The 116,829-nt window shown below is 36.4% G+C and overlaps 1 protein-coding gene and 2 pseudogenes across 1 annotated transcript; 1 reads left to right on the top strand and 2 right to left on the bottom strand.

Moving 5' to 3' along the window:
• Positions 1 to 47,226: 47,226 nt before the first annotated feature.
• On the bottom strand, positions 47,227 to 47,955 carry LOC116144340 (secreted RxLR effector protein 161-like). Its single transcript, XM_031429798.1, has one exon. The coding sequence runs from the start codon at positions 47,953 to 47,955 to the stop codon at positions 47,227 to 47,229; it is 729 nt and encodes a 242-aa protein (XP_031285658.1).
• A 6,023-nt stretch (positions 47,956 to 53,978) lies between these two features.
• LOC116144341 lies at positions 53,979 to 57,904 on the bottom strand (annotated as a pseudogene).
• A 25-nt stretch (positions 57,905 to 57,929) lies between these two features.
• On the top strand, positions 57,930 to 107,231 carry LOC116144342 (annotated as a pseudogene).
• Positions 107,232 to 116,829: the final 9,598 nt, after the last annotated feature.

Consider the following 116,829-nt stretch of genomic DNA (forward strand, 5'->3'; position numbering starts at 1 on the left):
TTCCCTTTGATTGCCAACGCCCATCCGACCGTGTCCTCACCTAGATCCTGCAAAACATAGGAAACAACGGGGTGAGAACTAAAACAATGCTCAGTAAGCAAATCCTCTACTCATCTAACCCCGTAACTCTCTCTCTAATTCTTTCCTTACAAAGCTCATTTACCCTCTCTTTTATGGAAAATGATAGACTTACCGACTGGTGTGTACCGATTTTGTGCACCGAATGACGTGGCAAAATCCTGGCCGTTGATTAATATTAACTGATAATAAATAAACGGTCAGGATTGTGTCACGTCATTCGGTGCACAAAATCGGTACATACCAGTCGGTAACTGTAGCATTACTCCTCTTTTATACTTCTTCTTATTTTCTCTTTCTCATAACTCTTTTCTACTAACTCTCTTTAGTAAGTCACGGCCTCATCTTACCGGAGGCACGGCCGGGATCACTCCCGCTCTACGTGACTTCTACTCGTTCTAGCGAATCAGACTCGATTATGCATGGATTCGGAACCCTTGGCCATGTGAGTATATAATCTCTCTCTCTCGGGTACTCTCGGGTATAGCCCTCATCCACATGCACTCTCACGGGCTACACCACTTCTCTCTCTCATACTCATACCGCTCTCTCAATGCGGCGTACATGCGGGAATACTCTACCCATTACTCACAGGTTCCCCATCGCACAACCTACTCTATTCTTTTGTTTAGCACTACTCTTTCTTTGTTCTCTAGTGCTCATTCTCTCTTTCTTTTTACTCTTAAAGTAGCTTATACTCAAATTCTCTACTATGTCTCAAGCTACTTCTTAAGTGCATAAATAATGCATATGGACGGCTCATGCTCACTAATGTACTTATGAAATGCCAATATACAATGTTGCAAGAATTAAGGTTTACTAATTATACTCATACTTCTCTTAGGCATTTCATCAAACAATTCATGTGCATATAAAAACTCTACTATAATTACTACTCTACTTCATTCTCTAGCCATCCAAAATGGGGGAAAACTCCCTCATATAGCCATAGTCCTAGTCAAGAAAAGCACTTCCAAAAAGGGTTTACACAAAATCTCTCAAACTTCATCTCTCAATAGACATTAAAACACTTCTCATACATGAAGTGTATCCAACAACCATAAAATAGATACTCATCTCAACTCAATTTCTCAACAAGCATAATACATATTTATACATGCATACATCTCTACTCAATCTCTACTCAAAGGTTTGTTTTTCAAATCTCAACTTGGTTGGATTTACTTACTTTGTGAATAAGTGACTTCTCTAACACTTCTCTTTTCCCTTGTTGTCTTGTCTTCTCTCTACAACTTTAAACAATAACAATAACAACAATATAAGACTTCAAAACAACTATAAGCAAACTCACATCTAAAGCAAGAATCCTTACCTTAGGATGCTTTAGATTCAACCTCTACTAAAATTACCCCAAAAGCGCCCTAAAACTCCTTAGAAATCTTGGAAAATTGAATGGAGGATTGAAAGGAAGTAGAGAATGAGAATGGCGGTGGAAAATGGGTAAAATGAAGGGTTTATTACACTTAACCCTTTTTAGCTCATATTATAACCATCCTTTCCCATTTTGCCCTTGCTTTTCTTTGGAAATTCCATCTATATCCTTTGATTCATTACACTCACACCCCCACACTAACCTATTCTCCATGAAATTTCCTTACATTTCACTCCCCACTTTTCCTACTAATTAGGGGTAGAATGGTCATTTTGCCCCTATGGAGAATTCTCTAGAAACCTCAAGAAACTTTTCTGCCATCCCGTCGCCGCGACAAAGAAAGTTCCGTCGCCCCGACAAAAAATTACAGAATCGACATTGCAGCACAGAGCTAACATCGCCGCGGCGAAGACTGTAATACCAAGATTCCTCAAATCTCAACCAATTTCAAGGCAAACACTCAACCAACTCAACATACCATTTCAACCAAAGACCAACCAACCGAAAATAACAATATACAAACTCAATTGAAGTTGGATCAATGAACATTTAAGTAATGCAACAAATCTTAACTATGTACCTCAAGCGGCGTGTTACTCTAGCCTGATAGTACTCACCATGCTTCCCAATTGACTATAGCCCCTTGGTCTAGGGTTCGAGTAGTAGGGGAGGTGAAAGAAATCCCTTAAGGGGGGGGGGGGGATTCCTTAGAGTCACAAGAGTGGGTTGGTGCTTTATGAACTCCACCGGCCGTGCCTGCCTCGAAGATGAGGCCGTGACAATAAAAAGGTGCCTTTTTATTGTCACGGCCCATCTTACCGGAGGCACGCCGGTGGAGTTCACACAGCACCAACCCCTCTTCGTGACTCACTAGGAATATCTCCCCCCCACCTTAAGGGATTTCTTTCACCTCCCCCACCACTCGAACCCAAGACCAAGGGGCTATAGTCATTTGGGAAGCAGCTAGCCTGATGGTACTCACTTCCCAAATGACTATAGCCCCTTGGTCTTGGGTTCGAGTGGTAGGGGAGGCGAAAGAAATCCCTTAAGGTGGGGGGGAGATATTCCTAGTGAGTCACGAAGAGTGGGTTGGTGCTGTGTGAACTCCACCCCGCCGTGTCTCCAGTAAGATGGGGCCGTGACAAGAGGTTTAATAGGGATAAGTAGGAATTCATAGCCTGAGAAGGTATGTTTTACAACTTAGGGAATTCAATTTAAAATTCGTGCATGTGAGTGCAAAAGTAGCATAAATTGTAGAATTAATCCATAGGATCCTAATAAAGTCAAAACCCTAACCGTTTGCTTTATTTGATATTACTCTTGATTTAAATCTTGCTTTCATAATTTAGTTGTTTTTACACTTAGTAAATTTTGCTTTCAGTTAAGTTTGATTTCTCCCATAAATCCAAACAATTTTCGGTTTGTCCAACTTGAAAACAAATAGGAAATTCAGTGCTTAGCAATCAATCCTCATGGGAACGATACTCACTCATCACTTTATTACTTTGTGCGACTAGTGCACTTGCTATATTTGCATGTTGTAGTTACAACGCATCATATATTTAAATATATCTATGTATATATTTAAATGAATTGTTATTATTAATTGAATGTTAATATATTATTATATATTAATTGATTTTTAGTTATGATAATTAATTAATTAAAATACCATAAAGGGTGTGTTTGGTTGCAAGGGTGAACTAGGGTTGGAGCCCATGGCTATTCCTAAGTGGAATAGGGTTTTAATTGTTGCTTAAAATTAAAACATAATGGAATTATTTCATTCAATTAAAACCCTAGCCACCCTATCTCTCTCTCTTTCAAGAAGAAAACTTTTCTTGTTCTTCTTTTTTGATTCTTGAAGCCCTTGATTGTTCTAGCAAAATAATCAAGGGTTCTGCGGATTATTTTCGTGTGGACTTCCGTGAGTGCGATCCCACTTTGGATCGATTAGCGAAGAACATGTGAACAATAGATGGTGAACAACACCCGTGAACAGTAATAGTGAACAGTAATCATGAATAGTAACCGATGGGCAGTGTTCATGTCCGAAATCAGAGATATTCGAATGAGCCTCCAAATGTACGTAAGTATTCTAATCCTTGAATGGATTTACTTTATATAGATTTTTGTTTATAAACATGTAAAAAGTATAATCTATACTCGGATCTAGGCAAAGAAAGGTAATTGATTTACCGATTGAATTTTTGTTTTCTGCTGCGTATGGTAGATCAATTACTTACAATGTTGTATGCTTAGATCGATGTCTCATGTGCATCAAGCACTTGTAGTGGATATCAATTGGATTCAAGTGAGCAATTTCATGTTATATGCTTGGATTGATGTCTCATGTGCATTAAGCACTTGTAGTGGATATCAATCGAATCCAACTGAGCGATATTATGCTGTATGCTCAAACGGATATCTCATGTGCACTAAGCACTTGCAGAAGATATTAATCGGATCCAAGGGAGCAATGTGACTATATGTACTCGGATTGATGTCTTATGTGCATTCAGCACTTGTAGAAGACATCAATCATATCCAAGTGAGTGACAATGAATTAGTGTCAATGGACATCCTTAAATACTTGAAAAGGACTAAGGGTATGTTCTTGGATCATGGAGGTGAAGATGAGCTCACTGTAATAAGATACAGTGATTGTATTTTCCAAACAGATAAAGATGATTTTCACTTGAAATTTTGTCTCAATAAGATCTGTAGTGAGCTGAAAGAGCTCGAATTAGAGTACTGCAGCAGATTCTACAAATGATGCTAAGGAATCACGGTCTCTGATGGGAATGCAAAATGTCATATTTAACCCCCTTAATGTTTAGTCTTTTATNTGATATAGAATAAAATTGCCTTTTATTGATTAATGAACATTATTACAAAGAGTTAATTCCACAATAATTGATTGGCTCTAGGGCACCTACTCCAACATTAAAGCCATGAACGATTTCAAAAGGAGAAAATTAAGAAGTAGAATGAACGGTCGTCCTATTATATGCAAACTCAATATGTGGCAAACATTTTGATGTAGACCCCCTAGGCGAATTACCCTAGGAACCCATAACCTCAATGGAATAGGAATAAGTTTGTTTGCTAGGAATGTGTTAAGGATGATCGAATTAGAACCCTAAGGAAACTAAGTCCTTAAAACCTTAATTTTGAGACGCTACAATGGTTGATCACTCCCTTTGATAAGTGGAGATTCAAGCATTCATTCAAGAAAACAAGAAGGCAAGCAAATTGCTTTCTGAACGTAAACTTCAATTGATAATAATATGTCCCCCAAAAATAACCTTTTTTATAAGTAGCAAACCCTAAAAAAAAAAAGCCCTAGCTAATTGAAAAAAATGGGTTAGGCTTAAGTAAAAGCCAATTGGGCCTAAATAAGCCTTAAATAAATAGAAGACCAAAGAATCTAATGATAATTAAAACATAAAGAAAAAAGCCCAAGATTAAAAAACGAAAATTGAGTAGTAAATTAATCCTCGCATCCAACTTGATCTTCCGAATCTACCCCTTGCGTAAAAAGATAATAGATCATCCTTGGTGAAGCTTTGAAATCTTTGAATTTAGTCTTAGAGTCTTCTAGTACAGCCTCTTTGTATTGCACTTCCGTGATCAAGCCTTGCAAAGCCTATTTCATCCTCTTTGTCTTTGCCCTAGTCATTGGACCGCCAATTCCTTGCAAAGGATCTTGGGAATATTTGGGAACATTAACTTGGTCAGCACCTCGATCTCCATTATTCCCTTCCTCTTCAAAAGGATTCGTCCTCCTCGAATCACCTACATCAGACAAAGATAAATCAGTAACATTAAAAGTTGCACTAACATTACCATAGTTGCTAGGCAAATCTAGCTTGTAGGCATTATCATTGATCCGCTCCAAGACTTGAAAAGGTCCATCTCCTCTAGGCTACAATTTTGATTTCCTTTGTGCGGGTGTAACGCCCCACTTGAGGTACGTAGCTAATGTTTATTGTTTTGCTCTTATTTGAGATGGTATATTGTTAATATTATTTGGTTGGTCCTTGGTTGAATGGATGTATTGGTTTGGTTGAGTGGTTGCCCTGAAATTGTAAAGACTTGGTGAAATCTTGGTGTTACAGACTTCGCCGGGGCGAAGAATAATCTTTGCCGCGGCGATGAGGTTCTGCAACTAAAGAGGTAGGTTCTGTAATTTTTAGCCGGGGCGAAGAAAGACCCTTCGCCGCGGCGAAGTGCCGAATAAAATGTGTAATGAGGTTTCTAGAGAATTCTTCCATAGGGGCAAAATGACCTTTCTGCCCTTAGTTAGCAGGAAAAGTGGGGAGTAAAATGTAAGAGAATTTTATGGGGAATATGTTAGAGTGGGGGTGTGATTGTAATGAATTAAAGGACAAGGATGGAATTCCCAAGGAAGAGCAAGGGCAATATGGGAATGAATGAAGATAAGTTGAGCAAAAAAGGGGTTAAGTTTAGTAAACCCTTCATTCTTCATCTTCCACCGCCTCTTTCATTCTCCATTTCCTCTCAACTTTTCCTTCAAGCTTTCAAGGATTTTTGAGGGTTTTTAGTTGGATCTTGGTAGAGAATTAATCTAAAGCATCCTAAGGTAAGGATTCTTGCTTTAGATGTGAAGTTTTGTAGATATTTGTATATTGAAGTCTTATGGTGTTCTTGTTTTTAAGGGTAGAGAAGAGACAAGCATTTTAAAGGAAGGGAAAGTGCAAGTGTGATCTCTCCATTGTAAAGTAAGTAAATCCCAATCCAAGTTGATATGTGAGAAATCCTTTGAGCAGAGATTTATTTATACATGATATATGTTATGTTATTAAGAACTTGGGTTGAGATGAGTATTTATTTTGTGGTTGTTAAATACACAGTTCAATTGAGAAGTATGATGTGTGATGAGAATGTAGTTTGAGATGAAATTGGAGAGATTGAGAAACCTCTTTGGAAGTGTTATGTTATGGTAAGAATTATAGCTTGGTGAGGGAGTTTTCTCCCATTTTGGATGGTTCAAGAGAGGGATAGAACTATAGATAAAGTAGAGTGTATGTATGCACACTAGTTGTTTGATGAAATGCCTAAGAGAAATATGAGCATGAGTTGTGAACCTTAATTCTTGCAACATTGCATATTGGCATTTCCTAAGTGCATTAATGAGCATGAACCATCCATATGCATTACTTGTGCATTAAGAGGTAGCTTGAGAAAGAGTAGAGAACTTTGTGGATGAACTACTCTAAGAATTAAGTTACACTATGAATACTAGCTTGAGAAAGAGTAGAGAACTGTGTGAATGAACTACTCTAAGAGTAGAGAGAATGAGAAGAGCACTAAAAACGGGTTGGTGCTTTGTGATCTCCACCCGATAGTTATGAAAAACGGGTTGGTGCTTTGTGATCTGCACCCGAAAGTCACGAAGAGTGGGTTAGTGCTGTGTGAACTCCGCCCAGCCGTGCCTCCGATAAGATGAGGCCGTGACTTAGAGCAGAAGTTAAGTAAGAGAGCTATGTGAAAGAGAGAATAAATGAGATGAGAAAAAGTGTAAGGAAAGAATTAAGAGAAAGAGTTACGAGGACAGTCGAGTAGAGGATTTACTTATTGAGCATTGTTTTGTGCTCACCCCGTTGTTTTCTTTGTGGTTGCAGGATCTAGGTGAGAATGCAGTCGGATGGGCGTCGGCAAGCGAGGAGTAATAGCTACACTGTCCACTGTTTTAATATCATTTTGTAAATGCTACTATGTTTTATATAAATAATGTGTATATGTAATAAAAGAAAATTTTTGGCCCATTTACATTTACATTTATATTTACTTTTACTAATATAAATATATTCTACTTGATATATTTCTATGAGTATACATTACCATAAGGTTAGTGAGAGAAAATGCTCTCTCTTCTCTCTAGGATTAGTGAAACAGCCTACCTTCAATCCTTTTTCCACCCCACCTACCCACCACTCCTCAGTCCACCTTCATCACCCATCCTCCACCTTTACCAGTAAACACCTCCTTCTTATCTAACCAGCCATCTTCCATCTTTTTCGTTTTTCTTCTAAGCTTTTCTGGTCAGTTTAGTTGCTGTTTGAGTGGGGAGAGGTTGTTGTTTAGAGTGGGTGTTTTTGGGAGTGGTGAAAGTTTGGTCGGTTTGGGTGCGATTTTGTGGTGTTGGTTGGTGTTGGGAGTGTTGTTGGCCGGAGTTGGGCTTGCTTGGCCTGAGTTTCATCCTGCTGAGCTGAAGCTTTGTGGTTTTGTTTGGGAGAGTTGGACGTCCATGCTTGTCGTTGTTGCTAGGGTAGTTCTTTGGGGCTAGTTGTGTTGTCACCAGAGATTGTAGTTCTGCTGTTGGAGTTTTGTTTTTCTTGTTGGCCAGAGCTTGTGGCTGTGCTGCCGGAGTTTGGTTCATCTTGTTGGCTGGAGCTTCTCTGGTGTGGTTGGTCTTGGTTTCCTTTTCAAGAATGTAAGTGTGGTTGTTGGTTTGAATTCTTTCCCTTTTTATCTTTGGCTAAGATTCTCCTTTTCTCCTATTGGCTTGGTGGATTTGCTTTATCCATTTCCTTTGGACTGGTTAATATCAAGTTCCATAAGTGATTTTCCTTTCCACCTCACCTCTTCGTATTGGTTATTGTGATTGCCTTTTTCCCTTATCTTACAAATCCCTACATCATCCTATCCTTACGCTAGTCATGCCACCTCATTGCCTTGTCATCCCTCATCCCCGCACGTGTGCCACGTTACCCAAGGTGCCACATCATCAGGTGAGGAAACAAAAAAAAATTTCAATTTTTCCGGCTACCTCTTTTCCTTACCTCCCATGGGGGCTGTTGAACGTGAGAAAAACTCTAGTTTGAGTGAGCAATATCCAAACATTGAGGAAAAGAAAATTGCAAGTGTTAGGAATGGTACTTTGGTGCCTACTGGAGTCTTGAAAGGGGCCACCATTTCTAATAGAGAGTATGTCCAAGTCCGGTTGGTGAAATCTATTCATGGAGGGAATTCCGAATTTGAAGAAGGTGAAATTATTTGGGTGGATAGAGGAGTTGTTTGTGCTGAATCCAAGGGTGCTTTGGAGGGTAACCGAGTTTCTTCTAGGACAGGTGAAAATGGGAAGGACACAATCTGCCATGGCAGGGATAAGAGTCGTGAGGTTGTCAAGGCACCTATTGCTATAGAAAAATCTGGCTGGAATGATGTGCTATTGGCGAAAGGTGAGTTCAATCTGAAGCTAGGGAGCTGATTTGATGGAAAGGGGAGATTTTATGAAAATGTGGCAATGAATGTTGATGAAATTTCTAAGGATTCCCCCACTCTCCCAAGCAATGTGGTGGATGGAGGGAATAAAATTGAGAGGCCAAACGGTTGTGGAGATGAAAAACAGGTGAAAGGGGAGGGAAAAGGAGCTTGGACAAGTGTTCTTGTTTCAAAGAGGTCTAATATTTCCCTTGAATATTTCAAACCAAATATGAGCAATAGAGGTGGTAAGTTTAGAATTTCAATCCCTACTGAAATTGCGGCTTTAGGAATAGACAAGTGGAGTAATTGTCTAGTCGGGTTTTTCCTTGGGAGGAAATTACCGTTTTACCAAGTAAATAGCTATGTTGATAGAAATTGGAGTCGTTTTGGAGCTGTGGGGGTCACTTCATATGGGCATGGGGGCTATTTGCTTAAGTCCCCAGATGAGGTTACTAAAATGGATGTGCTGGAGTGTGGTCCATGGTTCATAGGAGGACAACCTTTCTTTTTGAAGTTATGGACTCCTAATTTGTCGTTGGGCATGAATGGGATTACTAGGGTTCCCATATGGGAGAAATTCTACGGTATCCCTCTTGAGTTATGGACTCCCAAGGGTTTAAGCCACATAGCAAGTGTTATAGGCACCCCTATTTATATGGAAAATATTACCGAATCGGGCGAAAGGCTTGAATTTGCTAAAGTGAGCATTGAGATGGATTCTTTGGTAGAGTTTAAGGAGGAATTTGAGCTAGAGATGCCGAGTGGTGAGATTGCATTAGTTAAGGTGGAATCTGCTTGGAAGCCATTTACCTGTGCTTAGTGCAAAACGTTTGGGCATGTCCAAAGAAACTGTCATTTGGGTCCTAAGGAAACCGGACTGTTGTTACCCAAAAAGCCGACTTCTCCTCATGTACAAGAATGGAGACAAGTTGCTAGTAAGAAGAATATGAGTGTCCCTCGAGAAGTAAGTCAGCAGAGGGTAAAGGGAAAGAAGGAAGGTGAGGCCCCGAAACCTTATGAGAGTGTGAACCAATTTGTGGTGCTATCCGAAGAGGGTAAGGAAAAGAGAGATGTTGCTAACGAGGAGGAAAGGAAGAGCAGGAATGGTATTGAGGAAGGGTCGCAAAGTGAAACAGAGTGTAGTAGAGCAGTTTTCAGGGAGGAAGCTGCGTATGCAAATGAGGATAGAGAGGAAAGAACTCCAACTAGTAAGGCTCTTTCCTTGAATACGTTTGAGGACGGTGACATGGGAGCTAGTTCTCCAATTTGTCAACCGTTTGGGAGCCTGGTACACGTGGATGAAAATGAAGGATTGGAGAAGGAAAAGGGAAGTCTTTCTAAGAATAAAAGGAAGAAACTAGCGAAGAAGGCGAGAACTCCACTGAAGCAACCTCATAGCCATGGTTAAAGTTGCTGCGTGGAATGTTAGGGGGCTCAATTCCCTCATTAAACAAAAAGAGGCAAGGAATCTTATTAGTAGCAATAATTTAAGTTTATGTGCTGTTTTGGAGACTAGAGTTAGGGAGAATAATATGGATGTTGTTAGGAAAATGGTGTTCTGCAATTGGGCAATGGTTGAGAACTATTGTTTTTGTGAAAGGGGGAGAATTTGGGTGGGTTGGGATGGAGATATTTTGCATGTGTAGGTTATCCAAACTTCGGCTCAAGCAATTCTTTGTAAGGTTAGAATTTTGAAAGATAATTCCATGCTCTTTTATTCTATTGTCTATGGGATGAATAGTGCAGGGGAAAGGAAGGTGCTATGGAAGGAGCTTATCCACCATGCCAATGTTAGCCACCGTGAGCCATGGGTTATTATGGGCGACTTTAATGCAGTTAGATTTGCGGGGGAAAAAAATGGAGGTTCTAATCAATGGAATTCGCAATGTGAAGAGTTTAATGACATGTGTAAGGAAGCTGATATTGATGATCTTAATGCCATTGGTTCATTCTTCAATTGGAATAACAAAGGAGAGGTCAATAGGAGGATTTGGTGTAAACTTGATCAGGTGATGTGTAATGAGCATTGGAGCAGCAGGTTTCCCAACTCTTTTGCGTCCTTCCTTACTCTAGGAATATCAGACCATTGTCCAATGGTGGTTGATAGTGGGTTGTACTTTCAAGTAAGAAACCCCCTTTCAGGTTTTTCAACTTTTGGGCAAAGCATGAGGACTTCTTACCTATCGTCGAGAGAGTATGGAGTATGGAGTGTGGAGGTGGAGGGTAACCCCATGTATAGGCTGGTCTCTAAGCTCATTAAAGGTTGAGCCTAAGAGACTAACTAGAAAGGAGTTCTGGAACATTTTGAAAAGAGTAAAATTTGCAAGAGATGATATGGCCCAAGTCAAAGAAAGGCTTATTGTGGATTCGGTTGATGGTGCTCTTTTGCAAGAGGAGAAACTTAAGGTGGAAAAGATTGTCAAGCTTTCAAAAGCTGAAGAATCATTAGCCAAGCAAAAGTCTAGGGTCAAATGGTTATGGGAAGGGGATGCTAACACTTCTTACTTCTTTAAATCGATTGCTGGATGGAGGAATAGAAATAAGATTGTGCCCTTGGAAATTAGGGAAGACTCGGTTACTAGTGATCAAGATATAATCAAAGAGGAGTTTGTGTCTTTCTACTCAAATCTTTTTGAAGATAAGTGTGCGGGTGTTTCCTATGAGGGCATGGAGGAACTTATCAGCCCTGTTATTTTGGAGGAGGAGGCCAACTCCATGATTAGTGAGGTTTCCAAAGAAGAGATTCAAGAGACCATGTTTGGAATGAGTAAAGACAAAGCATTGGGGCCAAATGGTTATGGAGCTTTTTTCTTTAAAAAAGCTTGGGATATTGTAGGTCATGATGTTGTTAAAGCGATCCAAAATTTCTTTAAGTTTGGGAAAATGCTTAGAGAGGTGAAGTGTGCCATTATTGCATTAGTCCGAAAGAATGAAAACCCCTCATCTTGTAGTGAGTTTCGGCCAATCTCATGTTGTGACACCATCTACAAATGCATCTCCAAGATTATGGCCAATCAAGTTAAAAGAGTTTTGCCTCAGTTCGTCAACAAAGCCCAAGGTGCCTTCGTGGAGGGGAGGAAAATTGTGGATAATATCCTTTTGAGCCAAGAACTTCTCCACCACTATGACCGAAAGTCGACCAAATGGGCTAGATGTGCAATGAAGGTAGACCTTATGAAAGCTTATGATTATGTAAGATGGGATTTCGTTATTAAAGCTCTAGAGCTTCTCGGGTTTCTTTTGAAGTTTATTGGGTGGGTAGAGGAGTGTATCAAAACTCCTAAATACACTGTAGCCGTTAATGGGGAATTATCCGGATTCTTTAACGGTTCTAGAGGGCTTAGGCAGGGAGACCCTATCTCTCCCTATCTCTTTGTGATTGCCATGGAGGTTCTATCAAGACTTATAAATAGAGCGACGAGGGAACCTTCTTTTAAGCACCATTGGAGGTGCAAAGAGTTAAACCTAAACCATTTTTGTGTTGCAGATGATTTAATGATTTTTTGCCACACGGATGAAAACTCTCTTGGCATTGTCAGGAGTGCATTGGATCGTTTCACTTTTTGGGCGAGGTTAGAAGCAAACCCCTCAAAAAGCAACATTTTCTTCTCCAGGGTGAGTGAGGAGGGCAAACAAGCTCTTTTGTCGATTCTTGGGTATCAAGAAGGAAAGCTTCCAATGAAGTATTTGGGTGTCCCTCTCATAACCAAAAAGCTTTCCCCTTCTGATTGCAAACCTTTGGTGAAAAAAATCTTGGCTCGCATTCAATCTTGGCGGAGCAAATTCCTCTCCTATGCTGGTCGGGTAATTCTCATTAAATCCATTCTTTTTAGCATTCAAGTTTATTGGTCATTTATTTTCATGCTCCCTTCAAAGATCCTTAATGAAATTTATGGTAAGTTAAGGGCTTTCCTATGGTCTAGGAGTGACATGAAAACCTCAAAGGCCAAAGTTGCATGGGAAGAGGTTTGTGTCCTTGTTGAGGAAGGTGGGTTGGGGATTATGAGAGCTAAGGATTGGAATAAGGCAGCCATGATAAGACATGTTTGGAATCTTAATCAATTACATAGTGGCTTCGGATGGGTTGAGTGGATCAAAACAACGTACTTGGTGAGGGAGAGCTTTTGGGAGATTCCTATACCTTCGGATGCTTCTTGGGCTTGGAAAAGCATTTTGAAGCTTAGAATGGAAGCTAGAGAGCACATCAAAGCCATCCTCGGAAATGGTCAAGCAATTTATGTTTGGCATGATAATGGGCACCCAAGAGGCCCTCTCAAGGATAGATATGGCAGCTGCATTGTGTATGATTCAGGGCTACATGATCTTGCTAAGGTGTGTGAGATTTGGGATGGGACAAGGTGGAGATGGCCAACGGCTAATTCTTGGGCTTTGATGGACATGAAGGATTCTATCGACTTTGATCCAAAGGAGGGCGAGGAGGTGGTAGTTTGGAAGCCGAATGCATCTGGTAAGTTCTCTATTAAATCGGCTTGGGAGGTTACTCGTGTGCACCAACACCAAGTGGAGTGGCATCACCTTGTATGGTGCCCAAAAGCTATTCCGTGACACTCCATGATCACGTGGATGGCATTTAAGGATTGGCTTCAGACCAGGGACAAACTGATGAGGTATGGAATAGCTTCTAGCAATGCGTGTTGTTTTTGTAATCATGGGCAAGAAACGATCGATCATCTCTTTTTTGCTTGTCCTTTCACCCTAAGGATTTGGAACCCAATCCTTGAGCTCCCTTCTCTTGGGTATGTCACCCGGCCTTGGAATGATTATGTTGAGCATATTGCTAGTAGGTGGAGGAAGAAAAAGCTAAAGTACTCTTTAGGGAAGCTAAGTTTGGGAGCCACTGTTTACTCTATTTGGAGAGAGAGGAATAGCTAGATTTTTGGTGGGGAATGTAAGGATTCCCATACTCTCTACAACTCCATCAAGAATGTGGTGAGGGAAAGGGCTATGGACCTTAGCAAGATCATAAGGAATACCTACAATAGAAGACTTGCCGAGAAATGGGGTCTCCCCATGTTTATTTTTAAAACATCCCATGGGAGGTAATTATATGGTTTGTATTTATGTGATGGGTTTTTTGTCGTGTAAGGCGTTTTGGTTATATGATATCCCGACGAGTGATTGTGCTAGAAGAGGCTACTTTGACAATTGGAAGACTTGGGGTGTTGATCTAGTGCTTTGTCATTGTGTCATTAACGGGCCTTACCTTGTTAATGTCCATGGTTATGGAATTGCTCTTGATAATGCTTATGCATATGGGTTTTGTGCTCTGATACTTTTGAACCTAACCCAGGGCATTTCCTGTGATAGGTGGGATTCATTGTATTCTTTAATCTCTGCTTGGTTCCATTCCTTTGACAAGCAGAATGGGAAAAAGAGAAGACTAGGGGTAGACTTAGATAGTATCATTCATTTGCTCCTAACCCAGGGCATGTCCTGAGGTGGATTGGCCGACTCTTAGGCCTTTTGTACATTCTTTCCCCTTTCTATAAAAGCTTACTTACCCAAAAAAAGATATATTTCTATGAGAATTCTAGTATAAGGCAGTCATTACATTTTTGGTATCAGAGCAAAGATTTTGGGATTTGACAGTGTACTATTCTCATCGCTACAATGTCCGATAACCGATTGTGTGAGTTGATTCTTTCCTTATTATAAGTGTTTCTCGAATTGATAAAATGCTGTTTTGTAGATGAGGCGTAGTACCCGAAAGCGTGGTAAAGGTGTGATGAGTGAGGGAGAACCTTCTAACCCACTAGAAGGTACGCCCCCTCCCTTGGATGAAGCTATAGTTAGGGGGATTATACAGCAAGTTATGGTAGAAACCCAAGGGAGAGTAGTAACCCCCGTGCAGGTACCACCAACTACTAATGTCGGAAGAGGACAATCGGTACCTCCCCTAATGCAGAACTGAGTTGAACCGATTTATGGCCTTCCCAATCAACATCAATCCTCAAAGTTTAAGGGTACTACGGACCCAGTAATAGCAGAAGAATGGTTTAGGTCCGTAGAGCGAACAACAGGTTTATTCCCCATGACGAACCGGGAGAAGATCCGGTATGCGAGTTTCTTGTTTCGGGGTGATGCTTGAATTTTGTGGGAATTAATGGAAGAAACTCATGATGTGGCAATGATGACTTGGGAAGAGTTCAGGCAAGAGTTTGAGGCCGAGTATAGAACAGAGGACTGAGTCCATGAGAAGGTCCAAGAATTTATTAACTTGTAGCAGGGATTTAGTACCGTGAAGGAGTACTCAGTGACATTTAACTCCCTTGCAAGGTTTGCACCTGGAATAGTTAGTACTCCGGCATTAAGAAAAGATAAGTTTGTACATGGGTTAAAGCCGGAGATAGCTCGGGGTATAATGACGAGTTCTGATCCCCCTCGAACTTATAGTGAGGCCTTGAGGCAAGCAATGAGGGCAAAAATCTTTGAGAACAAAATTCCCATTAGTAGGTTCTTCGACGGGACCAAGGGAGCCACCCTCTGCCCCGCAGAGAGAGAAACTAGAGGGTGTGAAAGGTAAAGAAATGAATAATCAAAAGAAGAAGTTTCAGTTTAGACAGAACAGAATAGAGTGGAAGAATAAACGACCCCTGATGGAAGGGTTTCCTCTTTGCCCTAAATGTGGGAGGAACCGCTCAGGAGAGTGTTTGAGAGACCAGAGGGTATGTTTTAGATGCCGACAGCCAGGGCACTTGATGAGAGATTGTAAAGCTCCTCATCCACCACCCGCACAAAGTTCTGGAGGTACTACGAATGCCAGAGTGTTTACAGTGGCACAGGGTGAAGTAGAGGCCAGTCCATCGGCCGTTACTGGTCAGTTATTATTCCATTCTGTTCCTTTATATGCTTTAATTGATTCAGGAGCCACTCATTCTTTTATATTGTATGGGATGATTAAGAGGTTAGGTTTGAAACCTACTAGAGTGACTCAACCCATTAAGATAGAGTTACCCGATGAGGTTAGTGTTCTGACACAAGAGATATTGTCAGGAGAGGTTGTAGTAATCTAGGGTAGAGATTTAACAGTTGATCTAATAGTTTTTGATATGCCCGACTTTGATGTGATATTGGGCATGGATTTCCTAGGGAGATATGGGGTAGAGATTGATTGTTGGAAGAAGAAAGCGAGATTTAATTTTGATAATGGAGATAAATTTAGTTTTGGAGAGGGCCATCAGTTGAGCATGTTGATTAGTAGTGTGAAGGCTAGAAAAATGTTGAGAAAAGGGTGTTCGGGATATATTGCCCATGTAGTGTAGAATGGTGATGTTCCACGGCCAGAGATTTAGAGGGTGCCAGTAGTTCGAGATTTTTCGGAAGAGTTACCGGGTTTGCCTCCAGAAAGGGAGGTTGAGTTTAGTATTGAACTAGCACCAAGGATAGCACCACTATCCAAAGCCCCTTATCGAATGGCCCCAGCAAAGCTTCAGGAATTAAAGAAGCAACTCCAAAAGCTTTTGGATAAAGGCTTTATCCGACCGAGTACTTCTCCCTGGGGAGCTCCAATTTTGTTTGTGAAGAAGAAAGATGGGTCACTACGGATGTGTATCGATTATAGAGAGTTGAATAAAGTGACAGTGAAGAATAAATACCCGTTACCTCGCATTGATGATTTGTTTGATCAGTTAAAAAGAGCCGTAGTGTTCTCTAAAATTGATTTGAGGTCAAGGTACCATCAGGTAAGAGTGGCTGAGCAAGATGTGGCTAAGACTGCCTTTCGTACAAGGTATGGGCATTATGAGTTTATAGTGATGCCGTTTGGTTTGACGCCCCAGCAGTTTTTATGGACTTGATGAACCAAGTATTCCATGATTATTTGGATCGGTTTATAGTGGTTTTCATTGATGATATCCTAGTTTATTCTAAGTCAAGGGAAGAGCATGAGGAACATTTAAGGATAGTGTTGCAACGATTGAGAGAAAGAAAGTTGTACGCTAAATTTTCTAAGTGTGAGTTTTTGCTTAATCAGGTGATATTTCTGGGCCATACTGTGTCTAAGGAAGGGATTTCAGCAGATCCGAGTAAAGTGCAGGCAATCCTTGAATGGCAGAGGCCGAGGACAATGAAAGAAGTCAGGAGTTTCTTAGGCTTAGCAGGTTACTACCGACGATTTGCAGTAGGGTTCACCTGGTTGGCTAAACCATTGACAGCTCTTACCAAATAGAGAACTCCTTTTGTATGGTCAGAAGCATGTGAGAAGAGCTTTCAGGAGTTGAAGAAGAGATTAACAACAACTCCCGTGTTAGTGTTACCACAGGAGGGTGTAGATTATGACATTTATACAAATGCCTCATTGCAAGGACTTGGTGTTGTGTTAATGCAGTTAGGTAGGGTGATAGCATATGCCTCTCAACAATTGAAAGAGTATGACACAAGATACCCTATGCATGATTTAGAGTAGGCAGCCGTGGTCTTCGTACTAAAGATTTGGAGGCATTATCTTTATGGTGCCAAAAGTAATATCTACACCGGTCATAAGAGTTTAAAGTATTTCTTCACTCAGAAGGAGTTGAATATGAGACAGAGAAGGTGGTTAGAGCTGGTTAAGGATTATGAGTGTGAGATCAAGTATCAACCGGGAAAGGCCAATGTAGTAGCCGATGCCTTGAGTAGAAAAACTTATTTGTCTCGGCTCACTAAGCAGAAAGAGTTGATAGAAGAATTATGTAAAGAACAGATTGAAGTGGTTCTAGGAAGGATTGCTAGGTTAGAGATTCAGTCTACTTTGCTGGAGGAAGTCAGAGTTAAGCAAGTGTTTGTTGAGTGGTGTCAGAGAATAGTTCAGCAAGTGCATGAGGGCAAGACAATAGAGTTTCAAGTAATAGATGGTGTTCTCTATTCCAGGAATCGGTTGTGTATCCCTCAGAATGATGAGTTGAGGAAGGGACTTCTTACAGAGGCTCATGACACACTGTACACTACTCATCTTGGAGCAACCAAAGTGTATCAAGATGTAAAGAAAGGCTATTGGTGGCCAGGTATGAAGAGAGATATTGCAGAATTTGTAGCTAAATATCTAGTTTGTCAGCAAGTGAAAGTAGAACACCAACGGCCGTCAGGGTTGCTTCAACCACTTAGTATTCCAGAATGGAAATGGGAGAGCATTTCNAAAAAAAAAAAAAAAAAATGGAGAAAGGTAATACAAATTTTGTGTAATATAAAACTAAACAAAAAATATTATAAATTATCTGTTATTTGTTGACTTATTTATTTGGAATTCATCTTTATATTATCCTATATATACAGTTATAATGCAATTTGTATTTCTAGCATGTTTAAATATTTATTGAAATTCATTGTTTTTTTTAAACTTGTTGGTGCGGCAATGGGTGACAGACAAAAGGAGTTCAAACAGATATTACCCAATGTTCGCAGCAACATAGAAAATCTAAATAGTACAAGAGAAAAATGCAATGATAATGTTGATACTTTATTTGAAATCTTGGATGATGTTAAGCTTATTGCTGTTGATCTTAATACACGGGAGTATTCAATCGATCTCAAAAAAGAAGAATTGGAAGGTTCTGACCAGATGACTACAGAACTTGGACCTACACCATTTGTTGAACCTTGGTAGATATATAAAGCAATGCACACATGTATTTTCATTTTAAAATATATTAAATAAATCTTTGTTCACATATAAATTTTTTTTTTTTTTTTTTTTTTTACTCTTTGAAATTATTTTGTATTGGTTTGTAACGCCCACTTTGAGGTACATGGCTTACTCTTGTTAAATTTGCCTTTAAAAGTTGTTGTTTAGTCTTGGTTAATTTGGTTTGTGGATATTGTGGGTGGGGCTGATTCACTTGTTGATTCCCATAGCCAAGATTGGGGTGATCCCTCCATCCAGGGTTATATGTGCTTGAATAGGGATCATAGTTTCTTTGCGGTTGCCCAGGAAAACCACCTGCTGCATTCACTTGCTCAATAGGCTCCTCTTGAAGAGTTGGGCACATATCAGTTGGATGCCCTACTACCAAACAAATCCCGCAAGCCTTTACTGTTTGCATGTTACCTACAGCCATTTGCCGAATAAGAGAAGTTAGACTCGCAATTTGTTGTTCAAGGGAAGAAATATTTACCTTATTATCATGCCTAGCAGGAAGGTCAAGCCTAGTGCTAAACTGTTGAGAATTGGCCACCATATTTGCAATCAAGTTTCTCGCAGCCTCAGGAGTCTTATCCACCAAAGCTCCTCCACTTGCAGCATCAATCATGCTCCTATCAGTGTATGTAAGGCCATCATAGAAGCACTAGATTAGTAGCTGCTCACTAATCTGTTGATGGGGGTAGCTTGCACACAATTTCTTAAAACGTTCCCAGTATTCATGTAAGGACTCTCCGTTATGCTGCCTTACACCACAAATTTCTTTCCGAATGTTGACCGCCTTCGAAGTTGGGAAATATTTCTCCAAAAACCATGTCTTCATCTCGTTCCATGCAGTTATAGTCCCGAAGGGTAAATAATAGAGCCAATCCTTAGCTGTATCCTTCAAAGAAAACGGAAAATCTCTTAATTTAATTTGCTCCTAGGTCACCCCCGTAGGTTTCATACTCGTGCAAACCACATGAAGCTCCTTTAAATGCTTGTGCGGATCTTCATCTACAAGGCCATGAAAGTGGGCAAAAGATGTATTAGTCCTGATTTCAATTCCAAAGTAGTAGTAGCATCTAAAACAAGAATGTTATGCATAAAGGTGCTTGATTCAAATCAGGGGTAGCAAGCTCTTTCAAAGTCTGATTTCCAGCCATGACGTCCTCCTCTTCTAAATCAGAGTTGCTAGCAAATTGGGAATCAAAAAACCAAATTGCTTTCCTCAGAATTTCTCCGAGCTTCCTTCCTTAACCTGCGCAAAGTGCTTTCTATTTCTGGGTCGAATGTTAAATCACCAAGATGAGAGGACCTGGTCATAAAACAAAAAACCTCATAAAAGAATTAGAATAAATGACAAATAATGAAAACTAACTAGAAAATAAAAAGAATAAAAAAGAATTAATTAAATTTTCTTTTTTATGACAGAAACACAGAAATGTCAAAAACTCTATCAAAACATTGTTTTCTGGCCTCAAGAAGGTGGGGCTAGAATCCTAGTCTTGCTCAGAATTTCGTTTTCTTCGAAACGGGTGCTCGCAGCACTCCTAATTCAACCGAAATTTTTCTTATGAATAATACTACTGTTCATCTGGAAGAGTACTACTGTTCACATTTTTTTTTCTTTCTGCTTTACTGGAAAATAAAAAAAAAAAAACAGCAAGAATGAAATAAGAATCGCAAAAACAAAACAAAAAATCAAATAGAATTACTCCCCGACAATGGCGTCAAAATCTGGCGTGCTGTCGTAGGAACCCAGAATTAAAACCTAAAAACACATGTAGTAGTGTGAGTCAGGGTCATTTCCACGGAGAGTGTCTAGCCGTATTCTATGTTATGTGAACAAGGCTGAGGGGGGTTTTAGTAAAACAGAAATAATCTCAGGAAAAAACAAAAGCAATTCAAATCTAAATCAATCAAAATAACAAAACTTGGTCTTCGTCAACATCCACTGTCGGAATCTTACAACTGATCATTGATGGAGTGGTAAATCAATTCTTACTTTGAATATTCACCGTTGGAACTATTTTCTTATCTCTCCTTAATTGTAATTAATTAGGAAACAAGTGATCTTAATTAATCTTACCACTAAACAACCCTAGACAAGCGCTAAAGATTTAATCTAGTGTTAGCCTTAAGAATTAGAGAAATCAATGAAGCTAAACAACACAAACTGAAGCGATTGTATTTAATTTAGTCGAGTGTTCTTCTTAAGATTACTAATTCCTGATGCATCAAATTATTAACCCTAATTGCTTCACAAGTTAGAGGAATCAAACCAATTCGGATTTGATATCTACTTGCTAGTAGATTGCAACAATTAATAAAATAATAGGCCTCCTAATAATTAAATGCAACATCATAAAATTACGGACAAAAGATAATCCAATACTCAAAACATAAATTGAACACTAAAATAAAACGGATTAGATCTCACAGTTTATTGATTCCGAGGCCTCCTTTCCTTCGACCAAGTTATAAATTAGCCACTCGTGGCCATCACGAAAATCAAAGGAAAAACGAAATCCACAAGAGAGAGAGAGAGAGGCATGTGTGATATGTGTGTAATCCTAATCTGATCTCTTTTAAAAATATCTAAATTCGAATTCGAATTCTACTCAATCTCCCAAAATATTCTAATATCCAAAGTAACATTATCTAATCGATTAATGGAAATAAAATAATAAGTCTTTAAAATAAAATAGGAAAGTGGTGTTTCCAACTGTAATTTGCTGCGTGCAACAGGTCTTCAAAATTCTTGTAAATAATCTGGCTATTTGAATTGCATGACAAGGCGGAATGTTCCAGAACGTCAACAGTGGCAGGTGCGTCAACTTCAAGCTCGATTAAGACATTGATTTAGCGAGTATCTGTCCAAACTCAAAAACATGAAGTTGTAGATCTCTTCGTTAGCGTTCACATGAATTTAAATCATCTCATCCGAAGCTAGGATGAGAGAGTGTATCTCCAGATTACGAAACAATGTCGAAACTGTCCGAATTCATTTATTAGTTCCGTTTTGCAATTAACGCCTCCATTTGCTCTCTAATCAAAAATAGAATAATAATGAGACATTTAGGCAGCAAATAGTATAAAAGACTAGACATGAAGGGGGGTAAATATGACATTTGCATTTCATCAGAATGCCACTGAGCTATCTTCGTTCTTGATAAAACTGAAATTCTTTATGGCCTCATCAAAACGACTGTTTTTTTTAGGTAAGTAAGGTTTTTAGAAAGGGGAAAGAAGTACAAAAGGCCTAAGAGACGGCAATCTACTCAGGAATGCCCTGGGTAAGGAGCAAATGAATGAAATATCTAAGTCTACCCCTAATCTCTCTTTTCCCATTCCGCTTGTCAAAGGAATGGAAAATAAGCCGAGATTAAAGATACAATAAATCCCACCTACCAAAGGACATGCCCCTGGGTAGGTTCAAAAGTATCAGACCAAAAAACCCATAGCATAAGCTATCAAGAGCAATTCCATAATATGGACATTCAACAAGGTAGGGCCCTTAATGACACAAGACAAAGCACTAGATCAACACCCAAGTCTTCAATTGTCAAGTAGTCTTCTAGCACAATACCCGCTGAGATATCATAAAACCAAATCCTTACACGACCAAAAACCCATCACATAAATACAAACCATATAATTACCTCCATGGGATGTTTTAAAAATAGACATGGGATGTTTCAAAAAGACTGCTCAGCTCCTAGAAGTTTGCTTGAGTCATATATGGAGTCTCTACAACTTGTAACACCTTCAGCTGCCATCAAGAACGAATCCATCAGGGTTGCATTATATACACATCCTCTTCAAGGTTCTCGTCAGGAAAGCTATTTTGACATCCAATTGCCAAATCTCCTAGTCAGTGATATGTAGCAATCGCAAGCATAATCGAATGGATTTAATAATGGCAACACGGCGGAAAAGGTTCTTCATAGTCAATACCAGGAATTGTTTGAAACCTTTGGCAACAGTCGTGCTCATAGTTGCACCTTGCATCCATGTCAGCCTTCTCTTGAAGACATATTTACACCCTATGGGTTTTACCCCTTAGGTGGTTCCACCAGAGACCATACTTGGGTCTGGTACATGGAGGTCAATCTCAGATTCATGGTTTCAAGCCATAATAGAATCTGGATCCGATATAGCATCTTCGAGGTTCTGGGTTCATTGTCTGGTAGACTAGTATGTCAACATGTTGAGTAACGAGATAACCATATATCGCAGGCTCTAGCTCTCCTAGATTAAGTAGCTCCTGTGCTACTGAGGTGGTTCACGCTGATCAACCGTATGGAGTAACCTCCTTTTGATGTTTAACCACCTTCAGTGGCACATCATCACGTCCTTATCTAGGTATATTTTAGGGTTTAGAACTTCATCGAGTTCTAATTTTCTCCTATTAGTACTTCTTAGAAAAAATTCCCTTTCTAGGAAGACACCAGGCGAGCAACAAAAAGTTTTGCGCTCTCTGGGTGGTAGAAATAGTATCCTTTGGTCTCCTTGGGTACCCCACAAAATACATTACATGATTTGGGCCTAGCTTGTTCGAAGTCAATTTCTAACATAAGCTTTGCGAACCCCAAATCCCTAGATAAGAACAAGCTTGATTTTCGCCACTCCATAACTCATATGGAATCTTATCTATAGACTTTGAGGCACACGGTTAAAATGGGAGTCACAGTGTCTAGAGCACAACCCCAGAACAATGCAGGTAAATCACTAAGAGTCCTTTGGACCTAACCAGTCAAGTAAGGTCCTATTCCTCCTTTCTAACACTCCATTGTGTTGAGGTGTATACGGAGGGTGAGTTGTATAACTATCCCTCATTCTTCAGGTATTCAAAAACCCTGAGCTTAAGTATTCATCTCCCTCGATCTGACCAAAGAGCTTTAATACTTTTGCCAAAATATTCTGTACTTCATTCCTGAATTTATCAAAGGCTTGAATAGTCTCATAAGGTAGACATAACCAACCTACTGAAATCATCAGTAAATGTGATGAAGATGAATATCCACCTCTGGCCTCAACTGTTAGTGGACCATACATCACTATGGAAGATGCCTAACAGCCAATAGCCTTTTCACCTTGTCCTGTGAAAGGAAATGTGGTCATTTTTCTAACAGGCATGACACTGCATACCTCAAATGGACTGAAAGTCAAAGAGGTCCAAAACTCCATCCCTTTGAAGTTTTGCAATGTGGGTCTTATTAACATGACCCAATCTATAGTGCCCGAGGTATGTCGGTTTTGATCGCATGTTTAGGTTTCTTGGTTTCAACATTGCAAGTATCTTTATGTTAATTCAAAACATATATCCATTCTATAACCTTGTCAATTCCAAATAGAATACCATTCAAACTAAAAGACACAATCCATTAGATATTCAAAATGATACACCATATTATCCAAGCAGATACTGAACATAATATTTCTAGAAATAGAAGGTACGTGATAACAGTTAGTAGTTCCAATGGACAAGCCCGTAGGCAAACATAAACAATAAGTCCTTACAGCCAATGCAGCCACATGTGCTCCATTTCCAACTCTTAGGTCCACCTCTCTGGCGAGCATCACTCTGCCTAGTCCTTGCACATTAGTACAAATGTGAGTACCACATCCTGTGTCACATGACACAAGATGTTAATGCTTCATTCCTTATGGAATAGGCTTGGGCTGCAACACAAACGCCCCTGTTTCCAAACACTCTCATTTAGATATTTTAATTTTGTTTATCATTATTCTCATTATATTTAATTATTAACATTTAACAATAATGATAATTTATTTAAATATATGCGAACACATATTTAACAGTTAATCTCACTATGACTCAGCAAATTTAATTGCCTGTGAACATTCGAAATACCCTTTGCCTTAAAAGACGAAAAACACCCTTCTTTCTTTCTAGCTCTTAAATATATCTTCTATGTGTGTGACATCAATAGACTCATCATCTTACTGTAGGGTGTAGTTCGCGATTGACACCAATTAATTGTCTACTAAACACAGACCAAGATTGGACCCCTAGAAGGCATCATGCCCACCCGATAGATTCAGATTCAGCAAAGTAGTATACTGTCAACGATATGGGTACCGTACATCTGATCCTTTCATCATCGTTATCTCGACGAGACCGAGGCATAGAAATAATGTCAACGTTCGGTTACTCTAGATATTGGTATTCAGTTACTAGACCAATGACATGTATTATAAACTAGAGAGCAACAACTCAATCCCAAGTGGCCACAATTTTAGCGTCATTGCCATTGCCGAATTGCGCCGTGAGATAACTTCTCCGTACCCGAGAGTGATGAATCCTCTGTCTATCCACCATAGTCTGATAACATCCTTGAGGCAGTTCACAACCAGTATTGATAGCTTGAAAAAAAAAATGCGTTAGGCTAGTGTCAAACTACACCAATCAGTGCACAAGACACTCGGTGATCTCAAGTGTAAGGATCACATGCACTACCATTCGTTTAGAGGATTTGTTCCATAGACACTGGGGTTACTGATAAGAGTGTAATTTATATATTTTTATTCCTTCCATATTATGTTTTTTGTTATGTTTTATGCCTAGTTGAGTTGATTAGAGTTTATTTTGTAAGTTTGGCATATTTGGATAGACTTTATGAAATAATTGAGAAAAGATTACGAAATTCCAGATTTTTGTTATTGTGACCAGTGCTGCGTTTTTCAGGTTATTCTGAATTATTTCATAAACTCATATTTGGATAGACTTTATGAAATAATTCAGAAAAATAAAATACACGAATCAAGCATTCCAGGAAGGTACTATGGACGAGAATCCGAGTTCGTTTGGGCCGTCATTAATTGTTGCAAAACCGGACCTGGAATCCTTTTCGCGGAAGGATTTCTTGGCTGAGTATTGAGTCTTCGAATGGGCCTAACTAGAGCTTCAAATATCGAAAGCAGGTGATTCAAAAGCCCAAATTCATCTACACATCCAGGACTACAACTTTTATGAAGTGACCAAGCCGAGAAGAGTTATTTTACATTGCAAGAATCCTGGTGCAAGCTAGATTACGAATTATGTTTTCCAGATCTAATAAGATTTTGACAGTTTTGGAACTCTATCGTTTAGCAAAGATCTAGGAAAGTGATTTTCGTTTTTCATGGGAGAGAATTGAGGAAAAAACACACATTATTTATTTAGGAGTTGTTAGGTTAAACGGGGGGATAGAACAGTAGTAGAGTTTAGTTTTTTTTTTACTTTATACATCAAGATGTGCGGCTGATCTTTCTTCTTCAGTTCAAGGGGATTTTAAAGCCTGAATTCATGTCATTGGTGTAACTTAACTTCAGTAACATTATTCTCAGTCTCATTCTTATTGGAATTCTTTATGTTATTCTGTTTTAATTGCTTATGAATTTTGTTTGGGGGATTTAGTAATGGCCTGCTATATTGTTTAATCGGAATTTTTTCTGTTAGAATTAGGAATTGTGATACGTAATTGTCGTCTTTCCATTCAATGAGTAACACATGATGATAGATGATTACGGACAAGTTTTCAGTCTGTCACCTTGAATAACATAACCTAATCCGATCTTGCGTGATTGTTGCTTGGATTGATCTATTTTCCTAATTCTTAAGGCTGCCATTGAATTAAACTTAGAGAGCTTCTCTTAACCCTAAGCATAAACTTCATAAGAACTCAACTTTTACGCAAATAAATCATAGATAAAGAGCATGAATTCTTACCTTTTGAAGCCTAGAATCAAAACCATATAAAAAAACACTCAAAAGCCCTCAAAATCCTTGGAGGATTGAATGAAAATTTGAGAGAAAATGGCGGAGGAGTGTGGCGGTGGAATGAAGAAAATAAGGGTTTCAAACCCTTAACACTTTAGTATATAAACACACTTTCCCATTTTGCCCTTACTCTTTCTTAGAAATTCCATCTATGTCCCTTAGTCAATTACCATAATGCCCTCATTTTTAATGCATTCTCTATGAAATTCTATCTCTTTTCACTCCCCACTTTTTCAACTAATTTTGAGTGAAAAGACCATTTTACCCTTAATGCAAGTTTAAGGCATTTTCTTCATATTCTCTTAAAATCACTTTAACAAAAANAAGTGACATTGAACAAGTGTGGCCTATTGAAGGTTATACGGAACAAGAGGTAAAACAAGTTGTGTTAGACGTCTTTAACAGAAACCCAGATATTCGAGAAGAGTATCTGACTTGGCTAGGAGTAAAGCGACTTTTGGATGTTATCCAAAAGGCCTTTAGTCAAGGGTGCACAAAGGTTTTGTGCTTTATCTGTCAAATTTCAACTATTGAAGTTGCCGAGTTGGAACTTCAGAATAAGTAGTTGGAAAAGGCTAAGGCGGTAATTCCTTATTGGTATGCGAATCCCAGTCGGATCCAGATCCTAAACCATATAAAGAGTCGGACTTTGCAACTAGTTTAAGAATTGATTCAGATTAACCATGGGTGGTCAGGACGTTCTGTATCTGTTTGCGGCAATTCTACAGGAAAAATATCCAAGATTGCCTCTAAGGTATGCACAATTCGTGGCCAAAGAAACCATAGGTGATTGGGGAAAGGTGGAAAAGCTCTTTATGAAAGGAGTAAAGGAAGAAGATTTTATTTCTAAAACGGATGGCAAACGAAAGGTTGATGTTCCAGAAATTTCTACCTCTGATGCTGAAAGAATCAGCAAGTATTATAAGGAAGAAATGAAGAAACAAAGGAAATGGGAAGAAACTGGAGGTTTGAAAATTACTCAAGGACCTAAAAAGGCTGAGCTCAATGAGCTAATCTCTAGACTCAGGGAATCTGAGTTTAAAGATGATCTACTTGAAGGAATTCGTAACCCTTTAAATTCTTTCGAAAGACTCCTTAAGGAAATCTCCAACCCCGAATATAAACAATTTTATTCCACAAAGATAAGGTCGGAGTTTATACTTGGGGGAATACTTAGAATGGTGGAGATACCGTCTAGTGGAAGTTTCCTAAATATCGATTGTGTCACGAATGTTACTTATGCAATTGATGTAAGGAAACGATCAAGTCATGGTAGCAGAAAACAAAAATTATTTACAACATGGATCGTTCCTTAGAACCAAGATCAGGGCACAAATTTACAGTTTATACATTATATTAGAATTTACAGAAAAAATCAGTTTAGAGTTAAGAAATCATACGCACGTTTGGAGGCTCCTCCAACTTGTCTCTGAACGGGTTTCACTACCAATCCAAGGGTAGGATCGAACCAGCAGTAGTCCATACAAAGATAACCCCAAGGAACCAAAGAGGGATTTGCTAGATCCTCTTTAGCCTTACGAACCAAGAACAAAATCAATAATATTTTGATTCAACACAAAAAGGAATCTGGCTGGAATTTTTAATCTTAATGATTGAATGAAATGTTATTTCATTTCACAAAAATTCTGCACTTATATAGTGCACACAATGCCCTGTTCCCTTATGGAATAGGCTTGGGCACCAACCCAAACAACCCCTATGTCCAAATAGCCCCATTTTAGATATTTTAATTATTATTATTATTGTTTCAATTAAATTCAATTAATATATATTAACATTTAACAATAACAATAATTCATTTAAATATATGAGAACACATATTTAAATATAATCTCTCTCATTTAATTTTAATATCAAATTAAATAAAGGCTACGACCTCAGCAAATTTAATTGCTCTGTGAGATTACCAAAATACCATTTTTCTTAAAAAGACGAAAACGCTCTTCTTATAAACTGGTTCTTAAATTATCTTCTATGTGTGTGACCCATAGGTTTCCTATCATACCGGTAGTATGTAGTATCGCGATTAACACCAATTAATCGTCTCACTGTACACAGACCAAGATTGACCCCTAGCAAGGCATCATGGCCTCCCGATAGATTCGGATTCAGCGAAGCAGCTACCTGTCAATGATATGGTTACTATACAATCCTATCTTTTCACCATCTATTATCTCAATGAGACTGAGGCACAGAAATAGTGTCAACCTCAGTTACTCTTGATATGTATGTATTTAGTTACTAGACCAATGACCAAAATAATAATCTGGATAGAGCAACAACTCAATCCCACTGTGGCCACAACTTTAGTGTCATTGCCATTTACTGAATTATGCAGTGAGATAACTTCTCCTGTACCCAGGAGTGATGAATCCTCTGTTGATCCACCATAGTCTTGATAAACTCATTGATGCAGCCAATCACTATCGTATTGACAGCTCTAAATAAACTACGTTGGGCTAGTGTCAAACTACACCAATCGGTACACAAGGTGCTCCGGTGATCTCAAGTCTAAGGATCGCATGCACCACCATTCGTTAGAGGATTTGTTCCATAGACACTAGGGTTACCATCCATATGGAATCTTTTAGTGGGTCAGTCCAGTGAACTTGCCTACAGCAAGCACCCATGTGTTGCACCAGGTTGTCACCAAACAACATTGACAAGTGAGATCAGTCACTGCCTTTCGACAGGGTCGTTCAACACTATGATAGCCTTACCGTATTATCTATGCCCTTAATTCAAAATAATACTAGGGCCACGGACATTTCTACAATGGCCACCATATAAGCTCATAGGGTTCTCACTACTAAGATTTGAAACACTTGATACCCTCGTCACGATTCTACCATTCTAAGGACATATATCAATACATACAATAATGATTTACGCGATATAGAATAAAATACCTTTTTTTTTATCAATGAACATTATTACAAAGAGTCAATTCTACAATAATTGATTGGCTCTAAGGAACCCACTCTAACAAAAACGTCTCAACACTACTAGAAAAAAACCTCATCTGTGATAGAATAATTTTACATATTTTCTTGACCATTCTCAAAACTGTTAAGAATTTGAAATATTCTTTGACATTTTGGATGATTCTTGACAGTTATTAACTATCAAGGATTAAGTTGGAAAAACAAAAATAAAAGAACCTTAAAACATTTGCTTACTCGGTATTCCACTAAGGCAAAAGTTTCCCATCCATTTTTCATTAAGGCAAAAGTTTCCCACCCATTTTTCATTCTCTCTACCCTAAATTATTTTCCCCTTTTCATTCTCCACATATCGCTGAGCTTTTCTTTTTGATTCTTCTTTCTCACCTTAAATCCTTCTCTAATCTTCTTCGTTCTCACCCGATTATCAGACAAGCTCTGGATTTCGAGTCTGTGACTTCAGCCATTGGCCAGTTCATCATTCTTCAAGCTCTTTTCATCCAAAGTTAGATACTGTTGTAATTTTTTTTATTTTTTTTACATGGGTGATAATTGATTGTTTTTCAAATAAAAGTTTGGTTCTTGCACCTTGTTTTCATTTGGGTTTAGCTTCATTTCTTTTCTTTGTCTTGTTTCATCATTAATATTGAATTAGTTGCTAATGATGTGTGTTTGGGAAATGGTTTGACTTATAGAGATGGTCTCNCTTTCGACAGGGTCGTTCAACACTATGATAGCCTTACCGTATTATCTATGCCCTTAATTCAAAATAATACTAGGGCCACGGACATTTCTACAATGGCCACCATATAAGCTCATAGGGTTCTCACTACTAAGATTTGAAACACTTGATACCCTCGTCACGATTCTACCATTCTAAGGACATATATCAATACATACAATAATGATTTACGCGATATAGAATAAAATACCTTTTTTTTTATCAATGAACATTATTACAAAGAGTCAATTCTACAATAATTGATTGGCTCTAAGGAACCCACTCTAACAAAAACGTCTCAACACTACTAGAAAAAAACCTCATCTGTGATAGAATAATTTTACATATTTTCTTGACCATTCTCAAAACTGTTAAGAATTTGAAATATTCTTTGACATTTTGGATGATTCTTGACAGTTATTAACTATCAAGGATTAAGTTGGAAAAACAAAAATAAAAGAACCTTAAAACATTTGCTTACTCGGTATTCCACTAAGGCAAAAGTTTCCCATCCATTTTTCATTAAGGCAAAAGTTTCCCACCCATTTTTCATTCTCTCTACCCTAAATTATTTTCCCCTTTTCATTCTCCACATATCGCTGAGCTTTTCTTTTTGATTCTTCTTTCTCACCTTAAATCCTTCTCTAATCTTCTTCGTTCTCACCCGATTATCAGACAAGCTCTGGATTTCGAGTCTGTGACTTCAGCCATTGGCCAGTTCATCATTCTTCAAGCTCTTTTCATCCAAAGTTAGATACTGTTGTAATTTTTTTTATTTTTTTTACATGGGTGATAATTGATTGTTTTTCAAATAAAAGTTTGGTTCTTGCACCTTGTTTTCATTTGGGTTTAGCTTCATTTCTTTTCTTTGTCTTGTTTCATCATTAATATTGAATTAGTTGCTAATGATGTGTGTTTGGGAAATGGTTTGACTTATAGAGATGGTCTCTTCAGTGTTCTAATCAAAGAGCAAGAGACCTCGCCTCATATATTTTCCATAGGCCTTCCTCATACTTGTACCACCTCAGAAAGCCTTCATCATTTCGGGTACACTGGCACATGATGCACGAGTACTTAGGACATGTTAAGAACTCACGTAATTGAGCAGCTTTCTACAAGATAATTTTATCTAGCTTCTTAATAATTTTTTCAGGCATCGGTGGAGGAAGCAGTGGACCTTCTAGAAGAAGGCAAGGTGATATGTTGAGGACTTCCAAGTTTGGTAGGTCATCCAATATAAGCATTAGGGCATCCTTAACTATCATTGAGCATCTCAAGCTCAAAACCTTCAAATTGGAAGAAATTTGGCTATTGTAGAAGCAAAGAGAACGTCAAAAGGATCCATGACCTTTTGTTCACTAAAGTTCTTGCAATTTAGGGCTATTTCCTCTATAAGATAAGAGAGATTTGCTATACTAGGCATTGTCAGGGATTCAAGACATCTCCATGTACGAATGGCCTTGCAAATTACATCCTTCTTTATTCTGTTCCAAGCTAGCATAACAAGTTGCCTTAGCTGGGGGCACCTGCAGACAACAACATATAGTGGGCTACTTCCCAATACACTATGCAAAAAAAAAAAAAATTTGAGTTAATTAGGTGGGCCAACAAACTTAATCCACACCAGTTGATAGCTCCTACTATCAACCTCAAATGTGAAGAAGCCAACAAGCCAATTACACAATCCAATGGCTCTAACCATTGTCCTTAAGTGTGATTCTCAATATCAGTAGAGTGGACACTACATGCCACCACGTACACACAATATGTGTACTTCTTTACTATGCCTATGACGTGTTTATCAACCTTCGCTTTGACGAACAAGCAAAACCGTCATTTTAAGTCGACCTATCACCATTAAGGAAAACTCCAATGCATTTTAACCTCCCACTGGTAGAAGTGTATCCTTCGCTTTGGCAAACAAAGTTTCGACGAACAATGGTTTGATTAAAACCATGGTGATCGAAGACTTACGTGACTTAATATACTTTAATTGAGGGTTTGTTATTTAATGTCTCACCAGATTATTATCTTTGTTAGAATGACATTATTTGGCATGTTATTGAACATTCAACCTTAGCATGCATTCTAAACAAAATATTAAAACGTGCCGATACATGGCCTAACTAAAAACTGATTTCCTCGAGCCTAGAGGAATTGGTAGGTCACCTAGGGGTCCTGTAATAAAATCTTAAGTCTTCAAGTATGGTTGTCTTTTCCTTGATCCGTCTTCAAGTACATTATGTAACGACTCCATTCTTATAAAAACATGCATAGTAAAAGTACATTTAACAATAACATAAAAAGTTAGGCCCAAAATTTTTCTTTTATTAAACATATGTACTCTTTATACTAATATATACAAGATTTATAACATATGCAAAACTATCAAAATAGGGTGGACAGTGTAGCCATTTCTCTTCGCGTGCCAATGTCCATCCGACTGTGTCCTCATCTAGAACCTGCACAACATAGAGAACAACTAGATGAGCACAAACAATTCTCATCTAGTTGTCCCCTGAACTCAAATATCTCCGTAACTCTTTCTTTAATAGAACTATCTAATTTCTCTTTCTCATAACTCCTTTATACTAACTTTCTTTCTGGTAAGTCACGGCCCCATCTGACCGGAGGCACGGCTGGGACTCGCTCCCGCTCCCTGTGACTCCTACTCATTCTAGCCGATCGGACTTGGTTATGCATGGATTCGGAACCCTTGGCCATGTGAGTGCATAGAATCTCTCGGGTAAACTTGGGTATAGCCCTCATCCGCATGTACACTATGGGCTACACCACTTCTCTTTCTGATACTCTGGCCGCTTTCTTGATGCGGCGTAAATGCGGGAATACTCTACCCGTACTCACAGGTTCCCCATCGCACAACCTACTCTATTCTCTTATTAAGCACTACTCTAGCTTTTACTCTATAGTGCTCATTCTCTCTTTCTCTCTACTCTTAGAGTAGTCTTAACTCAAAAGTCTCTACTCTTTCTCTACTCTCTTTTCTAATGCATAAGTAAAGCATAGTTAATGCACATCAATGACTCATACTCATTAATGCATTTATGAAAAGTAACTATGACATGTAGCAACAATTAAGGCTTTCTACCCTTACTTATGATTCTCTTGAGCATTTCCTCATTACAACTCATGTGCATAAACAACTCTACTCTAACTCTAGCTTTTCTCTTTCTTTAATCAACCAAATGGAGAAAAACTCCCTCATAAGCTCTAAATTTCCTGTCAAAAGAAAAACACTTCCATAAGCTTACTCAAAACTCCCCCAACTTCTATCAAATTCAACCCAACATCAAGCAAATAAAAACATTCTCATAACTCAATCAGGACTACTATCTCATTCAACAATTAAAAGAATACATATATGTATATCACTCTACTCAAAGAGTTCTTAAATCTCAACTTAGGTTGAGTTTACTTACCTTATGAGAATTAGCTTCTTTAACACTTCTCCTTTCCTTTGGGAGCTTGCTTTTCCTCTACAACTTAACCAACAATCACAACATGAGACTCTAATCAAAACATATAAAACTCTTAACTTAAGCAAAATCCTTACCTTAGGAAGCTTTAGATGAAAACCCTACTAAAAGTTACTCAAAAAGGCTCTTGGAAATCCTTGGAAGAAGGAAGGAATTTGAGAGAGTTTGGAAGAATGAAGGAGGCGGTGGAATGGGAAAATGAAGAGTTCTCAAAGACTAAACCCCTTTAAATATCTCTTAAACTCATTCTTCCCATCTTGCCCTGCTCTTTCATGGAAATTCCATCCATATCCTTTGATTCCTTACTAACACACCCCCATACTAACATGTTCTCTTGAAATTTCCTTACAATTTACTCCCCACTTTTTGCTAATTAGGGGTAGAGATAGAATGGTCAAATTGCCCTTAGGAAGAGAATATCTAAAACTAACAAACATTTTGGTCGGACTGTCGCCGCGGCGAGGAAAGCTTCTATCGCCGCGGCGAGGAAGTTCTGTCGCCGCGGCGAAACTGTCCAGAACATTTCCTCGGGATTCAACACCTCTTCGCCGCGGCGAAGATTATTCTTCGCCCTGGCAAAGCTTGGCACACTAAACTTCCTCTATTTTCAACCAATTTCAGGGCAAGTATTCACACAACACTAAACAAAGGTCAACCAAACATATTACAAGAGACCAACTCAAAAAAGAGCAAAAAAGAAGGAACAATGACTACGTACCTCAAGTGGGGCTGTACACATTACAAAATATCATACTAAATTTACAATAAAATAATCGCAAACAATTTTACATTAACAAATTTAGAAACTCGATTTACATCGAGGGGAATGAGATGAGAAGAGAATGTACATCGAGAATAGGAGAAAGGTAGAACTCACAGGCCTATTTTATAAATTACAACCAACTACCAAAAATTAAAACATTCACCATGGGTCTAGGCTCATGTACCGGGCACCATGCAATATACAAACAAGTACATGGCATACATTTACAAAAACAATAACTTTTGAATTGGTGGGTATGATTATTACCCCCTAACAATTTACAGATCTACTTTGGTCTAAAAGTTTGAAACTTTACAATTGGCCCCGCGTACACTCGAAAGTGCGCTCGTGCGGCGATGAGTTAGATCGTACAGCATGCACTGTTATGTCACGCTCATGCTAAATGTGCGCTCGTTGGATGATGGGTTAACACTCTGGCAGCTTGATTGCAAACAGCGCTGTCCTAAGGACCATCGCGCGGCGAGGTTATATCGCCGCGGCGAGATACCCTGATCTATAGCAATAGATCATCAACAACCACCAAAATACGCCAATCGATTTTTGCAATCATCTAAGCGCTACTGATTTCAACAAAAATCCATAACCCAATGTTCCAAACTGCAATCATCAACAAATAAATTAATAATTAATTGATTTCTTAAACATGCTCTCATGGCAGATTTTGTGCTGATTCATCAAGGCAACATGTTATCAATCAAATACATTAATCAACCATTTATCAAAGCTATAAGATCTGGTACCCTAGGCTTGATACCACTGTTAGAAATGATCCAGTTACGCAGCGAGAAAACAAACATAATTTACAACAACAGATCGTTCCTAGAACCAGATCAGGTACAAATTTACGTTATACATTAAATAAGAATCTGAGATTTTAGTTTAGAGTTTTAAGAAAATATACGCACGTTTGGAGGCTCCTCAACTATCTTTGAACGTATTTCGCTACCAACCCAAGTGTATGATCGAACCCGTGTAGTCCACACGAAGATAACCTCAAGGAACTAAAGAAGGATTTGTAGATCCTCTTTAGCCTTAAGAACCAAGAACAAAGAAAAGTGTATTTGATTTTAGCAAAGAATGCAATCTGGCGTGAGAAGAGAAAAGGGTTGGAAATATTTCCTTTCAATGATTGAATGAGTGAATTAAAATATTTCACAAAGTGTGCACTTATATAGTGCACACTATACCCTTTCCATATGGAATGGGCTTGGGTCCAACCAAAACCTGTATCCGAAATCCCCTTTAAGATATTTTAATTTTAGTTTATCATTTCTCAATTAAATTCCATTAATATATTTACAATATATAATATATATATATATATTTATATATATATATATATATATTATATATAAAATTAACAATAATGATAATTTATTTAATATATGCGAACACATATTTAACGTAATCCTTTATTTAATTTTAAAATCAAATTAAAATAAAGGCTACGACCTCAGCAAATTTAATTGCATGTGAAATTACCAAAATACTTTTTGTCCAAAAAGCAAAAAACACCCTTCTCAAACTGGTTCTTAAATTATTCTATGTGTGTGACCCGTAGGCTCCTCATCATACCGATAGTGTGTATATCGCGATTAACACCAATTAATCGTCTCACTACAACACAACCAAGATTGGCCCCTAGAAGGCATCATAGCCAGCACGATAGAGTAGGATTCACGAAAACACTACCTGTCAACGATAGGTTACCGTACAATTCGATCCTTTCATCTTCCGTTATCTCGACGAGACTGAGGCATAGATGTAAGCCCACATGGAGTACTAATTTAATTTATGCTCTTATACCTTTAGTTGATTTTTTGCTAAGGTTATTTTAAGGAAAATATGAAGAAAATGCCTTAAACTTGCATTAAGGGTAAAATGGTCTTTTCACTCTAAATTGTTGAAAAAGTGGGGAGTGAAAAGAGATAGAATTTCATGGAGAATCCAATAAAAAAGGGCCTATGGTAATTGACTAAAGGACATAGAATAAATTTTAAAGAAAGTGCAAGGGCAAAATGGGAAAATATATATATTTTATGTTATATCAAATTGAAGAGTGAAACCCTAGCCACTCTTACCCATTTTCACCCACTTTCACCTCCATATTCTCTCAAATTCTTCAATCTTCTTCAAAGGAAATTCATAGGTTTTGGGTATTTTTGAGTGGATTTTCAATCCCAATCAACTTTAGTAAGATCCTTGCACTAAGAAGTGATTTTTATTTTAAAGTGTTGAATTTTAATGGTTTGTGCTCATAGGATTTAAGAAGAAGAGAGTTTGATCAAAGAAGATTCTTAAAGGGGGTGGATTGCTCATATCAAAGGTAAGTAAATCCCACCCAAGTTATGATTTGAGAAATCAAGTGTGTAGAGATTTTACATATATGTTATGTTTATGATTTTGAGAATTGGTGAGAATTGATGAATTATTGATGAGTTTGATGATTATTGATGAATAGAATTTAGCCATGAGAAGTGGTTTTGGTTGTATGATGATTAATTGAATTTTGGTTGAAGTTAGAAAGAGTTGAGTAGAATTTTTGGGAGTGTATTGGTTTGGACAGGTTTGGTAATTGTTTAAGGGAGTTTTACTCCAAATTGATGGCTTGAGAAAGAGATAGAATTGTAGTAAATTAGAGTTTATTATGCATGCAATATTGTTGATGAAATGTCCAAGAGAAGTGTATGCATGAGTTTATTCATTATAAAATGATAGAGTTTGTAATGGTAGAGAGAAACTTATTTTATGCTACATGGCATTCTTGCATTTAAACATTTGCATATGAAAGAATTATAAGCATGAAACCATCTACATGCATACATATTCATAAGAGCATGAAAAAGCACTAAAATGTGTTAAAGAGAAAATAGAAAAAAGGAGTATTAAAGATATCAAATCTGAAATTATTATAGAAGTGTAAAAGATAAAAAGAAGAGAAGGTGTGTTGCGATGGGGAGCCCGTGAGTGACATAGTCCCACATGCACGCCGCCTTTAGTGAGCGGCCCAGAATCGAAAGAAGAATGTACAGTCCGTTAGAAGTGCGTGTGGATGAGGACTGTCCCAGAATAGAGAATCACTCACACGGCCAGGCTCCAAATCCTAGCCTCAACCGAGTCCGATCGGCAAGAAAGAAAGAAAGAAAGAAGAAAGAATAGGAAAGAAAGAAAAAAAAAAAGAATAGAAAGAAGAAAGATTAGAGAAAGAAAGAAAGAAGAAAAGAAAAAGAAACATAATAAAAAAAATAGAAAAAAAATGCATTTTATGCATTTGTGCATTTGCATCATGAATATGCATAATACCATGCTCATTATCATGGGTAGTGAAAAAATTAGAAAACAGAGAGAAAAACAGAGAAAACAGAGAAAGAATAGAGAAAGAACAGAGAAGAAAGAGAAAGAATAGAGAATACTCAGAAATGAGTTGTAAGGAAAGACATCTTGATTAAGCAACGGAGAGAAGGGTAGATAGCGGGTTTACTTACTGAGCCATTAGTGTTCACTCTGTTGTTTAATGTTTGCCAGGTAATAGGTGAGAGGCGATTGCTTGAAACGTCACGCAGTGGAAGGATTGGGCTAACATTTCAAGTTCTATTTTTGAGAACATTTTGTAAATATTTGTATATAAAGAAAAATTAAATATGGGCCCATACTTTATTACTCGTATATATATGTGTATTTTCTTATATATATTTTTAATGAGTTTTAGTGATTATTTTACGAGTATACTAGCTAGAAAGAAAACATTACAATAGAAATAGTGTCAACCTTTGGTTACTCTTGATATTATATATTCGGTTACTAGACCAATGACCTGTATAATAAACTGGATAGAGCAACAACTCAATCCCACTGTGGCCACAGTTTTAGTGTCATTGCTATTTACTGAATTGCGCCGTGAGATAACTTCTCCCATACCCAGGAGTAATGAATCCTCTGTCTATCCACCATAGTCTTAATACACTCCTTGATGCAACCAATCACCACCGTATTGACAGCTCTGAATAGAACTACGTTAGGCTAGTGTCAAACTACACCAATCGGTGCACAAGGGGCTCCAGTGATCTCAAGTCTAAGGATCACATGCGCCACCATTCGTTAGAGGATTTGTTCCAAAGACATTGGGGTTACCATCCATATGGAATCCTCTAGTGGGCCAGTCTAGTGAACTTGCCTATAGCAAGCACGCACGTGTTGCACCAGGTTGTCACCAAACAACCTTGACAAGTGAGATCAGTCACTGCTTTTCGACAGGGTCGTTCAACACTATGATATCCTTACCGTATTATCTGTGCCCTTACTTCAGAATAATACTAGGGCTATGGACGTTTCTAGAATGGCCACCTTATGTGGTCATAGGGTTCTCACTATCAAGATTTGAAACACTTGATACCCTTGTCACGGTTCTACCATTCTAAGGACATATATCAATATATACAATGATGATTTACACGATATAGTATAAAATTCTTTTTATTGATTAATGAACATTATTACAAAGAATCAAGTCTACAATAATTGATTGGCTTTAGGGCATCTATTCTAACAACAGCAAATGGTTCATTACAATGCAAATCATAAACTTTATCGTTTATATACAGATATTAAAATTTTCAACTGAAAGAGACTTCGAGTCGTTTCAATTTTTTTATTAATATTATAGTTTGACACCTTTAAATAATTGTCTAATAAATTGTATGGAATTTGTTGCCCAACCATCATCCATAATTATGATTCCTCAAAGCCTGTTGTGGTCAATAACTTCACTGTCAAACCATCGACTTGGCTATAGAATGGCAATAAGGCAAACACCGATATATAATTCATCCATCATTTAAGAATGCTTGAAATTTCAACAAATGAAGGTATCATCGAGGTCTACATTGCATTGCTGAACCATCATGATGTAATTAATTGCATTTATAATTTGTTTAAAAAACTCGATTTGTTTGTTATAATTCATTCCCATACAATATCATGATCCAAAAAGCACACCTTTGATATATTGCCTGAGTATTAATAAATACATAGATGATTGGGAGACACAGTTGAATATCTCAAAATCACCTTATATTGAATACAACCAACAAATCTTTACATCATTAAATTTCAAACCGCAAATGTTCATGCAGATAAAATAACTTGCACAAAAGCAACTATCACAATCTAGCAATACTGAACCCAAATAACCAAATCTTATGTTGTGGACTTTCCCATTGACTTGAATGAATCGTTGACATCCACAATGACCAACTCCGATACAACAAGATTCAATTCATAAATCACAAAATCGAAACTCAACTACTATCGGATAATGCTACTTTGTGACAAGGTGCACCAAGCAACACAAATAGATAATAGTTGAGGGTCGATTGTGTCACCTAAAAACAGAGCCAGCAAAAAAAAATACTCATACAAGCCTTGTTAACATAAAACGTTCAGTCCCAAAAAAAATACTCACATATTGACTAGAACAAATAGATAGCATGATAGAAAAATATTTAAAGAAAATACAAACTATCAACGTTTAATGTTACTCAACATCAACAATATAGGGAAAAGCTAGTTGCCCATAGTATGAATATACCGACAACAAATAGTCACTGGTCGGCCGAAACTATAAGCCGATCGATTCATGTTATTTCATGTACTTCACATAATTCAACTGCAACCACAGACATACCAAATCAATAACCTCACCGACCTAAACACAATGTGATACAGAACACGCTGACCATTGTATGAACACGTTAACTTTTTCCCTATAACCTAAAAATGAAATCAACAGAATCAACAAATTAACATCTCATGCCGGTCGTTCGGCAAAATGGACTCAATGTAAAAATGACTCTACAAATGAAATAACATATCCTCATCCCCTTGAAACAAACACAATAAAACGTAATCAATCTTCATGTCAACACCGTTAACAAACAATTATCCATTTGTATAAAAACTAGTACTAGAAACGGCAACAACAAAAGTTAATTAATCTTCATATTAAAATTATCAAGGAACAGACTGACCGTTTGGAAGGAATACAATTAATCAATCAAATAAATTGACTGAACAAAAACAACCATTCAATCTAACAATAACCATTAAAATAGATAAGAGACATACTTACAGTTTCACATTAAAATAGTTAAAAGATATACTTACAGTTCAGAAGTACAAATCAAAATAACAACTCATCTGATAGTGTTAATTATACATCGTGCCCTTATTCCATGCCGATTCATGATCTGTGACCTATAAACAACAACAAAAAACATAAAGAACGGACATATTATTGACACAAACTAACATGACCTATAAACAATTAACAAAAGACTAGACGTATTGTTGACACCAATTAACAAATTGCGATGATCCACAACTAAACATGTGCCTCTTTTATAACCCCTTATTTAGAACTTCCGAATACCAACACAATTAAATACGAAGACAGTTTTCCAATGCCAATACAATGCAATAAGTAATAGCAATCCAATACACCTGTATACTTGTTATTAATTCACATCTTTGGAATGCCAATGCAATGCACCTGTATTATTATTATTATTATTACATCTTTGGAATGCCAATGCAATGCACCTGTATTATTATTATTATTATTAAATATTAATTATAGATGACACAATATATACCAACCCAGCGTGTCAAGATAGAGCAATTTGACTATCTAATGTGTCAAAATTGAGCAATTCTAGATCTTCCAAAATGTGCCACATGGCGAACAATCCGCATGGGTATTCATGGCAAACAACCAACATGGGTATTCATGAATCTTAGAGTTAAGAATATCTCATTAAACCACACATCTAACGTGGCAAGAGAGAGCAATCCTAGAGCTCCAAAATAAACCAATTTTAGGAATGCTTTTACCTTTCGATTTGGGATACCAATTCAGCAATTAATATCTTCTACAACATCTCCAATAAAATTCAACCACATAACAACCACAAATCCTATGTGTCAAAATGGAACAATTCTATGAGTTTCAAAACGTGCCACCTGGTGAACAACCCGCATGGGTATTCAGCTTTATATATATATAAATTGAGTGGTAAAGTCAAAACCAAGGAAAAAAAAACATTAAAATTTATTGACTCAATATAGTTATATTATTTAATCTCAGCCTTTGATAAGGTTTACATCTAATGGTTAAATTTTGTTGTAAAAACAAGTGTAATGTTAAGAGGTTGCTGATCTTCTATATATATATGGTCAACCGTTAAATTGAATTATATGGAAGGTTATAAAATGATGCAAAATTTTTTGAACATATAACCTTCCATTAAATTCAATTTAATGGTTGAAACAAGGAGATCATATTTCAACAATTGGATCATTAAGAGTCATACCACATTGACAAACACTTTTCACTAACTTTCTCTCACAAATGCGACGTATCAGCTTACAATTGGTTAGCTTGCATGGGTCTCATCTGTCCAAAAATGGGTCTTGTCTGTCCAAAAATGGGTCCCACCTGACCAAGTCAATTGCGAGCTACCACATGGGTTAGTGAGAGATGTTTGTAAGACTAGTATTATTGTAATCCTATATATTTACATCAATGATTAGTAAAAGACAAAAGTTTACATCATTTGACATTTAACGGGAGAGAGTTTACCAAAAGTTTTGTTTTAAAGTAAGCCAAGGCCATGGATGCTTGAATTTTAAAAAGCACAAACTTGTACACCATTTGGATACCCTTTTTTTGTTCTTTAAAAAATAAAATTGAGAGATGAGTACTTCTGATAAGGAAACAATTTTTTTTTTTAAAACGAATATCATGAAATGAACAATTCGATGTAATATAGGCTGCTACTGAAGAAAACAAAGACTTGAAAAATGAAGAAACACATACTCAATTTCTTCTATGATTTCTTTTATTGAATAAAGAAGACATAAATAAATAGGCTAGAATGGTGAATCAATTCCAGAAAGGAATCTCTCTCAAAGGAAAAAATAAAAAGAAATAAGAAGATTTGACAATTAGGAATTCAATCTTCTTGTAAAAGAAAAAGAATAATTAAGAAATAAAAGAAGTCCTAAAATAATAAAAACTCCTAAAAACAAGATACACTAGCTAATACATAGACTCTTAACAAGGAAACAAAACAACCAAATAAAACAATCAATGGCTTGACTTTCAACACTCCCCCTCAAATCAATGTATAGATGTTGATCATACCAAGTTTCTCTACAAAGTCTTCAAAGTTGACTCAAGCAAGAGCTTTTTTTAAGAATATCTGCAATTTGACCAGTTGTCGGAGTGTAGCTAACCTTAAAAATTCCTTCTTCAATCTTTTCTTTGATAAAATATTGGTTTATCTCCACATGCTTAGTTCAATCGTGATGAACCAGATTCTTGGCTATACTGATGGTGGTTTGATTGTCATAGTATAATTCCATAGGATGCTCCAAGGTGACCTTTAATTCTAACAATAATCTTTTAACCAAATTCTTTCACAAGTTCCCTATGCCATAGCTCGAAATTTTGCTTCTATGCTACTACGGGCTACAACTGATTACTTCTTGCTTCTCCAATTTACCAAGTTTCCCCACACATAAGAACAATATCTAGAAGTTGATCGTCAATCTGTAATGGATCTTGCCTAATCTACATCTGAATAAACTTCGATATTTCTCTTAGAAGTTCTTGAAAAGAATAGACCCTTACCTAGAGTGATCTTGAGATATTTCAAAATTATGTATACAGTAGTCATATGTCTCTCAATCGGGCAATTCATAAACTAGCTTACTACACCGACGAAGAAACCAATGTCAAGTCTAGTATGGGAAAGAAAGATGAGTTTCCCTACAAGGCGTTAATACCGTTCCTTGTCGATAGGAACACTCACATCATTAACTTCAAGCTTGATTGTTGGATCCATGGGGGTCTCGGTAGGTTTACAACTAAGCATTCCCGTTTCACTTAACAAATCTAGAACATACTTACGTTGGGAAACAGAGATGCCTTTCTTTGACCAACCAATTTCCATCCTGAGGAAGTACTTGAGGTCCCCTAGGTCCTTGATCTCAAATTCTTTACCCAAGAATTGTTTGAGAAGTCTAATTTCTTCCTCATGGTCAACTGTCCAAATGATGTCGTCCACATAAACAATAATAATGGCCATCTTCCCTTTAAGAAGTGCTTCACAAATAGAGTATGGTTAGATTGACACTGGGAATATCCATACCCTTTTACTACTTTAGTAAATCTCTAAAACTGTGCCCGCAGAGATTGCTTAAGTCCATACAATGATTTTCGAAGTCTACAAACCTTGTTGGAGTTAGATGATGTCTCAAGCCCTTTAGGAATATCCATATATACTTCTTCCTCTAGATCACCATTGAGAAAGGTGTTCTTCACATCCAATTGGTGCAAATACCAATTAAGGTTAGCTGCTAAGGATAAAAATACACAAACAGTGTTGAGCTTGGCAATTGAAGCAAAATTTTCCTGATAGTCAATGCCATAGGATTGGGTGAATCCTTTGGTGACCAAACGAGTTTTATACATGTCCACACTATCATCCGTCGTATATTTCATTGTGAAGATACACTTACACCCAACAGTTTTCTTACCTCCCGAAAGATCAGTAATTTCCCAAGTTCCATTCTTTCTTAGTGCCTAAATCTCTTCATTAACGGCAACCTTCCACTTAGGACACTTGAAAGCTTCCTGAATATTGTGAGGAACTTGTATCTCTATAAGACTAATAGTGAAGGCATGAAAAGAAGGCGACGAGCCATCATATGACATAAAGTTTCCAATGTAATGTTGAGTGCATAATCGAACCCTTTTTCTCCAAGCTATGGGCATATTTAGGATCTCATTATCTAACTCAGAATCAACATAACCATCTAAGTCAGAACTATTACCTTAAATTTTGGGAGGATTAGGACTTGGTTCAGCTTCATGGTTTTCTTGAGGAAGTGCTCTTTCCTCTATTTCCTCTTGGATGTGCTCCGTATCCCGCAAGTCAACAATGAACTTGGTGCTTTCGGTAGGTAGAGGCTAACTAAGTGACTCTACAGGGATGTGATATTCTGGCACTGAGAGATTGTGATTTTTTGTGGTGATAGGTGACACTAGGAATGACTCAAAGTCCCAAAATTGATATTCCTAAGTTGAATTCTCCCCGTAAATATCAGTTTTGGGGTAGTGTCCTGATTCTAAAGAAAAGGTGACGTCCATTGAATTGTAGAATTTTCTTGTGACAATAGAGTAACACTCATATCCTTTTTGATTTGTTGAATACCCAAGAAAGATGCACTTAAGTGACCTAGGATCAAGTTTACTTCTATGTTGTTGATGGACATGGACAAAGACAAAAACAAAGCACCCAAAAAATTTATGTGGAACAATGGAAATGAGACGAGTAGTTGGAAAAGATTTTAGAAGAGTTTGATACGGTGTTTGAAATTTTAGCACCCTAGACAACATCCTATTGATAAGATATGATGTTGTAGGAATGACTTCCCCCCAGAAGAATTTAGGTACATTTGCAGGGAACATTAGCGACCTAGCTACCTCTAACAAATGTCTATTTTTGCTTTCAGCAACTTTGTTTTGTTGCGGGTGTCTACACAGGAACTTAAGTGAACTATCCATTCTTTTTATAGGAAGTCTCCTAGTACTGCATTGAAGTTATCCTTAGCATTGTCAGACTTTAGGATTTTAAAAGATTTGACCTGTTTCTGATTTGTCTTTCTTAAGAAACACCCAAGTTAATCTTTTATGATCATCTATGAATGAGGCAAACCACGTAGCGCCCGTTACATTTTTTATTTTTGACAGACCCCAGATATCGTTGTGAATCATAGAAAATGGTATAGATGCTTTATAGGGTTGAATAGGAAAATGAGATTGGACATGCTTGGATAATTGACAAATTTCACACTCAAGATGTTTTGGATTTTTATTAAATAACAAAGGAAATAAATGTTGAGATATATAAAATTGGATGACCTAAGCGATAGTGCCATAACATAATAGTAGTATCATTATTTTGACGAAATACTGAAAAATAACTAACACTAAATGCCGTTTGAGGTTGTTCTTGTGAATAAGGGCACTCTTTAAAGATGTATAGCCCAGAGCACTCCTTAGCATTGCCAATCGTCTTCCCCAAATCCAAATCTTGGAATTCACAATGAGTGGAGAAAAAATTAGTAACACACCTCCTTTCCTTAGTAAGTTTACTAATTGACAACAAATTGCAGTCCAAGTTAGGAACAAGAACAACAAAATTGAGTGTAATATCCTTTGATAACACAACTGAACTTGTACCAATAACCTTTGATAGTGAACCATCCGATATTCTAACAGTTAAGTTATTTATACATGAGGTAAATGTATAAAAAACCATTGCATCTCCCATTATATAATTAGATGCTCTTGAGTCCATAATCTAGGGTTTGTTTTTGTTTCTTATACACACAAAAAATGCTTATAGAATTACCTTTGTGAGCTAGGGATCCAGACCAATGACATGATTTGAAGACAAACCAGTTTCTGACTGAGTAGAAAGAAGAGGAGACAATAATTTTTGAAGCATCTCCATTTGTTCCTCGTTAAAAGGACTTACTTCAGGAGTGTGGAGGTCAGATTTCCTTGGCCTTTTTTCTCCATCTGTCGTGCTGGCTTCCAATAAAATGGTTTCGCATGTAATTTCCAGCATGTTTCCCTCAAATGTCCTGGTTTTCTACAATGATCACACCAAGGCCTTCCCTCTTTATTTTTTTGGTGGTTATCTGAAGGGGCAAGCTAAGTTCCCCAAGTGAAAAAAGCAGAGTTTTCAACTACATTCAGATGTTGAGGTGACCCCATCATGACCTTCTTCCTACTTTCTTTCCGTTGGACTTCAGAGAAAGCTTTTCTAAGACTAGGTGATGTCTTTACTCCCATGAGTCTCAATTAGAGGTGAAAATCAGCTGAACTTTGTTAAAGCAGCTGGTAAAATGCAGAGGAACGAAAAGTAAACTGATAAAGTGCAGAGAAGAAAAAGGGAAAGTATGAGAGAGAAAGTGTAATCTGTTTTTGCGTTTTTTATTGACTATGAATGATAGCTACAGTTTGGTATTTATACAAGCTGTACTAACTAGCTAATAACCAACTGTTTAATAAACTTAAAACCATATTAACAAACTCTAACACGTGATTAATAGAGTAACATAATTAGTTATCTGTTTTAACAAACTTTCTATCATCCTAACATCCATCCGCAAGTTGAACCTCCAAGCTTCAGCATTTTCTCATCCTAGCATCAACTTCTTCAGCATTTTCAACATCCTAACATCCATTCGTAAGTTGAACCTCCAAGCTTCAGCATTTTCTCATTCTAGCATCAACAACATCATCAACTAGTAGCACTCCAGTTGAACCGCCAAGCTTCAGCATTTTCTCATCCTAAGCTTCAACATTTTCTCATTCTAGCATCAACGCACTTTAGTAACAATCAACCATCATCAACTTAACAAAATCAACCAGCATCAATCAGCATTACTTCGACAAAATTCAACAGCAACATCAATCAGCATCAACCATATCAGCAAAAAAAATCAGCCATCATCAACTTAAAAAAGGCATTACTCCAGCAACATTCAATAGCAGAATCAATCAGCATTAACCATATCAACCAAAAAAAAAAAATCAACCATCATCAACTTAACAAAATCAACCAGCATCAACCAGCATTACTTCAGCAAAATTCAACAGCAACATCAATCAGCATCAACCATATCAGCAAAAAAAATCAGCCATCATCAACTTAAAAAAGGCATTACTCCAGCAACATTCAATAGCAGAATCAATCAGCATTAACCATATCAACCAAAAAAAAAAAATCAACCATCATCAACTTAACAAAATCAACCAGCATCAACCAGCATTACTTCAGCAAAATTCAACAGCAACATCAATCAGCATCAACCATATCAGCAAAAAAAAAATTAATCAGCAAAGTCAACCAGTAACAGAGGAAATTCCTCAGCAGTGAGTAGAACATATCAAGATATTGCTTAGCAGGTAGTAGTAACTTCAGCAAAAGAATGGAACCTAGTGAATTCTTCAAGAATTTCAACAGTTGGAAGGAGTTTGACTTTAGCAGAAGAATAGAACATATGAATTCATCAAGAAATTCAGCAGCTGGAAGGAGTTTGAACTATGAGTTTGTTCCTTAAAAATTCAAATCTGGAAGCTGGAAGAGCTTTAGTAAAAATATCAGCTTTTTCAAATTTAGTGGCAATATATTGAACTTTGAGCTTGTGGGCAGTGACTTGTTCTCTCACATAATGAGCATCAAGCTCAATGTGTTTAGTCTTGCTATGGAAGACAAGATTAGATGCTAATGAACCAGCACTCTGGTTGTCACACCAGATGACTGGAAGTTCTAACAGAGGAAGGCCAATCTTAGAAAAAAGGCTAGAAAACCAAGTCAATTCTGTAGCACCTTGAGCTAGAGTTCTGTACTCTGCTTCAATGGATGATAGGGCTACTACCTTCTGTTTTCTAGAGGTCCATTGAAGTAGATTTGAGCCAAGAAAGACATAACAGCCACTAGTGGACCTACGGTCTTCAAGGCTGCTTGCCCAGTCAGAATTTGTGTAACACTCCAGGTTTAATCCATGACTTTTAGTGAATTGTAAGCCAAAGTGAGTTGTGCCTTTAATGTATCGAAGTAACCTTTTGCAAGCCTGCCAATGTAGTTGTGTGGGAGCTTTAAGAAACTGACTTAACTTGTTAACACAATAAGCAATATCAAGTTTAGATAAGGTCAGATATTGGAGAGCTCCTATTGTGCTTCTATAAAGGGCTGGATTTTCATAAGGCTCATTGTCATTCAGAGTTAACTTGGTGTCGAGAGCCATGGGGGTAGTACAAGGCTTGCATTCTCTCATGTTAGTTCTTTCCAAAAATCTTTAGCATACTTTGCTTGATTCATATGAAGACCTAATGCAGTTTTGGAAACTTCAAAACCAAGAAAATACTTTAAAGATCCCAAGACTTTTAAGGCAAATTTAGTGTTTAAGTCTTGAACAGTAGCTTGTACTAAAGTAGGATTATTTCCGATGAGTAACATGTCATCCACATAAACTAGGACATACATGATTTTCTCATCCTTTTTGTAAATAAAAAGACTTGAATCTGCCACAGAATGTGTAAAACCCCACTACAAAAAGGCCTATTTTAGCTTCTCAAACCAGGCTCTTGGTGCTTGTTTTAAGCCATAAAGAGCCTTAATTAATTTACACACATGATGAGGTTGTGCATGGTTAACAAACCCTTCAAGCTGAGTCATGTATACTGTCTCAGTAAGTTCACCATTTAGGAATGCATTGTTAATGTCAATCTGTTGTATATCCCACCCATTATTCACTGCCAAGCTGAGGATTACACGAATAGTTGGTGACTTTACTACAGGGCTGAAAGTTTCCAAGTAATCTACACCTGAAGTTTGTTGAAATCCTTTAGCCACTAACCTGGCTTTGAACCTCTAAACAGATCCATCAGAGTTATACTTGATTTTAAACACTCATTTACTACCAACTGGATGCATTTCAGAGGTGAGAGGAACCAGCTCCCAAGTGTTATTATTCAACAGGGCATCAAATTTAGTTTGCATGGAAACCTTCCAGGATGGATGAGAGAGAGCTTCTAATACTGTTACTGGCTCTTTGGTGTCAAGGGAAGAAACTAAGATAGTATTATGAGCTCTAGTCTTAGACCTAGTAAGCATAGGATGTGTGTTTAATGGTTGAGGGCAGGGTTTGGCAAGAGGTAAAGAGACATATAATGGAATAGAATCATAAGATTCATTGGAGTCTAAAGTTTGAGGTGATAGTATGGATGTTTGGGACTGATCAGATGTATTAGTTTGTGGTGATAATGTGGCGGTTTGAAGTTGATCTAACAGGTTCGTTTCTAGGACAGGATAAGGAGTATTGTCATGTGTGATAGGATCAAATGTGGGAGACTTATTGAAAGGAGGAGTTGGCTGGAGAACTGGGGTAGAATGTGATGTGTCTTAAGTGTTAGACTGATGTAAAGTGGTAGGATGAGAACCTGACGTATCCAGTATTTTAGACTGATTCATTGTGGTAGGACCATTAGGAGGTATGAAATGTATATGGGAATGCTGAGGTAAATGCCAAACAGAATGATTAAAAGAATGTGAATGAGAGTCACATGAAAATGAATCATTAGAAGACAAAGAAACAGATGTTTGAGCAGATGCAAATGGAAATTCAGTATAATCAAAACTCACACTTTGACAAAAATAAATACGACAAGTGGGATCCAAATACTTATAACCCTTGTGCTGTAAACTATAACCAACAAAAGTACATTTACTAGTATGAAAGTTGAATTTATGACTGCTGTATGGTCTAAGAAATGGGTAAACAACACATCCAAAAACTTTAAAGGCTGAATAGTTTGGTAAAGTGTGAAACAGAATCTGAAATGGAGATAAATGTGACAGGACAGATGTGGGGAGTCTATTGGTGAGATAGGTTGCAGTTTGAAATGCAAACCACCAGTGTTTTAGTGGCATGCAGGCTTGGGCAAGCAAGGTAAGGCCTTGTTCTACTATTTGTCTATGTTTTCTCTCAACTCTACCGTTTTGTTGGTGAGTGAGAGGACAAGGGTGCCTAAAAAGAATCCCATGTTCTTGAAGATAGGGAACTAAGCTTCTATATTCTCCACCCCAATCGGTTTGAACACATTTTATTGAGGTGTTAAATTGTTTTTCAACCAAGACATGAAATTGCTTAAAAACAGTCTGAGTTTCAGATTTAGCTTTTAAAGGGAAAATCCAAGTGAATCTACTATGATCATCCAAAAATTGGATGTAATACTTGAATCCTTCAGGTGATGGGACTGGAGAAGGCCCCCAAAGATCAGAGTATATTAATTCTAGAGGTTTAGATGCATGGAATGAGGACCTAGGAAAAGTTGACTGATGTAACTTCCCATACTTACATGCTTGACAAAATGTAATATCATTTTTAGTGTGATGAGGAATTTTTAGGGCATTGAGAATTTTTGTAAGGACTGCCATGTGTGGATGACCAAGCCTCTTATGCCAAAGCAGAATATTTGTTTTCTGTGCTGGAAAATACTCAAATTTATGCAATTTATTGATAGAATTGGGATCAATTACAGAGTGCATAACATCTGAAACAAAAGAGTCAGAATGTTGTATCGTAGTTTTATTAAAAGGAATATTACATATGGGAGTACAAGCATTAAAGGGAATTGAAATAGGAAGTTGTGAGTGTTTAGCAAATGATGTAGATGCAGGTACTGTTTTATGGAGAGATGAGATAGGACAACTGTTTTTAGACTTGAGGTTTGGGTAAGCTGGAACTTGTAGTCGATATAGACCATCTTTAAGCATTCCTTGAAGAAGAATGGCTTGGGAGATCTTGTCCTTTACCATACATGAATCAGTAAAAAATTCAACTGAAACATCATTTTTTTTAGTTAGTTTAGACATACTAAAAAGATTCTTGGTAATATGTGGAACACACAAAACATTTCTAAGGTGTAAGACTCTATTTAGACAAAATAAAGTAACAAAGCCAGTATGAGTAATAGATAGAAGCTCACCATTTCCAACTTGGAGTTGCTCACTGCCAGCATAGTTGGTGCTACCCATGAGTTGTGAAAAATCTGAGGTAACATGGTCTTTAGCTCCAGAGTCCATGTACCAAGCACTGTCTTGAACCATGGAAGGTGTAGCAATATAGTTGATAGCTGCTGGTGATTGTTTAAACCGCTGAGACTATGCAACTAATGCTTGATTGTGCACATGAGCAGATGCTGATGAGTTGGACTGATTATCAATGTTCCCAGCTGAGGTTCCATGATTTGTAGAAATTGATGAACCTGACTATAAACCTAGTCCATAAGAATGAGTTGTTGTTGCAGAATATTGATTTCCAAAATTGGAGTACTGATTTCCGGAATTAGAATACTGTTGTCCAGGATTAAAAGTGGTTGATCTCAAATATCCAAGAGAAGTAAAGTTGCCTCTAAGCAATGAGCTATTTCCTTTGAAATTCACATCAAACCGGTGATAACAATTTAGGGCCAAGTGTCCTGTTTTACCACATACTTGACAGATGGGTTTCCCTCTGCCACCTCCTCTACCTTTTGCCCTGCCACCAGGAAATCCTCCAGAAAATTGTTGATTTTGGAACTGATTTTGAGGAGTGGAGTATGAGACTTGATTTGGATTAGTGGTAAGGTAAGGCATTTGATTGAAAGTGGAGGGGTTAAATAAAGGGGTAGGATTAAAGGTGGGGATTTGGTGTCTAGGAGATGATGTTATATGGAATTGAGAAATTTCAGTAGGAAACGAAGATTGAATGGTCTGTGATTTTTTTGTATCATTATCAATGGAAAGAGTTGCTACATTGGCTAGACCACCATGAAACTCATTATGAATAGCTGAACTCATTGCAGTATTTGCTATTTCTAGCCTAAGCTCCAGGTTTTGTAGCACAATTTGTGCTTCTTGGACAGAAATTGGGTCAAGTTTTGACTCTAATCTAGTGGTAATGTTTACAACCGCAGCATCATACTCTGAGTCTAGGCCATCTAGGATATAATTGAGGAGTTCTTCATCTGTTATAATAACTCCACTTGCAGTTAAATTTTCGGCAAAACCTTTCATTTTTAGAAAGTAATTGTGCATACTCATATTCTCCTTTTTTGTGTTCTGTAAAAGACTCTTAACATGGAGAGTTTTGGCTCTCGATTCAGTGATAAATTCATTTTCTAAGGTGAGCCAAATATCAACAGCATACAAGCAGTTGGAGATTACAGCAAACATTGACTCTGAGATAGATGATAGCAACCAACTAACCAGTAATTTATCAGTTTTCTTCCAAAGCAAATACTTAGGGTTAAATTTCTTGGTTACCTCTGAATTCAGATTTTCTGACTGTGTTCTTATAAAAGGAGCAGGACAAGCTATCAAACCAATCAAGTGTTCTTCAAGATCGTGAGCTCCAACAGCAAATAACACCTGGGATTTCCAAAAGCGATGATTATCATGAGTCAATTTTGGAGAAATGATTACCAAGGTTGAAGAGGATATTGACGATGAGCTAACGAGACTAATTGTTTCAGATGCAGATTTGAAATTCGTGTTTCTGTCAGTTTTGTTAACAGGAGAAGAAAAAGAAAAGGAATCAGCCATTGTGATGTTAGTCGATGGCTCTGATACCAAATTAGAGGTGAAAATCAGCTGAACTTTGTTAAAGCAGTTGGTAAAATGCAGAGGAACGAAAAGTAAACTGATAAAGTGCAGAGAAGAAAAAGGGAAAGTATGAGAAAGAAAGTGTAATTTGTTTTTGTGTTTTTTATTGACTATGAATGATAGCTACAGTTTTGTATTTATACAAGTTGTACTAACTAGCTAATAACCAACTGTTTAACAAACTTAAAACCATATTAACAAACTCTAACACGTGATTAACAGAGTAATAGAATTAGTTATATGTTTTAATAAACTAACATCGTAACAGTCTCCCATGAACCTCATCAAGATTTTCAAACCTAGCAAAAACTTGTAAACACGTTTTTTCTCTGCAATCTTTTTATACAATGATCCATCAGTAGCACATGACCAGTTATGAACCTTATAATTATCAAGTTGATGCCAGTTGCGCATAAGTATATTAAAATATTGAGTTACCATGAGATCACCTTGTCGTAGACCATGGAGAATCCCTTTAATCTCTACCACCTCTGAATCTTGATGTTGGAGTAAGTTTCCTTAGCAGTATCCTAGATCTCCTTAGCAGTTGCGAACGCCAGAAATTCTCTCTGATGTTCATGTTCATTGAGTTGACGAGCCATGACATCACCATGTTGTTTTCTGCCAACCACTCTTGTAGGTAGGAGTCGTTGGTTCTGGGGCTGCTGAAGCACTGGTAAGGTAGTTGTATTTTTCTCCCTCGAATGAACATTAAGATGGATTGAGAGCATGGAACATAATTGTGTCCATTCAATTTATGAGAGGTAATAGGATCATGGGTGGCTTCCATATTGTGAACAAAAGGAGATGAAGGAACATAATTGTGTCCATTACCTTCTGTAGCCATACTAAAGCCTAGTCCGTATTTGGGCATGAAGATTTAGAAGACCCAAAGATAACGAGTAGGAAAAACTCGATGAAAATGAAACAGGATTAAACCTGCTCTGATACCATGAAGAAAATAAAGACTTGAAGAATGAAGAAACACAAGCTCAATTTCTTCTGTGATTTCTTTGTTTGAATAAAGAAGACAAAAATAAATAGGCTACGATGGTAAGACAATTCCGGAAAATAATCTCTTTTAAAGGAGAAATAAAAGAATCAAGAAGATTTGGCAATTAGAAATTCAATCTTTCTAAAAGGAAAATGATAATTAAGAAAAAAAATTAAATAATAAAAACTCCAAAAACAAGTACATTAGCTAAACATAGAATTTAACAAGAAAATAAAACAACCACTAAAACAACAACAACTTGACTTTCAACAGCTATAATTTCACAAAGTACTTAGTGTGTACTTGAAAGTATGCTCATGAAAGAAAATTGAGCTACCTACAAGCACATTCTAAGAAGAAGCACTTTGTGATGCTTTTTCTAGTTCTTTCCTTGTCTTCACCTCATTTAGAACATTTCGGGGCCATTCAGCAAAAAAGTTTCATTGTATCCAATTTACCACTCTTGTAAATGACATGCAACGACGATATACTTAGGGAAAGAACATTTTCCCCATAGGATCTCGCCAGGCACTTGGTGCCTATCCGGACCAGCTAGCGATCCAATGATAAACGTACTGGCCAACGCCGGCGAGCTTTAGCCATCCTTAGGGAAGAATTCCATTACACTGCTATTTCTGTCCATGAGGAACATGTTGGTTAGCTGAGCTCCATGAGGCACCAGAATGTCCGTCATGCATCAACTTTACCTTATCAAGCAATCAATTATAACACATTAGAGATTAAATATTAGACAGAAAGTTTGTGATAAATATTATAAAATTTCAAGGGATTTGTTTGAAAACAAGAACCATTCATATATATGGTTATAAAGCGGTATATAAATTCAAAGGTCCAGTATTAGGTTTGAAAACCTTCCAATGCTGATGCTTCTGAATTAATTATGATTTTAATGATTGACTACGGTTTTTTGTCTTTCCTAAATTAATTATTTCGCTTTTCCTCTGTAAATTCTTTTTTTGCATTATTTTGCTCTATTCATCTCTTCAATGTTTGTGAGTAAAAAATAGTGTTATTAGAGAGATTAAAAACATTCTGAATATTGAAGAAATAAAGGAATAGCTATTTTACTGACTAAGAGCATCTCTAAAAGACTTTTTATATGACTCAAACTCTTTATTATAAAGAGTTATCCATAAAAACAACAGTGCAAACAGATCTTATCTTTTAAAATATAAATTAGAGAATGAGTTGACTCTCTCAGTTAGACAGTCAAATTTCATTTATCCTAATTTTAATTAATAAACTATAAGTTCATATGCATTTTATTTATTAATTCTCTCTCTCATTAAGTCACTTTCTAAAAATAAAGAGCATCTTCGTTAATTTAAAGAGTTATTAGATTTGAATAAAAATTATGTTCTTTATATTTAAAAATTAATGAAGATGTTCTTTATATATTAAGATGTTTTCAAAATAAAGAGCATCATTACAAATGCTCTAAAAAGGGAATTAACGTTTTTAAAGAATAGATTCAATCAAAATTTATTCAGCTGCCGCGGTTTCGAGGACGTCTACAATCAGAAACCATAATTTTTAATTTGATAACTTATTAATATGCCTAAATATAGGAGATGTACAATATGCATTAGTGGTCCATAAAGCATCATCATCTACGCAACATTTCTTAAATTGAGATGGATATCATTATGCTTGTCAGTTATGCATTCCTACTCCCAAAAACTCAATGCGTTTGAAATTATATTTGATCCCTTTTAAGATAACTAATCCTCGATTAACTTGTACAATTAATATATTAGATGTAGATTCAGCTGATCCAACTTTAAGCTCTGTGTGATCTGTAAATCCATTTTTTAGATTTTAAGACCAAGAAAAATATGCCCAAATTGATTATAACATTGATGATATAGTAGTAAAAAGTAAACAAATATATTCTAAATTTGTAGAATTGAATTATCAAAGTGAGAAAACCACTAACCTGTTCACAGAAGGTGAGGTTATTCGAGTAGCCACCATTAACTTGCAGCCACAACTTTACCACATTCTTTCCGAAAGATCCCAGTAACAATCGACTCTCTTGAATGACCTTGGCCCAGTCTCATAAACAAAATCATCCCAATGTTATTCGCATCTCTTCTCTCCGGTCATGTGACAATACATCCTAGCTTAATCTCATCAAATCATAAACCTCCATCTCTTTTCTCTCGAAATCCCTCCCTCGTTGTGTCTCATACCAAGCCTTTTCAAGCAATAAAATCCATCTCATTCCCTCATCAAATCCTTCAATCACGGCTCCCCATTGAACGTCGCTTCCATCAGAGTCGTCAGCCACGACCCCATTCTCAGCTCACTCCCCAGTGATACAAAATCCACCTTGTCGGCGATTCACAGCCATTTTTTCTATGCCAAGCGAAATGGGACGACCGCGGATAGTCCATGCCATATGTTATCGTAATTGTAATGATTATACGAAACAAACGTTAAGCCTTTCATGAGAGTGGCGTTCACAGGAGCGTTTCAGGCCACGCAAGGGTATAGTAATTCCACGAGCCGTCGTGGTGTGTCGCGTCCTTTTAGACACAGTAGCCGGTCGTCTGATGATTTTGAAGGAAACTGTTGGTATTGCACCTCGCCCTCTTCGTGAGAATCATACATGGAGCTCATGAACCCCGTGTGTCCCTGGACGGTTTGTCTGTGTAACGTAAGTCTTTCAGCGGGAGAAACGTGATGAGTGTCGAAGCCTTGGCCCTGGAGTTGAGGTTGTCCTGGGTGCAGTTGGTGACCGTCTGCCATTGATGGCTGATGAAAGACCGTGAAGGAGAGGGAGAGGAGAGAGATATTGGTGGAACGTGAAGAATTTGGATTGACAGAGAATGAAGAGTGTAACACAAGTAGCTAAAATGAAAAAGGGAGAGTTGTGGGGAGTAGCATGAGAATGGGGAGATGGTGCGGCTCTGGTGTTTCTGCCGATGGCGGCAGTAGGGGTGGTGGTTCTGTCAATTTGTGGATGTGGGTGGTCATGGTAGTGAGAAATAAGGGAAAGGTGGTGGAGGCTAATGTGTTAATTATCAGAAGGTGACAAAATTTTCCAATTCAGTTTTCCACATCAGCATATTCTTATTCTCTAAAGAGATCAAAGAGAAATGTATTCAACTAAAATTCATAAATTGAAACTTTATACTTAAGTTAACAAGGTAGCTGATTAAAAATTAAGATACGCCAAATTAATGGGCATAAAAAATGGATGAATTAGTAAAACATTATTAAAAGTAAATTTATAAAGTTTAAAAATATTACTAATATGTTACATTAGTCTTTTTTTATATTTTTAAAAGATTATTAATTACTTTTAGGTAGTTAGCATACTGCCTATGCTACCATATCCACAAAACTAAAATATTAATTGTGTCAATGGAATAGGACTAAGCACCATTGTAGAATGAATTTGGGGTCAATAAAGGGGTATGGAGGTGGTTATTTTGGTGGTCATATAATCATTAATTATGGCGATCAATCTTGTACCGTGTCAATTCTACAAGGGATCAAGGTTTATTGATTGTTAAAACAATAAAACAATTAAAATAAATTCAACTATACGTTTATAATCTCAAATGAATCCTGATAATGAAAGAATTTACTATTTATTTTTAAGAAGGGGTGAAGAAATATACGAAACCTCTTACTCTTTCAACCTCGAGCCTTGATATATGTCCTGTAAAGTCAAAAGCGTCACCGTAAAGTTTTCAATAATAATAAGGAACTAGTATTGCTTTGATTTATCACAAATTGAAAATAATTTAAGTGTGGTTGCGTAAAGGGGTGCTAAAAAAGGATCACTATAATAACTGATACATCAAGTTAATTAATGCTTACTCAAACTTCTATGCTCTGTTTCCGGATCTCGTCCATATACTTTTCAAGTTTAAGCAAAAGGTTATTTATTATATAAACAATAAAGCTACGGACATCGAAAATTTTACATCGAAAATATGTATCAGCCTACGTATACCCCTGACTCACACCACGCCTGATTTTTCTATAATTATTTTTCTAGTAAACGGCCGTCCATCAAATATGGACAGTCACTCACTCACATGGACTTTCGTCCATATTATATGGACGGGGGTCCATTTACTACAGACAGACGTCTCCATTTAAAGGACGTTCGTCGATAAATAAAATGAAATAAATTTTTTTTATAAAAATTATGGATGGCCGTTCATAAATTTTGGACGGCTATCCTTAACCAAAATATGAACATAAAAAAAATAAAAAAAAACTTTGGGGACGACCGTCCCTTACGTTTGGACGGGCATCTATTCCTAATGGACGCCCATCCATACTTAAAAAAAAAAATAAATAAATAAATTGAAGGAGCTATTAATGGATCAAAGAAGAAGAAGCTTACTTTGTCCAGCTTCTCAAAAGAATCTGCACGTCGTGGAACCCATCCCTTGATCGCCTCTCCAGCCATTGTGGCCAACCAAGCCAGCCACCCTACTACCACCTGCTCACCTTTTGTAGCTTTGGGAATATTACCCATCCCTGGATGATGTTGAGCAACAACATATTCCATTTTCTCCCTCTTTCGATCGAAATTCTGTGAAGGCGAACCCATCAAACATGAGGATGAGGAGAGGTTAAATGAAATAGGCTATGATGATGTCGGCGGTGTTAGGAAGCAAATGGCTCAAATTCGTGAGCCTGTAGAACTTCCTCTCAGACACCCTCAGCTCTTCAAATCAATTGGTGTGAAACCCCCAAAGGGAATCTTGCTTTACGGGCCACCTGGGTCTGGAAAAACCTTGATTGCAAGAGCTATTGCTAATGAGACAGGTGTTTTCTTCTTTTTGATTAATGGAGCTGAAATAATGTCAAAGTTGGCTGGTGAGAGTGAAAGCAACTTGAGGAAGGCATTTGAAGAAGGAGAAAAGAATGCCCATCAATCATATTTATTGATGAATTAGATTCCATAGCTCCAAAGAGGGAAAAGACACATGGTGAAGTGGAGAGGCGTATAGTGTCCCAGCTTCTAACTCTAATGGATGGCCTTAAGTCCCGGGCCCATGTGATTGTTATGGGAGCCACAAATAGGCCAAATAGCATTTATCCTGCTTTGAGGAGATTTGAGAGATTTGATCGAGAGATTGACATAGGTGTTCCTGATGAAGTTGGAAGATTGGAAGTTCTCCGAATCCACACAAGAAACATGAAGCTTGCTGAAGATGTAGGACTCTTATCTGCTTCATCTCATTGTCTTTTATAAATCATTTTATGTCTTTTTTCTTTAGTATAGTGACATTCTTATTTGATGGCATGTTTTAGGTTGATCTTGAAAGAGTTGCAAGAGATACCCATGGTTATGTGGGAGCAGATCTTGCTGCTCTCTGTATTGAAGCGGCCCTTCAGTGTATCCGAGAGAAAATGGATGTCATTGACTTAGAGGACGAGACAAGTGATGCTGAGGTGTTGAATTCAATGGTTGTAACTAACGAACACTTCCTAACTGCATTGGCGATCTCAAACCCATCAGCCTTGCATGAAACTGTAAGTTTTTCTTTTATTTTAAAAAACGTAAGTAATGGACGGGCGTCCATTCCTTATGGACGCCCGTCCCATCCAAAGTTTTTCTTTAATTTTTAGAAACCAAAATAATGGACGGGAGTCCATTCCTAATGGATGCCCGTCCAAATGTTCTTTTTTTTTTTTTTAAAGTATGGACGGGCGTCCATTCGTAATGGACGCTGGTCCAAACATAAGGGACGAATGGATGCCCATCCAAACATAAGGGACGGCCGTCCAAAATTTATGGACGACCTTCCCCAAAGTTTTTATTTTTTTTTATTTTCATATTTTGGTTAAGGACGGCTGTCCAAAATTTATGAACGACTGTCCCTAATTTTTATAAAAAAAAATTATTCCATTTTATTTATGGACGGGCGTCCTTTAAATGGGGACGCCTGTCCGTAGTAAATGGACCCCCGTCCATATAATATGGATGGAAGTCCATGTGAGTGAACGATCGTTCATATTTGATGGACAACTGTTCACTAAAAAAATAATTATAAAAAAATCAGGCGTGGTGTGAATCAGGGGTACACGTAGGTCGGTACACATTTTCGACATCCGTAGCTTTGTTGTTATATAAATGGGAGAACGACATATTCTCACCCAAGGTTTGGCGAAACAACATTTTTTAACCCTTCGTTAGATTCTATTATATTTTCCGTTAATATTTTACTGAAAATATAAAAATACCCTTAAATATTTGACTTTATAAATTTTTATTATTTTTTAACTAGCCAAAAAGTCAAATATTAAAAGAGAAAAAAAGAAAAAATAGTTAACCCCACCTAAAAAGTGAGGAGTAATGCTATGAAATTGTTTAAAGTTAAATGACCTTAATATTTATTTATTTATAATGTCATCAATATCCCATCACTATTATTCAATAATCTACTAAATTTATAATTTTTACTAATTAACCTAGAAAATCAATATTCCTAATTAATTAAATAAATAAAGGAAACAATGTATCTTTACACTTGAACTAATAAATAATCAAGTAAAGACTTTAACTTAACAAAATTTTAATTTATAATAAATTAATTAAAAAATAAACTATTTAAGGGTATTTTCATCTTTTCAATCAAATGTTAACAGAAAACATTAACAGAACCTGATGAAGAATGGGAAAGTGTCATTTTAAAACTTGACAGATGGAAAAGTGTCGTTTCACCAAACATTGGGTAGGAAAATGTCGTTCTCCCTATATGAATTATCTTTATTTAGTTAAATCTAAAACAAAATTACTTTTTAAGAAAATAACTAAAAAAAATTAATATTCTGATTTTTGTGTGTAACTTTGATATATAATCATATATTTTAGATTATAAATATAGATGACAATGGGTGAGATGGACATGTGGGCTATTTTACATCTAGTAGGCCTATAGCATTGTATTGATGGGCCTAGCCCAAACATCAAGCCTTTTGGCATACGTATAAAATTCTCAGCCCGTAGATGAAGCTCCCAGTCTCTCACACACATAAATGTACCAACTATACTTAGGTGAACGCACAGTAACAAATACTTAGAAAGACAGAATTTTACATCTTTTGGTTTAAAAAAAAAAAAAAAAATATTTGACCAATATTTTAATTTTACTTTTAACTTGCAAGTAAACGAGATTTGTTCCAAATATTTTGTATTTTTACATAGATCCTAAAAGTTTTTAAAATAATGTTATTTAACTTTGCATTCTTCTCCATATTGGCCCATTAAGAATATATCCTTATTGTATATGTGATCAGGTTAAAGACTCGTCCTAGAGATAAATACACCGAAGTTTGAGCACAAGCGGCATGGTTTGAGGAATTAGAGTCGAAAGATGAATACACTAAAGCAGGACTGGAAGTTGTCCTCATTGAAGAATAACTTTAAAAATCTGAGTTGCTCTTTGTGTTGTGCAATGTTTTAATACTCGACCCAGGGACTGACCCGGCCAAGGGGCTAATTCTTGGGTTGAGCTGTTCAACCGGTGTGGCCGACGGGTAGGACTAGTGACATCATCATATCCAGCAGGTTTGAAATCTAGCAAACACACCTTTGAGAAATTAAGAATCAATCCTTGGAGGTTTGTAATCCAACAAACACACCTCTTCGATCTGGCCATATGCAAATCATATGGGTTTTTTTTTTTTTATCTTTGATCTACAAATTTCCACCATCCATTTCTCTTTCCCTTTTCAATTCCCACAAACTAACCCTTACAAACAAAACCCACAACACAAACATATCTAGGCGACGGTCGAGCAGTAGGAGGTGTCGACAACTCAAAAACACATCAACTATAAGAGCGGGGTTGGGACATTGGGCCCAGGCGAGGAGGGTGTATGCCAATTACTGCACGCGGTTGGCATCGCGCGACACTGCCTATTGTCGTGCAATTGTGAGATGGGGGTGCCTTGTTGGTGTCTTTAGGCAAGCGATGCTGCACTGTGAGCGACCACTGTAGCGCATTGAGCGCGAGATCACTCAAAAGACGCAAGTGGCCAGTAGCAGCACCCCCCATTCAACCAATTGAGGAAGATTTAAGGAGTTTAATTATGACCCAATTTTGGCCCCGGGCTGGTTGGACTGGCGGTTCGTTACTATTCCATTGGTCCAATTGTGGGTCACTCCAGGTTAATTGACATTGCCAAGTTTATTGATGTTCCAGCTCAACAAAGGCCCTGGTTCACAATCCAATCGGTTGGGTTGGATTGGGTTTTAAAACAATGTTTGTCACAACTGTATCCTATTACTTTTTGAACTGAAACAGAGGAATAAAGCAGGGGAATGGAGAATAATTCCAACAAATGTTTCTAAGATATTTGTCTCATGACAAAAGTAAGACTCAAAATACATATTAGTTTATCCAAAACTAAAATGCAACAATCCAACTATGACATATACTTCACTAACATCTTGAAGTCTATGAAACAAGCGTGTCCTTTATCATAAGGGCTTACAACTGTTAATTGATGCAAAACCAAATTCATATATGTCAATCATGCTCTAGATGGATATACAGTAAAACCTCTTTATAGTCATAATGGTGGGACTAACTAATTTTATTATTATGAGAAAGTTATAACTTAATGGAGGTGTAGTTACAAAAATTATTGTTTGGATTTCTTATTTTATAATTCATGTTTTAGTAGTACAGTATTAGGATTTCAATTCATATTTTAGTAGTATTAAGATTTCAATTCAGCACTTCAATTACCTACTTTTGAAATGGATAGAAGATCGTGTCTTGAAACCAGCAAAGATAAATGTTGTTGATGGAACTGTAAATGTAGTTGATGCATGGTTGATTGATGTAAAGCCACAGACAATTGTCAATGGTTTTAAGTACTGCAAAATTAATTGCAAGTTACAAATGAAGTGGATGAGGAGAATAAAAGAGTCATTGCAAAATTAAGTGATCAGATTCGACTGTAAGTAATTGATCTACCATACACAGCGGAAAACAAAAATTCAATCTTTCTTTGCCTAGATCCGAGTATAAATTATACCGTTACATGTTTATAAACAAAAATTTGTATAAAGTAAATCCATTCAAGGATTAGAATACTTACGTACGCTTGGAGGCTCCTTCGAATATCTCTGATTTCAAACAGGAACACTGTTTATGGTTACTGTTTACGTCTATTTTTCACCATTTACTGTTCACCATACTGTTCATGGTAATGTTCACCATTTACTGTCACGGTCACTGTTCATCATCTACTGTTCACGGTTACTGTTTATCATCTACTGTTCATGTGATTTTTCGCCAATCGATCAAAAATAAGATCGCACTCACGGAAGTCCACACGAAGATAATCCGCAGAACCCTTGATTATTTTGCCAGAACAATCAAGGGCTTCAAGAATCAAGAAAGAAGAACAAGAAAAGTTTTCTTCCTGAGAGAGAGAGAGATAGGGTGGCAAGGGTTTTAATTGAATGAAAAATTCCATTATGTTTTAATTTTAAGTTGCACTTATATAGTGTAACAATTAAAACTCTATTCCACGTAGGAATAATCATGGGCTCCAACCCTAGTTCACCCTTGCAACCAAACAAACCCTTCATGATATTTTAATTAATTAATTATTATTATAATTAAAATCAACTAATATAATAATATATTAACATTCAATTAATAATAATAATTCATTTAAATATATACATAGATATATTTAAATATAATCTCACTAATTTAATTTTAATATTAAAATTAAATACAGACAACAATCTCAACAAATTTAATTGTACTGTGAGATTACCAAAATACCCTTTCATCTTAAAAGATGAAAATACCTTTCTCACAAATTGATTCTTAAATTATCTTCTAAGTGTGTGACCTGTAGGCTCCTTATCATATCGGCAGTGATTAGTACGCGATTAACACAATTACCGTCTGACTACACACAAGACCAAGATTGGCCCCTACCAGGCATCATGCCAACTGATAGATTCGGATTCAGCAACCGCAGCCTTTCCGATGTTACCATGTAATCAAACCCTTTCATCAACTGTTATCTCATCGGACTGAGGTATAGAAATAGTGTCAACCTCAGATATCCTCGACATGTTTGTATTCAGTTACTAGACCAATGCAGGAATATTAAATTGGATTGAGCATCAACTCATCCATTGTGGCCACAGATTTAGTGTCATTGCCATTTACTGAATTACCCAGTGAGATAACTCTTTCGTACCTAGGAGTGTGATCCTTTGTCAATCCACCATAGTCTTGATACACTTCTCAGTGTAGCAAATCACTACCGTATTGATATCTCTGAAAAAACTACGTTGGGCTAGTGTCAAACTACACCATTTGGCACAAGCCTCGGGTGATCTCAAGTCTAAGGATCACATGCACCACCATTCGTTAGAGGATTTGTTCCATAGACACTGGGGTTACCATCCATATGGAATCCTCTGGTGGGTCAGTCCAGTGAACTTGCTGTGGTGTAATCGCCTACAACAAACACCCATGTGTTGCACCAGGTTGTCACCAAACAACCTTGACAAGTGAGATCAGTCACTGCCTTTCGACAGGGTCGTTCAACACTATGATAGCCTTATCGTATTATCTGTGTCCTTGGTCAGAATAATACTGGGGCTACAGAAGTTTCTAGAATGGCCACCATATGTGATCATAGGGTTCTCACTATCAAGATTTGAAACACTTGATACCCTCATCACAATTCTACCATCCTAATTACATATATCATTACATACACGATATAGAAGAATATGCCTTTTATTGATAAATAAACATTTATTACAAAATCAATTTTACAATAATTGATTGGCTCTAGGGCACTTACTCTAACAATCTCTCACTTACACTATAGCCAATCATTCGTGTATTTAATACCAAATGACCTTAAATGTTTTTCTTGCTTCTGCTGTGACAGAGGCTTCATCAAAGGATCGGCGAGATTGTCATCAGTATATACTTTACTTATTTGTACATCTTTCCTCTCAACCATTTCTCTGATGAGATGAAAACGTCTGAGTATGTGTTTGGACCTCTGGTGAGATCGTGGTTCCTTTACTTGAGCAATTGTCACAATAGACATCTATCGGATCAACAATCATGGAAACTACACCAAGCTCGGTGACAAACTTCTTAATCCAGACTGCCTCCTTGGCCGCATCGAATAATGCAATATACTCAGCCTCCATTGTAGAGTCCGCTACAGTGCTTTGCTTGGAGCTCTTTCAGGTCACTGCTCCCTCATTGAGACAAAATACAAACCCTGATTGTGATCAATAATCATCTTTATCCGTTTGGAAACTAGCATCATTGTATCCTCTTACAGTGAGCTCATCTTCCCCTCCATAAACCAAGAACAAGTCCTTAGTCTCCTCAGATACTTAAAGATGTTCTTGACAGCTATCTAGTGACGCTCACCTGGATCCGATTGAAATCTACTACAAGTGCTTAACACACATCAATCCGAGCACATAACATGGCATACATGATGGATCCAATTGCTGACACATATGGGATCCTCATCATTCTATCTCTCACATTGTGTGTTTTAGGACACATAACCTTAGAGAGATAGCCACCATGTGACATCGGAAGAAATCCCTTCTTGGATTCTTCCATATTGAATCTCTTCAGTAACTTATCAATGTATGTACTTTGACTTAGGCCAAACAACATATGTGATCTATCACGGTAGATCTTTATTCCAAGGATGTAGGCTGCTTCTCCTAAGTCTTTCATGGAGAAGCACTTGGATAACCAAGTCTTTACCGACTGCAAGTTCCATCTATCATTCTCGATCAGAAGTATGTCATCGACATACAACACTAGGAATGCCACTGCGCTCCCACTCACTTTCTTGTAAACACAGGGCCATATTCGTTCTTGATAAAACCAAATTCTTTTACGGCTTCATCAAAACAAATGTTCCAGCTCCTTGAAGCTTGCTTGAGTCCATAAATGGATCTCTGCAACTTGCATACCTTCTCAGCTTGCCCATCAAGAACGAAACCATTAGGTTGTGTCATATACACATCCTCTTTAGGGTTTTCGTTCAGGAAAGCCATTTTGAAATCCATTTGCCAAATCTCATAATCATGATATGCAGCAATCGTAAGCATAATTCGGATGGATTTAATCATGGCAATCTGTGAAAAGTTTCCTTATAGTCAATACCATGAATTTGCTTGAAACCTTTGGCAACCAGTCGTGCTTTATAAGTGTGCACCTTGCCATCGATGTCAATCTTCTTCTTGAAGACCCATTTATACCCTATGGGTTTTACCCCTTCAGGTGGTTCCACCAGAGACCATAATTGGTTCTGGTACATGGAGTCCATCTCAGATTTCATGGCTTCAAGCCATTTAACGGAATCTGGATCTGATATAGCGTCTTCGTAGGTTTTGGGTTTATCGTCTTGGTAGACAAGTACGTTACCATGTTGAGTCACGAGATAACCATATCTCTCAGGCTCATGGCATACTTTCCCAAATCTACGTAGCTCTTGTGCTACTTGAGGTGGTTCACTTTGATCCATAAGTTGTGGAGTAACCTCCTGATGTTCAACCACTCCTTGTGGCACATCTTCCCGTCCTTCGTCTAGTATATCTTATAGCTCTAGAATTTCATCGAGTTCTACTTTTCTCCCGCTAGCACTTCTTAGAAAAAATTCCTTTTCTAGGAGGACACCAGTACGAGCAACAAAAATTTTGCGCTCTTCTAGATGGTAGAAATAGTATCATTTGGTCTCTTTATGATACCCCAGAAATATACATTTGTAGGATTTTTGGCCCAGCTTGTTCGAAGTCAATTTCTTGACATAAGCTTCACAACCCTAAATCCTTAGATAAGACAAATTGGGCTTTTGCCCAATTCATAGTTCAAATGGAGTCTTGTCGACAGACTTTGATGGCACACGGTTCAAAATGTGAGTTGCAGTCTCTAGGGCATAACCCTAGAATGATGTAGGTAAATCACTAAAACTCATCATGGACCTAATCATGTCAAGTAAGGTCTTATTCCTCCTTTCAGACACTCCATTGTGTTGGGTGTATACGAAGGGGTGAGTTGTGATACTGTCCCACATTCCTTTAGGTATTTAGAAAACCCTGAGCTTAAGTATTCACCTCCTTGATCCGACCAAAGAGCTTTAATACTTTTGCCCAACATATTTTGTACTTCATTCTTGAATTTTTTGAACTTATCAAAGACTTCAGATTTATCTCTCATGAGGTAGACATAACCATATCTACTGAAATCATCAGTAAATGTGATGAAGTAAGAATATCCACATCTAGCTTCAACTGTTAGTGGACCACATACATCACATAGATGATGCCTAATAGTTAAGTAGCCCTTTCACTTTGTCCTGTGAAAGGTGACTTGGTCATCTTGCCTAAAAGGCATGACTCACATACCTCAAATGATTGGAAGTCAAAAGGGTCCAAAACTCCATCCCTTTGAAGTTTTACAGTGCGAGTCTAATTAACATGACCCAATCTATAATGCCAGAGGTATGTATGGTTTTATTCGCTATGTTTAGCTTTCTTAGTTTCAACGTTGAGAATATCCTTATTGTTCAAATCAAGAACATATAATCTGTTATATAACCTTATAATTCCAAATAGAATACCATTCAAACTAAAGGACAACAATCCATTAGAAATCTCAAAACGATATCCTCTATTATCCAAAGCAGATACTGAAATAATGTTTCTAGAAATCGCAGGTACAAAATATCAGTCTTTGAGTTCTAATAATAAGCTCGAAGGTAAAGACAAACAATAAGTCCCTATAGCTAATGTAGCCACATGTGCTTCATTTCCAACTCGCAGGTCCACTTCTCCTTTGGCGAGCAATCGACTCTACCTTAGTCCCTACATATCAGTACAAATGTGAGTACCACATCCTGTGTCAATAACCCAATATTTTGAAGGAGAGAAGTTAATCTCAATCATAAACATACTTGAAGTCGAAGCATCTGACTTCTTCTTGTTTGGGAGGAAAGCCTTGCAATGATTCCTCCAGTGGACAAGCTTGCCACAATAGAAGCAGACTACCTTCCCACCTTTCCCAACGCCATCAGTAGGCTTGAGAGCATCCTATCCTTTAGGCTTGGGCTTGGGATTGGCCTTGGCCATTCCTTTGCCCTTACCATTTCCTTTACTGGCAGCTACCAGTAAAACAAGTTTGGACTTCTTCAAGTCCTGCTCTGCGGTCCTTAGCATGTTCAAAAGCTCCGATAGGATTTTCACCATTGTGTTCATATTGAAGTTCATTATGAACGATGCGTAAGAGTCAAGCAAGGATTGCAGAATCAAATCCACTTGTAATTCTGCATCTAACTCAAACCCCAAAGTCTCAAGCCTCTCCATGTGCTCGATCATTTTGAGCACATGAGGGCCAACTTGGGCTCCCTCAGTCAGACGATTTCCAAACAATGCTTTTTCACACCTTGTACCTTTCATGTAAAGCATTCCCTTCATAAAGCTCCTTAAGGTATAGAATAATGGCAGCAGTGTCCATATTCTCATGCTGTTTTTGCAGCATTGGTGTCTTGATCCTAACATCAAGCATTGAACGTCATCAGCATCATCAAGGAACTTTTGATAAGTATCCTTTACTTCCTGAGTGGCATCAGGATCAGGCTCAGCCATGTATGGCTTATCAAGGATATACAATTTCTTTTCAGACTTAAGTATAATCCAAAGATTACGATACCAGTCCGAGAAATTGGATCTATCCAACCTGTTTTCTTTCTTGATTATTGGTCACTGGTTTATAATGCTCATTTTTTAGGTAAATCTACAATTCAGAAAAGTAAAGTCAATATAATGTTTATTATTTCTTAATATGGTCTTTTATTAAAAAAACACTCCCATTATTTTCCTCAAGCCAATAGCTCTCACTATTAACTCGGGAAAGCCCGTTGGCTTTCCTAGTGGACTGAGATCCCATCTGGCCCATTTCAAACCTTCGCTGTGGTGAACAAGCCAAAATGGGTTGATTAGGTAGGCCAACAAACTTAATCCACACCAGTTGATAGCTCCCACTACCAACCTCAAATGTGAAGTACGCCAACAAGCCAATCACACAATCCAACGGCCTAGCCATCGTCCTCAACCGTGATTCCCAGTATCAGTAGAGTGGACACTACATGTCGCCATGTACACTCAACATGTGTACTTCTCTACTATGCATATGACGTGTTTATCAACCTTCGCTATGGTGAACAAGCAAAATTGTCATTTTAAGTCGACCCATCATCATTGAGAAAAACTCTAATGAATTTTAACCTCCCACTGGTAGAAGTGTACCCTTCGCTGTGGCAAAAAAGGTTCTGATGAACAGTGGTTTGATTAAAACCATGGTGATGGAAGACATACGTGACTTAATATATTTTATTTGAGGGTTTTTATTTAATGTCTCACTAGATTATTATCTTTGTTAGAATGTCATTGTTTGGCATGTTATTGAACATTCAACCTTAGCATGCATTCTAAACAAAATAAAACATGCTGGTACATGGCCCACTAAAACCGATTTCCTCGAGCCTGGAGGAATCGGTGGGTCAACCTAGGATTTAAAAATAAATCTTGGATCTTCAAGTTATTCCGCTTCATAGCTCGTTTGTTTCTTCTTCACGATCATTACAAATAATTTTATAATAAAAAACCTATTCTAATTTACATCAATAAAATAGAAACCTCGCGTTACATACGAGGGGAGTGAGATGAGGAGAAGAAATACATGGAGATTTAAGAGAGAGAGGCAGGACACACAGGTCCTATTTGTTTATAAAAATTACAAACAAACCCAATAAACAATAAACAATAGGTCTAAGGCTCATGTACCTGTTAGAGTAAATGCCCTAGAGCCAATCAATTATTGTAGAATTGACTCTTTGTAATAATGTTCATTGATCAATAAAAGACATTTTATTCTATATCGCGTAAATCATCATTGTATGTATTGATATATGTCCTTAGAATGGTAGAACCGTGACGAGGGTATCAAGTGTTTCAAATCTTGATAGTGAGAACCCTATGAGAACATATGGTGGCCATTCTAGAAACGTTCTTAGCCCTAGTATTGTTCTGAAGTAAGGGCACAAACAATACGATAAGGCTATCATAGTGTTGAACGACTCTGTCAAAAGACAGTGACTGATCTCACTTGTCAAGGTTGTTTGGTGACAACCTAGTGCAACACATGGGTGCTTGTTGTAGGCAAGTTCATTAGACTGACCTACCAGAGGATTCCATATGGATGGTAACCCCAGTGTCTATGGAACAAATCCTCTAACAAATGGTGGTACATGTGATCCTTAGACTTAAGATCACCGGAGCACCTTGTGCATCGATTGGTGTAGTTTGACACTAACCTAATGCAGTTCTATTCAGAGTTGTCAATACGGTGGTGATTGGCTGCATCAATGAGTGTATCAAGACTATGGTGGATAGACAAAGGATTCATCACTCCTGGGTACGGGAGAAGTTATCCCACGGCGTAATTCAGTAAATGGAAATGACACTAGAACTGTGGCCACAGTGGGATTGAGTTGTTGCTTTATCCAGTTTATAATTAAAGTATTGGTCTAGTAACTGAATACAAAATATCGAGAGTAATCGAGGTTGACACTATTTCTATGCCTCAGTTTTGTCAAGATAACGTTTGATGAAAGGATTAGATTATACGGTAACCATATCGTTGACAGGTAGCTGCTTCGCTGAATCCGAATCTATCGCGTGGCCATGATGCCTTGCTAGGGGCCAATCTTGGTTTGCGTGTAATGAGACGATTAATTGGTGTTAATCGCGAAACTACACACTACCGGTATGATAAGGAGCCTACGGGTCACACACATAGAAGATAATCTAAGAACCAGTTTGTAAGAAGGGTGCTTTCAACTTTTTAAGGGAAAGGGTATTTTGGTAATTTCACAGGGCAATTAAATTTGTTGAGGTCGTAGCCTTTATTTAATTTGTTAATTAAATTAAATAAGTGAAATTATATTTAAATATGTGTTCGCATATATTTAAATGAATTATTGTTATTGTTAAATGTTAATATATGAAATACATATATTAGTTGAATTTAATTGGAATGACAATAATAATTAAAATTAAAATATCTTAAAGGGGCTGTTTGGATACAAGGGGTGTTTGGGTTGGAGCCCAAGCCCATTCCATGATGGAATAGGGCAAAGTGTGCATTATATAAGTGCAACACTTTGTGAATTGTTTAATTAATTAATTCATTCATTGAAAACAAATATTCTAGCCCCTTTTTCTTCTCTCTCATGCCAGATTTCTTTTGCTTGAAGAAAATATTTCATTTGATTTTCATCTTGGCTCTTAAAGGCTAAAGAGGATCTAGCAAATTGCTCTTTAGTTCCTTAAGGTTCTCTTCGTGTGGACTACATTGGTTTGATCCTACACTTGGGTCGGTAGCGAAACCCATTCCGAGACAAATTGGAGGAGCCTCCAAACGTGGGTATGGTTTCTTAACCTTTGATCTGTTTTATTGCAGATTTTAATATGTTGTAGAAACTGTAAACTTGTGCCCTGATCTTGGTTCAAAGGAATAATCTATAATGTTTAAATAATTTTTATTTCCGCTGCCATGTATGATCGTTTCCTAATAGTGGTATCAGAGTCATGGGTAGAGGTGGAACAAATGGATCGGGTTAGGCGGGTCAACCCTAACTCGGCCCGCAATGAAGCAGGTTGAACCCAACTCGGCAGTAGCCCCCGGGCGGGCCGGGTTGCAAAATGGCAACTACCCGGCGGGTTGCTGTTTTGTCTCTTCTAAAAGAAACCACCAACCTGCCAGGTTGGCTGTTGTCAACCCGGCACGTTGGCCGAAAAAAATAAAAAATAAAATAAAAAATTTAATTTGTTTTTTCAAATTACCCTTTACCCTTGAAATATAGCCATTTTATAGCCGTTGGAGGGGTCTTTTTTGTCATTTTTCTTTCCCATTTTTTTCTATAAATTGGCCCTAAACTCTCACATTTTTCTCACAACTCATATTCTCTAATCTCTAATCTCTCAATTATTCATTTATTCTCTTAGTCTCTTTGTTATCAATTTGCTCGTATTTTAATTTTTATTAGTTTTTGCAATTTTTAATTCATATTTCCAATTTCCATATTCCAATTCTCTTTCTTTAATTTTTATTTCTTCTACATCAATTTTTTTTTCAACTACAATGGATAGATATTTCTCTCCCATCAATTACAATGATGAAGGAAACTACTATCCTAGTCCTAGTCCCGCTGATTTTATTAACATAAATGCCGGAGGAGATTCAAATAGTCCCGCTTTCCCATTCTTAGAATCCGATACACCTCAAAATATGTCCCCGATTCCAACAGCTCCCGGTGGTTCTAGAAGTCGTCCTCGTAATCGTCGTGCTCGTCCAACTTTATCTCAAGCTAAGGCAAGATCATCAACTACCGTCGAAAGCAAAGACAGACACACATCAGACGTTTGGGCGCATTTCGACAAATTTTACGAGACAAAAAATGGCGTTCAAGTCAAGAAAGCAAGATGCAAATACTGTGGAAATATTTATAAAGCTGATTTAGGTAATGGTACTAGTACTTTAAAAAGGCATGCTAATAAACATATTAATCAACATGGAAATAGAGAAAGCAATCAAACTCAAATAACTAATATGGGTACTACCTACTTGGTGTTATAATTCTGATGTATATGGAACACATTAGCTTTATAATTGCTGCAACTGATCAACATATTAATATGGCTGACGATAATATTTGAAAGATTTGTCAAAATTCATTTTTTCCAGGATTTAAAAGTTATTCTAAAACTGCAACTAGAAATGATTTAATAAAATTGTGTAGAAAAATGAAATTAGAATTAAAAAATAAATACATACTTATCATGTTAGTGTGGCTCTAACGGCCGATATTTAGAGTGGTAGAGCTAAACAAATTATATTTGTATGACTATTATTATTTGATAATGAATGTAATTAAATTATCTTTATTAGGATTTAGATTAATGGATGTTGATTATAGTAATAAATAAATTTAAAAAATTGTTGAAGTTTTAGAAATGATGATATTGTTAGTAAAGTGATAAGTTAACTTTAGATAATGCGTTCTAATAGTAAAGCTATAGATTATTTCAAAGTAATTATCCTTTATATAACATTTGAAGTTTTTTCACCAACATTGTGCATACCATGTTATTAATTTAATTGTGAAAAGTGGTATGAAAACAATTAAAGAAATATTATAGTAGTTAGAGATTGTTTAGCTTGGATTACTAGTAGTAATAAAAAAATCCTGAATTTCAAGACGTTTGTATAAATCAAATGCCCCTAGAACTTTTGTATTAACTGCCTGTTAGATGGAATAGTACTTAATTAATACTTGATTCATGTTACCTTATGCTAATATAATTAGTTATTTTGTAGCAAATAATAGCAGTCCTCATTATTTGTAGAAAATGATTGCAAATAGCTAAAGTATTTCATTCTTTTCTTAAAATTTTTTACCAATCCACTTTACAACTTTCTGGTGTGTATTATCCTACTAGTCCATTGGTAATACATACAATTATAAAATTCCGAGTTATTTATAAAAAACAAAGACAATGTAATTTTAAATGCCCATAAAGGCAATGGAAATTTTTTTTTTTTAAATATTGGAAACTCATTCCTTTTCTTTATTGTTAGTGCTATATTTGATCCTAGAATCAAATTAGCAGGTTTAGAAAATGGTTTTGACAATTTATGTGAAAATTTACAAACCGAAGTATATGCCAATCAATAGAGAGGTAAAAATACACTTTTCGAAGTATTTTCCAATATGAAAACAGGTATGGAACCCACAAAGAGGCGAAACATCCAGGGAAGCTGCATCAGAAGAACAAATGAAGACTTCTACTCTTGGGGTGCACTGAATAGGCCGAAGAGGACCCGAATCCGAAGCACAACATCCTCTTTAGAAGCTCCACCAACAACACACCTAATGTACTGTCTTCCAGGCATCGCAGAGTATGAGCTTCAACAATATTTGGCAAACCCGAAATGTTACGAGTATATCCACAACAAGAGCCAACATTGATCTCTTAGACTATTGGAGAGCCAGAAAATGTATTTTTTCAGTATTATCAAGACTTGCCTTGTATGTTTTCGCTGTTCCTGTCTCAACCATCTCATCCGAACAAACATTTAGTGCAAGTGGATAATTTTAAATGAAAGGAGGACTTAACTTTCACAAAAAAATGATTGAGTCCTCACATGTCTTCGAGATTGAGAACGATTGCGCCATCAAGGTCAATACGAGGTTGTTGACGATACTTTAATAAATCATTTCAATTTTGTAATATAGATGATACGGATGAGGGAGGTCCTAGTGAACCCCAAAATTAGTTGTTTTGTAAATTGTAACTTGTAAATTAATTGTCAATTATGCACTCTTTTTTCCTTACCAAGTTTTTGTCCCATGGGTGTTTTCTTGGTGAGGTTTTTAACGAGGCAATAATTATTGTAATTTCTTATTTTATTTTTTAATAAATGAATAAATTTAATTATTCTTATATTACAATTTTAATGTATTAAAATTGAATTAATATTTGGAATGTTAAAAAAAAAAAAAAATTTAATTTAATTATTGATATTTGAAAAGAAATTAACACTTAACTAAAAACAATTACATTTATTCATTTATAAATTGTTAATTATTCATTTGAAAAGTTAATTAAACATTTAAACTTAAACAAAAAAAAAATTTTAAAAAAAAAAAAAAGGGTTAACCCGGCCCAACTCACGGCCTAACCCGGCGGGTTAGGGTTGGCGGTTCGGGTTGGGCCAGCCAATTCCCCAAGATTGGCGGGCCTAACCCAACCTGCCAATGTTGTCAGGCGGGTCAGGACCGACCTACCACTTTGCGCAACCTGCCGCGGGTCGGGCAGGCTACTTTTCCACCTCTAGCCATGGGTACCAATTTTACAGTTTATTGTATGATTTATAACATGTATTTGGTTGATAACATGTTATTTTTGTTAAATCTGTAAAATCTACTGTTGAATGAATTATTCAATTGATAAATTGGTTTAATAATGTGTTGACGAATGTTATATTGGTTGGTTGGTATCCTGGTCAAATGTTTGTGCGTTCGATTTGATTTGGATTTGTGGCATCACATGAAAAGCTGCAAAAAACACGAACTGTGCATTTTGGGATTTCTAGACTTCGCCGCGGCGAAGCTACGTACTTGCTAGAATTATTCGCCGCGGCGATGAGGCTGCTGTCCCAATTCTGTATTTTTTGCAAAAGGATCAACTGCAGTTTTTAATAACCTATAAGCCAATAATCATTCTGCACATATAAGAGGGCAATTAATTAATAAACCCACCTAATTCAAAAATTGATTATTTTTGAAATATATGTTATTTACTTGTTTGTATATTGCATGGTGCCCGGTACATGAGCCCAATGACCTATGGAGAATGTTTTAAATTATGTTGGGTATGTATGGTTGTAAGTTTTTAAAATAGGGCCTGCGTGTCCTGCCTTCCTTCCCCTTCTTGGTGTACATTCTCTTCTCATCTCATTCCCCTCGAATGTAAATCGAGGTTTCTAAATTTATTGATGTAAAATTACTTTAAGATTAATTTTATTATAAATTTAGTATGACGTTTTTATAATGTACTTGAGGCGGAGCAAAGGAAGAGGCAATCGTACTTGAAGACTCAAGATATTCATTACATGACCCCTAGGTGACCTACCGATTCCTCTAGGCTCGAGGAAATCGGTTTTAGTTAAGCTAGGTACCGGCACGTTTTGATATTTTGTTTAGAATACATGCTAAGGTTGAATGTTCAATAACATGCCAAACAATGTCATTCTAATGAAGATAATAAACTGGTGAGACATCAAATAATAAACCCTCAATTAAAGTATATTAAGTCACATATGCCTTCCATCACCATGGTTTTAATCAAACCACTGTTTGTCGGAACTTTGTTCGCTAAAGCGAAGGGTACACTTCTACCAGTGGGAGATTGAAATTCATTGGAGATTTTCCTTAATGGTGATAGGTTGACTTAAAATAACAGTTTGGGCCTAAGAGTGGCATAGGGAAGGGCAAAGTAGTCTGCTTCTTTTGTGGCAAGCCTTGCCATAGGAGGAAACACTGCAAGGCTTTCCTCGCAAGCAAGAAAAAATCAGATGCTACGACTTCAGGTATGTTCATGATTGAGATTAACTTCTCTCCTTCAACATCTTGGGTCATTGACACAGGATGTGGTACTCACATTTATACTGATGTGCAGAGACTAAGGCAAAGTAGAGTTCTCACCAGGGGAGAGGTGGACCTACAAGTTGGAAATGGAGCACATGTGGCTACATTGGCTGTAGGGACTTACTGTTTATGTTTGCCTATGGGCTTGTTATTGGAACTACATAACTGTTATTACGTACCTTCTATTTCTAGAAATATTATTTCAGTATCCGCTTTGGATAATGTAGGGTGTCATTTTGAGATATCTAATGGATTGTTGTCCTTTAGTTTGAATGGTATTCTATTTGGAATTGCAAGGTTATAGAATGGATTATATGTTCTTGATTTAAACAATAAAGATATTCTCAATGTTGAAACCAAGAAAGCAAAATATAGCAATCAAAACTAGACATACCTTTGGCACTGTAGATTGGGTTATGTTAATAAGACCCGCATTGCAAAACTTCAAATGGATGGAGTTTGGACCCTTTTGACTTTAAGTCATTTGAGGTATGCGAGTCATGCCTGTTAGGCAAGATGACCAAGTCTCCTTTCACAGGACAAGATGAAAGGGTTACTGAGCTGTTAGGCATCATCCATAGTGATGTATGTGGTCCACTAATAGTTGAGGCCAGAGGTGGATATTCATACTTCATCACATTTACTGATGATTTCAGTAGATATGGTTAAGTCTACCTTATAAGACATAAATCTAAAGCCTTTGATAAATTCAAGGAATTTAGAAATGAAGTACAGAATATGTTGGACAAAAGTATTAAAGCTCTTCAGTCGGATCGAGGAGGTGAATACTTAAGCTCAGGGTTTTCTGATTACTTGAAGGAATGTTGGATAGTATCACAACTTACCCCTCCGTATACACCCCAACACAATGGAGTGTTTGAAAGGAGGAATAGGACATTACTTGATATGGTTAGGTCCATGATGAGTTTTAGTGATTTACCTACATCGTTCTGGGGTTATGCCTTAGAGATTGCATCTCATGTTTTGAACCATGTGCCATCAAAGTCTGTAGATAAGACTCCATATGAGCTATGGAGTGGGCGAAATCCTAGCTTGTCTTACCTAAGGATTTGGGTTTACGAAGCTTATGTTAAGAAATTGACTTCGAACAAGCTGGGCCCAAAATCCTGTAAATGTATATGTGTGGGGTATCCAAAGGAGACCAAAGGATACTATTTCTACCACCCAGAAGAGCGCAAAATTTTTGTTGCTCGTTTTGGTGTCTTCCTAGAAAAGGAACTTTTTCTAAGGAATACTAGTGGAAGAAAAGTAGAACTCGATGAAGTTCTAGAACACCACAAATTATACTAGACGAAGGACGGGATGATGTGCCCAAGGAAATGGTTGAACATCATGAGGAGGTTACTTCACAACTTGTGGATCAAAGTGAACCACCTCAAGTAGCATAGGAGCTACGTAGATTTGGGAGAGTACACCATGAGCCCGAGAGATACGATTATCTCGTGACTCAACATGGTGACGTACTAGTCTACCAAGACGATGAACCTAGAACCTATGGAGACGCTATATTGGATCCAGATTCTATTAAATGGCTTAAAGCCATGAAATCTGAGATGGACTCCATGTACCAGAACAAAGTATGGTCTTTGGTGGAACCACCTGAAGGGGTAAAACCCATAGGGTGTAAATGGGTCTTCAAGAAGAAGACTGACATGGATGGCAAGGTGCATACTTATAAGGCACGACGGGTTGCCAAAGGTTTCAAGCAAATTGATGGTATTGACTATGAAGAAACTTTTTTGCCAATTGCTATGATTAAATCCATCTAGATTATGCTTGCATTTGCTGCATATCATGACTATGAGATTTGGCAAATGGATGTCAAAATAGCTTTCCTGAACGGAAACCTTGAAGAGGATGTGATATGACACAACCCAATGGTTTTGTTCTTGATGGGCAAGTTGATTGACATGCAAGTTGCAGAGATCCATATATGGACTCAAGCAAGCTTCTAGGAGTTGGAACATTCGTTTTGATAAAGCCATAAAAGAATTCAGATTTATCAAGAAGGAAGATGAGCCTTGTGTGTACAAGAAAGTGAGTGGGAGCACAGTGGCATTCCTAGTGTTGTATGTCGATGACATACTTCTGATCAGGAATGATATACCGAACTTGCAGTTAGTAAAGACTTGGTTATCCAAGTGCTTCTCCATGAAGGACTTAGGGGAAGCAACCTACATCCTTGGAATAAGGATCTATCATGATAGATCGCGTAGGTTGTCCGGCTTAAGTCAGAATGCATATATTGACAAAGTACTGAAAAGATTTAGTATGGAAGAATCCAAGAAAGGATTTCTTCTGATGTCACATGGTGTTTATCTATCTAAGGAATTGTGTCCTAGAACACAAGATGAGAGAGATAGGATGAAGAGGATCCCATTTGCATCAGCAATTGGATCCATCATGTATGCCATGCTATGTACTCGGATTGATGTCTCATGTGCTTTGAGCGCTTGTAGTAGATATCAATCGAATCTTGGTGAGCGTCACTAGATGGCTGTCAAGAATATTCTTAAGTACCTGAAGAGGACTAAGGATATGTTCTTGGTTTATAGAGGGGAAGATGAGCTCACTGTAAGAGGATACAGTGATGCTAGTTTCCAAACGGACAAATATGATTATCAATCGCAATCAGGGTTTGTATTTTGTCTTAACAGGGGTGCAGTGAGCTAGAAGAGCTCCAAGCAAAGTACCGTAGCAGTCTACAATTGAGGCTGAGTATATTGCGTTATCAAATGCTGCCAAAGAGGCTATTTGGATTACGAAGGTCGTTATCGAACTTTGTGTGGTTTCCACGATTGTTGATCCAATAGACATATATTGCGACAACAATGAAGCAACAATTCAAGCTAGGGAACCAGAGTCTCATCAGAAGTCTAGACACATACTCAGACGATTCCATCACATCAGAGAAATAGTTAAGAGGAAAGATGTGTAGATCAGTAAAGTGCATACTGACGACAATCTCGCAAATCCATTGACAAAGCCTTTGTCGCAGCAGAAGCATGAAAGACACTTGAGATCATTTGGTATTAAATACATGAATGATTGGCTGTAGTGCAAGTGGGAGATTGTTAGAGTAAATGCCCTAAAGCCAATCAATTATTATATAATTGACTCTTTGTAATAATGTTCATTGATCAATAAAAGATATTTTATTCTATATCGCATAAATCATCATTGTATGTATTGATATATGTCCTTAGAATGGTAGAACCGTGACGAGGATATCAAGTGTTTCAAATCTTGATAGTAAGAACCTTATGAGCACATATGGTGGCCATTATAGAAACTTCCGTAGCCCTAGTATTATTCTGAAGTAAGGGCACAAACAATACGGTAAGGCTATCATAGTGTTGAACGACTCTGTCGAAAGATAGTGACTGATCTCACTTGTCAAGGTTGTTTGGTGACAACCTAGTGCAACACATGGGTGCTTGCTGTAGGCAAGTTCACTAGACTGACCCACCAGAGGATTCCATATGGATGGTAACCCCAGTGTCTATGGAAAAAATTCTCTAATGAATAGTGGTACATGTGATCCTTAGACTTGAGATCGCCGGAGCGCCTTGTGCACCGATTGGTGTAGTTTGACACTAGCCTAACGCAATTCTATTCAGAGCTGTCAATACAGTGGTGATTGGCTGCATCAATGAGTGCATCAAGACTATGGTGGATAGACAGAGGATTCATCACTCCCGAGTATGGGAGAAGTTATCTCACGACACAATTCAGTAAATGGCAATGACACTAGAATTGTGGCCATAGTGAGATTGAGTTGTTGCTTTATCCAGTTTCTAATTAAAGTCATTGGTCCAGTAACTAAATACATAATATCGAGAGTAACCGAGGTTGACACTATTTCTATGCCTCGGTCTCGTCGAGATAACGTTTGATGAAAGGATTAGGTTGTACGGTAACCATATCGTTGACAGGCAGTGATAGGAGCTTGAAAGTATACATTTTGTTAGTGATTTAATTAGATTATTTATGGAAAAATGTGTTTAATTTGTGGAATTCGAATTGATTATTTCATAAATACCTTTTACAGGATCACGGGTGTATTTTGAGTATTTTCAAGTTCAAACCGATATTTGAAGGAAAAAGAATGATGTTGATGGAATTCGTGACAAGTAGGAACAAACGGTGTAAGAATCGGAGTTGAAACAAGAAAATTGTGACGTGTCGAAAATACAATGTAAAATTTGGAAATCTTTCAAGATGAGCATGCTTCGATGTTTCGATCATAACTTGAGCTGTAGTAATCAGAATTCAACGATTCTGGTGGTGTTAGAAAACTTATTCAAAGAGCTATAAATTTCATGTTGATGACTTCACCAAATTCAGAAATTCACAGACTCTGGGGATGGAAAGAACGATCGCTGCAGTGACCATTTCTCATCGCCGTAATGATGGGTCACGGGCCTGTTTGGGTTATTGCATTCTCCTAATCCGAATTTGAGTGGGTTAAGGATTTTATTGTTTTCCTAAGTAACTTGCAAAACCTAGCACTATAAATAAGGATTTTTAATTAGTTTTAAGGGAGATTTGAAGGAGGAGAAAGGACGGCTACTACTTTGGAGATCGAAATTCTTGCAATTCTTGTTCACAAATTAGAGAAGTTTTTCTATTTTTCTTTCTTGAACTCATGTTATTAAATACAATGGTTTTTTTTATTACTGTAATTATGAACTAAATCTCTTTTCTAGGGCTAAAGATGTAGTCCAATTTATGAATATGTGTTGATTTAATTTATTGTTAATTCTTATTAAGCATTTAATTATAAGTTTTATTGTTGTGCATAATGCTTTCAATTCTTAAGGATCCGAGAGTTGAATGATATCATGGGTTGGGTTGAGATCGAGAGATAAAACCTTATTTGTCTAAGGTAATAAAACCATAGATTGAGCGAATGCTAGAGATAGGTTACCGCGATCTGTGAGGCTCTGGTAAATTCTATAGAACTTAATGATCTCTTAACTCCTAAATCCAACTTAGAGATATTTTGGGTTGTTGCGTAAGGGTTAATTCACTAATTTTTAGAGAGAAAGTTAGTGGAATATCTAGGAATTTGGCCTTTAGAATAAGCTTAATTAGGTTAGCAATAATTGTCAATACATATGATTAACTTGGTGTGAAATCTGTGCCCTAGGTTTAGTCATATTGATTTGTTTACCGTAGTATTAATAAAATTCTGCCTTTGTTTAATTTTTAGCTTGTTATCTTTTTCATTAAATTCATTCTTAAAATTCTATTTCATTAAATAACAATAAAATAGACTAGTTTGGTACTTGGTAGGTAGTTCCCTTGGGATTCGACACTCGTTTACTCGAGCTTTATTACTTGCACGATTTTGTATACTTGCAAATAGCCTGTCAAGTTTTTGGCGCCGTTGCCGGGGAACTATTTCGTTTTACCAATATCAATACGAAATATTTAGTTGCTAATTTGATTTGTTTTATTTTTGCTCAGAAATTAATTTTAATTTTAATTTTATTTTGTTTTGTTTGTTTCTTTTAGTTAGATCTTGGAGAGCTTACGTTAAAAAGGTGGTGGTGATCTTAATGCCTTAGACCCTAAAATTGAGAGAACAATCTGACAGTTAAGAAAAGTGATGGCAAGCAACAACTACATGATGCCTTTGGAATGGAATTTTTCAAGGAGAGTAGCATGAGTTCATGAATTAGATTTAGACAGTTACACTGCTTTGGCCGCTCAAGTTTCAACTATTCAACAACAATTGGATGCTGCACTTAAAGTTAATGCTATCAAGTCTCCTACTTCAGTTTGTGAAATTAGAGATTGCCAAAAGGGAAGTTCGTTTGCACAACCTGAACACTTCAATTACGTCAATAACTTCCAAAGAAGGCAAGGGAATCCATATTCCAACAATTATACCCCAGCATGGCAGAATCATCTTGATTTCTCTTAGAGCAACAACAACGATCTTATGCCACCTCGTGGTTATCAAGCTCAAGAGAAGAAATCAATTTTGGAAGATGTGCTTACCAAGTTCATTGAAGAGACAAGCAAGAGGTTTGAGAAGACTGACAACTTTATGAATTGATCCAAGAATTTTTGTTAGTTTTAGTTCTTGTTGTGTTTATTTTTATTTTTGAAGTTTAGGTTAAGTGTAATAGGGATGTTTGTGGGTATTATCACTAGAAACCCTCACAAGACTATAACTCGTCCAACTAGGGCCACCTAGGGGTTTAAAGGATTGTTGCATATGCTAAATGCAATCGTGTCAATCTACGAAAGTGGTTTAGGATAGTTTAGATATAGGTTTTAATTGGTTGTTTTATTTTCAAGCTTAGAGATTTATTTTATCGCTTAGTTTGCTAGGGACTAGCAAAAAGCTGGTTGGGGGTTGTGATAAGAGCTTGAAAGTATACATTTTGTTAGTGATTTAATTGGATTATTTGTGGAAAAATGTGTTTAATTTGTGGAATTCGAATTGATTATTTCATAAATACCTTTTACAGGATCACGGGTGTTTTTTGAGTATTTTCAGGTTCAAACTGATATTTGAAGGAAAAATAATGATGTCGATGGAATTTGTGACGAGTAGGAACAAACGGTGCAAGAATCGGAGTTGAAACAAGAAAGTTGTGACGCGTCGAAAATACAATGTAAAATCTGGAAATCTTTCAAGATGAGCATGCTTCGATGTTTTGATCATAACTTGAGCTGTAATAATCAAAATTCAACGATTCTTGTGGCGTTGTAAAGCTTATTCAAATAGCTACAAAGTTTGTGTTGATAACTTCACCAAATTCAAAAATTAACAGACTCTGGGGATGGAAAGAACGATCGCTGCAGCAACCATTTCTCATCGCCGCAGCGATGGGTCATGAGCCTGTTTGGGTTATTGCATTCTCCTAATCCGAAATTGAGTGGGTTAAGGATTTTAATTCTTTTCCTAAGTAACCTGCAAACCCTAGCACTATAAATAAGGATTTTTAATTAGTTTTAAGGGAGATTTGAAGGAGGAGAAAGGACAGCTACTACTTTAGAGATCGGAATTCTCGCGATTCTCGTTCACAAATTAGAGAAGTTTTTCTATTTTTCTTTCTTGAACTCATGTTATTAAATACAATGGTTGTTTTTATTACTGTAATTATGAACTAAATCTCTTTTCTAGGGCTAAAGATGTAGCCCAATTTATGAATATGTGTTGATTTAATTTGTTGGTAATTCTTATTGAGCATTTAATTCTAAGTTTTATTGTTGTGCATAATGCTTTCAATTCTTAAGGATCCGAGAGTTGAATGATATCATGGGTTGGGTTGAGATCAAGAGATGAAACCTGATTTGTCTAAGGTAATAAAACCATAGATTGAGCGAACGCTAGTGATAGGTTACCGCGATCTGTGAGGCTCTGGTAAATTCTATAGAACTTAATGATCTCTTAACTCCTAAATCTAACTTAGAGACATTTTGGGTTGTTGCTTAAGGGTTAATTCACTAATTGTTTGAGAGAAAGTTAGTGGAATATCAGAGAATTTGGCCTTTAGAATAAACTTAATTGGGTTAGCAATAATTGTCAATGCATAAGATTAAATTGGTGTGAAATCTGTGCCCTAAGTTTAGTCATATTGATTCGTTTACCATAGTATTAATAAATTTCTGCCTTTGTTTAATTTTTAGTTTGTTATGTTTTTCATTAATTCATTCTTAAAATTCTATTTCATCAAATAGCAATAAAATAGACTAGTTTGGTACTTGGTAGGTAGTTCCCTTGGGATTCGACACTCGTTTACTCGAGCTTTATTACTTACACGATTTCGTACACTTGCGAATAGCCTGTCAGGCAGCTGCTTCGTTGAATCCGAATCTATCGGGTGGCCATGATGCCTTGCTAGGGGCTAGTCTTGGTCTGTGTATAGTAAGACGATTAATTGGTGTTAATCATGATACTACACACTGCCGGTATGATAAAGAGTCTACAGGTCACACACATAAAAGATAATTTAAGAACCAGTTTGTAAGAAGGGCATTTTCATCTTTTTAGGGGAAAGAGTATTTTGGTAATTTTATAATGCAATTAAATTTGCTGAGGTCGTAGCCTTTATTTAATTTGTTAATTAAATTAAATAAGTGAAATTATATTTAAATATGTGTTCGCATATATTTAAATGAATTATTGTTATTGTTAAATGTTAATATATATATATATGTGTGTGTGTGTGTGTGTGTGTGTTCGCATATATTTAAATGAATTATTGTTATTGTTAAATGTTAATATATATATATATATATATTAATTTAATTTAATTGAAACAACAATAAGAATTAAAATTAAAATATCTTAAAGGGGCTGTTTGGATACAAGGGGTGTTTGGGTTGGAGCCGCAAAGTGTGCACTATATAAGTACAACACTTTGTGAATTGTTTAATTAATTAATTCATTCATTGAAAACAAATATTCCAGCCCCTTTTTCTTCTCTCTCATGCCAGATTTCTTTTGCTTGAAGAAAATATTTCATTTGATTTTCATCTTGGTTTTTAAAGGCTAAAGAGGATCTAGCAAATCCCTCTTTAGTTCCTTGAGGTTGTCTTCGTGTGGACTACATTGGTTCGATCCTACACTTGGGTCGGTAGCGAAACCCATGCCGAGACAAATTGGAGGAGCCTCCAAACGTGGGTATGGTTTCTTAACCTTTGATCTATTTTATTGCAGATTTTAATATGTTGTAGAAACTGTAAATTTGTGCCTTGATCTTGGTTCAAAGGAACGATCTATAATGCTTAAATAATTTTTGTTTCTGCTGCCATGTATGATCGTTTCCTAACAGTACTGGGCACCATGCAATTATCAAACAAGAACATTGCATACATTAAAAAACAATCAATTTTTGAATTGGGTGGGTTGAATTATCAAGTTACAACCTTAAACGTGCAGAATAAGTATTGGCTTTAAAGGTTCAAAAACTACAATTTAACCTCTATACGAAAAACGGAAAGCAAAAAGGGAACAGTATGTTTCTTGCCGCAGCGAAGAAATTCTTCGCCCCGGTGAAGTTCATGCACACATGGTTTGTAAAACCCCTCCCTAGCCGGGTATTTCCTAAGTATCCCTTGGCCATTGAGAACCTAGAAAACGCACGCCTAGGAAAGAAGTTTATTTTAAAATCCTATTTAAAGAATAAACTTGTAGTTTAAAACATATATATAGATATATGTGTTTAATTTTTTTTTTTTTTAACCATAATAAGGTCATTTTGTAATAAAAAAATATAGTTTCCTTTCTTGGAGTAAATTATGAAATCCATAGTAATACTTACTAGAACATACACACTTTTATAAAATTTACTAGCAATTTGATTTCCTTTATTAATACAACATATTTACTCCATTATAGAACATGGACATAATTACTACATTATGAGATATGAACATAATTACTACACTAAATATTAGCAAAACCATTCAATAGTCATCATTAAAGCATCCCCTCATGCTCATAGCGTCCCTTGGAATCCTCTCCCAGCTTCATGCCTTAATCCGTACCTGCAAAACATTTTAAAACATTTCGTGGGGTGAGCGCTAATCGCTCAGTAAGGAATATGGCCATTTATAAACTATTAAGGTTCATTATACAAGTAAATTACTTAGGACTTTACCTACCTACAAAACATGACCTTCATTCTTTGACATAACAAGTTCATAAAACATATCATACATTTTGGACTTTTCTCATAAACATAAGTCATAACATAACCATACATAATATAACATAGAACATAAATGACTTATGAAATATTCATGTACATGGCATGCTTATTTGTTTTGTCTATATACTTGACGATTTCATTAGTCTTTGTTATCCGATCGGATTCATTTGAACCATTACCTTGTTCTTGGTCGTCACCTCAAAGGACTCATGGTTTCCATAAGAATTCCATTCCTCTGATCTTGGTTTATACCTCAAGAGACTCATGGAATTCATTCTTTAACATTTCATAAATTTTTCATAAGACAACTAAATAAGCTATATGCATTACCATTATGAATGCAAACATATGGACTAACATATTCCATGCTCAATCATACTATATTCTCCTACTAAACTTCTTAACTTAATTCATTCAATTTCTCATACAATACAAAGAATTTCAGTAGTAAGATTATTCAGGGGTTTATTAGAATTAGAAACAAATGGGAATTTCCATTAAGAAGGTGGATGCCATACAGTTCGTTACTTTCAAGCAATTTTTCCATTATCTTCTAATTCGAATTTATTTTTGGCTAAAACATAAACGTTTTAGGTCTGTTTCTAAAATTTTTAACACTTCAAGAATCAACTCAATCAGACTTCTATAACTTCAGTTATGACTGATTCAGTGAAGCATGTACAGTATAAGTCTTAAAACAGCCAAATCCGAATTCTATTCATTTTAACCATGTCACCTTCATTTGCACATTCATATTATTTGCCATATCATTCTAAGTATAAAAGGCCATAAAAACCTCCCTTTTTACAGAACCAAAAAGTGCCAAAACATCGTCCAACTACAAATCTCTTAATTGGCATAATCATCCTCCATATGCACACATACACCAATCAACACACCCATTTAAACAATCCATAACCAAAACATAGCATCACACTCATATTAACATAAATAAATGTAAGTTTCATAAACCCTAGGTGTTATCAATTGTAGTCATAAGGGAGATTTTTTCCTTACCTTAGTATTCAAAGCACAAAGGTACTCCTCCTTGGCTCCAAAGTTTCACCTTTCTACCTTACACACATAACCACTTATGAATTTCTCTTTTAACTAAAAAATTCAGAAAAACTAGGGTTTTGAAACTCACCTTTAACCCTGAAATTGAAGTTCTTTAAGGGTGGATGGTGATCTCCTTTGAAAATCAACTTGAAATCCTAAGAAAATTTGAGAATAAAAGCTTGGATTAGTGGCTTTTATGGTGGATTTGAGAGATGAAGAAGAAGATGATATATTTGGGGTCTCCAAGGCCGACTACTCTCTCTTTAAACCTTGTAAATATTCATTCCATTGTTACTCTAATGTGATTGGTCAATAAAAGTTAGATATAAAGGTCATTTGGCATAAATTTTTCATATAAGGGCGTTTTGGTCATTTCTACCACAACATAAAGATAAGCACTCATTTAATGCCATTTGACTTCTTTAAAACACTTAACCATTAAGCAATTCCATTAGGTAAATGACTAATTTACCCTTGGTGCACTTTTATGGACACTTAAATCATATGGTTTTGTATGAAAAGACCATTATACCCTTGGTTACCGTTTATGCCATTTAACCTTATCAATCAACTTTATAACCATTCTACCCTCATTTCTCTTCAATGACATCATCCTTTACACTTTATAATGGCCACATCTCGAAATACATGTAAATTGACCATTTTACCCTTCCATTCAAAAAAGAAAATTACTTGAAAAGGTAAATTTCATACCTTAGGGCATCGGAATAATAACGCGGGTTTACATGGTTGTTGCGACGAAGTTTTATTTTGCTGCCGCGATCGTAAACTTCCAAAAAACACAAATTGTTCTAGAGAGTTTTATGCTGCAGCGAAGTTTTATTTCGCCGTGGCTAGATCTACTTTTCTGGAATTTCGCTGTGGCAAAGGTTCATTTCACCATGGCCTGATTCACTTTTTGTATCTCGCTGCGGCAAAGTGTTATTTCTCCACAGCTAACGTTGCAAAATAGTGAATCAGGCACAGTAACGTCTTTTGCAACTTTTCACATAATGACACGGATCCAAATCAAATCGAATGTTTAAACATTCGACCAGGACACCAACCAACCAATAAACATTCAATCAACAAATTATTTAATCAATTGATTAATTAAGACATTCAACATACATAATTTTTTCAGATTTAAAAAACACTTCAAATCATGCAATAACATGTTATCAAACAAATATACATGTTATCAAACATCAATTAAACAATATAATCTAATACCCGAGGCTCTGATACCACTGTAAGTAATTGATCTACCATACGCAGCGGAAAACAAAAATTCAATCGGTAAATCAATTACCTTTCTTTGCCTAGATTCGAGTATAGATTAATCTGTATAAAATAAATCCATTCAAGGATTAGAATACTTATGTACGTTTGGAGACTCTTTCGAATAACTCTGATTTCGGACATGAACACTGTTTACGGTACTGTTCACGATTACTATTCAACACCACTGTTCACAGTTACTGTTCACCATCTACTGTTCACGTAATTTTTCGTCAATCGATCCAAAGTAGGATCGCACTCACAGAAGTCCATACAAAGATAATCCACAGAACCCTTGATTATTTTGCTAGAATAATCAAGGGCTTCAAGAATCAAGAAAGAAGAACAAGAAAAGTTTTCTTCTTGATAGAGAGAGAGAGATAGGGTGGCTAGGGTTTTAATTTAATGAATAATTCCATTATGTTTTAATCTTAAGTTGCACTTATATAGTGCAACAATTAAAACCCTATTCCACTTAGGAATAACTATGAGCTCCAACCCTAGTTCACCCTTTGCAAACCAACACACCATTTAGGTATTTTAATTAATTATTATTATCATAATTAAATCAATTATTATAATAAATTACATCAATTAATATAAAATTCTTTAAATATATACATAGATATATTTAAATATAATCTACTAATTTATTTTTAATATTAAATTAAATACAGGCAACAACCTCAACAAATTTATTTCATTGTGAGATTATCAAAATACCCTTTCGTCCTAAAGAAAATACCCTTCTCAAAAATTGATTCTAAATTATCTTCTAAGTGTGTGACCCGTAGGCTCTTATCATATCGGCAGTGGTATATCGCAATTAATACCAATTATTGTCTCACTACACTCAGACCAAGATTGGCCCCTAGCAGACATCATGGCCACCCGATAGATTCGAATTTAGCAAACCGTAACTTGTCAACGATATGGTTACCATGCAATCAAATCATTTCATCACTGTTATATCATCAGACTGAGGTACAGAAATAGTGTCACCCTCAGATATCCTCAACATGTTTGTATTCGTTACTAGACCAATGACATGAATATAAATTGGATGAGCATCAACTCAATCCCATCGTGGCCAAATTTAGTGTCATTGCCATTTACTGAATTATCCGGTGAGTAACTTCTCCCGTACCCAGGAGTGATGAATACTTTGTCATCCATCATAGTCTCGATACACTTCTCAATGTAGCCAATCATTACCGTATTGATAGTTTTGAATAGAACTACGTTGGGCTAGTGTCAAACTACACTAATTGGTGCCAAGGCACTCCGGTGATCCAAGTCTAAGGATCACATGCACCACCATCCATTGAGGATTTATTCCATAGCCACTGGGATTACCATCCATTGGAATCCTCTGGGTCTGTCTAGTGAATTTCCTCTAGCAAGCACCATGCGTTGCACCAAGTTGTCGGCAAACACCTTGACAAGTGAGATCACACTGACTTTTGACAGAGTCATTCAATACTATGATAGTCCTTACCGTATATCTATGTCCTTGGTCAGAATAATACTGGGCTACAAACGTTTCTAGAATGGCCACCATATGTGATCATAGGGTTCTCACTATCAAGATTTAAACACTTGATACCCTCATCACGGTCTACCATCCTAAGACATATATCATTACATACACGATATAGAAGAATATGACTTTTATTGATAAATAAACATTTATCAGAGTCAATTTTACAATATTGATTGGCTCTAGGGCACCTACTCTACATCGACAACTTCATGTACTAATGAATGGATATTAATTTCTTCCTTGATCATCCAAATTAGAACAAATCGTGTATGCTTTAACCAAGAAGAATCATTGCTGCATTAGACAGAAGAGAAAGGAAATAATCTGAGGATGATAGTACGGAAATACAAAAAGTTTCGTGCCATGAAGCTCTAAACATGCTTGAGAAGCTAAAAATATCTTGGCTTCAACAAGAAGGTGTTCATGCTAGGGAGTTATTACGTACTTGCAAGGTAAAAGATGTGGTAACAACTCTAAAGCATAAATCATTATCCCAAACAACTGTAGATAAATATTTTTTTTCATCTTAAACATTTAATGTAACATACCATTTTTTTTTTTTTTTTTTTTGTAATATACAGATATTATTTCTATCGAGGCAACTTTTTTAAGGCAGAATTAGAAAAATTATAACTTATTACAATGTGGATTTTATTCTTATTTGTAACTATCCTAAATTGGGACTAGAATTTTTTATGACTACTAGAGTTTAGATCCCTTATATAGAGTATCACCATACAAAGGTTTTACTGTATTTTTATGTCATACAGATCCAAATCCACATCCTCAAATTCTTGTGTGTTTGTTTCGTCATTTCACCATTATCCTGTCCTTATTCCAAATACAAATGTGTGTTTGTTTACTTATTTTCAAAATCATATTCTAAATTAAGAAACTATTTAAACCCCCTAGGTTTGTTAATTGACAAAAACACCCCCAACAAAAAAATTATAAATTGACAAAACACCCCCACCCACCCATAGTTGCCAGATTCCAGCAATCACCATTAGTGGTGGCCGGAATCTGTCACAACGGTGCACTAGTGGCCGAAAATGGTGGGTAATGCACCGATTTGGTCGGAAAGATCCACCGTGGATCTGGCTAGAAAAGGCCAGATCTAACCGTCAACGATGGCCAAGAGAAGGCCATCATTGATCGTCAATGATGACCAAGAGTTGGTTGTCATTGATTGTCAACAACGGCCATATCTTTGGCCATCGACTACCAAATCTGGTCATAGATATGACCTTTTCTAGCTAGATCCGTGGTGGATTGGCCAGAAAAGGCCAGATTGGCAAACGACTGGCCAAATGCAGTTGGTCATGCACCGTAAAGCTAGATTCCTGCCAGATTTCGATGGTGGTGCCGAAATCTGGCCATTAGGGGTAGGTGGAGAGTGTTTTTGTCATTTTACAAAAAAATTATATATTGAGGTGTTTAGTTAAATTAGCAAACCTAAGGGTTTTTTTGTTAATTTTTAAATTCTACCTCGTAATAATCACCCAACTCTACTTATCAATAATATTTCAAAAATACTACTCAAAATAATAAAACAAAGGCTCCGTTTGGTTCAAGATTGGGAATACTACTCTTGGTATTCCCAAAAAAGTTAAACAGTAAAATACCCAAAATCTCTCATTTTTGGGAATACTATTTTCGATATTATTTAATTTTTTTAAACCCTCTAAATTTGTTAATTTAATTAAATACCCCTAAATATTTTTTTTAAAATTACAAAACACCCCAACAATCCATATTTACCAGATTCCGGTCACCACTATCGGAAAATGGCAGGAATCTGGTAGGATGGCGCACTACCGGCTGAATCTGGCAGGTAGTACGCCGATCTAGCCTTTTCCGGCCAGATCCACCGTGGATCTGGCCGGAAAAGGCCAGATCTAAGGCCAAAGATCTGGCCGTTGACGGCCAGATCTTTGGCCGTAACACTCGGTCACGACGGCCAACAAACGGTCGTCGTTGACCATCAACGACGACCGTTTGTTGGCCGTCGTTGAGAGCAAATACGGCCAGATCTGGCCTTTTCCGGCCAGATCCACTGTGGATCTGGCCGGAAAAGGCCATAGCGACGCATGATCCAACCGGTCATGCGCCCATAAGGCGACTCCGGCCACCTCCGGTGATGGTCGCCGGCAGGGGGTGTTTAAGGGTGGGTTAGGGGTATTTTTGTTAACTTTTAATGTTTTATTATAGGGGGTATTTTGTAAAAAAACAAACAGAACGGGTATTTATAATTTATAAATTATACATGGTAATACCCGCCCAAATTCAACTTTTTTTAAACTTTTTTCAAAAAACTTTTCCCAAAACCCCCAATTTTGAACCACGAGTCAAACACACCTTGAAAACTTTGTTTAAGTTATGGGGAGGTCACCATAACTCAATTTGTTGAAGAACTTTATGCACCGTAACTCTGGAGAAATTTGAAGTGGCATTTCAATAAGTGAAACAATGTCTAAATTATTGTAACAAAATTTTAGTTTTGACACTCTATCTTACTGAATCTTTAGGTTGGCAAACCTAAAAATGCCTAAAGGAAATTGTCTAGACATGTAATCATAGCATTCTAAATTAATTCATTCACTAATTCCGTTCAGTGATTTTCTTAGTACATCTTCATCGCAATTTTGTGATGCTTTTTTTTTTTTTTTTTTTTTTTGTTTATTAGTTATAATATCTCAATTAAAATTATAAATATCAAAAAAATCTTTTTTCCTATAGTGATTACACATGGGTGGATAATCACAAATTTACATGTTGTCTTATTTATTAGTGATATAAAATTTGAGTCCAAATTATTTTGTTTTGATTAGGTTTTGATTTTTTTTTTGTCTTATATTATAGAGGTGGGCAAAATTGGCGGTCCCAGCCTAGGCCAACTTGACCAGTCCTAATTTGGGCCGGCACAATCTTGGGCCCGTCACTTTTGAAGGGTCCGAACTGGTCCTTGACGGGTTTGCCTTTATAGGACCAGTCCTATAGGCCTGATAAATATAATTTACCTTCTAATTTTTTATATATTGTATGAAGGGGGATTTTGTAATTTATCAGGGGGTGATTTGTAAATTTTTTAATTAATAGTAATAAATATAAAAGAATGGTTATAAATTTATAATGATTTTATTAAAAAGATAATTTAATTTTAGCTTCGTAATGTGAAATTTTAATTTAATTAACAATTAATTAAATATAAAGGATGGTTATAAATTTACATGGTTTTAATTTAAAGAGATAATTATTAAAACCTATAAATATATTAATAAGGTTGAGTTAACAACAATCCTCTATTAATTTTTTTATAAATTAACAAAATCACTAATTCTTATTTGTAAGTTAAAATTTATTATATCAATCAGGATAATTTAGATTCAATTAAACTTGCATATTTAATTAAAAAAATATATTTCAAAAGTGTAGTGTTATAATATAGTAGCCGATAATCTAAAAATTAAATTGGAAGTTGACTTGGGAGGGGTACAATTTGTAGAATAGAAGATTGTTTAATTATTAGAAGATTAATTAACTTTGAAATTTGAATTATTAAATGCAAAGTAAAAATAATCATATCAAATCCTTAATGGATAAAATTATTATTCATTTAACTTTATGAAAACGAAAATGATACTTGTACAGTCATTATCTCTGACGACTAATTTGTTTAGATGCATTTAAGTTGGTTATAACCCTTGACCGAAATTAGTAAACACGTATCTAATAATGAATTAAACAAATGCCAACTAACAACTTTGATTTTTTTTTTTAATTTTACTTGTTCAAAACTTATTGTCATTTTGTTACAAATGTAACAATTCAATACTTTACCAATTCTCTATCATTTTCCTTAAAATCAAAACTTTACTCAACCTTATTTATATAATTATTTAATTGCCAACAATATTTTAAAAAAAAATTATATTTTAACCCCTAAATTTATTATATATTGTATATATTATAAGAGGTTTTGGTAATTTGGCAAGGGGTATTCTAAAATTAACGGCTAGGCCTAGAACTGGTCCTAGGCTTGGGCCTTGGAGGAGGGATTGGCCTGGGCCCGATCACCCCTCCCAAGGATCGGTTCTTAAGGCCATACCCTTTGGGCCTGGCTTTTTGCTAAGCTCTATATATTAATGATATACCATAGTTGATAAGACTTGTGAAATTTGATGTTACAACTATTTAAAAGAAATTAAGGCAGGTGTTGCATGACAAGTGCTAACTAAAATATTGAATTTGAACGTCATCTTATTTGAGATATATTTGGGCTCTAAAGTAGAGCTTCTTGTATAGTACACTAATAATATTTGAAGTAATATGTTTTCACAACCCGTTAGTAACTTCTATATCTTGCATTGTCGGGTGTTGCACCACAACCACCCGCTAGTGCAGTTAGCAACCTTGGTGAAATCAACAACAAACCTCACCATTATAAATTTATGTTCTACCATGCAATATTATCACAAAAACAATAAAAATACACTTCTTTGATGGTGCGTTTGGTTTAAAAAACGTTAGATTTTTAAGAATATTATATTAATAAAAAGTTAGATTACTTTAAAGATTACTGTGAATCGTTAGAGAAATATATTTAGTTAGTTGGAATAAATTAATGGGTATGTTATATTAATATGTTTGGTTAGGAGGAATAAATTGGTGGGCATGTTATTTAAATTGCTAAATTGCCCTCATTTTTAAATATTAATATAATATTATTTTTATTATTAATTTTTGAATAACTTATTTTAACACCCAACATTTTAGATTTAGCTAAAACACCTTAGCTTATATAAAACTTTAATTTGTAACAAAATCACCCGTCACCCACCCCAAGCAACCATCGGCCGCTAGCCGCCACCACCAGCCGTCGCCTTTGGCCACTTGCAGTCGTTGGAAATCATTTGGAGTTGCCAATATGGCCATAGATTTAGCTGGAAATGATCAGATCTATTCTAGCCATTTCTGGCCAGATCTACGGCCATATCAGCGACTCTTGGTGACTCTCGACGACTTCTAGCGGCGACCAGCGGTGGTTGGCCAACTGTCGGTGGTGGTAGCTGGGTGGTGGTGGTAGTCTGCAATTTGTTTTAACTATAAAGGCATTATTGTCCAAAAACTTAATTAAATAAGGGTAAAATTGTAATAGTAGATTAATGTAAATTGATTTAAAATAAGGGCATTACTGTCTAAAAATAAGGGCTAAAGTTGTAACAAAGATAAGATTATCAAGTAATCTTACAATACCTAAGAAAATTGAGATAATTTGATTACCTCAAATATTACCAACAGTAACTATTATTGATATTGAAAGATTACTGAAATCTTATATTAATTGACAACCATACATGGTAATCAAGTAATATAAGATAACATTATCTCAATAATCCTCTGTAACCCCCAACCAAACGTCACCTTAGTAGTCATCTTTCATCGTTCTCTAGCTAGCTACTCAATGTATCATCATGGCTTTAAATTTTCTCAAATCAACTCCCTTTCTTTTCTTACTTACAATAGTCTTGGCAAGTGATCCAAATATCACCACAGACTTTGTCGTTCCAATGAACTATAGTGGTAACGACGTCGTTGATAGAAATTTACTTCCTTTCATCGGCTTTTGCAACTTAGTTAACTCTGACTACACACAAACCTTCACAGTGACTAAAGCTATCCTCACAAACTTTCCGGCTCTAGATGGTCAGAGTGTCTCCTACGCTTTTTTACAATTTCCAACAAGAGTTATTAACTCCCCTCACACACACCCACATTCAACTGAGTTACTATTGGTATTGAAGGGGTGGCTGAATGTTGGATTTATTGACACTAATAACAAACTTTATACACAAACTCCTAAAGTTGGAGACATGTTTCTGTTTTCAAAGGGATTGGTGGACTATCAATCTAAGGAGAACCAAAACAACCTTCTGCTGCTATTTCTTTCTTTGGAAGTGGTAATGCAAGTACGGTTTCAGTTCCTCAATGTTTACTAGTGACATTGATGATTACATCCTTGCTAGGGCTTTCAAAATTGATGATGCAGCTATCCAAAAGTTCAAGGCAGGCCTTACACCCACGGCTTGTTTTATGATTTTAATATTATTATTTTGTCTCTTTTATCTCCAAATATTCTATATGGAGTAGCATCTCAAATGTTGATAAAGAAGTAGAATCCATATAATATAAGTAAATGTTCATCAAGCTAGGAAATTAATTTGGATGCCCTTTATATATATGAATTTCATTGACGGACTTTTCATTTGATACAAATTTTCATTACGCAAGTTCATTCAAATTACTATAAGGTTGTTATTCGTAGTTTTCAAAATTTTGTCCATATTAAAAGTACCGATACTAATAAGTGTTTCTTATTTTATAAAAATTTGAATCATTAAAAAAAACTATAATATATAACATATTATGACGTGTTATTATTGCGGCTTTCCACCACATTCCTTAGCCCTTACGAGTTGTTTTAAATTTTAATTAAGCCATACAAATGACACTATCTCATTAAAGGTAGAAAGATTAAAAGGACAGGTGTCCTAATTAGGACTTATTTAATATTGAGAGCCCCGCTTTGTATTGAATTTGTGTAAGAGAAAACGGAGAAAGTCTTGAGTTGAGTTGTTTGTGACACTTAAGCCAGGAGTATAATTAGTCCTACATCTTCCAATTCTATCTTTGGTCCTTGTTTCTATTACTTTTGTTAATTTATTCTCTTAACTGAGTTGATTATTATACAACAATATCAACAAGAGCTGTGTAAACACTCTAACTTCATGTTTTATTGCATACTAGAGAAATGTAGAATCGTGAAAATATATTCATCGAGTTATATTATTACATTATAGTAGCTATTGAAATTAGAATGATGATATTAAACCACATTGTCAATGAGTATAAACAGCGACATGACTGACTCAGGCTCAAATGATAAAAAAAAAAAAATCAATTCAGAAGAATTGACTTTTTAGAAATTATGTGAATTTGTATCTAAACACCTAGAGCTATTAAACTTATGGGATATCAATAGGTAATCATAAGGAAAACGAATTGAGAAAAGATAATGGCTAGATGAAGGCAAGAATTGTAGCTGAAAGTTTCCTGTAGAGACATGAAATTGATTTTATTGAGAATTATTTATTAGTGATGGATGAAATCATATTTAGATATGTAATAAGCTTATCATTCTAAGAAGGACTTAATATGCATCTCATGAATGTCATCATTGCATATTGTACAACACCTTAGATACTGATATTTATATGAAAACTCTAAAGGATTCAAATTGCCTGAAGCAAATATTATTTTGTGGGTAGAAATAATCTAGACGAATGCGATATAATCATTTGAGAATAAACAAAAAACATCCAACATTACAATTCATTCCCATAAAACAATCAATTCAAAGCTACAAAAAGGCCAAACAACCAACCCAAAGACAGGAAACAAAAAGCTTGCCAACTGAATAAGCACATAAGATATCATAAGAAACATGTCAACAAAAAACCTTTCGAAGAGGAGCGACGAAGATGATTGATTGATGATCGAGGGCTGAGGCAAACAACGATGGCAAGGAGCTGCTACTACCGGTTGGAGCATGACAACAACTGACAATCAACGGTGGGCTGACGGCTAGAGCAAGAGACAAGAAGAAGAACTAGAGAAGAAGAAGTTTTATGATTTAGGGATTTTTTTTTTTTGACTTTTTGCGTTACTGGAAAGTGGAAAAGGGGTTTTTGGACCTTTTGGTAAAATATTAATTATATTTTTTTCAATTTAACGCATTCGGGTGAGTTTAGGGTACTGAATGCCCTTGCAAAGGTAACCTGTATTTGAGCCAATATTCGGGTACCAACTAACCCCTAACCTAAGAATTTTTTAGTACCCAAAAAATTGTTTGGATTGGTACCATGATCAATTTGGGTTTCGTAATTTGTTCACCCCTAACTAGCTGAAATGAAAAAAAAAAAAAAAAATCAATTCACGAAGAATTGACTTTTCTAGCACAATTATGTGTAATATCCACTTGAGGTCGTATTTAGATTTGCTGTATTAGTTAAAAGTTTATGTTCAACTTTAATTGAGTTGTATGTTGAGTTGGTTGAATTGTTGCCTGAAATTGGTTGAGTTTTGGTGAAGTTGAAATCCATTTCGCGGGGCGAAGGAGAAGCTTCGCCGCGGCGAGGGAGAGAGTGCACCCACGGGTAGGTTCTGCCCTGTTTCGCCGAGGCGACGTAAATTTTTCGCCGCGGCGACGAGCCTAAGACAAAGTTTCTTGAGTTTTCTATAGAATTCTTCTTTTGGGGCACAATGACCATTCTACCCCTAATTAGTGGAAAAGTGGGGAGTAAAATGAAAGGAAATTTGTAGAGATTGTGTTTGGATGGGGTGTATTTGTAAAGAACAAAGGATATAGATGGAATTTCCAAGGAAGAGCAAGGGCAAAATGGGAAAGGATGCTTATAATATGAACTAAAAAGGGTTAAGTGTAGGAGAAACCCTTTATTCTTCATTCCACCGCCTCTTCCATTCGCCCATTTTCTCTCAATTTCTCATCCAATCTTCCAAGATTTAAAGGATTAAGAGGGGTTTTGAGTAGAGATTTCATCTAAAGCACCCTAAGGTAAGGATTCATGCTTTAGATGTGAGTTTTCTTATAATTGTAGTGAAGTCATTTGGTTGTTGTGTCCTTGTGGTTGTTTGAGTTGTAGAGAAGAGCAAGACCACAAAGGGAAGGAAAAGTGCTAAAGAAGTCATCTTTGCACAAGGTAAGTAAATCCACCAACTTGAGTTTTGAATAAGCTTTTGTGTAGAGATGTATGCATGACGTATGTAGAATGATTGATAAAAAAAATTGAGTTGAAATGAGTAGCTATTTTGTAGTTGGGATGACTCCATGTATGAGAAGTGTTTTTGATGTGTGATGAGAAATGGAGTTTGAGATGATGTTCGGGGGATGTTGTGTAAACCTTTTTGGAAGTGCTTTGGCAGGGATTATGAGTATTTGAGGGAGTTTTCCCCATTTTGGATGGCTGGAGAATGGAGTATAGTAGTAATTTAGTAGAGTGTTTTATGCACATGAGTTGCTTAATGAAATGCCTAAGTGAAATCTGCCTGTCACTGCTGTGACTTTCTAAGTAATTTTTGGGCATCTTACGGATTGAACTGGGCTGAGACCAAAACATCAAAGTTGTAGCCCTGTGTTTAAGCTTTAAAACGAGACTAAAACTGTGGTAATCAGAGGTGTACAACAAAAGTTATGGTCTTTTTAGTGTGACCTGTGCAGAATGACGGTTTGAGGAAATCTTGTAGTTGGCATTTCATTAGGGCATTAGGGAGCATGAGATAGCTCTACACCTTGTTATACACTTGAGAAGTAGCTTGAGATTTAGTAGAGAATTTGAGTATAAGGTACTTAAGAGTTAAGAGAAAGAGATAGAGTAGGTTGTGCGATGAGGAACCCGTGGGTAATGGTAGAGTATTCCGCATGTACGCGCATTGAGAGAGCGGCATGAGTATCAGATAGAGAAGGGTCTACCCCAGGTACCCGAGAGAGAGTATATACTCACATGGCCAAGGGTTCCGAATCCATGCATAAACGAGTCCGACGGCTAGATGAGTAGAGGCACGTAGAGTGAGAGGAGTCCCGGCCGTGCCCCGGTAAGATGGGGTTGTGACTTACTAAAGAGAGTTACTAGAAAAGAGTTTTAAGAGAAAGAGAAGAGAGAGAGAGAATAGTACCAAAGAGAAATGAATGAGAAGTTGTAAGAAAGAATATGAGAAAGAGTTACGGGGATAGATGAGTAGAGGATTTACTTACTGAGCATTGTTGTAGTGCGTACCCAGTTGTTTTCCTATGTTTTGCAGGATCCAGGTGAGGAGCAGTCAGATGGACGTCGACACGCGAGGGGAAGCGGTTACACGTCCACCATGTTTTAATAGTTTTTGTACACATTATAAGTTTGTGTAAAATGTATATGTTTGTAAAGAATATAGTACATATTAATAAAAAGAAAATGTGGGCCCAATTTCTTTATGTTATTTTATGTATTTCATTATAAGCTTTTGAGTAGTAGTGGCTATTACATTATGTGAATTGGTAGTCTAAACACCTAGAGTTGTTAAAATTATGGGATATCAATAAGTATTCTAAGGAACGAATTAAGAGAAGATAATGGCTGAATATAAGGCCAGAATTGTGGTGAAGGTTCCTTGTAAAGACCTAAAATTGATTTTATTGAGAATGATTTATTAGTATAAGATGAATTCATATCTAGATATGCAAAAAGCTTATCATTCTAAGAAGAACTTGATATGCATTTCATGAATGTCGTCATTGCATACTTGTACAACACCTTAAGTATGATATTTATATAAAATCCCAAAGGATTCAAATTGCGTGAAGCAAAAATTATTTGTGGATAGAAATAATCTAGATGAATGCAATATAATCGTTTCAGAAATTGTTAAAGAAGGGATATATTAATACCCATTATGCCCTTGCATGTTCAATGAGTATCAATATCTGGTTTTTACTAATTGAGTAGTATGTGTAGATGACATGAATTTAATTAATTGGAATCTTGAAGAGTTCATAAAGACTATTTGGTACTCAAAAAGAGAATTTGAAATAAAGGATCTATGGAAAACATGATATCGTCTTGAATGCAAATCAAGAATTGATCAAAAGGAATATGACCCATTAGTCAGTTATACTAAAATGATCCTAAAAGATTTTAACATGGATAAAAACTCACCCTTGAGTACCTAAGAATGGTTCGATCCTTGATCCTAAGTATGATTCTTTTTGTCCTAAGATGATGAAGAAAAAGATATTAGTTCTAAAGACCGTATCTTAATGAAATAGGTGTTTTGTTATACTTAGCATAATATACTAGACCGAACATAGCATTTTAACCAATGTACAAATGTTGGGTACCTTTTGATCCCCACAAAGCTCACTGGTAGGCAAAGAATGATTTTACTTAAATAGCATATTAATACCATGACTTTTGACAAAGTAAACTTTGGTTTTAATGTTTTTAATTTTTATGAGATTATAACACTTCATGAAGCCAGCTAAAAATGCATATTATTACCAATATCAACATTTGAGAAATTGGTGAATAACATTGGCATGCGGAGACTCAAAACAACTAAGTTAATTCATGTCAATTTCTACCGAATTAGGAAAAGAATCATCGGAGAGCAAAATTTTAAAGAAATTGGTGTATTGGACAAATTGTGTACTATACTCTTTTTTCCTTAGTTAGGTTTTGTCCCATTGAGGTTTTTAATAATTTTAATGGGTAGTTCGAACAAGTCAACGCCACTCGACAGTAGTATTAAATAATTACATTTATTTGCTTAGGTTTCTATCTCGCTAGGTTTTCCTTAGCAAAATTAATGTAATTATTGTAAGTTGTGGAAATCCAAAGAAGAGTATTATGACGCGTTATTATGTGGCTTCCACTACATTCCTTAACCCTATAAGAATTGTTTAATTAAGCCATACAAATGGCATTATTGATTAAATGTGGAAAGATTAAAGGGACAAGTGTCCCAAGTTAGGACTTATCTACTGTGAGAGGCAATTAAGAAAATACTATAAATACCCACTTGTATTTGATTTTGTGCAGGGTAAAAACGGAGAAAGTCTTGAGTTGTTTGTGAGACTTAAGGCCGTGAATATTAATAGTCCCACATCTTCCAATTCGCTTTCTTTGGTCCTTGTTCTTTTAGTTTTGTTAATTTATTCCCTTACTTGAATTAATTATTATAACACAACATTAAAAGTATGAAGGAAACATGAAAGAAATGTGCAAAAGAGAATATGCAGAGAGAAATGTATGCTAAAGAGAAATGTGAGATATTTTCACAAGAGAAGAATGTAAGATATTTTAGATTTTACACAATGCTCTTCCTTCAACCGAAGAGAAGTCTCTTATTATAGAGAATACAAGACATCACATTTATACACATTAAAGAGATATTTAATACATAAACTTGACATATTTGATTTTTGGATTTTTTTTTGCCATTTATTAACCTTGCCTACAATATTTACCTTTTGTATCTACATGGGATTATTACACTTGAGTTGGCAAACTGTCATATAGTCCACATTTATTTTACAGATAAAAATAAGGACATAAACATTTATTTAAGAAATATAGAGCTTTAATCATCTGACAAGTTTGTAATGTGCCACGAGTTTCATCTTGGAAATTGAGACATTCTATTGCTTGAATCTAATCAACAGGAATTTGTCAAGAAGATGAATCTAGATAATATCTGGAGAAATATCTTGGAGACTGAGATGGCTACCTTGCAGAGGTACTTGGTGCATGCATGTACTACTGTTGCTTGGATTTATGAAGATAGTAATCATGAGACCGTTGAAGCTTTTCTTCCTGCACAATACTAGCTGAGAATCTGGGTACCACCATTCTAGATAGTCTGAAGTAGCATTTAATTGAGCATTGATGGAACTAGCATGTTTGTTTGGCCTAGAGTAATTTCTCAGTGTAGGTTGGAGGAAAGCATTCCCACAGGGCATCATCGTAAAAAGATGGTCATATCTCATCTGGAATCGTCTGATTTTTCTCAAAAAGAATTTCTGAATTGACCTAATCTCAAGAGGATGGTCAAACATATTATAGACGAGATCATATGGATAGGATCGATGAAATGTGACTTGATGCTGTGAAAAACGTAGGCCATCAGTTCTTATGGAGTGGTCTTATGAAAAAAATGTGGACTATGCCATTTTGATGGACATAGGAATTCTGTATCGAGCAAGTTGATGAGCAAACATGACTTCCATTTTCCAGGGTTTTGAACCATTTGAGAAAAGTCATCAAAGAGTGTAACTTAGAGGTTGAGGATGTTTGATACTGAAAAATCATTTTCAACATATAATTATAGGGATTGAACTGCAATGTGGTACTGGTGTAACATATACCAAAAGAACCATAATAATTTTTTTGGAAATATGATATTTGGACAGGAAGTAAATAGAAGACTTTTGAAAAGGGGTAATTTGGATGGACACTTAGCATATCACACATGGATTGTCCACACTTTTAATGCATTGGATTGATAAGAAAACATGAAGGGGTGGCATTTTCATCAATGGTACGAGTTCGAAAAAGGTCATCGAATTCAGGAGGTGTGTCTGGCATATGGTTTGGTGAAGAAGAGATGAAAAAGAACTGGACTAGATTAGTGGTTGATACATGAAACAAGGGAGTGGTTTTGACCTAGGGTTCATGAAACAAACTTGTTTAGTTTTAGGTCTAGATAAATAATCTGCAATGGTATTGGTGTGACCTTGATGTGCGGACAGTGAAAGAATATTTACTGAACCATTTGCCCATTGGAGTAATTATTGATGTGAAACTTTTTCTTGTTGAATCGAAGCAATTGATTAAAAGATTTCATATTGTTTCAACAAAGAAATGATATCCAACCAGATGAAATTCAAACCTCTCAATAGCGATTTTTTACTATTAATATTCCTTGAAAGTAGAATGATAATGTTGTTGTGCGTTTGAACTATCCATTTGGTATCCACAAAAATGTCATACTTTGTCATATCTTGTTCAAAAAGCATACACCCAATGGGTGTCATTAGCATCCATTAAAGGATTCGTTTCCTAAGAGGGAATCTTCAATGTCTATGTATGGAAGGATTTGCATTTAAGATCTTGATTGCACTGGTTTGCTTGGTAGACCATGAAAGAGGATTTTCCTAAGCATCTGGGAAAGTGGAGAGGTGAGTTGAGAAATGTTGGGAATGAAACTATGCATGTAATGGCAATTCCAAGAATTATTGTATGTCTTTTGGGTTGTGAGAACATCTGAGAACTTCTGTAACTCATTAGCAATATAAGACTGGAAGTCATATTTGCCATCAACAATGAACTACCAAGAAAATCAATCTTTGTTTGACCTAGCACATTTTCTCAAAGAGCATAATACCATAAGAGTGTATGATATCAGCAAATTTATGAAGAAGATGAACATGAGATCCTCATCTTTTGAGAAAAGAGAAATATCATCGATATAAATGAGACATATATGAATAAGAGGAGCAAATATCTTCATCATGGTTTTAACACAGAGAAGGAACTACCTTAAGACTAAAAATGCAGACCGTCATTGGTAATGTTGGTTAGGAATGCAGAAAGCAGTTTTATGACGATCATCAAGATGGATTCCAAGTTGCAAAATACAGCTTTGAGATCAAATTGGAAAACATTTTTCATTATGTAGATTTGCAAAAAGGATTGTTTGGAAGGCAAAGGAAATTTGTCATCACCGAAGAAAGAAATTCAAAGGCTGATAGTGATAACAAATATAAGTTTTCCTCTAGCTTGTTCAACATGTTTGTAACATGTAATGCCCACATGGAGGTACATGATTTAATTTATGCTCTATACCTTAGTTGATTTTTGCTAAGGTTATTTTAAGGAAAACGTGAAGAACATGCCTAAACTTGCATTAAGGGTAAAATGGTCTTTTCACTCAAAATTAGTTGAAAGTGGGGAGTGAAAAGAGATAGAATTCATGGAGAATGCAATAAAATGAGGGCTTTATGGTAATGACTAAGGGATATAGAGAAATTTTTAAAGAAATGTAAGGGCAAAATGGGAAACTATATATAATTTTATTATATCAAGGATTGAAGAGTGAAACCCTAGACACTCTTCAACCAATTTCACGCCACCTTCTCCTCCAAATCCTCTCAATTTCTTCACTTCTTTTTCAAAAGAAATTCATAGATCTTGGGTATTTTTGAGTGGATTTTCAATCCCAAGCAACTTTAGGTAAGATCCTTGCACTAAGAAGTGATTTTTAGTTTTTAAAGTGTTGAATTTTGATGGTTTGTGCTTATAGGATTTAAGAGGAAGAGAGTTTGATCAAAGAAGATTCTTAAAGGGGTTGGATTGCTCACATCAAAGGTAAGTAAATCCCACCCAAGTTATGATTTGAGAAATCAAGTGTGTAAAGATTTTACATATATGTATATGCTTATGATTTTGAGAATTTTTTATGAAATTGATGAATTATTGATGAGTTTGATGATTATTGATGAATATAATTTAGCCATGAGAAGTGGTTTTGGTTGTATGATGATTAATTGAAGTTTGGTTGAAGTTAGAAAGAGTTGAGTAGAATTTTTGGGAGTGTATTATTTTGGACAGGTTTAGTAATTGTTTAAGGGAGTTTTACTCCAAATATTGGTGGCTTGAGAAAGAGATAGAATTGTAGTCAAATTAGAGTTTGATTATGCATGCAATATGTTTGATGAAATGTCCAAGAGAACTGTATGCATGAGTTTTATTCATTTATGAATTGATATGAGTTTGTAGATGGTAGAGAGAAACTTATTTCTATGCTACATGGCGTCCTTGTATTTAAACATTTGCATTTAAAAAGAATTATAAGCATGAAACGATCAATATGCATATATCTCCATAAGAGCATGAAAAAGCACTAAAATATGTTAAAGAGAAAATAGAAAGAAATGAGAATTTTAAAGATATTCAAATCTGAATTCTTACTTAAAGAACAGAAAAAAAAATAAAAAGAAGAGAAGGTTGTTGCGATAGGGAGCTCATGAGTGACATAGTCACACATGCACGCCACCTTTAGGGAGCAGTCTCAGAATTCAGAAAAAAAAAAAGAATTGTACAGTCTGTTAGAAGTGTGTGTGGATGAGGACTGTACCTGTAATTAGAGAATTCACTCACATGGCCAAGGCTCCAAATCCATGCCTCAACCGAGTCTGATCGGCAAGAAAAGAATAGAAAGAAAGAAAAGAAGGAATAGAATGAAAAACTAGAAAAGAAAGAAAGAAAGAAAGAAAAAGAAACAAGAAACAGAATAAGAAAACAGAATAAGAAAAATAGAAAAGAAAATGCATACTTTATGCATTTGTGCATTTGCATCATGAATATGCATAATACCATGCTCATTATCATGAGTAGTAAAAAATTAGAAAACAGAGAAAGAATGAGAAAGAATAGAGAAAGAACAGAGAGAAGAATAGAGAATACTCAGGAAATGAGTTGTAAGGAAAGAAAATTCAGGGTTTAAGCAACAGAGAGAGAAGGGTAGCATAGCGGGTTTACTTACTAAGCAATTAGTGCTCACTCTGTTGTTTTCAATGTTTTTGCAGGTAATAGGTGAGTTGCGGTCGCCCGGAATGTCACACAATGGAAGGGTTGGGCTACACTGTCAAGTTGCTATTTTGAGTATATTTTGTAAATATTTGTATATAAAGAAAAATTAAATATGGGCCCATACTTTATTACTCGTTTATATATGTATTTTCATATATATATTTTTAATGAGTTTTATTGATTATTTTACGAGTATACTAGCCAGAAAGAAAGTATTACATTTTTTGTATCAGAGCAAAGGTTTTGGGATTTGATAGTGTGCCCCTCCTACCATATTGATGTTCCGTAACCGACCACTGTAAGTTATTTCTTTCCTTACTTGTAGTAGATGAGTTAATTGAGTTGATTAAAAGTGTTGGTTTATGTAGATGAGGTGTAGAACCCGATGAAGTAGTAGGAAGGAAATGAGCACGGGTGAACCTTCCAACCCTCCAGAATCTACTCCCCCTGTCATCGATGAAGCAAGGATTCGTAATATTATACAGCAAGTCTTGGCAAAAAATTGGGGAGGCTCTGTACTGGAGAGAGTTGAGACCTCGGTTATTATACCAACCCTAGAGACGAGAGAGAGAGGCAGATACCCCCAGTAGTGCAGAATCATATTGAGCCAATATATGGGTTGCCCAATCAACACCAGCCGTCATAATTTAGGGGTACTGTGGACCCAATAGTGGCAGATGAGTGGTTTAGATCAGTGGAGCATACGACGACACTTTTTCCTATGATAGATCCAGAGAAGATTCAGTATGCCAGTTTCTTATTTAGGGGTGATGCCTATATATGGTGGGAATTGATGGAGGATACTTATGATACAACTTTGATAACCTGGGGAGATTTCAGAAGATTGTTTGAGGCAGAATATAGAACAGTTGATCGAGTCCATGAAAAGATTCTGGAGTTTATTAGTTTGCAACAGTGGGCTAATTCAGTGAAGGAATATTCAGTGAAATTCAATTCCCTGGCAAGGTTTGCGCCAGGAGTAGTGAGTACACCAGAGTTGAGGAGAGATAAGTTCATGCATGGGCTGAAACTAGAAATAGCCCGAGATGTGATGGTCGGTGCCCAGCCCCCTCAGACATATAGTGAAGCTTTTGAACGAGCTTTACGGGAAGAAATATTGGTGAATAAGTTAACCCCAGCAACCCCATCAGCAGTAGCCCCTAGTGTTCCTACTCTTGCTCCACAGAGAGATAAAGCTGATGCCCTCACTAATAAAGAGGAGAGAAATACGAAAAAGTTCCAACCCAAGAAGAACATGAGGGATTGGCATAATAAAAAGCCGAGAACTAGTGAAGTTCCCCAGTGCCAGAAGTGTGGAAGAAATCATTCTGGGGAGTGTCTTAGAGATTTGGACCGAAATGTATGCTATAGATGCCAGCAGCCAGGGCATATGATGAAAGATTGTAAAGCCCCTCCTACACCCGCAGTGCAGACACCTAGAGGTACCAATGCTCGAGTGTTTACAGTAGCCCAGAGTGAAGCTGAAGCTAGCCCATCCGCAGTTACTGGTAAGTTATTATTTCATTCAGTTCCCCTTTATGCGTTAATTGATTCTGGAGCCACACATTCATTTATTACACATGGGATTTTAGAGAGATTAGGTTTAAAACCTATTAGAGTGGATTGTCCCATTAAGATAGAGTTACCAGATGGTGTTAGTGTAGTAACTCAAGAGATGCATCCAAGAGAGTAAATAGTGATCCATAAAAAGGAGTTACAAATAGATATAATAGTGTTTGATATGCCTGATTTTGATGTTATTTTAGGCATGGATTTCCTGGGGAGATTCGGAGTAGAGATTAATTGTCAGAAAAAGAAAGCAAGATTTAATCTTGATGATGGAGATAAGTTTAATTTTGGCGAGGGTCACTAGCTTAGTATGTTAATCAACAGTGTAAAGGCCAAAAAGATATTAAGAAAAGGATGCTCGGGGTATATTGCTCATGTAGTGCACAGTAGTGATGTCCCACAACTAGAGATTTAGAATGTGCCAGTAGTTCGGGAGTTTTTAGATGTATTTTCGGAAGATTTGTCAGGTTTACCTCCGGAAAGAGAAGTAGAATTCAGTAGTGAGCTAGCACCAGGGACCGCACCAATTTTTAAAGCCCCTTACCGGATGGCCCCAGCCGAGCTTCAAGAATTGAAAAAACAGCTTTAGGAACTCTTAAACAAGGGTTTTATTTGACCTAGCCATTCTTCTTGGGGTGCTCCAATTTTGTTTGTGAAAAAGAAAGATGGATCTCTACGGATGTGTATAGATTATAGAGAGTTAAATAAAGTAACTGTGAAGAATAAATACTCGTTACGTCGCATAACTGATTTGTTTGATCAGCTGAAAGGAGCAGCAGCATTTTCAAAGATTGATTTAAGGTCAGGTTATCACCAAGTAAGGGTTGCAGAGTAAGATATTGCCAAGACTGCTTTTCAGACCAAATATGGGCATTATGAGTTTGTGGTGATGCCTTTTGGGTTAACCAATGCCCTAGCAATCTTTATGGACTTAATGAACCGGGTGTTTCAGGATTGTCTTGATCGATTCATAGTGATGTTTATTGATGATATCTTGGTGTATTCTAAGACAGGAAAGCAACATGAAGAACACCTAAGATTTGTGCTACAACGATTACGAGATAAGAAGTTGTTCGCCAAATTTTCTAAGTGTGAATTTTGGCTAGATCAAGTTATCTTTCTGGGCCGTACCGTCTCAAAGGAGGGTGTATCAGTGGATCCAAGTAAGGTAAAAGCAATTCTGGAATGGCAACAGCCGAAGACAGCAAAGGAAGTTAGAAGTTTCTTGGGACTAGCAGGCTATTATAGGCGGTTTGTAGCGGGGTTTGCTCAATTGGCTAAATCGCTTACAGCTCTCACTAAACAGAGAACTCCTTTCATTTGGTCGAATGCTTGTGAAGAAAGTTTTCAAGAGTTAAAAAGAAGATTGACCACAACTCCTATTCTTGTGTTACCATAGGAGGGGATAGATTATGACATTTATACAGATGCCTCATTTCAGGGACTTGGTGCAGTATTGATGCAATTGGGTAGAGTAATAGCCTATGCTTCTCGTCAGTTAAAAGAGTATGAGATGAGATACCCTATACATGATCTAGAGTTGACTGTTGTACTTTTTGCACTGAAAATATGGAGGCATTATTTGTATGGAGCAAAGAGTAACATTTATACAGATCATAAAAGCTTGAAGTATTTCTTCACCCAAAGAGAGTTGAATATGAGACAGAGGAGATGGTTAAAGCTGGTTAAAGATTATGACTATGAAATTAAGTATCAGCTAGGAAAAGCCAATGTAGTAGCTGACTGATAAGAGCTTGAAAGTATATATTTTGTTAGTGATTTAATTGGATTATTTATGGAAAAATGAGTTTAAATTGTGGAATTTGAATTAATTCTTTTATAAGTACCTTTTACGGGATCACGGGTGTATTTTGAATATTTTCAGGTTCAAACTGATATTTGAAGGAAAAAGAATGATGTCTATGGAATTCATGACACGTAGGAAGAAACGGTGCAAGAATCGGAGTTGAAACGAGAAAGTTGTGGCACGTCGAAGATACAACGTAAAATCTAGAAATCCTTGAAGATGAGCATGCTTTGATGTTTCTGTCATAACTTGAGCTGTAGAAATCAGAATTTGACGATTCTTGTGGCGTTGGAAATATTATTCAGAGAGGTACAAACTTTGTGTTGAATACTTTACCAAATTCTGAAGATCACGGACTCACAGGACAGAAAGAACGATCGCTGCAGCGACCATTTCTTATCGCCACAGCGATGAGTCACGAGCCTGTTTGGGTTATTGCATTCTCCTAGTCCGAATCTGAATGGGTTAAGAAATTTAACTCTTTCCTAAGTAACCTCCAAACCCTAGTACTATAAATAAGGGTCTTTAAGTAGTTTTAAGAGTTATTAGAGAAGGAGAAAGGACGGCTACTATTTTGGAGATCGGAATTCTTGAAGTTCTCGTTCGCCAATTAGAGAAGTTTTTTTATTTTTCTTTCTTGAACTCATGTTATTGAATACAATGGTTGTTTTTATTACTGTAATTATGAACTAAATCTCTTTTCTAGGGCTACCCAATTTATGAATATGTGTTGACGTTTTCTTTATCGATTTCTTATTAAGCATTGATTCTAAGTTTTATTATTGTGTGTAATGCTTTCAATTCTTACGGATCCGAGGGTTGAATGATATCATGGGTTGGGTTGAGATCGAGAGATGAAACCTGATTTGTCTAAGGTAATAAAACCATAGATTGAGCGAACACTAGAGATAGGTTACCGCAATCTATGAGGTTCTGGTAAATTCCATAGAACTTAATGAAATCTTAGCTTCTAAATCCAATTTAGAGATATTTTGGGTTATTGTTTAAGGGTTAATTCACTAATTGTTCGAGAGAAAATTAGGGGAATATTAGGGAGTTTGGCCTTCAGAATAAGCTTAATTAGGTTAGTAATGATCGTCAATATATAGGATTAAATTGGTGTGAAATTTGTGCCCTAGGGTTTAGCCATATTGATTTTTATACCAAAGTGATTCTAAAATTCTAATTTCGTTTAGATTTTAATTTGCTTTCTTTTTCAATTAAAGTCATCCATAACGTTCTATTTCATCAAATAGCAATACAATAGACTAGTTTGGTACTTGGTAGGTAGTTCTCTTGGGATTCGACACTCGTTTACTCGAGCTTTATTACTTGCACGATTTCATACACTTGCGAATAGCCTATCAAGTTTTTGGCGCCGTTGCCAGGGAACTATTTTTTTTTTTTACCAATATCAATACGAAATATTTTGTTGCTAATTTGATTTTTTTTATTTTTTGTTATTTTAATTAGTTTAGTTTCAATATTAGGTTTAATTTGTTCTTTTATAAATGCATTTTTTTTTTAGCTTACCAAAGTTTTCTTGTTTTTAGGTCTTGGATCGTGCACATACTAAGAGGGTAGACTTAGTTCATTTTAACCCTAAAAACGAGAGAACAATATGATAGTTAAGAAAAGTGATGGCAAGCAACAACTATATGATGCCTTCGGAATGGAATTTTTCAAGGAGAGTTGTAGGAATTCATGAATTAGATTTAGATGGTTACACTGCTTTGGCCGCTCAAGTTTCAACTATTCAACAACAATTGAGTGCTGCACTTAAAGTTAGTGCTATCAAGTCTCCTACTTCAATTTCTGAAATTAGAGATTGCCAAATAGGAAGTCTGTTTGCACAACCCGAACACTTCAATTACATCAACAATTTCCAAAGAAGGCAAGGGAATCCATATTCCAACAATTATACCCCAGCATGGCAGAATCATCCTGATTTCTCTTGGAGTAACAACAACAATCCTATGCCACCTCCTGTTTTTCAAACTCAAGAGCCAAAATCTAACTTGGAGAATGTGCTTACCAAGTTCATTGAAGAGACAAGCAAGAGGTTTGAGAAGACTGACATCCTTGTCCAAAATCAATCAGCTTCTATTAGGAACCTTGAGACTCAGATTGGGAATATTCATAACATATTAGCGGGAGGAGTTCAAAGAGTTTTGCCGAGCGATACAGAGAAGAATCCCAAGGAACAAGCGCATGCAATCACCTTGAGGAGTGGATGAATGTTGGAGAATTCAGAGGGTGGAAAACAGAAGCAAGAACAAGAGAAAGATTTGAAGGAAAAGCAGAAGAACGATCGCCATGGCGATGACATTTATCGCCATAGTAATCGTGAAAATTTGGAGAAGCTCGTCAACAAGAAGGACGATTGCCGCGACGATGATACTGGTGGCCATGGCGAGTGTGAATCTGCTCCCAATTCATTAGAATTTTCAACTCATCACTGTGGCGATGAATCTGGTGGCTGCGGCAAGCGTGAATCTGGGCAAAAACTTCCTTTGAGTCAAGAAAACCTTCCATACCCACAACGGTTGAAGAATCAGAAGCTTGATAAGCAATTCGGTAAGTTTATTGACATGTTTCGAAGTTTACATATTAATATCCCTTTTGTTGATATGCTAGAACAGATGCCGAAATATGCAAAGGTTCTGAAGGAGATCCTCACGCACAAGAGAAAATTCGTGGAACACGAGAAATTTATGTTAACGGAAGAATGCAGCGCGCTGATTCAAAAGAAACTACCACCTAAACTACGAGATCCAGGGAGTTTTACTATCCCTTGTATTATTGGTAGTTGTTATTTTAATAAGGTTTTATGTGATTTAGGGGCAAGTATAAATTTAATGCCGTTTTCTATTTACAAGAAACTTGGATTAGGAGAAGTGAAGCCAACAACTGTGTCTCTCCAATTAGCTGATCGATCAATAACATATCCTAAAGGGGTGGTAGAAGACGTCTTGATTAAGGTAGACAAATTGATTTTCCCAGTAGATTTCATAGTGTTAGACATGGAGAAGATTGAGAAATGCCTTTAATCTTAGAATGACCTTTCCTAGTCAGGGGTAAATCATTGATAGATGTTCATCAAGGGAAACTAATCTTAAGGGTGGAAGATGAGCAAGTAGAGTTTAATGTTTTTGATGTTAAGAAGCGTCCATCTGACTTAGACACATGCTTTGAGATTAGTGTCCTTGATATCATAGTGAATAAAAAATTAGAAGAAAACTACCCTCGTTCGCCCCTAGAGAATTGTTTACTCAACTCTAGGACTATGGAGGTTGACTTTGAGATGGTAGATGAACAACGATTAAAGCCCTATATGAATGGTGAAATTAAGGATATGAGGGCTTGGATTCTCGTAGATGATCTAGATTGAAGAAAATGAAAGTCAAGCTTACGACTTTAACCAAGCGCTTTCAGGAGGCAACCCAAACTTTTTATTTTTATTTTTTTTTTCTTTTACTGATTAGTGTGTTATTTTGTAGGTGTTAATTTTCAAGTATGTTTTTTTTTTTTTTCTATTCAGTGTAAAGAATTTTGATGTTGTGTTTGTTTCTCTAAATTCATAAATTTAACACGTGATGTGTGTGTCCAATGAGGTGCACCGCAAGCTTCTTTGTTTTGACAGAATTAAAAGGCAATAATGGAATGAAACAAGTTCGTGATCGAATTGTCACGCGTATTCGCACTTCACTATTGCAAAAAGGGGTAGCTTTTCTTTTTCTCTTTTTCCTTTTGTTTACATTTGTACATTGAGGACAATGTTGATTTTAAGGTTGGGGGTAGGAATTCTCACCTTTGTGCAAATTATAGACATATGGATTTAGGGAGATATATATATTTTTTTCTTTTATATATATATATTTTTTTGTTTTATTGTGTGAGTTTTTTCTCTTGGATTAATTTATATGTCTATGATAGGAATATGATTGCAATAACATGTAACAAGTAGAGGACATTAATTTTTGCCTTTAATTATGGATGATTGTGAATATTAATGACATTTAGTCTGAGACCCTAGCGGTTTGTGGATTGAAAGTGGTTAAGTTTGCTTACTTAGAGACGTTTTATGTGTGAATATTTCATGGAAATTTTTGCGATCTCAACAAACTCTAGAACTTATTTGATAACCACTTGAGGCGAAATCCTAGAGTTCACATCACTTAGGAAATGATTTAGGCTATTTTTGGACCGATTGAGCCTTTCAAGTTGACCATTTTTATTGTCATCGCTAGTTAACCCTTTGAGCCTTTTAAACACAATTTAACCTTCTTTTTCTTTATTTGAACTTAATTTTTACCCTACCCTGATTATGAGCCTAAAACACAATCCTACCCATTTTATCCTTAAGAGACTTAATTGTTATTCAAGCTTAGTACAAGTATTGGTGAGGAAGTGTAGTTTTGCCACAACCCAAGTTTATGCGAAGAAATTGGTTGGGGGTTGTGGAGTGCTTGTAAGATCAGTGGGGCTATGTGTGTGTTTTCTACTTTCTTCTTATTATTGTTGTAAAAAAAAAAATGAAAAAAAAGAGGAAAAAAAAATTAAAAAAAAAAAGAGAGAAAGAAAAGAAAGGTGGGCATTGAAAAGCATTGTGAAGATTTGGAATTATACAAATGGGTTTATATTACTGTCGAAAAGAAAGAGCAAAATAAAGGTTGGGAAGCTACTTAGTGAAAAAGGGAAGTGTTTTTGTATGATAGTAATAAGAATGAATGAAAATTAAGTCTCTTAATTTTATTTTTGTTAATTTCTCTTTTCGTTCCTTCATGAACTCATACCCTAGCCTAATGTTACAACCTTTACAAAGACCTATTGATCCAAGATAATGTGAAATTCTACATTAGTGGAGAGTGGTTTGAAAAGTGAGCCTATGGAGTTTGATTCCATGATTCACTTATAAGTCATAACCCGAATACTGAGATCAAAATTTTGTTCATGAATGTTATGCATAAAACCATCAAGGTTTGTATACTAATGGTTTGTGGTTGTATGGATGTTCTAGGGTCAATAATAAAAATGGAATTGATGTTTGCATTGTCTGTGAGTTTTGGTGATTTTTAATTATTCTATTTATTTTGTGTATATGCAATTTTTGAGACACCTTTATGAATTGATCCAAGAATTTTTGTTAGTTTAGTTCTTTTTATGTTTATGTTTATTTTATTTTTGGAGTTCATGTTAAGTTTAGTGTGGATGTTTGAGGGTATCATCGCTGTAAACCCTCATGAGACTACAACTCATCCAACTAGGGCCGCCTAGGGGTTTCAAGGCTTGTTGCATATGCTAAATGCAATCGTGTCAATCTACGAAAGTGATTTAGGATAGTTTAGATATAGGTTTTAATTGGTTGTTTTATTTTCAAGCTTAGAGACTTATTTTATCGCTTAGTTTGCTAGGGACTAGCAAAAAGCTAGTTGGGGGTTGTGATAAGGGCTTGAAAGCCTTGAGTAGAAAAGCTTACTTGTTCTGACTCATAAGGCAGAAAGAATTAATAGAAGAATTGTACAAAGAACAAATTGAGGTCATACCGGGAAGGCTTGCCAGGTTAGACATTCAGTCCACTTTGCTGGAAGAGATTAAAGAAAAACAAGCTGTCGATGAGTGGTGTCAGAAAATAAGTCAACAAGTGCTTGAGGGTAAGATACCAGATTTCCATTTGTTAGATGGTGTCCTCTGTTTCAAGAGTCGTTTTATGCATTCCTCAAGATGATAAGTTAAAGAAGAGAATTCTTACGGAGGAACATGACACACCATACACTGCTCATCCTGGAGCAACCAAGATGTATCAAGATTTAAAGAAAGGCTATTGGTGGCCATGTATGAACATGGATATTGGAGATTTTGTAGATAAGTGCCTGGTTTGTCAACAAATGAAAGCAGAACACTAAAGGTCGTCAAGGTTGCTTCAGCCGCTTAGTATTCCTGAAATGGAAATATGAGAGTATTTCAATGGATTTTATTACAGGTCTCCCTAGAGTGCAGAACGGGTTTAATGCTATATGGATGATAGCAGACAGATTGACCAAGTCAGCCCATTTTCTTCCAGTAAAGGATAGCACGACCTCAGATTAGTTGGCCCAAATCTATGTCAAGGAGATAGTCAGACTCCATGGTGTACCCAAGACAATAGTATCAGATAGAGATTCCAGATTTGTCTCAGTTTTCTAGACTAGTTTACAGAGGAACTTGGGTACCAGATTGGCTTTTAGTACCGCCTACGATCCTCAAACAAATGGCCAAACAGAGAGAACGAATCAGATACTTGAGGATATGTTAAGGGCTTGAAGCATGGATTACAGAATGTCCTGGCATGAGATGTTATCCTTGGTGGAGTTTGCTTATAATAATAGTTATCAATCTATAATTAAGATGGCTCCGTACGAGGCCTTGTATGGTAGACGTTGTAGATCTCCACTACATTGGGATGAGATATGCGAGAAAGATGAGTTGAATACAATGCTTGGACCAGAACTAACTCAGAAAATGATAGAAGACGTCAAGTTAATCAGAAGTAGAATGAAACAAGCCCAAGACAGGCAGAAAAGCTATGCAGACTTGAAGAGGAAAGATGTTGAATTCGAAGTGGGTGATAAAGTGTTTCTAAGAGTTGCCTCCTACAAACGGGTGATGCGTTTCGGTAGCAAGGGAAAGTTAGCACCGAGATACATTGGTCTGTTTGAAGTATTACAGCAAGTGGGAAAGGCAGCCTATAGGTTGGCTTTACCATCCAGCATGGACAGAGTACACCATATATTTCATGTCTCGATGCTTTGGAAATATGTAAGTGATCCCTCCCATATATTAAGTGTAGAGGATGTGGACTTAAAAGAAAATCTTGTGTATGAGGAGCGTCCAGTTCAGATATTGGACAGAAAGATTAAAGAGCTCCGAAACAAGAGTATCCCTTTAGTGAAAGTCCTCTGGAGAAATCATAAAGTTGAAGAAGCTACATGGGAGGTGGAGCAAGATATGCAGAACTATTACCCGGAGTTGTTTGTTTGAATTTTGGGGACGAAATTCTTATAAGAGGAGGAGAATTGTAATGCCCACATGGAGGTACGTGATTTAGTTTATGCTCTTATACCTTTAGCTGATTTTTGCTATGGTTATTTTAAAGAAAATGTGAAGAAAATGCCTTAAACTTGCATTAAGGGTAAAATGGTCTTTTCACTCAAAATTAGTTGAAAAAGTGGGGAGTGAAAAGAAATAGAATTTCATAGAGAATGCAATAAAATAAGGGCTTTATGGTAATTGACTAAGGGACTAGATGGAATTTTAAAGAAAGTGCAAGGGCAAAATGAGAAACTAATATATAATTTTATGTTATATCAAGGATTGAAGAGTGAAACCCTAGCCACTCTTCAACCCATTTCACGCCACCTTCTCCTCCAAATCCTCTCAATTTCTTCACTTCTTTTTCAAAAGAAATTCATAGATCTTGGGTATTTTTGAGTGGATTTTCAATCCCAAGCAACTTTAGGTAAGATCCTTGCAATAAGAAGTGATTTTTAATTTTTAAAGTGTTGAATTTTGATGGTTTGTGCTTATAGGATTTAAGAGGAAGAGAGTTTGATCAAAGAAGCTTCTTAAAGGGGTTGGATTGCTCACATCAAAGGTAAGTAAATCCCACCCAAGTTATGATTTGAGAAATCAAGTGTGTAAAGATTTTACATATATGTATATGCTTATGATTTTGAGAATTTTTTATGAAATTGATGAATTATTGATGAGTTTGATGATTATAGATGAATTTAATTTAGCCATGAGAAGTGGTTTTGGTTGTATGATGATTAATTGAAGTTTGGTTGAAGTTAGAAAGAGTTGAGTAGAATTTTTGGGAGTGTATTGTTTTGGACAGGTTTAGTAATTGTTTAAGGGAGTTTTACTCCAATTATTGGTGGCTTGAGAAAGAGATAGAATTGTAGTTAAATTAGAGTTTTATTTTGCATGCAATATGTTTGATGAAATGTCCAAGAGAAATGTATGCATGAGTTTTATTCATTTATG

Source organism: Pistacia vera, unplaced genomic scaffold (genome assembly GCF_008641045.1).
Source record: "Pistacia vera cultivar Batoury unplaced genomic scaffold, PisVer_v2 Contig441, whole genome shotgun sequence".
In the NCBI taxonomy this organism is placed as follows: domain Eukaryota; kingdom Viridiplantae; phylum Streptophyta; class Magnoliopsida; order Sapindales; family Anacardiaceae; genus Pistacia; species Pistacia vera.

Bases quoted from the DNA above. Each gene is read 5' to 3' on its own strand.
- LOC116144340 (XM_031429798.1), bottom strand. From the start codon at position 47,955: ATGGCTCTCGACACCAAGTTAACTCTGAATGACAATGAGCCTTATGAA.